Source organism: Lacerta agilis, chromosome 10 (assembly GCF_009819535.1).
Source record: "Lacerta agilis isolate rLacAgi1 chromosome 10, rLacAgi1.pri, whole genome shotgun sequence".
NCBI lineage: Eukaryota > Metazoa > Chordata > Lepidosauria > Squamata > Lacertidae > Lacerta > Lacerta agilis.
The window spans coordinates 62924847-63051816 of NC_046321.1; the positions used below are offsets into that span (position 1 = coordinate 62924847).

Here is a 126970-nt window from a genome sequence, read left to right on the forward strand (position 1 = left end):
CCAAACGTCGATATAGACCTCCACCTCAGGAGCCCCTGTGCCAATTTTGGTGACAATGTCAAGAATATTGGTTAAGAGAACTTTAATAAAGTTTGTATGTCTTTCTGTGAGCGAGCAAGTGGAGGAAAAATGTTAACTTGGTCAATAATCATTAGCTAGAACACTTTTAAAGGACAAGTTTTTGTTTTAAGATGATGACTTTCACGTATCCAATTAATTGGAGGAAAGTGAGAGTTCTGTATGCTTTGCTGGAGTGGCATTTACATGTTTGAGGCTTTACTATTATTCGTATCGAAACAAAAGTAAGTTAACTGGAATAAATGGTGGCAAATAAAGAATACATTGCAACAGAAGAATGAAATTGCCATGGTTGTTTCTTAGGCGTGTTAGGGAAGGGATGCAGAATCAGGTATAAAATTACAAGGCTAATATGCCTAAGTCCCAAGGACACTGAATGACAGTTAAGAAACCTTGGGGTTTCTGTTTTGTTTTGCTTTAAATGATTTTGAAGACTTGAGATGCAATCTTATACATACTTACCTGGAAGTAAGTCCCACTGATCTAAGCAGCTCTTACTTCTGAATAGACATGCATAGGATTACACGTAATTCAACCCACAGTGTCATGCGTCCTAAGAACTTATATGCAGAAAAAAATTGACAAGCAGTAAAAGGCTTGTCATGTGAAGTGAAGAATGTATTGTCTTCCAAGCTGGGACCGAGCGGGGATTCGAACCGCTGACCTTCCGATTGGCAAGCCCTAGGGGCTCAATGGTTTAGACCACAGCGCCACCCGCGTCCCTTAATATCCCAGCTGATGAAACAAGGAAAATTAGAATGTTACTTTCTGGAAATAAACGAGAGGAAGACAGAGATGGAATGCATTCTTAGTATATTTTTACTGGGAAATGGAACTCTTAAATAGGGCAATTCTGCAATCTGGAGTGCCTTCTATTTATTCAAGTCGTGCAATGTACTTTTTTGATAGCAGCAGCAGTGATGATGACTGCTCCTTCTCCCTTGCCATACTCATACCATGTTCTGTGGCTAATACAAGTTGTTGTTGTTGTTGTTCAGTCGTGTCCGACTCTTCATGACACCATGGACCAGAGCACGCCAGGCACGCCTATCTTTCACTGCCTCCCGCATTTTGGCCAAACTCATGCTAGTCGCTTCGAGAACACTGTCCAACCATCTCATCCTCTGTCGTCCCCTTCTCCTTGTGCCCTCCATCTTTCCCAACATCAGTGTTTTTTCTAGGGAGCCTTCTCTTCTCATGAGGTGGCCAAAGTACTGGAGCCTCAACTTCAGGATCTGTCCTTCCAGTGAGCACTCAGGGCTGATTTCTTTAAGGATGGATAAGTTTGATCTTTTTGCCGTCCATGGGACTCTATAGAGTCTCCTCCGGCACCATAATTCAAAAGCATCAATTCTTTGGCGATCAGTAAGTCCATAATGTTATGGACCTACAAAGAGGCAATTCTCACAAAAGCGAAAACAGATTGGCCTCAAAATGTAGGCATGTCCTGGCTCAGTTTCACCCTGTATGTTCAGACTTTATCTTGAGGCACATAGGCCATTTTCACCAGTGATACTACTCCCCTCACAATCAGTTTCCTTCCATTTCCCTCCAGATTTCCTCTACGGGTCAAGTGCTCTCTTTCTTGAGTGTGAGATCACCTTGTTAAAGAGAGATCAAACAACAGCCTGGCTATCTGCCTCTCCTCTCCCAGGAACCAAGGCTGTGTCCTGGTTGGATCCAAAGCTATTTCTTCTTTCAGTATATGCAGATGGGATATTTTGCCACTGCCTTTAAATTAGGGCTTTCTGAATTACCCTTCAGAAGCCTAAAATATTGTGAAGGCACACTTTGAACAGATTGTCTGGATAAGCCAAGGTACGTGTGTGTGTGTGTGTGTGTGTGTGTGTGTGTGTGTGTGCAAGCTTTGTTCTATAAAACATTCTCATGCCCTTTCAGGTGACCTAATGCTTTTGAGACCTCCTGGACTGTACTTTAAACACCTGGTGTCAGCTATCTTGGAGTTCTTTCACACGCAATAACTCTCAGAACTCACAACCTATATTTATTATTTTTTCAATTATAAATCTTCCTCCCCCCCTCTTAATTTCCAGAAAGCCTCAATAGTCACAGCAGGGGGGGAATGCTTTCATCTTGCATAACGCTTTACTTACCAACATTTATTTACTAGCGGACCACTTTTCCCTGGTAATACCCTAACCTCGCTGCCTAATGATTAAACCCATATGCCTCTTTCTGGAGCCTGGGGAGCTTAATAATTAGGTCGGGAGAGTGGGAGGAAAAGCTGAGGAGTGGTTTGCTAGACCCCCACTCCTACCCCTCACCCTACCCCTGCAATACCATTCCCAGATTGATTGATGAGGCAGCAAGAAACATTTAAACGTTGCGATAATAAATTCACTCTCCCAATCACGTCTTCTCCTGCCCCCACGCCAAGTGCAGGGAAAAGAAGAAAACATGTGAAATACTCTGGAAGGATTTTCAGCAGTGCTGTTCATGGCAGATTGTGTTTACATTCAGATCTCTAAAACATTAATGTTTGGGTATTCGGAAGCGGGTCAATATCCCCCCTAAACAAAGCTCAACATCTAAATCTCTCCGCTACCTGTGACAAACCAGCTGCCATATTTGTCCTGGGCAGCATTATTTGGAATATATTTCAGACTTTCCTTTGTCACTGGTAAATAGGTATAAATTATTGGGATGCTGCTCAGCCCCACAGCATATGCTTTGCACCAAAAGGTTCCAGGTTCAATCCCTGGCACCTCCAGGCAGGACAGAGAGAGAATTTTGTCTGACACCTTGGATAGCCACTGCCAGTTGACATTGATCAAGAAGTAACCTGTGGTCCTTCAGTTGTTATGGCATTTGACCTCTCAGCAGCCCAGCAAGCATGGACGATAGTTAGGGATGATGGGGGTTGTAGTTCCACAACATCTGGGAATCCGGAGCTTCTCCATCACTGATGTAGGCCATACTGACTGGACCAGAGGGCCTCTGACTGCATATAAGGCTGTTTTCTATGTTTTATCCAGCAGTCTTGACAGCAGCTGCCTAATTTTGTGAACCGAACCAGTGATAACAATGTGTAGTTTTGTGAAAATAAACTCTGCCTTTGTGTGTTAACATTTATGCCGTATCTTAAAAACAAACAAAAAAATGTTTTTGTACAGCCTACTTCATCAGATCATCTGACCAACTGCACTGCCATCCACAGAAGCTAGTTCTTGTTCTAGATTTTAATGTGTCACAAGACTTTTACTTTTTTCTGCAGATTCTGGAAGCTGCATACACAGAGTTGCTGTACGTACTAAGCTAGCTGCAACTTTATCGGCTTGACATGTTGCTCCATGCATCATAGCGACTCTTATCTGTGGTCTAATATGCAAACTATGCAAGAACGATATTGGTACTAGTGACAGACTCCAGTTGGTAGGCCTCATACAACTATGTCTCAGTTGGGGTTTTAAAGATAGGGAGTCTTGAAACAGTGTGATTTCCAGCCTTGAAGCACCATGTGTCACCCAAAAAGATTACCACCACTCAGGCCCAGTTCCCAGATGGGAACAGAAAGCCAGATTATTAGGGAAACAACTAACCAAAACCTTCTGACTTCCTGCTTTGTATGTGCAAGGAGCCTTCACTCATGTGACTGCAATCTGAAGTAGCATTGTCCAGACACATGTTTTCCACCCTAGCTGCTCTTTGTGCAAATAAAGCCTCAGTTAGGTTAGCAGTGAGACAAAATGAGGCTGTGCTCTCACCATTAGAAATGTTTCTATCCTAATTTATACTTATAATTCATAATTTTATCAAATTTACTTTTATAGTCTGGATATATAGACACTGACTTGTTGTATCACTGTGTATTTGCATAATCAAATAAAAGAGTTTTTTTTCCTAGCAGGAGTTCACATATTTTGACTGAGTGACAAGTCATCAGATGCAAATAGTGAGTGGTGGGTGTATGAGAATTCCAGTACATTAAAAAAAAAAGATCTTCTGTGTTAAATCATACTCTTAATGTTGCAACCCTATGCAAGTTTACCAAGAAGGCCTCATTGTAGTCAATGGCACTTACTCCCAAGTATAGAATCATAGAATTGTAGTCAGAAGGGACCCCAAGGATCATCTAGTCCAACACCCTTCAAATGCAGGAATCTCAACTAAAGCTTCCATGACAAATGGCCATCCAGTCTCTGGATCCTTTTCACATGTGCAAGCCAGATGTCTCTCACAATTGCACACACATATTGGGCAAGCATAAAACGGTTGTTGCCTGTACAATAAAACATAATGTGTTTGCTGCTTTTAATCCTCTTCACAACCTTTTCCAATTGTTTCCTCCTGCCCACCAGCCTGTCCCAGAGAAGCCCCTGATTCAGTTGTTCACAGGCACACCCAGGGACCACCTGAATTGAACTCAGTGGTTGTGGACCAGTTTGGGAACCCCTGACTTAAAGGGTTAAGTCATTGGCTGCCTGTGCGTTTTAAGAGCCTCCAGCCATTTCCTCATGACTCACCTCTCTCAAATGTGGGTGGCCAAATCAGTGGGTGGCTGCCCTTCCCCCCCCCCCAGGCTATAAACATCTCCAGGACATAAACTGTATCCAACAGGCAGACCCATCTCCCAGTGCTTTGGGGGGGGGGGATTTGCATTCTCTTGCCATGGGCAGAAGGGGGGGGGAAAGAGATGCTAAATCAGGTTTTCTAAATAAGATGTTGGCAAGGCTACAAGCTCACACATTGCCTAAACTATGGTTACAAAAATGGTAGGGTTGTAAATTTCAAGATATTGATCAGCACAATAGTCAGTTAAAGCTTTAATAAGGAGTACACACCAGCTAAGTGGCTATAACAGTAGATTTCTGGGAACCTGTGTCCCAGGTTGTTTTTCACAAACAGCATTAGAAGTCACACACATAGTGAAGGTAGCTGTGTTGACCCAAAAGCAAGATGCTAAAGACTGTATTATATTTTGGTTGGCATAATAAAGGTATTTGTTGAAATACACCTTATTCGTTATTAGATAATCTGTCATGTATTCAAGATAGAGATATTAGCTACAACATATTATGGAATTTTTGTGCTGGACAGGACTAGAATACTAGAATCTCATGCCTTTCCTACCACACACCAGCCCAATAATCCACTTACAGGTAGGTAGCTGTGTTGGTCTGCCATAGTCAAAACAATAAAATAAAATAAAATAAAATCCTTCCAGTAGCACCTTAGAGACCAACTAAGTTTGTTCTTGGTATGAGCTTTCGTGTGCATGCACACTTCTGAAGAAGTATCTGTTGTTGCCTTTGTTAAACGGCAAGTTAAAAATCCTTGCCTGTCTACTTCAAATCACCCAGAGATCTACCAGTAGGATCACAGTCCACTTTCTACTCACCCCTGCCACTGATAGTTACTATAGACAACTATGACTTACATGGCAGACCAACACGGCTACCCACCTGTAACTGGAACTATGGAAGGCACCACATATGACTTACATGGAACCATTTTGTCTATCAATAGCTTTCACATATTTTTTGGTAAGAGGAAACATCTTGTTTCACTTATATCGGTAAACTACTACTAACACAGAGGTTTTTCTGGGGGGGTGGGAATCAGCGATTGAAACGGCATCGTTTAAGGAAATTTCTGATGGAATTGTTAACATTTTAAAATGCTTCTAGGTCCCAGTCGGTGTGGAATACAAAATCATATTTGATCCAAGTACATCCAGATGTTTTGTGACTAGTATTTCATTTCTTCACAGCATCCCTGCGAGGCAGGTTAGAGCAGCAACTGACCCAGGGTCGCCAAGTGAGTGGGAATTTGAAACCTGGTCCTCTTAGGGTCGTGCTCCCAAACGCTAACCGATAACCCAAAACTCTCATTGCCTTCTAGAGTTCTGAAGGTCCCTCTGCTACAGCCATGAACCAACCGATGAGCATACCAAAGTCAAGTCCCGAGTCTAAATATTTGCAGCAGAAATAACCTGAAGGCGCTAAGCTCTTCTTTGCCCGACTGTAAAGTAAACAACTGTCATAATGGTGCTTCGGCGCGGAGACAAAGGACAGAAGTTCCTGTGCAACCCTCGAGGGTCTCTTTGCAGGATCCCTGCCTGGATAGCAGCCTCACCGACCCTCCCTCTAGCGCCTGCGTAGTGGAGCCTCCCTCTCTCTAGGGCAAGCGGAGATTCCTTTCTCCCAGTGTCAGATTTGCATCCCGGCTGGAAGGAAGGAAGGAACAGAAAAGGGTAAGGATACCAAACTGCGGTGCCTTGCTTGCTGCCTTTCCTGTGGGAGATAAAAAAACCCTGCAACTTACTCCTTTTTCTTCTCCCCTTTTGTAGAAAGAAAGGTGAAATCCGGGTGGCTGTTTTGTTCTCCTCTTTTTCTTTCCTGGCAGGAGTAATGAGATGGGGCTTCTCCAGGTGCATCTTTGCTGTTTCCTAGGTAATTAAGCATTATTGTTTCGTGTTGTTATAAACTGCCTTATTGTTTTAAGCAGTCGGTGTGTTCCGTGTTTCCCCAAGCTGAGAAGAACTTCGTTAGCCCCGGAGCAGAACTTTTGTTTTTCATTCAAACCATCCCGTTTTAACAAATTTCAGATGTGCGGCAGCAGCACGAACTTTTGCAAGCGATGGCATTTGCTCAAGTACTTAGAAAACTCCCTTGTTGCAATTTAACCATCACCCCCCCCCCCACTCCTCCGGTTTCCCGCTACCCTTATCTCTTTCCCTTCCTCTCCCTAGAGATTGCAAGCTCATTGCGGGCACAGACCGTTTTTCAAGCTACATCCGCCTTTATGTTACTCATGTCTTATGAACGATCAAGCGGGCTGTTTCCTCCGAAAGTTCCTTGCAGCTGTAAGGATTAGCTGGAAGTTGGGGGCATTTGCATAGCTAAGGCTGCAATCCTGCGCCCACTTACATGGGAGCAAGCCAGACTTACTTTCGAGGAAGTGCGCGTGGGATCCGCTGGCAATCAAGAGTTGGAGAATTGGAAAAGGGACCCTAAGGGTCATGTAGTCCAACCCCCCCCCTGCAATGCAGGAATGCGCGTTGATGTGAGAGTACGTTTTACGGAACCTCGTGGGTTTATTTCCGCGTAAACCTGCATAGGATGAGACTGCAAATAGGCTCAGGATGTAAAGCTGAAGTTCCAACTCCCACATGGGAGTAAGTCCCATTGAATCCACTAGGGCAGCAGCCCCAAACTCGGCCCTCCATATGTTTTGGGACTACAATTCCCATCATCCCTGACCACTGGTCCTGTTAGCTAGGGATGATGGGAGCTGTAGTCCCAAAACATCTGGAGGGCCGAGCTTGGGGGTGCCTGCACTAGGGCTTACTTCCGATAGGATGGCACTGTATAAGGCTTCGATCCTGTGCGCACTCTTCATGGTGCAAGTCCCATCGAACACAGTGGCATTTACTTCCGAGTAAACGGGCATCGGACTGCGCTTTACATAAGTTAATACTATGTTGCGATTTTTTTGCCTGCATTTGCGCAGTGACTCTGTCCTGAAAGATGCTAAGAACCGATTTTTAAAAGTAGGCTAGCGTGTGAACATTTCAGGCAAACTCAGACCTTTAAAAGAATCCCCACAACGGACACGCTGAGACAGATCCACACGTTTGGGGAGTGCAGAAAAGTCCCCAGTTGTTTTTTATTTTGATTATACATTTTGTGGTTTTATATTTTGATTTTGTTCTGTGTACCGGTATGGGGCGGGGTGTGTGTGTGACCCAACCCAGTTTATGCCGCGATTCCTATACATCCCAGGCTGCAAACCCCATTGAAAGCAATTTGGGTCGCGTTCCTTGAGTATCAGCTTGCTTCGTTAGCTTGCAGTCGTGTAGACAAGGGCGAACCCTGGGACTCCAAAACCCCGCGGAACTCAGTAAGGAGGAGGACGCCCGTTGGCGCGTTCGTGAGAACGGCGCCGACACCCGAGTCGTGGGGAAACGCAAACGCCTCGTCTGCTGCTCAAACCCTTGTTAGCAAAGTGAAATGATGCCCTGGTGGTGCTTGGAACCACTTCAGCCTCCAGAAACCCTGTGTGTGTGCGCGCGAGTGCGCACACCCACATCCTGCCAAAGCGCATTCCTAGTCAGGTCTACTCGGAAGTAAGGCCCGCCGCGGCGTGCTTGCTCCCAAGAGGCCTTGGCTTTCCCCTCCGCCTTCGCGCTCTTCTTCGCCGCCGCGCCTGGTTTGCGTGCGCTCAGCTCCCCAGAGGGAGAAACGGCCCGGCGTGGATTTGGGAAGAGTCGTCGCCTGGCGCCATATGGCTTTGCTTGCCCGCTTGTTCTCCGCCGCTGGACGAGGAGAGGAGGGAATGGCGCCGGCTCCGTGAGGGGAAAATTGGCGGGAACTTCCCCCTCCGCGAGCCGCGTTTTCCCCTCAGCCTCGTGGCTCCTTCCAATGCCTTCTCTGGAGTAGGGTTGGCCTCACGACCCTCCAGTTACAGTATTTATATTCCTATCCCACTCCTTCCTCCAAGGTTGCCTTCCCTGCTCTCCATATCGTCTTCAGGACAACCCTGTGACTTTGGTCATCGTGTCTACAGAGTGAGGACAAAAATGTGGCCCTCTCCGAATATTTCATATTTATTATTCAGGGTGGTGCTGGTGCAGACGGTTTTACTCTCTCTCTCTCTCACTCTCTGCATTGAGCGGAGAGGGCACAATATGGAGAAGATCCCGTTTGGGGGGCACCAAGTTTTGGCCTCGCACAGTGTTACAAAAAATGGCCAAACTTATTTTCGCAACAGTTCCTTTGGGAATGGAGTTTGTTGAAGCACCTTGCCCCCTCGCCTTTTGCGCATGCTCTCAAGGGCGCTGTTTTTGTGCCTCTGGCTCACACCCAGTGCGGGCGAACCGCTCTCGCCACCCTAAAAGCAGCGTTGGCTGTGGGGCAGGTTAGGCAGAGAAATGGCGGCTGAGCCAAGGCCACCCAGTGAGCGTCGTGACTGAAAGGGGATTTGAACCCTGGTCCCCCAGGTCCTGGTTCGGGTTTCTTTTAAACAACCACGCAGACTCTCCAAATTTAGTCTCATTGGTTTCGAGGAGCTTTCTCCTTGTTGAGAAGTGTGCAAGTCTGCAGCCTTTATGGGTTGTGCATGTGCAAGCTTGGTACAACTGGCCCAGCGGCTAGGATTCAGTCTAAAAACAGAACTCTTATGTACGTTTACATAGAAGTATATTCATTTGACGTGCATCTCATTGTTCGTCCAAGGTTCAAGGCAGCATATAAGCTTTCTATCTTTCCAACAAGAGATTGAAGAAAGAATCCCTGGTCTAAGGCCCCTTGGTCACATTCACACCAGTCATATTACTTTAACAGTAATGGTTTCTCCCAAAGAATCCTGGGAATTTTGTATTTAACTTCTCACAGAGCTGCCATCTTTAGCGCCCTTAACAAACAACAGTTCTCTGGTTAAATAACCATAGAATCCAGAATGCTTTTATTCTAATCTGGGACAGGAATCTGTGGCTATCCGCTGCTCACTTGCAAGTTCACAAAAGCATCGACAGAGATTGCTTATCCTTCAAGCAAGAAAATGACACAACTACATAGGGTTTAGTTTCTATCCCTTACTATTGTTAGCATCAACACATTTATGAAATTGCCATCTAGCAATTACCCCGTGTGTAATGTGATTCTAATCATGGCATCCACCACTGAAACATTTCCTCTTCCATATGCTGATCCGCTCCTGGCCCTTGCTTCTTCTTCCCATTTTTAGGCCTTTGGACCATTGCAGTAGCTCAGGAACCAGAATTCAGCTATGGATGTGCGGAGGGGAGCTGCTATCCAGCCACAGGAGACTTGCTGATTGGCCGGGCTGACAAGCTAACTGTCACTTCCACATGTGGGCTTCAAAAGCCTGAGCCATACTGCATTGTGAGCCACCTCCAGGTAAGTTTTTGCAGAAGAAGACTGTCTCAGAGCACATAGGAATTCGGTTGAGTGTAATTGAAGAGCAATTGATCATATCAGTCCTTGGTCTTCCTCTTCCCCCTCCCCCCCTTAGCTGACCAAGCAGCCCCACACCCTCTCTAGATAAGTAGAAACATCTGGTGCTGTCCAGAGCTTTGAGAGGAAGCAGACACCATCCCCCTGGCTCAGATTTGTTTGTACAGTTGCATGTGTCCTGCTGTTTCCTGCTTTTGTTTGTTTTTGCTCCCTGAATGCACTGAACCACCTTCTCCCAGGATCATTAGGAGCATGAGCCCTTCTTTCCCGCAGTCCTAGCTGTGACACCAACAAAAATTCTTATCTCAAACTTCTGGGAATTCAGTCCAAAAACGCAGATAAATCCCAGGGCTCTTAGTTTTAACAAAATATCTATGTCATTGGGCATGTCTGCATGGGAAGTTACCCCATTTCTGATTCAGCTTTTTTCAGTGCTGAAGTGAAGTCACATCAGGAAGAAGCAAATGATTAGGGTGGGGGATCCCATTTTTTAATTGTGTTTCAAGTCATTTGGATAATGCTGGCCTAAGATATTTTGATGCCCCAAAGTTAAACAAAAAACAAAATACCACCACCAACATCAACAATCTTATACTTAAAAGCCACGTGTGTCCTGCAGACAGAGTAGCTACAGTTTGGGAAAATCAGTTACATGGGCTCCTTGAACGGATAGTTCTCACTATCTATGTTCAGGCTGCGTTCCTATACACTTACAAGGGAGCAAATCCCATAGAACACATTAGGATTACTCTTGATTAAATATTCATAGGATTGTGCTGTCTACTTACACTGAGATTAGTATTGAGACCACACTGATGTTAATGGCTACTAATTTCCCTCAAACTAGCATTTATAGTTCATATTCTGCATACTGATAAGATGGTTCTGATAACTAGCCATACCTTTGTGTGTGGGGGTGGCATTTCTGCATCAGTGTCAAATTTCTCTTCTGTAGTTCTGGTCACAATTAAGCAGGTCTTAATTCCCAATGAATTATAAGTACATGCAAAATTTCAGCTGAAGTTACTTGTTCTTAAACTATAATTGTTTATAGACAAGGAATGTTAATGGTTAATGCATTTTTGTGTAATGTGTCCAGATATATTAATAAAAACATTCAGTTGATTGTACTACCCCCAGCATGATATATGAGAGCTGTCTAGACTACTTCCTTCATTTACAGTCTCTAGAAAGATATATAGCTAAAATTCTAGCAATTTCAGTGTGATTGTAGATATACACTGAGGAAATACAGTTAAGCAAACAAGGTCTAAGCAGTACATTGTTAAATAACCCATTATTTTCCCAGAGCATTTTTCAAATATAAAACAAATTTTGTCAAAAAGAAAATGAAATGTACTTTGAGTAAACAAATAGAAAGTTATATATATATATATATATAAACTTAGTAAGTATTTTCTTAAATAAAAAAGATAAAGTAGCAGAGTAGTTTTTAATCTGAATTATGGGGAAAAGCTATATCCAGTTTTGGAAGACTCAACCCTTAGGGATGATGGTGAAAATGTTTCTGGTTATGCAGGTGAGAACAGGGCAATGAGCATATGGAAAGTAAAGATATCTATTTGAAGAAACCAATAATTGTAAGAGGAAGTTATAAACAAAAAGGGAGTTGGTGTATTGGTGATTATATGCAATACTAGAAGCCTACAAGCCAATCTGGGGAAGAGGAAGTGCTCAGGTTGAAAAGAGAACACGGATAATACTGAGTATATGAGAATCATGTTATTGTGAGATAAAGAAAGAAATCGGGAATAATCAAGACAGAAAGGGTTTGCAGTAATGAGTGACTTCAAATACCTTCACAGTGACCATGCAAAATAGATGTGCAAAATAGATGTTCATGTTGCAAGAAACAGGCAAACTTTCTTGATAGCACAAATACCTGTAGCTGTGCCTTGGAATGTACTCTAATGGCATCCGGTGCTCCCTCAAAGGTTGGATACAAGTCTACCCACTCTGCCATTTCACTCCCACCAGCAGAATATAGCTAGTCAGGGAGCACAGACCACAGAAAATATGTTAATCTAAGATTTATAGCTATTGGTCATGCTTATAAATTCCTTGCCATCCACACATGATATTAGGCCACCACAGATCAATACAACGCAGACTGCACCTGTACCACAATCAGCAAAAAAGGAATTAACTTGTCTTGACAGCAGATAACTCAAGGAAAAAATACAGAATTATATGCACATAATTAAATATGCAGGATATATCCAAGAAAACATTCACACGTTTTAGAGATAGAGAACATCAGATGGGATAGTGGTTTTCTTATAACCACTAGGATAAGTTCATGACAATGTTGAGACTCATGGGATTTGGCCCATCACTTTTAATAGAGAGAAGTGCAGTTAGGAAACTAACTGGGTCAGATGCATTCTCATGGGTCTGGTTTGTCAACAAAAAGACCAACATGTTCTCTCCTACCCAATACCTTTTTGCTGCTGCCCCTGCATTCGTTATAAATTTCTGTCTAGGGGATTTATATTGACAGCACTGCAATGCAATATGCCACATTGGTTTCCATAGCTGATTGTTGACAATGACATCAGTGCTCCTTCAGGAGAATCCTTCTGAACCATCCTAACATAACTGCGGAGGGGAGGCTAATCAATAAAGCAAACCAATTACCCTCCAGTCTCCAGCGAATAACTGGATCATAAAATCTGTCTCATCGCATAACTAAAACCAGCAGACAGTAATTTGGACAGGACCCATCACCACATAGGAAGCACAGCAGTGGCGGACTTGGGCACTATGACACTCTGCGCAAGGCCAAAATTTGCCCCTCCCCCCGTCTTCACGCAGCCTTCCCAAAGGTGGGTAAGAAGGTACCTGGCTTTGGGAAGGAGACAGTAGGACCCCAGGACCCTTTCAGAGCCTCACGTCTCCTTCCCAAATAATTTTTAAAAAAATATTTAGATTTATTGTTTGTGTTTCTAGTTGTATCTCTTAATTTATGCTAATGCATAAAGGTGGGACATAAAATAAAATTTAAAAGTAGTGCTTATTCAGAATTATACACTTTTAAATACATTCCAAGATGCTGCTACTGATCTATAACCATTTGCAATTAGGTCATTCTGTAAGAGACACTGAGTCAGACTGACAATGTCAAGGCATCCAGGAATGAAGTATCACTCTGGTAGACTGCCCAGTATCTTCCGAATGACAGTTTCATGCTAGGCAGAAAAAGCACAAGCTAGTAAAAGCACTTCAAAGGAAACACAGACTTCAAAGCAATCAAACCGTTTAAATTATTCTACAACTTTGTTCTACAATTATTCTACAACTTAGCATGTTTGTCTTTACTTCTGCTCTCTGAGTACATTCACATGTAAAGCTAAACCATGGTTTTCCACTATGCAGACAAACCTTAAAGCTTTGGCAAGGTGGCAGACTACCAAGCTCACCCCCTTCCCCCTCTCTTCTTCCCACGCGTCTGGGAGAAGGAACATTTCAGTTCCTTTGAATCTCAGCTTAGTGCTATGAATGCAGCAGAAATTCTGCTTTAAATTCTGATCAGTTTCAAGATAAGCCAGCTTCAATCCATGTGTTATAAAGCTGATTTATTAAACTAGCCATATTTTGTTTTGAACCGGGATTTCTGTTTCATGCATAATGCTAAGCCAAGATTTAAAGAAACCAAAACTGATAACAATCTCAGCAGGAAGGAGCCAGGCGCTTTGCTTCAAATCACTGAGGCTCATCAGTGTAGTGCTAAGCCAGCCAGGTAGCCAACAGGCTGCCCTTAAGATATTTTGGTCTCAAAATCCCACAACAGCCTCAGTCAGCAGCATGGCCAATGGTCAAGGAAGATGGGAGTTGTAGTTCACAACACCTGGAAGTCAGCATGTTGACTACCCCTGCACTAAACCACAGTTTAGCATTACATGTGAACAAGCCCTTTGCCTTCCAATCAGCATGGCAGATGGAACCAATTAACTACTAGATTTTATATTTTCAAAACTGGGGAAACAACCCATTATCTTTTCTTTGTCTCAATAGCCCTTCGTGCCTTCTGTGATCTGTCTTGCACCTGGTGAGGCTAATCTAAAGACATATATGCAACTTATCCTGCAGTTCTTCTTTGACTATTAGAAGCTACAAAATTTGGTCCAACGACATGCCCACCTTTTCCTCTGCCCTCCTCTACCCCCTTTTTAATTAACATTCTGTTCTGCTCAAAAACTCTCATAATATGGTGTTTTTGGTAGACCCTAATAAAGGCTTTCACATCTTGTGGCTTTTGGATCCCTCCCCACCCTGCAAAGCAATCGATCACTGGAGTCTCTCAAGTGACTCAGTGATGCTGAACCAGACATTCAGAGATTGCTCCTCCATCACCCCACCCCCATGTTAAGATAAGTACAATAGTATGAAGCAACCATCCATTGCGCTAGAGCACAGTGACTGTCCATGTAAAAGAAAGAGGCATGCAAGGGTATTTATCTTTAGTCCTATGCATATCCTGGTATCAGGCTCAGACAGTAGCAGAAGCGAGATAAGAGAACAATAAAGTTGAGTCGACTGAGTGCCTGTTTCCAGGAATGCTTGCAGAACTCGTATGCAAATCGCTCAGATAAATATGCTATAAATACTTTTTTATAACTATTTTGAGCCCCCAGCAAGTTGAACTTAATGTGAATCCTTCCCTTGATGTGACCCTAGACTTTATTCTGAATGGTGCTCAGGATCTGGTGCAAGTATTGTCAGATGGATTTTGAGACGTGATCACAATGCTATCAAATGCAACATATATGTCTGTGACAAAATCCCCAGAGAGTTCCAACATTTGATTTCAAAAGCAGAAATGAGATTAAAAGAAAGTCAGAAGCAAGAGTTAGAATGATGAAATATATTCAGGAAACTTGCAGGTTCTTTAAAACCCTAGTAAGAGAAGCTCAGATAGAATTAATACCATCAATTAGGAAAGGTTCCAGAAAATCCAAGAGCATGTCAAAAGGCAAGATGGGGATTTCCAAAAATGGAAGTCTTGCCCATACAAAACGCAAGCTCTGGTTAAACAAATAGAAGTCGACTACAAGACAAGATGAAAAATGGCCAAAATTACCCTCTGTCTTTGAATAAGGCATCGGATTCAAGTCAGAAGAGAAGTACAGCTGCCCTTCCCTTTCATGTGCTGCTGTTGACTGTAAGGATAAGTGCAGCATAGTTGTGAATTGGGTGGTTGGTGGAATTTAGGGGAAGACAGTGACTTCTGCAAGATTGATCTGTCTTGTTTGCTTCAGGAGGATAAAAAGTGTTTCACCTGCTCTTCGCGGGACCCATTCCATGAGACACTCAATCCTGACAGCCATCGTATTGAAAATGTGGTCACTACCTTTGCTCCAAACCGTCTTAAGTTATGGTGGCAGTCAGAAAATGGTAAGCTGTTTATGCGGGAAGAATTTCCCCAACACTTAATTGGTTGCCCTTAGTTGATCTTAAAACGTTGCTTTGTATTCATAATCATCTATTGTATACAGCTGTTTGCCTTGTAATTACTTCTGCTTCATAGTTTGTGTGTGTATGTGTATGTGTGTGTGTAAAACGATATCCTTTAATTAGAGGTTGTTGTTTTTGCAGGCAACGTCTCAAAATGCTTGGAAGGCAGGAATTAATAGTTCCAATTATCTAGTTATTTTAAAAAGGAGAAATTTTCACATATTGCCCTTAATCTTTTTCTCCTTGAAGATCAGAATGAGGCATATGAGGAAATGTTTCATCAGGAATAATCCTAGGCAGTTCCGTGATTGGTTGTGAAACTCCTAAGATTTTAGTTTATGCAAAGTTTCTTTTATGAACAAATACAAGTATATTATTGATTTCAGTGAAACTTACTTATAAGTAAGTACTCTTAAGCACAACTCTTCCTTAGATTACACAGGAAAAATCATTAAGAATTAAGTAACTTGAGCTCTCTGTCTTCAGTATTTTCCATTTGGTATTCTAAACAGCCGTAATATAATTTTATTGTTATAAACTTGGCAGCAGCAGCGCATAAATGTTTTGACTTAAAAGTTCACACAAGTATCCCTCAGAAATAAATAACACATGGTTCTTCTTGCTTGGTTTGTTTGTTGTTGTTTTTGCATTAGACCAGGCTCTAGTAAGGTCATTTATAATGATTGTTGTTTAAAATCTTGAGTGTACAGTTCTTTCCTTTCTTCTTGTGTCTGTCTCCTGTACTTAAAAGGATACACAGGCTTACATTTTTTGGCAGAGGGAGATCAAACTTCTGCCATTGGCTGAGAAAAACTAGAAACTTATTTAGGCTTTGTAAGGAACACGGGTGGCGCTGTGATCAGAAGGTCGGCGGTTCAAATCCCCGCGACGGGGTGATCTCCCATTTCTCGGTCCGTGCTTCTGCTAACTTAGCAGTTCAAAAGCACGTCAAAGTGCAAGTAGATAAATAGGTACCGCTCCGGAGGGAAGGTAAACGGCGTTTCCATGTGCTGCTCTGGTTCATCAGAAGCGGCTTAGTCATGCTGGCCACATGACCCAGAAGCTGTACGCTAGCGCCCTCGGCCTGTAAAGCGAGGAGAGTGCCACAACCACAGAGTCGTCCGTGACTGGACCTAACGGTCAGGGGTCCCTTTACCATTACAGTGGTACCTTGGGTTGCGCACTCAATTCGTTCCAGGGTGCCGCAACCTGGGCGGTGCTTTCACGCATGTGCAAAAGCGCGGTATCGCGCTTCTGCGCATGCTCAGACATGCGCATAAGCATCCGTGCTCCGTGTTGCACTTCCGGGTTAGCGGAGTACACAACCCGAATGTACACAACACGGAGCGTGTGCAAACCGGGGTATGACTATACCTTTAAGCTGCAGGCAGCAGCATCTCCGAACATGGTGTGGCTACATTGGCTGAAGGCAGCACCATAAAGGGGAAGGTGGAGGCAAGTAAATCAGACAAACCAATCCTTCCTTCTCAGTGCTATGGCCAAGTGGGCATATTATACCCTGTTTTCCCCAGCTGCCTCTATGAAAGAATCCTTTAACATTTTAGACTTTAACTGGCCCAACCTATTCCATACACTGGGAAGAATGGAATGTCACTTGGGTGCAGGGTGAATGACAAGGCCTCAGACCACATTTTTCCAGAACAAACAAGGTGTTAACTGGGGTCTTCCTCAGTGTGTTCCCTCTGAGAGAGATTTAGAAGGTGGTGACAAGGGAAGAGGGCCTTTTCAGTTGTGACTCTTTGGTTGTCAAATATTCATCCCAGTGAGACACACCTGTCCCAGATATTTGACAAGTTTAAGATGATTGGTTGTGTGTTGATGCTATGGTTTTTTTTGCTGATGTTTTTGCAGCTGTTTTATTGCACCTCTTTTACAGACTGTTTTTTTTAAAATTCCAGCAGGCATTTTAACTGAAATCTGATTTTACAGTTTTAACTAATTTCTGCCTTTTTCATATTGTATTTCTTGTGTACTGCTTAGAGACAACTATAATTAAGTGGTAATATAGACTTCCTACATAACAAACAAACAAACAAACAAAGCACGCCTTTCTGGCCATAGCAGTGAACTTTGGTATACCATAGTTAGTTATTGCTGTTTAATCATATAAAGCATTCTATACCAAGTTTAGTATTCTGTGATATTCAGGCATAGTATTCTAATGTTCTCCTGCCAACCTAGCAGTTCAAAAGCACACAGTGCAAGTAGATAAATAGGTACCGCTCCAGCAGGAAGTTAAATGGCGTTTCTGTGCGCTGCTCTGGTTCACTAGAAGTGGCTTAGTTATGCTGGCCACATGACCCAGAAGCTGTACGCCAGCTCCCTTCGCCAATAAAGCGAGATGAGCACCACAACCCCAGAGTCGTTCGCGACTGGACCTAATGGTCAGGGGTCCCTTACCCTTTATTCTAATGTTACTATGGAAAAGGGTTTCTGAAGTGAAGTCTAAAAAGCACATTGCCTATTCCATTGGTGCTCCGTGAATTTTCTTTTAAAAAATGATGGTGTTCTTAACAGTTTTATTCAGGTCCTCCATTAATTTTTATACAGCTTGTTTCCAAACAAGTGAGCTTAAGGATAAGAAACCTATGCAGACTTTGTCCCTGGTTTCCTTTTGACTCTATGAATGTGTATCAATCACTTTATTTCAGCTTTAAGCTCATATGTTCACAAATATAAACGCTAGAGAGCTTTTAAAAATAAAAACCCTGTGATTTTTAATTTCAACAGCAAGTAGCTGATTAGTATTTTGTTGTTATGTTACTCTATATTGCACCCTTTCACGGAGAACAAAAAACAAAACTGGCTTTTTTAAAGCCAAACTGATACCCCCAGGAAAAGAAATGATGAAATTAGACTTTTGACAAATGTTCTTGTTTACTGTGTAACTTCCTCTTTTCTCTTGGTCCTGTAGGAGTAGAAAATGTAACCATCCAGTTGGATCTGGAAGCTGAATTCCATTTCACTCATCTCATTATGACCTTCAAGGTAAAGAATCCATAACATTCTCGCAAATCACAAATGACCCTTGTGTAATCTGGTGCTGGTCATGGAAGGCAGTTAACTAGCTGCTTGAGAATAAAATGCATAGCACCCCATGTTTTGAGGAGATCTTTTAAAAAGGATTTTACAAGCTGTTAAAACTGGAATGCAAGAGGTAAGATAAACCACATCAGTTTTACGATACAGGCTAATTGGCTTCTTCTGCATTCTTAGGTAAGTCTTTAAATAAATCCCAAACATTCAGAAAGCAGAAAAAAAAACAAAGATTAGGACTGCAATCCTGACTCCACTAGCCCCACTGAATTTTGTAAAATTTACTGCTGAATGGTCATGGTTAGGATTGCAGTCTTGCTGTTGCTTTTTCATCTGTGCCCTCTGCAGCAGTAATCAGTAGCTGGTCTGTCACTAATTTTTTGTTGATAAAGTTGAGGGTTCTGTAGGCTGTTTTGTCCACATAGTCTTCTCTGTTCTCCTTATAGTTGTATCAGATCCAAATCCTGGGAATGTGATTCTTTAAGACAGTGTTTTTCAACCACTGTTCCGCGGCACACTAGTGTGCCGCGAGATGTTGCCTGGTGTGCCGTGGGAAAAACGTCCCGGCCGTTGTTGTTGCCTTCCTTTTAGCCAATCAGGGTCAGCCCGCGCGTTTGTACAGAGAGCCGAAAAGAGACGCCCGCCTTGCCCCAGCAGCGCCGAGGCTACACTGCACTGCATTGCACGGCCCTGGACGCGGCAGCCGGGCCGGCCGCCTCAAAAGCGCCTCTCTCCCTCCTTCGCCCTCCCGCCGGCCAATCGTCAGCGCCCTCCGGCCTGCCGGAGTTCCCCGCCTCCTCGGCTGTCGGCGTGGCCCTGAAGGGGTCCTGCGCGCTGCGCGCCGCGCGCCCCTTGTCGCGAGTGGGGTTCCGAGGCCAATGTAGGTGTGCGCATCTTAGAAGTGGGAGGGGGTGGAGATGAGGAGGAGGGAGCCGGCGGTGGGCGTGGGTGGGGGCTTGGAAATGGCGCACGCAAGGCGGAGGCGGGGGGGGGGGAGATAGAGAGAGGATTCAGTACCAAATCGGATGCAAAACCGCATCTATAACCTCTCAAGGGAAACGTTTCCCAAAGAGTAGTCATCTCCAACCTACATAAATTAAGAATTCTTTTGCTGTTTGGAGGAAATAACAAGCCTGGCTCCTTTCAGCTGGGTGAGAGCACTTTGCTAATAAATGATGAATAATTAGGATGTGTAGGTTTCCTTTTGCATTTTTTTCGCACTTGCTGGTTCAACCTCTTTGAACTTCCCAAAGCACAAGATCATCACAAAAAAGGGAAACACCACATTGGCTGGGCTCTCAAGTGTGGCATGGCAGTTAATTATATCATGTCAGGATGTCTCAGGAGCTTCTCCACTCATATCTTTGTCACAAAAAGTCACTCAGGTACAAGACTAGAGTCCCTCAGACCTTACTTGGGGCTGGACTATATTTTGAAAAAAATATGAACAAATTCCTATGTCCCACAAATAACCCAGAGATGCATTTTAAATAAAAGGACAGGTTCCAATTCTGTAAAAACACGCTGATTCCTGGACCATCCGCGGGCAGCATTTAGAAGATGATTGGGCCACATCCGACCCCCGGGTCTTAGTTTGGGGACCCCTGCTCTTAAGTCCAAGAATTATAAAATACTTTCTTTGTGTTTATTTGATTCCTATTCAAGAGAATTACTTTATATATAGTCAATATAGGCACAGAGTTAAATTTTTTAACATTTTCTAATGGTGGCGTGCCTCGTGATTTTTTTCATGAAACAAGTGTGCCTTTGCCCCAAAAAGGTTGAAAAACACTGCTTTAAGACAACAAAATTATTGGCTTTAGAATTCTCTCAAATTTGGCAGCTGAAATAATCTCCAGGAAAAAAGAACATCTGTATACAACGTTCTTTTGTTTCCTTCTGAACAGATGTCTTGGCAGGACAGATGCACCAATATGGTTTAAAATATATTTCATTGGGGAGGTACACAATAGTTTGACTCTCTTGAGAAAAATCATTCAGAAAATCTGTGCTGGGATTACATTTAATACATTGCTTATGTGAAAATAATTTAGATGCTTAATTTCATACCAAGTGAGCAATACCTAATAATAATCGGTACCTACACCCAAGAAGCACCATACATGTTTGTACAGTAAAGCATTTTAATCAATTGAATACCTGACTTTTAACTGATATAATCAATCTCTTGCATTTAACTAACTTTCCCCCATCTTTATCAAAGCATCAATACAGGTGCCTTTCTATGAACGCACAAAAAAGCCTAATATTTGGTCAGGCCACTGGACTGTATAAACCAGCAGTCTTCAACCATGGAGCCAAGGGGTACATCAGGAAATCCAAGAAACACTCATGACCACCACAGAACACCTATTTCATAGAAGATAAATTGGCAATGTTCAGAGCCCCCCCCCCCAGCAGTCAAAATACCCCCTGAAACAAACAAACTGCAGGCAGGGCTTTTTTTTCAGCCGGAGCTCACCGGAACTGAGGTCTGGCAACTCTTTATTGCATTCTGGCACCTCTTTGGTTCCCTTCCTCTGCATGGCACTCTGGGCTGTGTGACAGAGGTGGTGGGCAGCTAGGTGAGATAAATTCCTGTTCCTGTGGCGGTGGGGTGAGCGGGTGAAGAAGAAATGTCCCACCCCCCAAAAAAGGCTCAACAACTTCTTCGGGTGGGTGCCCCCCAAAAAAGCTACACAAGTTCCAACACAACTTTTTCTATAAAAAAGCCCCCTAAATCCAAACAGCCTCCTCAAAATACAAAAAGAAAATGAATAAAACCGCTTAGGAGGTGTGGGGGGCATTGGTGAGAGCCTTAGAGGATGCTTTCTGAAGGAACCACATTGGGGAACTCGGGTCCAAATCAAGTGACTCTTAAGATAATGAAGCAGGTACCTTTCTCAGCCCTGCTACCTGCTATCTAGAAATACCAGAGATTAAATCTTGTGCCCACAAAGCATTGCTGAACTACTGAGCAATGGTGCCTGTATTAGTCGGGTTGATATCCCCCTTACCCCCAGTACTGATCTATTTGTGGCAAAATAAACTGTAATGCAGCCTTATTGCTACTGATACATTTGCTCGCGCTGTGACTTCATGAGTCCTCCATCCATCAAGCAACACCATTCCTATACAATCTGGGGATTTAGCTGGTGCAGCTGTGCCTTTTCTGGTACAGCCTGGACAAATGAATGAATATCACTATTAACACGCTCCTTGGCCCATGAGGGGGCCTTGACCTGTTGGAGCACCTGCAATTACAAGAGGCTTATTGTTGTTTAAAAGCATATTCTGTAGACTGACATGCATAGGCCACACAGATCTGAGCATAATCATTGCAAGAAGCAGCAGCAGCAGCAGCAAAGTCAAATAAATGTTCAGGAAATCGTAAATGATACTGGAAAATTATTCCAAATAATTTGTAGCTTAATATTCATTAAAATCTATTCCTCTTCTTTATTCTTAGACGTTTCGCCCAGCTGCAATGCTGATTGAAAGATCCTCAGATTTTGGGAAAACTTGGCAAGTGTATAGATACTTTGCCTATGACTGTGATACTTCATTCCCAGGTGTTTACAGTGGACCAATGAAGAAAGTAGATGACATAATTTGTGATTCCCGTTACTCTGATATTGAACCTTCAAGTGAGGGAGAGGTTGGTAGTTTTATCTACAATTGATCTGCCTTACTAGTGAGGCTGTATCTATGTGACACTGATGAATCCCCATGTTTGTTTCAGGTAATTTATCGTGCTCTGGATCCTGCTTTTAGAATAGAGGACCCATATAGCCCAAGAATTCAAAGTAAGTCTGCAAGATTCTTATCTTCCTTTATATTTTTAGGATTGCACTTGAACTGCATTAAATGCTTTACAATAATTACCTCACATGTGAGCCTTGTGTGGTGAATTCCTCTTCACTTTTTACAGACAGAAATAAGGGTGAAAAATAGTTATTTCTTCAAGGTTATTCAGTACTGTAATTCCGTCACCAAGCTGGCAGATCGTAGGTTCCTTGCAGACTCATGTTTTAATACTACTTGCACTGATTGCACAACCTCTTAGTCTTGAAAGTTAAAAAGAATTACAAGTTGTTGTTACAGATTATGGAAAAACTTGCATCCCTGTACTGGCTTGTTGGAGCCAGTATGTTTCAACATTTCGGAGCACAGGTCATTTCAGATGGATTTCAAGTGAGCTTGGAAATGTGTGTGTTTGCAAGACTTGAGTGCCTGAAGAATTTTCATTAACACCAACCTGTGATCCCCATTGGGATCAAAGGAGCTTTTAAACATGCATGCTTAGAAGCTGATGAAAGGGTACTGAAATGTCCTCAGGTGTCCCATCACAAAGAACAGTGGTGATGAACATACTGAACTTTTTTAATGACTCAATAGAGCTAAGTCTATTTAAATCAATATGTCAGCTACATAAATTCCTGCTTCATTTCAGCATATACTATTAATGAATGACATTTACAAGAAACTTGCTGCCGCACAATCACCATTCATTTAAATGTATTTATTTAATAGAGCACACTTCCTTTCCTATTGCAGAGCTTCAGGGTGATTAAAATCAGGCTAGGCCCAGGGCATGGATTTAAGGTTCATGATACAGTAACTTTGCAAAAGCTGAGCAGGACCAAGTCTGCTCAGCGACTGAATGGAAGACTGGATGGGAAACCTACTTATGCCTCTTTGGTGTCCATGATGGAAGAAAGGCAAGCTATAGCTGTAATAAAATAGATTTAACATGGGAAATCAGTTCTTTAATAATAATACTTAGTGCTTAAACTTAGTCGCCTTAGCCTAAGTGTATTTTCAGGGAAGCTTCTTGCGGTATATTTATTTTCTTTTAATGAATTTTCATCTCACTATTTAGCCAAAAGAGGCTCCCAGGAAAGCTTATACACTAAAAACAAGATAGGCCCTGCTTCTAAATGGTACAAAACAAAAGGAAACTGGATTGGGGGTGTGGAGAAAGAAATGAGCAAACACAGGCACCAAATATTCGTTACAAGATCTTCTAGTGATCAGCTGGGATGGAAACAGTTAATTGAGAAGAGGTCCCCAATGGTTGCTGGTGTCTTTAAGTTGCACCAGTTGTTGCATCCCCCACCCCCAGCGCATAACTGCTTGGTAGAATGGCTTGCAGTTGATGGGGGAATGGGAGGAGATAAATATGTGCAACTCCCATCATCCCCGACTACTGGTCCTGCCAGCTAGGGATGATGGGAGTTGTAGTCCAACAACAGCTGGGGACCCAAGTTTGAGAAACACTCCGTTAGACTCATAAGCTTTTCATAATAAATATTCTTAATATGTCTCTTGCATTGAAACTAATTTTCTTTTTTAAAAAACAACAACAACACCCCTACTTTATTTATCTTTGGCTTTTCAGATATGTTAAAAATCACAAATTTAAGAATCAAATTTACCAAACTGCACACACTGGGAGACAACCTTCTGGATTCGAGAAGGGAAATCAGAGAAAAATATTATTACGCCATTTATGACATGGTGGTCCGTGGAAATTGCTTCTGTTACGGGCATGCCAGTGAGTGCGCACCGGTGCATGGATATGATGAAGAGGTGGAAGGAATGGTAATTTTTAATATATTTTTCATAACAAGCAGTGTTAAAGTCAGATTGGTTACAATTCTGCCACTCAGACTCTAAGAGGTTCCCTCCTGTCAACAGTCCTTGAGGAGAGCTACCAACGTAAACAAAGGCAGCAAAACTAGATTTTATATCAATTTAAATTAATGTTGAGGGTCAAAGTAAATGAGACATCAGTAGACCTGTTCATTTATACCTAGTTCTGCCCAGTTTGCAGATTTTTGATTTTTTAAAGCCATGGGTAAGGGGGAGGTTTAGCACAACCATGTCCTAGTCCCTGAAAAGCTTGGATGTACAGGTGAAACTCGAAAAATTAGAATATCATGGAAAGGTTCATTTCTTTCAGTAATTCAGCTTAAAAGGTGAAACTAATATGTGAGAGCGAGCTATGTCAAGCCTTTATTTGTTATAATTGTGATGATTCTGCCGTACAGCTGATGAGAACTCCAAATTAACAATTTCAACTTTGGGGTTTTCTTTTTTTTTTAATGAGAATTTATTAATTTTCCATAACAAACAAGTAAAACACCAACATTAACCCAACACCTAACTAAAAATAGACAAATACAAATATACCAATAATTCTTCTTCTTGTACCAAAAAAAAATTTCTTGTTCGAATCTTGGCTCAGACTTCCCCTGCCTTTTCACCTTCGGTTCTAATTCCAAATATTACTTTAATAACTTCATATTCCAAAAAAATCCTCAAATTCATTTTAAAAAGTTCACATCTAAACATTCTTCTTGAAGAATCTTATCTTCTAATGTACAATATTTTTCCCGTTCTTAACTTAACAAAAATCAAATCATTTTATAACTTCATATTAATTCAACTCAAAATTCTAATTCTTAACGCATTATTCTCAAAACAGATCATAACAAATATCCTCTTTCCCTAAAACTGCTGCTAATAACAAAAATTTAAATATCCCTTTTCTTATTAAAAAGCTTAAAGACTTGACACACCGGTTTCAGGGTACCATAATAGATCCATTTTTCTTTACCCTTAATACAGTTCACCCTATCCCCCTTCTGTCCATTTTCTTTGCTCGTCTTGCTCCGGAGCCACTCCTCGAAATGTCCTTTTTCCTTGTAACTCCACAGATCCAGACAAAGTCCATAACAATCCTTGCATAGAGCATCTGGGTACACGCATCCTCTTCTTCCAGCTTCTCCGGTTCACAATACCATTCTTCTTTTATTTGTAAACATAGCAATTTTTTCACCAACGCTCCCGAGCTCTCACCTCGAGAGTTAGATATAACAAATTTCCCCGTCCTGGGTCTGCCACCCCCGAAGGACGTTTCATTTTCCCAGAGTCGCCAGACCATTTTGCCCTGTTCTTCAGTCATCCCTTTCAGCTCTTTGCCAAGGCTCTCTTCCAATGCAGCCATTTCCTGAAAAGTCTCCTCTGTGGGGTATATCTTTTCTGACATGTCCCGGTTCAATATCACCAATTTTTGATTGAGCAGTTCCAGTCTCAAGAAAGTAATCCTTTGATCATCACTTAGCTCATAGTTCGTAACCAACTCAAAAACGAAACCCAGCATGGCAGAAGCGGGCATAGGTGTCAAATTACAGTTTCAACTTCCAAACTTCTCCATCTTAGTGCCAGTAACTTTCCACTCAGTCACAATCTTTCGCAGCCATTTTCCCTGTAACCAGGGCGCAAGAACCACAAATTTTAAAAAGAGATATTTTCCACAGACTTGCTCCCCAAAGGGAGATCGAAAAAGTCTCACTTGTCAAAGTTCAAATACTTTGTAACCATCATTGTAACAGCAGTCTCTTAAACCGGTTATTTTCTATCCACCGAGGGGAGGGAGGCAGGCTTCCTTTCCAAATACCTCCCGGATCGTTAGAAGAGAACGAAAAACAAGTCCAATCAAATACTCACAACCACCGGGTTTCTTTAATTCCAATCTTGACAGGTAGAACATTGACGCTCGTCGCGAGCGGCGGGCGCCGCTCCACGTCCCGGTTGGGGCATGTCCCCTATAGCCCGGCTCTGTTGTCCCTTCACCCCCACTCCCCCTTTACAGGGGGAACGAGGGAAGGGTTCAGAGCCATAATGGGCCCGCCGGAGAGCCCAGGGTGCGGGACGCTCTTCCCGCACCCCACCGGAGCCCCGCTTTGCGGTAGCGGGGCTCCAACCCCCGGGACGGACTGGGTCGCCTCGCAGCCGAGGCAACCCACGACCGCCCGCGATGGCGTCGCCGCCGGAAGCCTCTTCAACTTTGGGGTTTTCATCAGCTGTACGCCATAATCATTACAATTATAACAAATAAAGACTTGACATTATCTCGCTTTGCATGTCATGAGTCTATCTCATATATTAAACTCCAGTAGCTAATGAAAACAATTGCTTACATAAATGGACTTTCCCACAATATTCTAATTTTTCGAGTTTCACCTGTAGAATAGCTCTAAAACTTGTATATAGCTGCTTGGTATAAACTCTGGATTAAACAAACTGAGCTGTCACAATTCTAGAGCCAAATTAGCATCTCATTTTAAGGGTGTTCTGGACATTATGTAGGTCCTTTACACCTTAGACAAGTGATAAAGGAGCCGCTGCTGCCCTGGCAGTCAACATCTTCCCAGTCAAAGATGAAACAACTTGTTTTTCTTGTTCCATTATTTCCAAGCCGCTGGATTTTCTAAAAAAAGTGCCTAGAAATTCTCACAACAATCAAAGACTATTATTTCTTTATATGAACCCTTAATCCAGGGGTCAGCAACCTTTTTCAGCTGTGGGCCGGTCCACCGTCCCTCAGACCATGTGGTGGGCCGGACTATATTTTGAAAACAATAATGAACGAATTCCTATTCCCCACAAATAACCTAGAGATGCATTTTAAATAAAAGCACACCTTCTACTCATATAAAAACACCAGGCAGGCCCTACAAATAACCCAGAGATGCATTTTTTCAAAAAGGACACTTTCTACTCATGTAAAAACACGCTGATTCCCAGACCATCTGCGGGTCGGATTGAGAATGCGATTGGGCCGCATCCAGCCCACAGGCCTTAGGTTGCCTACCCCTGCCTTAGTCAATGAGAGGAAATGAGCATTGCTTTTATTTTCAGTATATTGTGTCTTTGTACGTATCGGTATGTTACAATCTCTCTCTCTTTCTTTAAATGAAAGGTCCATGGTCACTGCATGTGCAGGCACAACACCAAGGGCCTAAACTGTGAACAGTGCTTGGACTTTTACCATGACTTGCCATGGCGGCCTGCCGAGGGTCGCAACAGCAATGCATGCAAAAGTAGGTGTGACAAATTTAAATTCTGCTTTGTAAAATCTATGGTACCAATGTCTGATGAGCCATTCATGAGAAACTGTGCTATCTGTCTTATAAATGGCACAGATTACCCAACTTTTAACCGATTTTGCTAATAAAAATACTCAGCTGCTGCTGCACTCCTTTCTAAATAAGTTAATGTAGTTGTTGGATGGAAATTTTAGTTTTAAAAATGGATTGTCACTTAGAATTAGTTTGTTTATCTTTATCCTAGAATGCAATTGCAACGAACATTCTGCACAGTGCCACTTTGACATGGCCGTGTATATGGCAACTGGAAATACCAGCGGTGGAGTGTGTGATGACTGTCAGCACAACACGGTGGGGCGTAATTGCGAGCAGTGCAAACCCTTCTACTTCCAGCATCCAGAGAAAGATATTCGGGACCCCAGCATTTGTGAGCGTAAGTACATCATCTTCAAAGTGTAGTTGACAGCCTGTTAAGATGAATGAGAATTCCTCTGTCGTTTAATATATGAGTGTAATTCTGAAATAATAAAACTTTGTAGTTCTTTTTTATCCTAAAATGTACAAATGAAAGACTTACTGCATATTCCAGAAACATTGTGGGTTATATCTGTTGTCACTAAATCCACTGAAATCAATGGGCATAGCTAATTTAAGTCCATTCATTTCATTGGGTCTACTCTGAATATGACCACTTATGTGTACTGATTTGCAATAGCAGAGGCTCCTGTATTCAAAGTGGTATAGCATAATATTTTGGCTAAATGGGAAAGCTAGTTGCCATTTGGTGGGGCACAGCAGCTTCAGACAGTGGGAGACTTTGATGACAGAATTTTCGGGAAATGGAATTGGTGTTGCATTTGGCTGTCATATATGCTTCCTGCCCAGTAGCTGTGATTACATAGTAAAGAGCTGCTGTTTCTTTTTAGCATGCAACTGTGATCCAATTGGCTCCCAGAATGGCGGGATATGTGATCGCTACACTGACTACTCAACTGGCCTTATTGCCGGACAGTGCCGATGTAAATTATACGTGGAAGGGGAGCGCTGTGATTTCTGCAAGGAAGGATTCTATGGATTAAGTTCAGATAATCCACTTGGTTGTCTGTGTAAGTAAAATAAAAAGAAACCACTTTGTAGTTTTGAGCAAGAGGAGTGTTGCTAATGCTGCACCTCACTGATTATGTTAACTGAATCTTATTAAGTTTAGACCTATATTTTTTATTTGTAAATACATTGCCTGCCCTGCCTGCCGTGTGTGTGTGTGTGTGTGTGTGTGTGTGTGTGTTACTGACATAGAGGATCAGGAAGGTATAAATTCATATTATCTTGCATTGTTTACTTTGGATAAGATATTCTGGCCTTCTTTCCTGTACGTTCAAATTTAATTTTGCTGTGGGGATACAAGGGCTGTTTTCTGTTTTTATTTGTTTTGTTTTCCAAGCAACAGAAGTCTCTTTATCCTGTTCCTTGCACACCAGAGGGGGAAACCCATCACCTTTCAGTATTCTGGCCAACAAGTGCAAAGGTGCTGGGATGGTCTGTAAGCACTTGAGCATTTGGGGGCAGAGAGTTGTATTAAATTTAAATGACTCACTTTAAATATATCAGACTTCTTGCATTTTGCTTTTTACTGGGTTATATTTAATTACAATGCCCTTATAAATGATTCCTTAGCAATACTGGCTCTAGAACTTTGAGGGCCGCACAGTACCCACATTTGGAGTCCTAACATGGAAGAGGTGGATGATGCATACCCTCGAACAGGTTGCTGCAGAAAACCGGTCCCATGCGAGTCACATGACCTGGATGAGATCACACCCCATGTCTTTTGAAGCTGAGGCCCCTGTGAAACAGGAAATCCCGATTTAATTGGGGCAGTTGAGGGGTATGTGCATGCAGACTGAGAATTCTCATAGGCTTCAGCCAACCATATTGAATACTCTGTGCAAGGTTAACACTGTTAGGGTGATGGACCATTTTTCTGGTCCTGGGGACCTGGGAAATTGCCAGTCTTGCCACACTGTGGAGCCAGCTGTGAGCCTTAGAAACCACCACAAAATTTCTAACTGTAGGATTTCAATTTATGATATAGGCTTCTACTTCACAGCTTTTCTTTTCTTTTGTTTTGTTGTGTATTTTTTATCACTGACTGTAGGTTATGCTGACTGGTTTTTTGTTTTTGTTTTGTATTGTTCAGTATGACCTTTAGCCAATAGGCAATATATCTGTCTCCTTGGCTTTACTTACACACAGGATGGTGTGTGAATGTGTTTTTGTGAGGTGGGTAAGAGAGAAAAGCCATTTGTCAGTAAGTCTGCAGTGAAAAATGAGGGATAGTGTTGATGTAAATATTTGTATTAAATGCTGTGCAAATTTGTAACTTAAACAACTATATCCTGATTTATTTACTTATACTTCCTAATATAGCTTGTGAATGTAATCCTTTGGGCACAATTCCTGGAGGGAATCCTTGTGACTCAGAGACAGGAAGCTGCTATTGTAAACGTCTTGTTACAGGAAGACGATGTGATCAATGTCTGGTAAGTCGCCTTGCTTAAAAGAACAGAGCTTTTATTGTGTGTGTGTGCGTGTTAAAAAAAAAAAAAAAACCTTTCCAAATAAAGCGACAAATGTCATTTGTCTGGTAAGCTTCATTTAAAAACTTCAAATAATCAAACTGATTTGCGACACTAAGCTCCTCCGCTCAAAAGCCTAAAGGGCATTCTCAATACTTCATGGTACAGTATTTAAATTCACAAAAGTTGCATACATTTGTTTTGGAATGCCAAATTATTAGGCCTGTGACATCCTGCTTAGGTCTCAGCTGCCCGAACTGTTATATCACATGGGCAGCCAAAGGTGCTAGGCCTGCCCCTCATGCACAGGCTCTCTGTAACACCAAAACACCAAAGCCAATAACAGTGATTGGGGCTGTGACCCAATGTCCCATTCTGATGTCAAAGCTGGTCAGCAGCTTCCTGGCTATGACTACTACTTCCTGAACTTCCATCAGGATTCCACACTTGGTTCTCCTCCCCCAGTCATTTATTCTCACAACATCCCTGTGAGGTAGGTTATGGTGAGAGTTTGTGACTTAACAGCTGGGCAGATAGTTTAACCTGGCTCTTGCCAATCTTAGCCACTACCCCACATAGCTTAAGGAAGCAGATAGTTCTGCCATTACTCATCGGTGTTAGCATTGGACATGTTCACCTTTTTGCACAACCTTGAGCTTGAACTATGCTTGAGTTCCACAACATCCTGTTATACCAGTAACAATCTAAATCTTCCCTTGCAGACTGAGCACTGGGGCTTGAGCAATGATATGGATGGTTGCCGACCGTGTGATTGTGACCAAGGAGGGGCGCTGAACAATAAGTAAGTCTCAAATAAACAACTTACTTGGTTTTTCTTTCCTTTTCTTTTCAGAAGCATCTGATTCATCTGCAACTTACCTCTGTTTTTAAAAATAATATTTATAATAAAAACAACACTTACTGTTTACGTAGTGAATTTCAAGTATTTAAAGCATTTCACCATTGTTAACTCAGTAATTCTTACAACAGCCCTGCAGAGTACATCAAAAATTTTATCACTATTCTGCAGATGGGGCAGGGGCAGGGGCAGGGCATGGATCTAAATTTAGTCATATTTTGAGTAGCATAACTCTTGCCTAGGTCATGGCTAACTTAAATTCCATAAATTTCAGTATGTCTTCTCTAAGCTTGGCTGAATACAATCTGCTGTTGGCCAAGTCGCCTAGCCAGGATGTTTCCCAGCTCCATCTCTAGATAGTTAGATAATCATTTAAAGCTTTCCTGTTTAGTTACTCACTTCTACATGTGTTGAATGGAAGGGAGGAAGAATGCATGAGCTGAAGATCTGATTGCACTGAAATAAACCTCAAAGGCCAATTAAATGTCCTGTTTTTTTCTTAATTTTGTTCAGTTAGTTAGTTTACACTTGGGAAATAACTATTGCACAATCAAATTACATCAACACAAATCTTCCTGTCATTTCAAACTTACTTGCCAATCTGTCTGAAGTAATCACAAAGAAGATAATTCCAGCAGGCTCATGTTTGTACCCCTGTTGTTGGCCCCTAGTTATTTGTTTTCCCATGCAAGTATCAGATGTTCTCAGAAGTACTATTAAAATTGTTTGATAGAACCACGAAGCTGCCTACCCTTTGAATGTTAATGACACTGATTGCAAAACCATCTGAAAGTGGGTGTTGCCCACTAGCAGAAGTCAAGCCAATGTGCTTTTCCTTTTTGTTTCCCAAGAGAATGGGCTCATTCATCCTGAAGATTCTGCTTTAAAACTGCTGCAGTTGAGATGCCGATTCTTACAAGCCTGTTTTCTATTTTTACAACAGCCTGTCAGGAAGGATGGAGGGTCTTATTCCAAAAAGTTTCTAACTGCAGTTTTATCCAGCATAGATCATTTTGTCTTGATACAGCACCTGAAATGCACATCTGGGTTAGAATCCTAACTTGTGATTTTGAATGCTGGAAAAATACAAGGGAAGCAAAACAAAGGATGGAGTTGTTGTTCAACCATAGGGTATTTTCCATATTTGTTTAAATCTATCTGGGAGAGAAACAGAAATTTCACAGGAAGGAACAATGTTTAATTACAACAGTTTTTCCCATGGGATTTTTCCCTCCGCCATAATTTGTATTCTGGCCCCAAAGTTTTAAGCTGACTCATATTCAATAAAATGCACTTGTATTTGAATCTAAACATCTGTGCGAGGTTATCTCCCTGTGTCGTGCAAACAGTGGTGGGACTTAGCAGTACAATTTGTGATGGTTCGTAGAATCATATAATTGTAGAATTGGAAGGGACTTTGAATGAGGGCCGTCTAGTCCAACCCCCAGCGATTCAGGTTGCATTGTCAGTGGCTACTATTCTCAACCCTAATTTACTTCTGTTATATGTTATATAACTTATAGTTATATGTTCTTTTAAAGTTGTCTGTATTTGCTTTTAGAAGATTGCAATATAAATGCATTATCTTTTTCAGCTGCTCGAGTGAATCTGGTCAGTGTCAATGCAGGCCTCATATGATTGGCCGCCAGTGCAACGAAGTGGAACCGGGATATTTTTTCATTTCTTTAGATCATTATGTCTATGAGGCTGAGGAAGGCATCTTTGGCCCTGTGAGTACCTACTCAGTTAAACGTCCACAGGCCCTTTTCTAATGCTCTGATATTTCGATATACAGTATTCCATTCTGTTCTGTTTCTGTTTCTAGCCTGTTGGCTTTACACTATACCTGCCGGGGACGTGGGTGGTCTAAACCACTGAGCCTCTTGGGCTTGCTAATTGGAAGGTCGGTGGTTCGAATCCCCAGAACGGGGTGAGCTCCCGTTGCTTTGTCCCAGCTCCTGCCAACCTAGCAGTTTGAAAGCACACCAGTGCAAGTAGATAAATAGGTACTGCTGCGGCGGGAAGGTAAACAGCATTTCCGTGCACTCTGGCTTCTGTCATGGTTTTCTGTTGTGCCAGAAGTGGTTTAGTCATGCTGGCCACATGACCCAGAAAGCTGTCTGTGGACAAACATCAGCTCCCTCAGCCTGAAAGTGAGATGAACGCCGTACCCCATAGTTGCCTTTGACTGGACTTAACCGTCCAGGGGTCTTTTACATTTACTTCTTTTTTTTTTACTTCACCTACCAGACATGGTCTGAAATAAACATGAGCTGTCTTAGGTGATCTGTTTAGGAAAGACAATGTGAAAATAAAAGTAAATACAAGTGTGCTAATGGGCCACTAGAGAGTTGGCCACTGGACCTTGATAGTTATGAATGTTAGCAGTCTACACTGAGAAGATACATGGGGCTTGTACCAGAGCCAGGGTCTGCTTAGAGGCAGGTTCATCTAGAACACTGGCCTTCAGCTGGTATGTTCTAACCCACAACTGGTTCATACTAGCAGCCATCTTGAATGACCATGTTTTGGAAAGAGGGAGAGAAGGAGAAAGCTACAGAGAGCAGGGGTGGAAAGATGGCTCTAAGCAGAGTAAAGGTTAATATTAATGGTATAATTTTTTAAAAAGTAAGTATTAAAGCATACTATTGAAGTGTGTCTATTGAAATTGAAGATCACTTGCTAAGTCTAACTTCTTGTTTAGGAAGCTCATTCTATTTATGTTAGGTATCTCCCTGAAACCGTCAGATACTGGAACTATGCTGCAACTGCAGATTCCTGGCTTTAGTTATTTCATAAACATTGGGCATTTCTGTTTTCTCTACAGTTATATTATGCCTGATAAAGTGGTTAATAGTACAAGTGATTTTTACACTTCACATCTCATTACGCTAAACAGAAGTGAATTTGTGCAGTATACTTTATCTCAATGAAGTGGCCTATGTAAATGTAGGAGACGATGTAAACAAAAACATTTGTCAGCAAATAGGAATAGGAAGCAAGAAGAATTAAGGTCAAAATAACCTGTAGTGCCACTCTTCTACTGTGTATTTCCCTTCAATTTTTGAAGGTGCATGTGCCAACTTAAAATAATATGTAATAACTCCTGTTTCTGTTCCCAGGGAGTGAGCATAGTTGAACGTCAGTATTCCCAGGACCGCATACCTTCATGGACTGGAATAGGATTTGTGAGAGTTCCTGAAGGAGCATTCCTGGAATTCTACATTGACAATATTCCTTACTCTATGGAGTATGAAGTTCTGATTCGCTATGAACCACAGGTAAATACCTACCCTAGACTCATGCTCTTTCATAGTGTTGAATCTGAGTGATGGAGTTTTCAAGAAGGTTTAAAGCCTGCCTATATAGGTTGATGTGGCTTGCTTTTCTTTTGTCTTAAGATCACACAGATATTCCAGTGGTTATTTTAACAGCACTTATGTCTACATTAGGCATAATAATCTCTCAAGTGTTCATCATTAACAATAGACCTCTGCACACATGTGGTGAAAGTGACTGTTCCTATTGTTCCTATTTTGCCTAAACATTCCCAATTTGCATATATTTAGCATTTTATTTTGTATATTCTGCAGGTAGTAGTATGGTGTTATGAGGAGAAAGATGAGTAAATAAACAGCAGTTTGGTGTATGAGTAAGGGAAAGGAGGCAAGTGCATATAATCATGCAGAGTTCAGAAATGCTGGAGCATAGAATTTATTTTCTTTTTAGATTTATCTAAGAAACTATGAGGGCTGAAACATTATTTTATTTCCCGCCTCCCCCCCAGCCTAAGATGTTCCTCCTATTTGCAGAGGTGCAAAAAATGTCCAGACCTATTTATAGATTATAAACTGCCATTTAAAGGGGACGCGGGTGGCGCTGTGGTCTAAACCACTGAGCCTCTTGGGCTTGCCGATCAGAAGGTTGGCGGTTCGAATCCCCACGATGGGATGAGCTCCCATTGCTCGGTCCCAGCTCCTGCCAACCTAGCAGTTCTAAAGCACGCCAAAAACTGCAAGTAGATTAATAGGTACTGCTCCAGCGGGAAGGTAAACGGCGTTTCTGTGCGCTGCTCTGGATTCGCCATAAGCGGCTTAGTCATGCTGGCCACATGACCCGGAAAAACTGTCCACGGACAAATGCTGGCTCCCTTGGCCTGTAAAACGAGATGAGCGCCACAATCCCAGAGTCATCTGTGACTGGACTTACTGGTAACTGTCAGGGGTCCTTTACCTTTTAAACTGCCATTTATACTGGATAAAATCTGGTGATTGTTTGCTATAGGTAGCAGAGATAGCTGCAAGTAGCAACCCTGCGCATTTACTCAGAAGTGTATCCCACTGTCCAATGAGAATTCCTTCAATGTACTTACAGCAGCTTACCATGGTTGCAAATAGAGTCCCAATTCCTGCATCCGGGGGGGGGGGGAATGGTTCATCTCCATGGAGAGAACTTTGATTAGCACAGAAAATACGTTAATGTGTGCCAATTTTTCCAGTTACCAGATCAATGGGAGAAAGCTGTCATCACTGTATTTCGCCCAGATAAGATTTCAACCAGCAGCAGATGTGGCAATACAGTTCCTGATGATGACAACCAGGACGTATCGTTATCTCCTGGTTCAAGGTGAGTATCATAACAGAATGATAAACAATGAAGACATGATGGGAGGCAGAGGGAGAAGGAAAGGTTTGATTCTGCACAATCAACCATCTCAGTCTAATCATTTGTTGTTTTAACATCCCACTGTTTTATCTCCAATGTACCCTTCTCTTCATGAACATTGTGTCCGTCCTGGTCTTGCAGATACGTAGTCCTTCCACATCCAATATGCTTTGAAAAGGGTCTGAATTACACGGTTCGTCTGGAGCTGCCACAGTATTCCCATGATACGGAGGTGGAAAATCCATACACACTCATAGATTCTGTAAGTGCATGTTTAAATAAAAATCTGTTTACATCTTTACCCAGTTAAATAAAACTACATGCATGGTACTTCCTCTCCGTGAGCACAGAATTTTAGCACAGGTAGACTGCAAGCAGGGGCAGCCTTGAGAGAAGCAGTGTGAACAGATTCCTCCCCATGAGAGAAGGAAAAGCTCAGTGGCAACGGCTGTGATTTATTGTGGTATGCCTGGAACACTGCGTGCCTTGCTGAGTGCCAGCAGGTGAAAGGGGCAGGAGAATCAGTTCCATTGCACTTCACTCAGAAAGCTGTGAGCATAGGAAGGGATGGATTGCGTTTCCCCTTCCTCCACCTGTAACTTTCCCTAAGAACATCTTGTGTTTTCAGGGGAAACTTTGGGAACTGTCGCCAACAGGGAAAGCAAAACACCCTGCTGCTTATGTAGTAGCTGCTTTGTGCCCCTAAACCAGTGGTGGTCAAACTTGGCCCTCCAGCTGTTTTTGGACTACAACTCCCATCTTACCTAGCTAACAGCACCAGTGGCCAGGGATGATGAGCATTGTAGTCCCAAAACAGCTGGAGGGCCAAGTTTGGCCACCAATGCCCTAAACACTCATTGGACAGCATTTTTAGGAGACACTGCATATTAATGATCAACCATCTATTTTTTTTAAACTATTGTAGATGTCTTTTTCTAACAATATTGCATGGCACTGTTTTTTACAAGGTTCGGCTACAGATCTAAATAGTAATTCTGCCATGTTAAAATCAACCCACAGCTTGTTCTCATGCCTTTTTGCAAATCCCTGGACATATTCTCAGTTGGAGGCAGAGGTGATGATGTGATGACTAACAGTGCCTGGGAAGCCTTTCAAAGATATCGGTGCCTGGAGAACAGCAGGAGTGTTGTTAAAACACCCATGACTGATGTTTGCAGGAATATAATTTTTAGCATCTCAGCCTTGCTGCATGAGACAGCATTAGGTAAGTGGCTGCAACTGATTATTGAACTAAATTTCCCAAACTGGGATTGGGGTTAACTAGGAGGGAAAGGCCATGTTTACTACCAAAATAGGTAGCCATCCAGATGTTGTTGGACTCCATTATTCCGGCTTGCATGTCCAGTGGATGTGGGGAGTTGTAGTCCCAACACCACTCGCAGGGCAACAGGTTTCCCAGCCCCTGTTAAACTTAGCGTTGATAGAAGACAGGACACCCTGGGTGTGTGTGTGTGTGTGTGTGTGTGTGTGTGTGTGTGTATATATATATATATATATATATATATATATATATAGTGTGCTAGGTATATGTAGCATCACAATAATTGAATCATAAATGAAATTATCATCATCTTAATCAGAAATAATATTTAATATCTGTCCAATCAGATTTACGCAGATCAGTCCTTTATTAACCCATTGGCACCTTGCATAATACTATTCCTGCCAAGATGGTCCACACTTCTGCATTTGCCACTCTTGCAAAACCTGCGTCTTTTCCTGTTTCAGCTTGCCAGTGTGACCCACAAGGCTCATTAAGTTCTGTTTGTGATCCTAATGGAGGCCATTGCCAGTGTCGGCCAAATGTTGTTGGAAGAAGATGCGACAGATGTGCTCCAGGCACTTTTGGATTCGGGCCTAGTGGATGCAAACGTACGTTGCTGCTTTATTCTAATCATATTGTCATATGTTGCTGCTGTTTAACCCTTACCCAGTAAGTTTGATTGAAAAGAAGAAGGAAAATCCTTTCCGCCCCTTTGTTTCAGTATACATCTGTAAGAATACTTTAAAAATATTTTATTTTTAAGTAATTGAGGCTTCATGTCCTAGTGTCACCATAACTTCATGAATGTAAGCAATGTATCCAGTTTCAGTATCATTCAAGATAGATACCTATGCTCTTTTTAGCTTGTGAGTGTCATGTCCAAGCATCAGTTAATGCTTTCTGCCACCCGGAGACTGGTCAGTGCCACTGTTTCCATGGAATATATGGCCGTCAATGTGACAGATGCTTGCCTGGTTACTGGGGATTTCCAAGCTGCCAGCCCTGCCAGTGCAATGGTCATGCAGATGATTGTGACCCGTACAGCGGACAGTGTTTGAATTGCCGTGATCATACCTCTGGCCACAACTGTGAAAGGTATGCCTTCTTTTTGGATTAACTGGGATATTTGTTAAATGATATACAGTGGTGCCCCGCTAGACGAATGCCTCGCAAGACGAAAAACTCGCTAGACGAAGGCATTCGTCTAGCGGAAGGCTGCCCCGCAAGACGAAAAAGTCTATGGGGCTGCCTCGCAAGACGAAAAATTTTCGTCTTTTTTTTTTTTTTCATTTTGCGGAGCGCGGCTGTCATTGCCGCTCCGCAAGACGAAAAACCCGCTAGACGAAAATTTTCGCAGAACGAATTATTTTCGTCTAGCGGGGCACCACTGTATTACTTTTCAAGCAAGATTTTATCATGCTGCCCTCTGAAATGCTGAGTTCTAACCCATTTACTTAGGCTGCACTTATTTGCATAGGATATTTTGTAGATCAGATGCACTGATCTCCACAAGCTATTCCTACCGCCACTCATTTCAAAATGATACCTGCCTGTTTAATGGCTGTGAATCTTGAGCATGCACACACTTTAATTGGCACCTGTTGTATAGTTTTCCAACTGGCACTCTGCCTCAATTGCCTATTCCTTTTTTATTGCAGAGAACTTGATTTTGCTTACACAGGTCCAAAGACTGCTCTAGGACTAGTACAGTTATTTCTAGAACCATCAGGAGTTGGGGGTAGGGGGGGAAGACAGCAAAGTAACCATTTGCGAGATCTTAGAAATGTAGCTCTTCTAAACTCTCAAAACCTTCAGCAGTGCACATTAGCTTGTGAACTGAAGTGTGTTTATATGATACATGAAATAAATGGGTTTGGTTTGGCACTCCTTCCACTAACATCAAGGAAGAGCCAATGAAAACATCTGTAAAATAGTGTCATGCAGGCTGTGATTATGGAGGGCTGCAAAAAACCTGCTGAACTGTGTGCTATGGACTGTCACCAGCCCATATCAGATATGCAAATATATGTGTGGCAATAAAGGGGAGCTCTCCCAGGGTGAGAGACTGGGAGAAGAGAGAGGTGTCCCAGGTGAGAGCTGGGAGGGCTCACCTTTTTTATATGGGATAAAAGTTAAGATAAATCTATGAGGGAGGACCTTGTAGTCTTTCTCTTCTTTTCAGTCTTCTTATTTTTATTATTCTTTGCATAGATTAGTTTGTGATTTTTTGGTATTGTGAGAATTTTAAATGAAACTTTACTATAAAAATAGCAATAAAAGATATGCAAATATATGTGTTCTATTCCTTGGTATATGCTTAACAGACTTTAATATTGTAAAATTAAGATGCCTTGGAGGTTATTATGGAGATCCTGTCCTGGGATCTGGGGATCACTGCCGTCCTTGCCCTTGCCCAGATGGGCCAGAAAGTGGCCGCCAGTTTGCCTCTGGCTGTTATCAAGAACGTTCTACTCTGCAGGTGGTGTGTGTCTGCGAGACAGGATATAAAGGTAAAATACCTGTTAATTACAAGTTTATTTTAAATAAGTAAGGAGATATTGAATTTTAAGTTAAAAGCAGCATGATAAAGGATAGAAGAATTAAGTTTAGCTATAAGAATATTTGGTCAAGATTTAGGTTATAATGCAAAGACTAAGACAATTGTGTTTTTTCTTTTTAAGTAAAGTTAAATTTTTTATAGAGAAAAGTTGTTAAGGAAATAGTATATTGATTTAAAACCGAAGGTGTATAGGCGGGGGAAGTCAAACGTCAAGATTCAGAACTAGAAATTTTTTTTTTGTAAGGTATATAGATAAGAAGAAGAATCCTGACATTATGTGTATTTGTATTTGTTTTGGTATTTGTAGGTGTGGGGTTGGGTTTTGTTATATTATGAAAATGTCAATAAATTCTGTTAAAAAAAAAAATACCTTGTGAAACAAAGTACAATGAATGCTTTTAAATTGAATCCATTTCAATGAGCATACATATTTTGATTATAACAAAGTGTCATATTTTACACTTACAATTATTATTATTATTATTGTTATTTTATTAAATTAGTTGCTCAATCTTAGGAATGGTTCACATGTTAGTAATAATAATTCTACCATCAACAAATGTGCCATCCACATATGTTAATGCTTTATAAATAATATGTGATGCTTTGTGCACTAAAGGCAGTGGCAGACTTTTGGGTCTCAAATTTGAGCAGCGCCCTGTGTGACACCAAAATTTAGCAGACCCACCCACTTCTTTCCTTCCATTCTACATCACAGTTGCAGTGCCCCCAAGGCTCCGCTCCCAGTGCAACCAAATTGGTCATGTTCCCCTAAAGCTTGCCTCTGTTAAAGAGAAACTTTGAAACATTCTGAATGGAGCACAGACATAGCAACAAATTAGGTTTCAAAATCTACGGCAAAAGCCAGATTCTCAACCAGCCTAAGTAATATTCTCTCTTCTGGCATGTGAATCTATCTGAAATCTTTCTGATGGTTTTCTTGTTTGTTGTTTTTACAGGTAGGTAGCCGTGTTGGTCTGCCGTATTCGAAACAAAATAAAAAAAATCCTTCCAGTAGCACTTTAGAGACCAACTAAGTTTGTGAGCTATCTGAAGAAGTGTGCATGTACACGAAAGCTCATACCAGTAACAAACTTAGTTGGTCTCTAAGGTGCTACTGGAAGGAATTTTTTATTTTGTTTGTTGCGTGTTAAGTCTCTCCAGGCAAACTTCCATCCTGCGTCTTAGCACATACCTTGATCTTTTCCTCCCCTTTATCATACTTTCATTTCCAGCTAATGTTTATGTTTGAGTGAGCTAAAGATATTTCTTCTTTCTTTGATTTGGCTTGTTGAGCAGGGAGCAGATGTGGCGAGTGTGCTTCTGGTTTCTTTGGAAACCCTGAGGATGTTGGTGGAATTTGCCAGCCCTGCCAGTGCAACAACAACATTGACTCAACTGATCCGGAGGCCTGCGACAAGAAGACTGGATTGTGCCTGAAGTGCTTGTATCACACAGAGGGTGAAAACTGCCAACTGTGCAAACGTGGTTATTATGGCCGGGCTGTTCAGCAGGACTGTAGAAGTAAGTAAGAGGAAGGTCTCTGCTGCTGACCTTTGCAAGCATCACTTTGTCTTATTTTAAGCACTAAGGTATTATTTGGTGCACTGGGAATTCGCAGATTGGGAGCATAATCCTTCATTAAAGGTCAACAGATAACTCAAACCTAGTTTGAATGGGCCACTGCAGATGGTGAGCATTTCGGATTTAACCTGAAACCTAATTACCTCAGAGTAATCTTGGGCATGCAAAGGGGATGTATTGAAATGGTGGCACTTAAGTGAAGAAGAACCCCAAGCCTGATCTTGAAAAGATGAGGCTTTTGTGAGAGAGAAGGCTTTCTTGTTAGCTTTCATTGTTTTCTTCTTATCAGGAGAAAAGCCCAGGCCATTTCCTGCAGCCCCTCAGGCTTTGGAGGAAAAAGAGGGGATTGTCTTTTGTTTACAGATACATTCCTGGTAAAGAGTAGAAGTGGATTTCTGAAAAGTCATAGGGGGTGGGGAGAGAATTTGCACCATAACAAGCAACAATATTCAGAAATCCCCTTCTTCTACTCTTTGTTTTTCTATTATATTTTATGCATCAGGCAGTGGTGAGTAACCTCAGCTGATAGGTATAGAACTATATGTTTTAAGAAAAATGCTTAAAAGTGTGTGTTTAAAAGTTTTATGCTGTGAAGTGTGACCTAGAAACTAGCAGTGTTTTAATGTTTAGATGTATGGACTGCCCCATCTCAAAGACTTCAGATACGCTTCCATATCTTAATATTTTCAAAACAATCCCCTGAAGTAGATCAGTATCATTTCCATTTTAAACTTTGGGAATATACCATGAGAAATGGTTGCTTGCTCTGTGCCTGCTTATGAGTCCATGGCTGATGCAGTATTTTAATGCAAATCTCATATTTCCTACCAGGTGGATAGTGGTTGTTTTGGTCCCCAAGAATGAAAGGTCTAAAGAGAGTGAGTTTGTTGGATCAGGTGATGTTCACAAATGAGAGAAGCTGAACTTCTGAATAAAGTAGAACTGTCTTCTAGATAGTTGTGAGGATTCATTGAGATAAATTTTGAAATTTTGACTTCAGCCCAGCAACTTCATTTTGCTTTGACATGTAGAGAGCAAGTGGGGGATCTGTAGGAAATGACTCACAGACGCTGCTTATATTATTGTGTCTGGACCAGGGAAATGGCAGCTGCACATTTCTGGCTCTTTGCTGGAGACATTTATGCTTGGTGGGCCTCTTTTTCTCCACCACCACCCATACTAGGATCACATTTTCACACCACTGGATATACCGGCCCATGAAACTCTCACCCTTCCTATAATCTTTTGGAAATATAAAAGTGGCTGTAGAGAAATAAATCTAGTTTTACCTTGTTCTGCTGGGGTTGAGTTGTCCCAGCAAGAGAGCTATATATAATATAGGGAAGAGAAATCATTGAACCACAGTAACTGTGGGTCTGGCCTGCAGCCTCTGCCCCTCAGTCCCATTCCCCCATGTGGAAGTTAGGTTGAGAAAAACAATCCTATTTGCACCAAAGGGAGGTTTTCCTCCCCAAAAAACTGGTTCTTGCAGATGTTTATTGTTTTTCTTCTTGGAATGAGGCGATCCTGACTAAAGCCATCTGCTTATGCCAATGGGAGCTTTTCTCTAAGCCTAATTGCTGAGGGAAGTGGTTGCTATTTTTCTGGAAGGATTCATCCTCCCTTCCCTGCACTCAAAAGAAATTATGCTTTGGGGGTTGGGAGCAGGCAAGATCCCACTGCTGCCAATGGGAGCTTTGTTGCCATGTCTGATTGCCACACAAGGCACTTTTCATTGGAGTGGAAGCTGATAAGGGAAGGCTTAACCCTTCTCTTTCCATGAACTCTTATTTTTCCGTGAAGGAAAAGCAAAAGAGAGGAGGCAACCTTTCCTACCACTGGCTTTGGCCTTGCCCACCCTGGTTGCGCAGTCGGGAAGAGATTATCCCCAGGGAATGTGACCCTTGATATCTCACAAAGCTTCTCCATCTCTGCTACAATACCTTCTTACATATCACAGTTTGATAACGTATTAATCACCCAAGTGTACTGCCACACTTTACATTGCCTGCTGTTTCACCCCCAGAGTGTGTCTGCAACTACTTGGGAACAGTGCGTGAGCATTGCAACAACACTGAAGAATGTCAGTGTGAGAAAGAAACTGGCCAATGCCAATGCCTTCCTAATGTGATTGGACAGAGCTGTGACCACTGTGCCCCCAATACTTGGAGGTTGGCTAGTGGGACAGGGTGTGAACCATGCGGCTGTGATTCTGAACGTTCCTTTGGCTCATCCTGTAACGAGGTAAGAAAAGCTGATCGCTGTAGAGTCAGACCATTCAGGGCTAGCTCTGCTGTCCCACCTCTACTACTATTGTGACAACTACTACTGTGTACTAGTAATATTTTATTTATACCCTGCCCATCTAGCTGGGTTGCCCCAGCCACTCTGGGCAGCTTCCAACACAAAAAAACATAATAAAACATCAAACATTAATAGTAACAACCTGATCCAATAGAAAAGTCACAATAACTTTAAAATAAACAACTTTTATCAAACAAAGCAACATTCAGCAACACATCAGAATCTAAGAGTAAACAGTAAAATTAAACTTAGCACACTATCTCACATTTGTTTAATAAAGAAGTTTAATAGCAGCAAGAACATGTGATGTTGATAATGGTAAGAATTTGAGATAATGATAATAGTATGAGATCTAATGGTAGTGTTGGCAGTTCTATCTAATTTTTTTATTGCATTTGCTGAAACCTGTATTCTGCCTTGATATTTCATCTGACTAGAGGGTGTAGAATCGTGTTTAGGAATTAAATAAATTCACATGCCACAGGGATTTTAAATAATCCAACAGAAAGCAACTATGTACATAATGAGCTCTGTGAGTTTTGTATGTACCAGTTTTGTTTGTTGTCTTAATACTGAGGAGCATTCAAATGCATGCTCTTGCAAAAGTCACACTATTTGAAGACAGTGGATGATTATTGTATCACAGTGCTTGGCAGTATTACAAATTGCTTTGTATTAGTGTTGAGAGAGAGTTTCCAACAGGTTATTTTGGCCAGTGGCCCTATGGGCTGTTTGCTTTAGCTTGACTTGCCTGCTTACATAATCTATAGCTGTTTGTTCTGCTGGCATCATTTTTACATGGTGCCTGCTGCCTGCAGAATCCTGTTTGGACCTGACTTAATTTACCAGGGGAATCAGGGTATACCAAGATTGTCCTGCTCTGGGACATGGCAATCAGCTGAGTGGTGCTGAAAAGTTACATCAAGGATAATGGTTGAAATTTAATATCCTATCAGATGTGATGATGCTTCAGATGTTTCTTGAAGAGCTATTGCTGCAGCTGACAACAATGCAGACTAGCTATGACTTGCAGTAAAAACCCATTCATTTCACTAATTCATAATCACCTGATGATTTCCATAGAAGGTTGCATTAACAGTTGAAAACATTCCTCTACAGAGTTAGTGTGCCACACATTAGCACTTCGTATACTAGGAAGCAGCGGCCAACTGATCTGCTAACTCATGTTATATGCAGCAAAATACACACATGTAATTGTCACACATAATGGGTTGCTCCCTAATTCTTACATGAAACCAAGAAACATGCTGATATTTCAAGTTCCTTTTTTCTTTCTTTCTTTATTTTTTTTTAACAAAAATTTATTGGTTTTCCACATCAAAAAAAACAACAACAACAAATACAACAACAGCAAATACATTTTCTTTATTAATGTGACATTCAACATGATTTTTCTATTTACTGAGCCTTTGCAAGTATTCAGAGACCACAAAGGGTAATAACGAGAAGAGCATGCACTCAACTCTATGTTGGTGTGGTATGTTACATATATTTGTGTATTAATTAATGAGAACCATTGTAATTCCTTTGAAAATCTGATGAACTGTTAATACTAAAGGCCCTAATACAGCTTCTTGAAAGTGTTCTTCACCATAAGCTTGAAACCATGCAAGTAACTGATATGAAGTAGGAAACAATGAAATCTATTGTTTGGCCAACTTCTGTTGTTGTAAAGATATGAAAGTTACAGAGAATGCTTGGTGTGGGAGATACATATTTTCAAAAGGAATTGCAACTGAGGGAGAAGAATTTGAATTGACACTGTGGTGCTGGAATGGGCTTAATCCTTTCTCCTGTTCCACTTTTCCAATGGAATATGTCTTTGTGTGTGTGTGATCTTTGACCTATAAGTCTCAGCTACAAGGGGAACATCCTTTCTTAGGGAAACAGTGCAAGAAGTATTGGTTATCTGAGTAGCCTCTTCCCAAGCTGCTATTGACTCTTAATAAAACTAACCGAGATCCTATTTAAGGATCTCCAGAGTCATGTGTACTATGTCCATAATTCTGATAGGTGGCCAGTTAACATATTTAGCTCTTTTGACACTTAATGTATTGTATTGACAGATGACTCTAGTAGCCCAATAAAGTCCCTATGGCTTGTTCACTTTGTGAAATGCACCCTGTTCAGCTATGTTTGTTGCATTTGTTTGAATTAACAGTTTACTGGGCAGTGCCAGTGCATGCCAGGATTTGGAGGGCGCACATGCAACGAATGCCAGGAGTTTTTCTGGGGTGATCCTGGTGTGGACTGCCAAGGTGAGCACATTACTTTCATTGTTCCGCATGCATTATTAGCCTTTTGAAGGAGCACTTCTGTATGTGAAATCTGCATGCATTTCCCATATTGTAGCTTCTGCTGCGGTTGGGAGCCTAGAGATAATTGCTGATAGCTTGCCCTGTGCCTATGCGTGTAGAAAGGAAACAAAGCGGCTTTCATATTGGCTCCCTCATGCTATGTTGCAAGGAATTAGATACACGAGAGAACTAAGATTCTATAGTGCATTCATTAGCCTCTTCATGTTGCAATGTTTGTTACTATACGGTACTTTAAAAAGAAGCTCACTGATCTTGGCTGGCTTTTTTAAAATGCTATTTTAGTGAAGCTAAATTTAATTCTAGTAAGTGTTTGGTTTTGAAGTGGATTTTTGCAGCTTTGTAACAGAAATGGCAGACTGGCTTTAGATGATAAGAGATTTAGATGTTCATTTTCTAGTTTATAGTAGTTGGTTTTTTCATATTGTTAACAAAAACAATGTGTATTTTCAGGAGTTTTTCACATGGGGAGAAAAATGTCTTCTTGTTTTGGTTTTGTAAGAAAAGCACAGCATAGATTAGAATAAAGTGGGAACAGTACCTCGGTATATAAATAAATTAAGAACACATTTACTGAGGCATGTTTTGTAAATATGCCTGGTCACTTCAATTGCTGTCCAAACCAGAACATTTAATGCCACTTAAAGCACATGACTTGTGCCAAAGAACTCTGGGCACTGTAGTTCACTCTTAACAGAGCTACAATTCCCAACATCCTTGACAAAATACAGTTCCCATGATTCTTTTGGGAAAGCCTCTTAGGCTGTCACATTTTGCCATTAACTATGGTGGTTGCCTCACCTCAGAAAGGGTACTGAAGAGCTGGAAAGGGTCCAGAAAAGGGCAGCCAAAATGATCAAGGGGTTGGAAAGGTTCCAACTTTTGGGTCTTTTTTGTTTGCAGAAAAGGTAAGTAAGAGGGGGCATGATAAAGTGTATAAAATTATGCACAGTCTTGAGAAAGTGGATAGAGAAAAGCTTTTCTGTCTCTCTCATAAAACTTGAACCCTGGAGTACCCGGTTAAGCTGAGATTCAGGACAGACTGGATATAGTTCTCCATACAGCGTATAGTTAAACTATGGAATTTGCTCTTAGAAGAGGTAGTGATGGCTACCAACTTGAATTACTTTAGCAGGACAATTCATGCAGCATAAAGGCAGGGGCATACGAAGTGGGGGGCGGAGAGAGTGGGCCGCCCCGGGTGCCACTCGGGGGGGGGGGTTGACAAGATGGCCCTGCCTCCCCCCCCAGCTGTAGAGCGGCCGAGGGCGTGCGCCGTTCATATGGGCTGCCACGCATGCACAGTCTGTACAAATGCCGCGCATGTGTCACCAGGTGGTTCGCCCTGCCCTAGGTGCCGGAGAGGGTTCCTTCGCCACTGCATAAAGGCTCTGAATGGCTGCAAGCCACAACAGCTATGTTCTGCTTCCACTGTTGGAGGCAATATGCCTCTGCTGAACAGAGACTGGAAGCCTAGTAACTGCAGGCTATTGCATTCAGGTCCTTGTGAGCTTCCCATACACATCTGGTTGTTAACTGGGAGAAGAGAGCGCCGAACCTGATGGGCCTCTAGTGTGATCCAGCAGGGTGCTTCTTATTTTTTTTTTTATTTTTTTATAAGATTTTATTATTTTCTATTAAGACAAAGGGAAAACATAACATAAACAACAACATTCACAATATAAAAATACAAAATACAATACATAAACACAGCACAAAAACATAATCCAACAATCACAATAAAAAGAAACATATACAAACCTTTAAACTAACATTTATCCTCTTACTTTTCTTGTTACTATCTTCTCTATTTTGAGGGACTTCCCCCATTCCCTCCACTGTCTTCAAAATCATATATATCTTCAAGGTAGCTTTGTATCTTGTTCTATTCACATTAACTCAATTTCTAATACACTTTACTTTGCTTAATCATATCTTAACTTTAACACCAAATCTTAACACAATTCCTAACAATTAAATTTTTCACACAAAAATATCTTACCAACAATTTTATCTAACATATATCTACTAAAGCCGCTATTCTATTTAATTCTGCTCAGATATTCAATTTTACTGTTTTGACTAAATAATCCTTAAATTTCTTCCAATCCCTTGACACCTTCTCCTCCCTCTGGTCCCGGATTCTGGCGGTCAGCTCTGCGAGTTCCATATATTCCATCATCTTCATCTGCCATTCTTCCACCGTTGGTATCTCTTCGCCTTTCCATGTTCTTGCCAATAAGATTCTAGCTGCTGTTGTGGCATACATAAAAAACACTCTATCCTGACTGGGTATCTCTTCATTGGTTATGCTCAGGAGAAATGCCTCTGGTTTCTTACAAAAGGTAACCTTCATTACCTTCTTGAGTTCGTTATAAATCTTATCCCAGAAAGCATTTACCGCTGGGCACAACCACCACATATGAAAAAAGGTACCTTTCGCATGTTTACATTTCCAACATACATCTGACATTTTGGTATTCATCCTGGCTATCTTAACTGGTGTCAAATACCATCTATAAACCATTTTCATTATGTTTTCTCTTAAACTATGACAAGCAGTAAATTTAATACCTTTTTGCCACAATCCCTCCCAGTCATCCATCATAATATTGTGTCCTATATCTTTCGCCCAATTTATCATTGACGATTTAACCAATTCATCTTTCGTATGCCACTCTAGCAAAAGATTATACATTTTGGAAAGGTTTTTAAAGTTCGATTCTATCAGTTCTGTTTCCAGTTTTGATTTTTCTACTTGAAAACCAACTTTTTTGTCCATTTTGAATGTTTCATATACCTGATGATAATGCAGCCAGTCGGGGACCTGACTTTTCACTTGATCGTAGCTTTTTAGCTTAAAAGAGTCCCCTTCCTGCTGCAATATGTCCATATATCTTAACCAATTTGCAGACATGTTCGGTCTCTTGTAGGCCTTGGCCTCCACTGGAGAGATCCATCTAGGGGTCTTTCTCTCTAACAAGTCTTTATATCTAGACCAAACCTGGTATAAGGATTTTCTAACTATATGAGACTTAAAAGTTCTGTGGATCTTAGCCTTGTCATACCAAAGGTATGCATGCCAACCGAACATATTATCATACCCTTCCAAGTCCAATACATCAACATTTTCTAGTTTAAACCAGTCCTTTAACCAGCAAAAGGCCGCTGCTTCGAAGTAAAGTCTTAAGTCCGGCAGGGCAAAGCCTCCTCTCTCTTTAGAGTCTGTTAAGATCTTAAACTTAATTCTTGGCTTTTTGCCCTGCCATATGAACTTTGATAAGTCCTTTTGCCATTTCTTAAAGCAATCCAGTTTGTCCAAAATTGGTATGGCTTGGAATAAAAACAGCATCCTTGGTAGGACATTCATTTTTATCACGGCGATTCTTCCCATTAACGACAGTTTCAATCTTGTCCATATTTCCATGTCTTTCTTTATTTCCATCCACAGTTTTTCGTAGTTGTCCTTATACAGGTTCAAATTCTTGGTTGTGAGGTTGATACCTAGATATTTTACTGTTTTGACAAAATTGAGGCCAGTGCCTTCCTGTATTCTTTGAATTTGTTCTGCACTCATATTTTTTCCTAAAACTTTGGTTTTCTGCTTGTTTAACTTGAAACCAGCTACAAGTCCAAATTGTTCGATTATTCCCAAAGCTCTGGGGACACTGCTTTCCGGTTCTTGCAGGGATAACATCAAATCGTCTGCGAAGGCGCGTAGTTTGTATTCCTTCTCTCCCACACGAATTCCTTTTATCTGTTTGTCCTTTCGTATCATATTTAGGAGGACTTCCAGGACCGTAATGAAAAGTAAAGGGGAGATAGGGCACCCTTGTCTTGTTCCCTTTTCAACTTCAAACTCCTCCGATATCACACTGTTTACTATTACTTTAGCTCTTTGCTCTGTATAGATGGCATTAATGCCATTCAAAAATTTTTGACCAACTCCCATCCTTTCCAAATTCTTTTTCATAAATGTCCAAGAGACTTTATCAAATGCTTTCTCTGCATCAACAAACAATAGTGCCGCATCTGTATTTATGTTTCTCTCCAGTTTTTCTAAAATGTCCACAATAATTCTCGTGTTATTACTAATTTGTCTTCCTGGCAAGAAACCTGCTTGGTCTCTATGTATATAATCTTTCAACACTCTTTTCAATCTTGTAGCCAATATATTTGCAAAAATTTTGTAATCCACATTCAAAAGGGATATTGGGCGATAGTTTTTCATTTGAGTCTTATCAGTATCTGGTTTTGGAATCATGCTTCTTATTTTATTAATTTCTGAATTTCTGAATTTCTGAATTTCTGAAAAATTCAGATCAAGTCATATTCACTGGAATTCAAACCAATTCCTGCCTAAGTGTGTATTTGAGAGGAAGGTTCTTGCATCTGGGTATCTAGAAGCTGCATTTTAAAAATGGTTTCAGCTGAATAAAAAGGTCCAAATAACTTCATTTTTTGGCATCAAGCAATATAAAGGATTAGCCATTACACAGGGGGGAAATTGTGTTTAATGGATAGGTTGGAATCAGATCAGAATTTTATTATCTTTCAAGACTAAATGACTTAGTTATAGGAGTCCAAATCCTACTGAATCCCCCAGATTTCCTCTTTTTGGAACAGCATGCCTAAGAGACAAAAATACTGGTGAGCTTGGGATTTAGCACTAAAATAGGGCATATTGCCAGGAGCTTTTGGAGTATTGTTTTAAATTAAAATGTAGTTGTGCTTGTTTTAATTCAACACAACTACTAATATTTGCATTGTATATATTGAAGAAAAACCTCAAGAATAGGAAGAAGAGATGGGGGAAAGTTTTGTACTTACCGTACTGTTTTCTAACAATGGAGGTAGAATATGTGAAATTGTCAAAGTTTCTCAAAGGTGTACTTAGGTAGGTGCAGGTCTCTTTCTATGAAACAGGTTTATAAAACATGTAAACACTTGCAAAACTCTAAAGCATCCCATCAACCGAGACCTGGCTCACAGGTATCACAGGATGGTTCACAGGCATTGTTACTGTGGCCTTCCAAGGTTATCTCAGGTTTCCAAGCCTGGTTTGAAAGGCAAGCACAAACCATAGATTGTTAGTTGAGATGTAATTACAAACTATGGTTTGCCTGGACTAGGAAGTAACTGACCATGAACACACAAGGAGGAATAAAGCACAGAATTCTAGATTTTATAAGCTATGACTTGAAGGGTAGCAAACATTATGCATGAACTATATTTTAGCTTGACTGCTGTTCAAAACTGTTTACATGTGAGGATATACAGCATTAGGTAAAAGAAACTGGAGCATACATAGTGTAATTTTTCTGACACCATTAATTCAGTTCAGACCTATGTTTAAGCCAATATATATACTATCTCAGCCATCACCAACCTGATGTCCTTCAGATGTTTTGCACTACAACTCCCATAAGCTCCAGACAGCCAGATGTCTTTCCAGTGTGTTCTTTGTCCTCCATTGGAAAAATAAGATGGTAATCTTTTTTTTAAAAAAAAAAAAACCCAAACACCTAATGATTTTGCATAAACATCACCATCTACAAGATGTCTGTGTGCTACAGAGGTTGCAATATCCAAATGAGGGGGAAAACAAGGGGAATTTTGCACTTTGGTAGGTAAGATAAGAGACTTCCAAAGTCTTCATAATGTTCTATGGAACTTGGTGTTCTAGAGATCCCGTACAATAAGAGTTTTCTAGCTACATACATTGTAATTGTGGAATGTATGAGATTTGGCTTCTTTACATTTCTTATTGGGATTGTCTACTCCAGGCATCCAGATGTGCTACATAGGGATTTGCACTGAAGTTGTTTTTTTATAAAAAAACAAAACATTCCTCTATTCCACATGTGTATTGTTCTAATCAAGTACTGGATGATCCAGCAACAGATAGTGTTCCCAAGTGTGTCCAGCACTAGGAAGTTAGCATGGGTATTTTCCAAGTACATGCTATCCTGATTTGATCCTCTAAAGAAGTTTCTGAGGAGTATGGAATAGCTTCTCAGTGTTTATTCAAAAGTCAAAAATAAAAGCAAGAGAAAATTGGGGGCCCTGAAGAACTGTAGCACAAATAAATTAGGTAGGAAATAAGATTGCACTTGATTCACTGCTGGGCATATAGGACTAATTTTTATTTATATATTTACTTATATTTTATTCATTACATTTATATACCACCTTTATCTTCCAAGGAGTTCAAAGTAGGGTGCATTGTTCTCCCTATTTCATCCTCACAGCAACCCTCTGAGGTAGGTTAGGCTAAGAGATGGTGACTGGCCCAAGGTCACTCAATGGGCTTTCATGGTTGATTGAGGATTTGAACCCTGGTCCAACACTCTAACCATTACACCAGGGAAATGCCATTGTTAGGTTCTTTAGGGGCACTGGATCATTTGCAGAGCTCTGCACCAGGCCGATTGGTTATCTTGACAGATTTATTTTGACATAAAAGCAGAAGAGGGATCAAATTATTTATCACTTTTACTTCTTCTGTAGTTTTCTTCTCTTGCAAATGCATTTCATATACAGTATGCTTAATTTTTTGCAGAATCAGGGAATGCAACATTAGCTTTCAGTAGGTTATTTTAAATGGTTCTATATTGATTTCCCTCAAAGTCACATTTAAGAAGAGATAACCATGGAAGAACCATGTAGTTACTTGTTCATACATAGCACTAAACTACGTTTTATTCAACTACACACACACACACACACACACACACACTATAAGTTTTGTATTATCCTTGTTACAACAGGAATTTGGACTTTTCGTATACCATAAATGAACATGCAATTATGTGTTCTGTTTATTATATTCATAAAAAATGCCTCTGAATCACAGACATTTGAGGCAAAATCCCAATGCCTTCAAAGAAAAGATAAATATAAATGCCCATTCATTTCAGTAGGATCAGCATCGTGTGCACAAGAACAAAACAAAAAAAATAACTTGACATGCTAAAATGGATTGAAAGTGTAATGTGATATTATCTTGGGATCTTCAAGAGAAGGGAGCCATATACTGGTGGGCTTCTGCTTTTGTTACACCCATGTAAGGAATCCGAATAATTCACCATTATCCAGATTGTCTTATTTCCCACAAAGTAATAATAGTTTACTGGTGGTGGAAAGGGTTAAGTGCCTCCTTTCCCCTTCAATCTTCAAAGAGGAATGAGTTGCTGGAGGGGGTTTAGGAGGGGGTTTATGTTCCATTGCAATTCACTGTGGGAATGCTGAAGTCTCTTTGATGAAAATAAAACCCCTTGTGTTGGCTTATAATTCTGAGAACAAAAAGGCCATTTTGTTAAATTGCACCAACATAAGTTGAACAGCAGGACAACACTTTTTTTTGTATCCTATGTATTGAATTCCTCTCTACAAGAAAGCTGGTTTTGTTTATGGTAACTTGTTCTTTTAAATGGATTTTAAGAAACTTGGCCAAGAGATGTGAATATTTAAATAACAGTATGTGCCAAAGTATTAGCCCAACCCATAGCATTGCCCTTCCCTGTGTACTCCCTTCCCTTTCTCACATATTATTATGGGAAGTTTGAATATTTGTGGAAGAAACCTTGACAATAGACCACAACATCCAGACAATACCTTACAGGATTCCTGATTGATGGATCGTTTGCATATGCTAAATTTGTGAAGCCTTTTTCAAGGATGTGGCATTTTCCTATGGGCTTTACATTGCTGGGAGTCAAACTCCTGTCATTTTGGATGCTGGCAGCATGTGCCTTTTAAAAATCTATTTTGGATTTCATTTCACCCGCAGCTGTGATGGAAAGGATTCTCCCATCTGTCTCATCCCTTGTTAAAATGAAGGCTTTTCGACACTGGTAGCTTCTAGTTTTCTTGTCCTGCCTGGCTATTTGGGGTTGACTAATGGAAAGTGCCAACTACCTATTGATTGTAAATTCAATTTCTGCTACACTAATAAGCACAATCCAGAGCCATTCATATCCATGGGAGTTTTGTCATTGACCTTAGTGGGATGTAAAGTGCTTTCATAGTGTAGACTGTTGGTCTTCAGACTGGTGGGACGGGACCTGCTGGTGGGTCATGGGTTGATTTAAAGTGGGTCACAACAGCAGCCATACCATCACCATGCAAATATATTTCAATAAATTAAGAAACATGGGTCCAAGGTCTGAAAAGCTTGCAGACTAGTGGTTTAGACTATAGTACAAATACTTTTGATGAGAAATAAAATGGCTAAACTTAACTAGTACTGCACTTTAAACCCTGTGGATTATCTCTGACCCACATGTGGGGAGCAGAAGCAAGAAGGGGAGGAGAATTAGGAGTGTCAGGAACAGGGAAGCATTCCCTTGTGTCAGTTCACTAATTCACATTTAATTTGCACGCATTTCACTTCTATTCCAACCTTCCTGCAAGGAATTCAGGGCAGCAAACATGAGCCTCACAGCAACTTTCTGGAGCAAGACAGGCTTCAGTAGGGACATTATGGTTAAATAGGGATTTGAATGCAGATCTCGCTGGCGTTGGCATTAAGCCACACTGTACATGCACAGCTATGGAGTGCGATCTGGACATTCACCCATCAAATAGATGGATAATCCCCGAGCTGCAGGAGTAGCAATTTTTCAGGAGAATTGGCATGGTTTTGTTCATTTGTAAAACCGCCGCCTTATTTGGTGGTTCCCCACCCCTGGTTTGTGGTGTCTCTATATATTTTTGTCTCTTTTCAGCTTGTGACTGTGATCAACGTGGCATCCAGACCCCACAATGCAACCGCACGACTGGGCAATGCATCTGTAATGCGGGGGTTGAGGGAACTCGTTGCGATAAGTGCACCCGAGGCTACTCCGGCACCTTCCCAGACTGTGCACCATGTCACCAGTGTTTTGCTCTCTGGGATGTCATCATTAGTGAGCTGACTAACAGGACACAGAGATTCCTGGAAAGAGCAAAAGCCCTGAAAATCACAGGGCTCAGTGGTCCTTACCGGCAGACACTCAACTCTGTGGAGGAAAAACTGAATGAGATTAAAAGTATCATTGCTCAAAATCCTGCTGCTGAGCCTCTTAAGAACATTGGAAACCTATTTGAGGAAGCAGAGTAAGTGTGGCATAAAACACAAATGTTCTTTCGCATTTGCTCAGACATGGGGAGTGGGGATCTCGTCATTCTGCAATTTTAATTAGACTTGTAAGCAGAAAGTAAAGAAAAAGAAGGTTGGAACTGTGCCTTACAGTGTTATGGAAAATTTGAAGGAAACTGTGAAACTGCTTTTCAATTAACAAGGTGGCACACCTGTTCATTCCTTATCTTCTCCCTGAGTATAGGATAGAGACTTCCGTTAAAATGAAGGAATGTGGGATGAGAAATGATGTGCTTGAAATGTTCAGCCTCTAGCAAATTGCTCCTTCCTGTCCCTCCTTTCAGTCTAAGGAAGGGAGACTGCAAGACTGATTTGGTTTCTTGATACCACCAGTTGTTTTTGTAGCCTTAATGACAAATCGAGCAATTAAAGTAGCTTAACTGTATTAGGCAACTTAATTGGGTACAAATTAGGTAACTTAACTGTACCAACTTCTGTTAATGTATGATCATACAATCCTTTCAGGTTTTTAGTTTAACCTAACAGCTTGTGCACTTTCCTCTGCAGAACTTGGTCCTGCATAAGAAAAACCAAAATACATTACCTGTTTTAGTACTTTGCATGCATTTGGCACCAACCATTTCCCCTGGAGCGCTGTGCAATAATTTCCCCCCACTGCAGATGATAATTTAAGAATTAAGCACTGTTAAACATGTCTAGACATAATTCATACCCACCCTGATTTGTACTTTTATCAGTTGTGAAGACCTGTTGTATATAGATGCCAAAAGAGAGGAACTGCAGTTTCAAAATCTTAGGCTTGGCAGACGACCACAGCACAATTTTGCCCAAGTGTTGTCTCACAAGGGCTTTCAAGACCTTTTGTTTTCTGGCACTGTTATTCTTCAGGTGGTGCCAAATTATAAGCAAATCCTGTATGGATTAGCCTGTGTGAATCAACTTTCCCCCAGTATTATCAGTGTGGTCTTGCTTTGGTTTACTTGCCAACCCTGTTTGTGAGTTTTGCTTGCCATAATATAGATTTTACTATTGGATCTTCTTTATTTTTCAGTTATGCAGTTTTAAGGCACACACAGAGAAATTTCCCAAGAAAATATCCCCGAGAGTTAAAAATGTAAAAACAAAACAATTGTCATGCCCTAACAACTCCTTAATTCATATGCATCCTTGAAGAAAGTTCACTACATTGTCCCTTCCTTACTAAACTGTTGTTGCATGTTTAAAGCTATAATAAGCAGCAGCATTTGAAAACTAATTTTCTACATTCAGTTTTCACTTGCAGATGCAGAACAAATCAATCTCAAATGATGCATGATGGAGAGAAGTGTTCTTAATTCAGGGCCTAACTCTGACTACTTGGCCTTTGTTGGTCCCACCCTAGGAACAAAAGAAGTCATGCTGGATCAGGCCAGAGGGCCATCTAGTCCTAGTTCTCACAATGGCCAACCAGGTGCCTATGGGAAGCCTGCAAGTAGGAATTGAGTTGAACAGCACTCTCCCCACCTGGTATTGCCAGCAATTGGTATATGAAGGCTTACTCCCTTGGCCACTGGAAGTATAATATAGGCATCATGTCGCCCTACCCTAAAAATTCCTAGTGAGCTTTTGCACAAAACATTTCCCACAGGCAGTTTCCTCATGTGAGGGTTAGGGACAGCGGGTCCTGTTCCCTGCTGTATGTGCATTTGGTGTAATGGAGGACTACAGAAGAAGAACACAAATGCTGGGACAGTCATTATAGTAGGGTTAAGGAGATTTTCCCCTTTTTAAAGCAAGATAGCTTGCACAAATACATTAATATCTGATATCATTTGTTCAGAGTCCATGCAGATAATGTGCATGCCCAAGGACTGATTCTCTAGGCTTGGCACCTTCCCTCAAAATGTTGTTGTATGTTCATTATGATGAGTCCTACTTTGTGTTAAACATGGAGTAAGTCTACAGCACAGCCAGCTTCCATTTTGTCTCATATTTTACGAAGTAAAATAATCTATTATGCATTGGCCCTCCCACCCCTTCCTCATAACTAGTTCGTCTGTGAGTCTGTGAAAAATAAATTAACAACCATTTGTTAACTATGTGGGATATGAAACAAATTATGTATGGATTCTATGAGTCAATGCTATGACCTATGCTGTTGGCAAAGTTCAAGCACATTACAGCAGACTTCTGGAATCCAGATTGAGTTAAATCTCACACAAAACAGCTGTTCTCTGAGCTCTTTGCTGCTTTGTGCTGACAAAAAGTCGATTTTGTTTTTAAGCCACATATTCTGATTAATGAGTATTTTGAGTAGGGAAGTTGTAACAAACTCATTAACCACATTGTTGGGGTGAAAAGGAAGGAATTAACCTATCATTTGGATTCGTTTATATTTTAAATTCAAGGCCAGTAGGTTTTTGTTTTGTGACAATAAATGTTGGTTCTGTTTGGTTCACAGGAAGTTAATAGCAGATGTTACAGAAAAGATAGCTGAAGTAGAAGAAAAAGTATCCAAGGTGGCCTCTGAAAGCAATACCACAGACACTCAACTGAGCACCCTGGAGGCAGATGCAAAGAGCCTAGACAATGTTGTGAAAGAGCTTGCAGAGCAACTAGAATTCATAAAAATATCTGATGTTCGAGGTCAGTGTTTGTATGCTTGTGTTTTGCTTTTAATATGAAAGAGAAAGGTATAAGTTTAATTGGGGGAAAATCCAACCAAAATTAAGTGCTTTGAATTAACATTTATTTCAGAGCAGCAAAATTAAGTTTGTGCTTAATATTGCTAGTCAATTATATGTGCTTAACGATGGCTGTAGCATGCCTTTCATTTTCTTGGAGGAGCATGAAGAGAAGATCTTGGGTCTGTTGACTTCCAGGGCGATTACACCCAGTGATTGTGTACATGGAGCTGCTTCTCATGTTACAATTTCAAATGAGGCCAGCCAGAATACTCAATAATCATCACATTGGATTTTTGCAGGAGCCTTGGACAGCATCACCCAGTATTTCCAGAGTTCCCTGGATGCTGAAAGGAGAGCGAATGCCTCAACTCTTCTTCCTGGTAGTGTAGTAGAGCAGTCGGCTGAAATGCGCCTAGAGGTGGAGAGCTTGATGAATGAGACCGAGGCCAGCTTCAAGGCTAAGCAAGAAGAGCAGTCACGCCTCTTGGATGAACTTGCAGGCAAGCTCCAAAGTCTGGATCTTGCAGAAGTGTCTGAGAAGGTAAAGTGCAGAGGCTTTGGTAAAAGGGGCGGTGACTACAGAAAAGGGCCAGAGAATGGTCATAAAACAAGAAGAGCTGAAAGACGACAGGAGCAGCGTTGAATATGCTGCATGTAAATGGAAAAGTGTGAAAGCTGTATTGGGCACATTGCAATGGATTACAGAGGCTAATGTGCTCTTTTACAGATACATTACGAATGAGGCGCATACAGTGGTACCTCGGGTTACATACGCTTCAGGTTACATACTCCGCTAACCCAGAAGTAACACTTCAGGTTAAGAACTTTGCTTCAGGATAAGAACAGAAATTGTGCTCTGGCGGCGCAGCGGAAGCGGGAGGTCACATTAGCTAAAGTGGTGCTTTGGGTTAAGAACAGTTTCAGGTTAAGAATGGACCTCCGGAACGAACTAAGAACGTAACCAGAGGTACCACTGTATATAGAAAACTAAAGCCCTATTTAGGCATTCACCTTCATGTATGGTGTAACAGGGTGAGTTGGGCTATTCTGTGTAGGGTGGTGGGCATGTCAAGTCCCTAATCCCACCCTCCCGTGCATTGGGGGCTGAAGTGGGGAAGGGGGCAATAAAATCCCTCCTGCATAACAAGAGAACGTAAATGAGAAGAGGGTCTAACCGGGCAACTGCTTTCTGGAACAAAAAAGAATGAGAATTCCACGCCTTTGGACCAATTGGAACAAAGTACAGTAGATAGCTTTAAAAAAAGAAGGGACAATTGTTTTCCACAAGAAGGGAGTTTTGGGTTACAGCCACTGGCTTCAGAATATCTAGTAAAAGTTCATTTTTATCAGTTACTGGAAGGACATAAGATGAACCTGTTGGTTCAGGCCGATGACCCGTCTAGCATCCTGTTCTCAGTGGCCGACCAGATGCATGTGCAAGCTGGACATGAGTGCAATAGCTGAAATCTGACCACCTGGTAATCGGAAGCACAATACTTCTAACACCGGAGGTAGAACATAGCTATTATGGCTGCTAGCAATTGATAGCCTTGTCCTCCATGAATTTTCCTGATCCTCTTTTAAAGCCATCCGGTTTGAGGACCATCACTGCCTCCTGTGGGAACAAGTACCATAGTTTGGCTGTTCTGAATCTTCCAGTGTTCAGCTTCATTGGATGTCCATGAGTTCTAGTGTTATGGGAGGGGGAGAATGCCTTTTCTTTATCCACTTTCTCCATGCTATGCAGAATTTCTTAAAATTCTCTAAACTCAAAAGTCCGAAGAAGCTGTCAACCTTTCCTCATGGAGTCATTCCACCCCCTTAATCATTTTGGTTGCCCTTTTCTGAACCATTTGGAACTCTACAGTATAAAAATAAATAAGGCAAGTCGACCCTACTGTGCACTGTACCTGACAAGATGGCTAAGCTAGGTAAATGGAGAGACACTTACTGCTCTGTCTAGCAACCTCACCCACCCACCCACCCTGATTTTAATAAAATGCTAACCTTTCACTTTTGTTCATTCTTCGGGTTGCCCAAAGGCAGCTGCTGTTGTCAACATTCTGCTGTCAGTTATAATTAAAAGTAACATGCTGTATGCATAAGGTGGGCTAATCACTTCCCTAAAGCAAACTAGTGTGGCCAAGGTACCTATCTCCCAAGGTGGAATAATTTCATGCTAACCCATTCTCCTTTTCCAATGGGAATACTAAACTGTATCGAAATCTGATAGCCATGAAAGGAAACTGCACATGCAAATCCTGGTAACCTGCGTCTCAAAGGCCAACACAAACACTGACAGGGCATAATTATCCACTGTGGGTGCAATCTGCCCAAGCTGGAGCAATGCCCCTATGAGGAAAGGTCACAATGCTTGGGGCTTTTGTGTTTAAAAAAACAGGCCAGTACAGAAAGGAGCATCATAGAGGCGAAGAGTAGCAGGAGAATAAACATTTACTAACAGCCTTTGTATTCTCAATGGGGCTCTGGAAATTTGTCAAGCTGCAACTAATAGGATAGGGCTTTAGAGAGCTGGCTCAGGAACTTGTTTGGAAAGGGTGATAACCTCACCGCCACCCCACTCTTTCCTCTGTCTAATCCTGTCTGCTGCAGACGTGCGGAACTCCCCTTGGGGCTTCCTGTGCTGATTCAGAATGTGGTGGCCTGAGCTGCCGCACAGAAGATGGAAAAAGGAAATGTGGAGGACCAGGCTGTGATGGGTTGGTTACTGTGGCCCACAATACCTGGCAGAAGGCGATGGATTTCGACAGAGACATACTCAGCGCTTTGGCAGAAGTTGAACAGCTCTCCAGAATGGTGATTTATTATTGACTTATTATTTTTAAAAGGTAGATCAACCAGAATGGATTTTAGAATAGTAAAAAAAGCTTAATCAGCAGATTGTGCAAGTCTGGACAATTGCAAACAAAACTTTTTTTTGAAAATAATTGGTTCTTTACAGTTTGCATGATCCTGATATGTACCCTCATTAAAGTAAAAGATCTGGCTTAAATAGAGATTCCTCACACAGCATCTTGGGCTGTTTAAAATATTGTTGTTTTTACATCAATTTAAGAGTGTTCTCTGACTTTTATGAGAGTCACTCTCACACAGCTTCAGTGCTGACTAATTGCTTTCTCAGTGTTTCTTCTTTCTATCCCTGAGCATTTTTTAAGACTGTCAGAAATTGAAAATAGTGGCCCATTTATTTCACTTAGGTCTCAGAGGCAAAAGAGAGAGCAGACGAAGCAAAACAGAACGCACAAGAGGTTCTCCTAAAAACCAATGCCACCAAAGAGCAAGTGGACCGGAGCAACAAGGATCTGCGGAATCTTATTAAGCAGATCAGGGAATTTCTGATGAGTAAGTATTGTTCTAATATGGTTAAGCTGCTGTTAGGTGACTGTTGTGAATAAGCACTTCCTCTTCTTAACCTAGTATTTTAATTATGCACACTTATTCAATTGCATGTACTTATATGAGACATTCCAAAGTCATGGGTAAACAAAAAAGGTTTTCACTTTTGTGCCTGGGTTAAATCATTGCAACAATTTTTTTTGGGGGGGCAATCCCATAGTTTCTTTCCCATTCAAGCACCTCTCTCTTCCTTAGGGCAATGTCCTCCTTTCCTAATTTCCCATGCTTCTCTGTTGCTGCTGGACAGGCAGACCAGGTCTACTCTGGGGGTGTTTCTACTTCCTTCATTTATGTCTCTTCTGCCTGTTCTAGCCAATAGCTTTATGACTGCCCGATCCAATTCTGCCATCAGGGCAGCTCAGCTAATCACTGCTAGTGACTTCACCCCTCCCGCTCCAACCCTTAGTGTGTTACCATACAAAAGTGTTCTGTTGATTTCAACATCCTCTGAAGGCAGGAAATTGCGATGGTGCAACACGAAGAACTGCTTTTCCTCACATTCCACGATCGGTACACTTAGTGCTGAAATGACTTTATTCATGGTACTTTGTGCGCTGAGAACCTGGATCAAAGTATTTGGGTTTTTCTGGGAGGAAAAAAGTTTGCAGAGTACAGATATAAATCCAGCCACAAAGATTTAACTAGTGGCAACAAAGAGCAGTAAGATCATTATTCTTTGAAGAAGTTGGAATACGCTGCTCCCTTTTAACAGCATCCAAGATTGCTGGCCCAGAACACGTGGAACAGCTTAAATAACTGCTTCAGCTCATCATACCAGCCTGATTAACTGCGTAGCATCATTCCTGTACAGGCAAAAAAATGGCTATAGACATCCACTTTTAGTGGCACTATGCAGAAACAGGATTTTTATCTGCTCCATGCAGTGTTGCATGCACATATACTCTCTCTTGACTTCATCATCCATATAAGTCAGCTAGAATGCATGAGCCCTCCCATCACAGGTCAAGGAAATAAACAACTACCTGACATTCAGAAAAAACCTGAAGGCAGCCCTTTTTAGGGAAGTTTTTAATGTTTGATATTTTTGTATTTGATTTCTGTTGGAAGCCGCCCAGAGTGGCTGGGGAAATCCAGCCAGATGGGCGGGGTACAAATTATTATTATTATTATTATTATTATTATTATTATTATTATTATTATTATTATATATTGCATTGCATTGCATTGTTATACATTGCGTTGCATTGCATATACAATGTTATATCAATTGATCAGAGATTGAAGTAAGTTGAATGCAGGATGGAATGACCTGCATAATTTTAACTCCATTATTAGTAAAAAGTAATTTTGTCAATGACATGAAGTTCATTACCTTTGCTATGATACATTATTGATCAGAATCCACCACATGCCTGAGGCCATCATTTATTTTTGATGTTACTTCCATCTGCCATTGCCCTTTGGCAAGACTTCCTTCCCAATACTCAACTGCCTGATCAGATGCGAGATCCTTAAGACATCTTAGAAATTCATCAAAGCCAAAGCACTTCTGAAGAGTGTGGACTTTTCTGCCTTTTAAAAAAACAAGTGCCACCTGGATCCTGGTTTTTTTTTTTGTTTTTTTTTACTTTATAGGAAATAAAACATGATGGGGAAAGGAGCCGTCTCACTCATTGTTTCTGTTTACCATTTCAACAGAAGACAGTGCTGATCTGGACAGCATTGAGGCAGTTGCTAATGAAGTGCTCAACATGGAGATGCCCAGCACACCTGAGCAGTTACAAACACTTGCGGACAATATTCGTGAACGGGTGGAGAGCCTTTCGGATGTTGAGACTGTCCTACAGCAGAGTGCCGGAGACATAGCAAGGGCAAAAATACTGTTAGATGAAGCTAAAAAAGCCAGGTACCAATTGTTTACTACCCCCTGCTCTGAAGTAGGCTGTCTTTTTTACCTATCAGCAGAATCTTAGGAGACTGTATTTGTGCCCTGAAAAGCGTTCAGTATTTAATAAGCATGTTGAGAAACTGAGAGTAAATTTAGCCTGTTGCATATTCTTTTGAAAAGGCCAACCAAAAAGAATCCTTTTTAAGGAGAGCCTGTTTAACATAGTCCTTTTGTAATTAATTTCCATTCCACAGTAAAAGTGCAACAGATGTCAAAGTCACTGCAGACATGGTGAAAGAAGCTCTGGAAGAAGCCGAAAAAGCCCAAGATGCAGCTGAAAAGGCCATCAAACTAGCAGATGAAGACATACAAGGGACACAAGATCTACTTACCTCTGTGAGTTTCAATCACCTAAATCTGTTTTTGTTAGCAAAGTTATGGCCATGTATGTTCTCATGTTGTTCTACTTTTGTACAGGATACACAATAATCTTATCTTCTGGTTCATTCTATTACCACCTAATACTATCTGTTCCTTAAATCAGCATTTCAATATAGCTAGGCTTTGTCTAGAAAAGTACAGAAACTGAGAAAACAAAAACAGCAGATGGTTGATGGCTGATTTGGGGTGGGATGAACAAGAAGCGAGAAATCCGTTCACCACCCTTTGTACAAAACCAGTGGAGGTAGAATGGAAGATAAACTTTGTTGCTAATGTACCAGCCCTGTTACATGCTCAGTCAGATATGGTGCCACAAGCATTAATCACTTGCATCCAGGTTGTTTGTCTTGCCCTCTTGATAATCTGATCTTCCTTTCATACCATAGCAAAGGAAATGCAAAGGTGGTCAGAAGGGGTTCCAAGGGGCTCATGTGTCAGTGATCTGGGTTGGCAGTTGGGTCCAGAGACAGAAAAGGCAATTGATAGGAAAGAAATCGGTGAAAAACTGGCAACCAATTTAGCACATTGGTTGAACCATTATGATTAGCCCATCTCCACCCTGAATTAAGATTGCAATTCAGCCTTTTACCCCATATGATGATGGTCTCAACACAGCAAGCATAGCTTCAGTACTCCCCTTATATCAGGTTGTGGATCACAGCTGTTGGTTTAGGCAAGGAGTTTGCTGGAAATAGGCTATTTTTTAAACCATGACAGCAGCGAAACAACTCCGCCCTTTAAATCACACTGCTGAAATAAAGAAAGCTTGGGTAACAAAGAGTGGGTTTTTGTCTGGAAGGATTGGTGAGCTGTAGTCTCAAACATTTTAAATTCTTGGTGTACCTTTTGCACCAGGCTGATTGAAGTACATTGGGCTTATAGTAAAATAAAAACTGTAGGTCCTGCAAGTGTGATGCCTGCCTACCCTGCCTAGATTACAATTGCACTTAGGCCTATCTTGGTACTACTTCTTTAATCCAGCTAGGTCAGAGCTTTCCAAACTTTTCATGTTGGTGACACGTGCACCACTTCTTGGCACAGTAATTCAGTTTTACTAGCAAACACAAGCTTAAATTAACCCCTTTCCTGCCCTGGGAGGAGCACGGGGAGCATTCATGCAACGCACCTACACATTGCAGCTGACACACTAATGTGTCGCAACACAGAGTTTGGAAAGCTCTGAACTAGGCCCTGGTGATATATGGCAGATTGGTAGCCATGCCCTTGCTCAAATCAAAGGATCTCTCTTTTTTTCTTCGTAAGCTGGATTTAGTAATTAGCCAAATGAGTGATTTACTACTGAATTTGATTTTGGACATTGCTAACAGGCAGCAAAGCTACCATCTACACTCCCTTCCCCTGAAACCCCTCCTTCCTCCAGTTGTTTTGCTCACAATTCAGTGCACCAAAAGGTAGCACAGCAACTGAACTCAAGAGGGTTTAAGCATCTTACTCAGGCACTCCCAAACTCGGCCCTCCATGTTTTGGGACTACAATTCCCATCATCCCTGACCACTGGTCCTGTTAGCTAGGGATGATGGGAGTTGTAGTCCCAAAACATCTGGAGGGCCGAGTTTGGGGGTGCCTGATCTAACTGTAGTTAGTTCAAAGATTGTAATGGAGGGGGGGTTACAGCTCAACAGTAGAGCATCTGCTTTGCATGCAGATGACCCCAACTTCTATTCCCAAGCAGTGTCTCATGAAAGTGTACTGTATAGAACAGGCATAGGCAAACTCCGCCCTCCTGATGTTTTGGGACTACAACTCCCATCATCCCTGACCACTAGTCCTGTTAGCTAGGGATGATGGGAGTTGTAGTCCCAAAACATCTATGCCTGGTATAGAACAAAACAATTATTGGACAGGGTACCCTTGTCTTCCATTACTAATCCCTCATTTTTGCATGAAGACCACAACCACCTCTTCCCACTGGGCTGGTGAAAAACGATATCAGCTGTATAGCAGCAACATCCCAGGTCAGTGGAAAGGAAAGGAAGGCAAGTGTCACCTCCTGCAATTGATGAAAGCTGGGGAAAATTGGAGGAAAAGCGTAAGCCTGCCACAACATAGAGACTTAACGTTTGGAAAACTTTTTAAGCTGAACAAGTATGTTGTTAAAGTACTGTGGTTTGGGAAGAAATTTGTGCATCATGTTCTCATTTGCAATGCTAGATTGAATCTGAAACTGCAGCTTCGGAAGAAACTCTGAACAACGCCACTCTGCGCATTGCTGAGCTAGAGAAGAACGTGGAAGCGCTTCGACAAAAGACTGCCACAAACATAGAGGACATTAGAGCAACCGAAGAAACTGTTGCAACAGTGAATCAAAGTACCACAGATATCAAAAGAGTAAGGCTCTCAATTTGAAATTACTTTCTATGCTCTCAAGAAACAAAGGCATTTTCTTAGGTACCAGCTTGTGTTGTCTGGTTTGCCCTTGAATTTGTAAGTAAAATCAGGCTTGGCCAAAGATACAAGTACAATTATTTTAAAGGATAAATATTAATTTATTTCTATCAAAGCAGTTTGGCCATAACACACAATGCAAACCACCAGACTGTAAAAAGCACTTGACATTTTTAACTGTTGTGTGAAATGCATCTCACTATCCCGTGGAACTTAATGAGGTTTTCTTGAGGCAGGAATCTGACATTCCATTTTCAGTGGTGGTTAAAAGTGCTTCACATCTTGAGAGCACACGTAACTTTATGCAGTGATGAGCTATGGATTCTTGCTTGCATGGCTGTTGGGACTGTGTAGGGGAAGGTACAGGTAAACAGGTAGCTAAACCAGGCACAACCAGTGAGTCCTCTTACTAAGATGGCTGGAAGCCACATCTAGTTGCATGCTTCACCTGAAGAGCATAGCAAGAACAGCAAAGAATCATTCCTGTTACGAAGGCTCCAGATTTTCTGGCCATGTGTATGGGTGACGTAAGACAGTAGTAGCAAAGAAGCTTCACTTTGTAGGCTTAATTAGACCCACTAGGCCTCACTATTTGACTGAAGCCATGGCCACCGTTCAGCACCTGACTTTCTATGACATCAGGCTCAGAACTGGTAAGGGGGCTTCCAATTCTTCCTGTGCAGCCACTGGTACCGATTGCATTCGACACTTTTCCAATGCCCCGCAGCAACAAAACAAGGTGCTAAATTTGAAAAAGGCACTGAATCAGAGCTGTAGAGGAAGTACTGGAAGCATGGAGTATGCTCCAGATTCTTCATTTGAAGTTGTACCGTTTGGTAAGCCACCCACCTGAATCTACATCAGGAAGGGGGGGGGATAAAGATAAGGGCAGGATCTTCTGCCACTAAGGATCCTGATGTTTGAGGCGGTCACCTCACCTTGCCTCATGGGGGGCTGGCCTGAGGATGGGGCAGTTCTGGATCAGTCTCGCCTGCTGGATCCAGCACCTCACACCAATGTAATGCAATGGCTTATGAAAACACCTGCTGGCAGGATTGGATAGTAGTTTTATTTCTATTTAAAAACAGCTGTGGCAAGCATTGTCTGTTGAAGGAAATCTTGGTCCATTCTTAGAACTGGAAGTCAGCTGCTGCCAATAAGGGAGCAGGACCTTTATTTTCATTTCCAAAAAGAGTACAGACACTAGTGCATGTATCTACTCCAGCTGTGATCCATTTTTAAAGGATGGGAACGAACAAACCACAATTTTTCTTCTTCCCATGGGGTAAAGAGAGTAGAAGGGAAGGGATGCTTTGAACGGTACTGAAAGAGAGATCCATTTCCATGGACTCCACTCAGGATGTGTGTGGTCTCTGCTCAGTAGATCCTTGTTTATGAGTGAAAGTAGGATGTCAAACAAAGAATGTGTTCCATTTCTGTGTTCTGAGTAATACTGCCACCTTGTGTCTCAAAATCGCAGGTACTAGATAACGATGTGGACGACAAGTATAGAACAGTAGAAAGCTTAATTGCCAAGAAATCAAGTGAGTCTGCAGCTGCCAGGAAGAAAGCAGAGGCACTACAGAATGAAGCTAAAACACTGCTAGAACAAGCAAACAGCAAACTTCAGCAGCTCAAGGGTAAAGTCCAATATGGAAAAAGGGTTTGAACATTTCTTTAGAACTGCCATATGTTCTCGGTTACAGCTGAGCACTTCTTCCCCACCTCCTAAGCCCATTTCCGCAGCACAGTGACGTAAAACACCACCATCATCAAAGACAGCTGTTTCTCCTTTTTATTAGAAGCCTCTCACATTCTGTAAAGCCAAATAACTGGGTACAATGGGGTTTGACTTCTTTCCAGTTCCACCTTTACTTTGGCTTTCAAACCACCCAACATGTAGAGTCTGCTGTTGGAATAACCTGACTCTTATGTGTCTGTCCCTGTCCCCGTTTTTTCTTTGCAGAATTGGAAAACACATATGAGAAGAATCAAAGAATTCTGGAAGACAAAGCCAAGCAAGTGGTGCATCTGGAAGAAACAGTCCGCAGCCTCTTGCAGGCCATCAGCCAAAAAGTTGCTGTTTACAGCACTTGCTAGTAACTGATTGGAAAATGGAACCAGAAAAAACCTTTGGAAGGGGAACATGCAAACCCAAAGAGAGAGGTCTTAAACTGATATACATTCTTTTCATACCTTAAGACCTGATAGTCTTGACTAAATACCAGCTTTAATATCTTAAAACCAAAGACTTTCTCTTTTACTTAATAAAATAAACAGTACTTTTGTAACAAAGCATATGATTCATTTAACCAGTGTTACTTTCATTATCCCGAAATGGTATTTTAACCCTTTTAAGTACTTTGATAATGGAAGGTTAATTTCAATTTAAAGAGTTCTACTTAAAGAGTTTATGAATGCAGCTCCAGAACTTCCTCTGCTATGTCAACAGATGTTAGGAAAGCAAAAATATATTAAAAAGTCATAGAGGACCAATCATTTGCAGAATCGGAGTGAGGGAAAAGGATGCCTGAAACAAAAGACAGAAACGTAATTTATGTCATTGTGTTTTGACTGTCACTGTGTCAGGTGCTTGCCTTAGGACTCCCTGGTACAGATGGTAATTTTTACCTGCAGTAAATTAGTTTTGATATTATGTATTTGTACTCTTTGGAAGACAGTAGAAAATAAAATACCCTTTTTACATTAGCTGAGGTGTCTGCATTAGTTAAAGGGGGTGTGTGAAACCTTAGGACCATAAGATCCCTGAGCCAGTGCCATCCAAGAAGCAAATCTGAGTTTTTTTTTCTGATGTCCCTCTCTCGTTTGAACAGATTCATTCCCCCACTATTTCTAACAAAGGAAGTGTTAAGAACGCCACCATATAAATGAGCTGATAATGTACCATGAATTATTTTTATGCAAATCTAGGGACAAGAAAACTGATCCTCCACCACAATAGAGGTCGCGAAACCCAGTATGTGAAGCTCAGGCATAGGGAGAGAAGCAGGGAAACTGCATCATGGATTCAGCTGTGCATACAAGCAGAAAGGAAGGAGATTGCTGCTTGCACCACATGTCAGAACACTGTGAGAGGAGAATGGTGCTAAAGCCAAAGTGGTTGGTCTGCTTGTGCAACAGCTTTGTACAAACTCTTCTACACTGTATTTTTTAATACCAATTTTCTCCAAAAGAACTTGATTTTCTTTCAATAAGTTTCACAAAAACTGAGGTGTTTTTCCATTAAAAAAAATTTATTGATACAAATGGCTGTTCACAGAGCAAAACCAGCTGTACGCCTTTTGTCCTACATATCAAGAAACGCCGAGACAAAGACTAGCCTTGGCTAAAAAATAACTTTAAAAAGATAGTGACACATTGAAACCTATTGCTATCCCTCTCATTAAAATTACCATGACAGCATTGTGCAAAGGTGACAGTGGCATATTTTAAGTATCATGATATTACAGTATCAGTTCCTCGGCAATGACAGAAAAGCAACACTGGATAGTATCAACAATTATATTTTGCCTAGGTACATGATGGACTCTTTTAAAGCACACTACAGCCTTAAGTTGTCATTGCTGTAGCTTGTCTTCTGCAGAAACCTAGAATGTACAAACAACCAAACATACTTAATGTACAGCTGTTGGGTGATTTCCCAACCCCAAATCTGTTTAAATAGCTCATGTTGAAAAGAAAAGTTCACTTAGTTAAGTCCCAGAAGTTTTCAAATGACTCAGCCTTTCCCAAAGCCTTCTGTCAGTTTTCAAAGGAAAATATGCTTTTGTGCGTTATATGTATCCTTTTACTTTAGAAATTGATCGCTTTGCCAAATGATGCTGCTAGGTTGGCTTCCCTGAAGGCTTCAGACACAGTCTGTTGAGAACAAAAGAAAGTAATTAGGAAAAGGTAATGGGGGGGGTGTCACAAAGAGTGACTAAACGGCTAAACAACAATGGGGGGGAGTAATGTGGGGGGAACCTTGCAATTATCTGGATCTTCAATTAACCCACAGAGAGACAAAAATGACTAGACAGCTCACACCAACTTACTGGATGTGCGTGGCAAACTCTGGCAACATCTTCACATGACGCTCCATATTCCATTGCAAGAGCAGCTTCATTAATCATTTCTCCAGCACCCTGGGGGGGGGGGAATTATGATGCAAATAGTAAATGTACGAGAAAAAATTAAAAGCAGAGGTACAGAAAACTATAGAGATCTGTGTATTCTGTGCTTTTAAAAAGATAATCAAAATTTGGTGTCAAATCTGATTTGTGTTGTGTTAAATGCTTACGGTAAGCAACTATACACCTAGCAAAGGCTTAGGGCTATCAATGAAATCTTCATTAATATATGCAAGTACTGATTAGAAATAAACAAGATTTACATATTATACATGTGCATATTTCATCATCTGCCATCTTTGAAGAGTTATTCCCTTGTGAGAGAAAGCAACTGGAGAACAACACTTCTAAGATGCCATTGACTTCTTATATTTGTATGTAATAGTATCATAAATCTGGGTCTGGAGCTTCATAGACATAAGGACTAGAAGCATGCTATTTAAAAAACACCACCCCCATGAAAGTTGAGATGCTCAGGATCCTTAACATTGTGCATAAGACCAAATTATATGCTTTTATCACTGCACACAGAGTGCTCTGAACGCAGTGTGCATGATGGGGTTTTTTCATGTTCTGGTTTGCTTTTGTTGTTTGTTTTTAAAGAACTGCATTCTGCTGGCGAATGCCATGACTGTCAAAACACTGAGAAGCATGGAGTAATAGAAAAAAAATACACCACAAAACTCTGGCCAAGTCCACTGTGCCGCACTTGGTAGTGGCACATGGTAATGGCACACCATGACTGGGGATTTAGGAGCCAGCATGTGAAAAGCCTTAAGTCTGCAATCCAAAAAAAATCAAATTCTGCAGTGGACTAAGTTATGCATGAAGGCACGTGTTTATTTAAAATGCCCATGAATCCATCATTTGTTATCGCATTCTTAGGTTATCTTCTTGAATTATGGAAGGAAAAGGTACACAGAACACCAAGAGCCATGTAAGAAGAGCAACTGAGCTGTGGTAAACAAAACAGTCTTGGCGATATAAACGTTTTTCTGAAGTCTTACAACCCACCAGCAAATGCTTTGAGGCCAGAAGTATACATGGTTGCATATTATGAACTCCTGACCGACCACCAGAACCAAATACATTCAAGATTCTGAAGCACTACATGCAGATTCCACATAGTACTCACTGCTCCTAAAATATGCGCTCCCAGCATCCTGTCTGTTGTTTTGTGACTGAGCATCTTCACCAAGCCGTCTGTGTCAGCGTTGGTCTTAGCTCTGCTGTTGGCAGCAAAAGGAAACTTGCCAATCTTGTATTCAACCCCCTATAAAGCAAAAGACAAGTTATGAAAAGCTGGATGTTATCTCCAGCACCTGGCATAGAACTCAAGTATGACTTCTCTGGCTGCATGCAGGCAAGAGATTTACTATGGCCTCAATTCGCTGTGTCTGAGCTCTGAAAGGCCAAGTTAGGGAGGGGGTGCTCACATGTTGCTCAACTCATACATAGAAAACTAGGTGCCCGCGGGAGAGGGTTCTATCCTAGCCTTCTCCCAAACACAAATGTTTTGTGTGGAGAAGCATTCAGTCCTGGAGCCGCAACCCTGCCATCAGATGTGGTGCAGCCCAGTTTACATTTTTGTGAGGTCCGAAGAAGACATGACCATTACAGATCCATGTACAGAAACTGCTGCAATAGCTTAAGAATGTGGAGTAGGGAGCGGACACTTGATATAAGGCAGTGGCGCTTTCAAAACAGCCCCTTTCCCCAAATTGTCTCCTTCCCACTGGGGCTGCCATAGCAGAACCTTACAGAAAAGCACTTGCTACTTTGGGACAAAAGGCAGGAAAACTGAAGAGCACTCAGAAGACACATATAACACCACATATGTAACATTCAGAACTGCAGCAGGATTGTTTCCAACATCCATGGGGTTCTCACTTCTGCAAGTTTTTAACCAGTGGTTTGTTTCTGGGAGCAGAACTGAACGATGTCAATGATTCCTAGCACCTGGCTTTGTGGACTCATGGCTGCTCTAAAAGGTAAAAGGACCCCTGACCATTAGGTCTAGTTGCAGACGATTCTGGAGTTGCAGCGCTCATCTCGCTTTATTGGCCGAAGGAGCCGGCATACAGCTTCCGGGTCATGTGGCCAGCATGACTAAGCCACTTCTGGCGAACCAGAGCAGTGCACGGAAACGCCATTTACTTTCCCGCCGGAGCGGTATCTATTTATCTACTTGCAATTTGATGTGCTTTCGAACTACTAGGTTGGCAGGAGCAGGGACCGAGCAACGGGAGCACACCCCGTTGCGGGGATTCGAACTGCCAACCTTCTGATCAGCAAGCCCTAGGCTCTGTGGTTTAACCCACAGCGCCACCCGCGTCCCACTTGCTGCTCTATAGCTATCTAAAACAATAACTGGGAGGGGGGCACATCATGAAAGGCTCCCTCTCCTCTCCGCTATAAACTGAAACACTGATATTCAAGCACATTGTTGCTACTGCCAGCTCCATTATTCTACCCTTTGCTCCAAAAGAAATGCAGGTGCAGTTTGCACATCACATTTAGCTATGGTTAGCTTAGTGTTAACATACAAGCATTCAGGTCCTAACAGTAAAAAAAATCACATTGCTCCACTCCTCCCCCCAGCTGTTCTGGTGCAGTGTTACTTGGCACTAAGCCATAGTTTGGTTTAGCCTTATGTCTGGACCCAGGCTGGTGGTTTGCCTCCCCTGAACGAACCATGGTTTAATGCAAAAGTTAAAAAGAAGACAGCAACTCCAATGATCAAAACAAAAAAGGAGAGCAGTGCTAACTGCTGCTGAACTCCAATGCCCTTTTAAAACATGTTGTAGAAAGGGGGGGCTGTTATTGGGTTGTTCTTGTCTTTTGTTTTTTATGTTTTTATGTTGTGATTTTATGTGGCGAGACCTGGGGGGAGGTATACAAATTTAATAGATCGATAATAATAATTCTTTAGTGAAGCTCAAAGCAGTTCAAAGCAAAATATACCTTCAGGAGCCTGAAAAGTTATTAAAATTCATGGGTTGTCTGGAGCAAGAGCCTGGGGTTCGAATGATATTCTAAGCTAAGCTATGGTTTAGCTCTGGGCAGCGGGACTACTGGGTTCGGAGCAAACTGGCCGAGACGTTTGCAGGAAGTACCTGCACAAACATTAAGTTCATGCTTAGCCGTGGTTTGGCTTAGTGATACATGCAAACCAGGGCATACGACACACTGCTCTACTATGAGCGGACAAAAAAAACTACAAATAGTACCTCTTCTTTCAGCTGTTCCTCCGATTTTCCAATCCAGGCAACTTCAGGATGTGTGTAAATGACCGAGGGCACACAGTTGTAGTCAATGTGAACTGCACCTCCAGCGATTCCTTCAACACACAAAATACCTTCATCTTCCGCTTTGTGAGCAAGCATCGGTCCAGCAACTACATCGCCAATAGCATAGATGCTGCCAAGTAAAGAACCACAGGCAGATAGACATAAAAACACGCACTGTAACAGCAGCTTTTGACCCATTGTCCTGAATATACATAGAATAGGCTTTAAAGAAAAATACAACAAAGAGCCAAATCTCTAATCTTATTTGAAACACTTCATTTTTCAAAGTAAAATTACTTTGAGCTACCAGTCTCGTTTTAACCCAAAGGTAAACAGGCTTGTTCTTGTCATCCTTTTCTAGCATATATTATGATTGTAGCAAGAGTAACACAAGCCAAAAGAGGAGATTGTAACAATCTGACACAGTATAACTCTTCCTCCACTTAACCGATGCTCCTGTGCTAAACTACAACCAGTTTTCATACCCATCTTGCTGATACAACTGAACCTTAAATTTAAACTCAAAATATCAACTCAGAAAAAACAATTTTCCAACAACCCATCTGATTACTTCACTTACTTTGGGACTTTGGTTTGGAATCTGTTGTTGATCGGGATTCTTCCCCTATTATCTAGTTCAATACCCACATCTTCCAGGCCAAGATTCTTTGTGAATGGGCGCCGCCCGATACAAACCAGAAGTACATCACAAGTGATCACTTCTGCCTTGCCACCAGCAGCAGCTTCAATCCTGGGGGGAAAGGAGAAGGGCAGTCTTCATGAATAGAGAAGCAACATACTGTCAGTACACCTGTTGTCAATGAAACCTGATCACTCCTTTTTATCTAACAGTTATGGGATGTTACACGGATAATATGTCAAGGCCCTGCGAAACTACAGCAAATTATAGTTAAGCCATACTAGATTTACATGTTTTTACATTCATGTCACAGCAAGTGACTACAGCAGTTCTCCAACAAACAGCTTAAATGAAAGAAATGTTATAATCATCTCATAACTGTCACAACAAAACCATGTCTATAATAAATAGGTGAGATTGTCTCTTAAACCCCCCTTCGAATTGTTTTGACTACACCTTGTCCAGCTCTTTTGCAGGCTGTGCTACAAACAATAAAATCAAACGGCATAGGAATTTTGTGAAATGCATAGAGTCTACCCATCGAGAGTGTAACAAATGCAAGTTTAAACTTTGTGGTTTTTATCCAGCCACCTTAATTCTGAGCGTTAAAACATGCAACGCATGTAAGATTTTGAACATGTGAACAGGATGCCAATCAATGCCTATTACATTAGAAACATTTCAATTTGTGCAGTGTAAGAGGCATAAGTAACCATCATTATCCAAGATTAGCAGCTCCAAGAGGACTGTGTTGTGTGTTTTTTTTAAGCATGAACTAATGGATTACATCACCTAGGTCACGGATAGCTCTGCAGATGTTGGACTCCCAACATCCATCAACCCCATCCAGCCTAGCCAATAGTCAGCAGGGATGCCCGGCCATGAGGCAGGGTGAAGCAGTCACCTCTGGCAGTAGGGGCACCGCCAGCAGAGAAGCACCACTGCTTCCAATGAGACTGCAGCAAAATCTCATGAGATCTCACTGGAACCTTTCACTTTGCATCGCAGGTTATGGAGGCTTTGGCAGCAGCGGAATGTGGGAGTTGACACCAAACACTTAAGGCGGCACCACGTTGGGCGACACAGAAAAAAACTCAATGGACCGGAATAACGTTATTTCAGTGGGTCTACTCCCTGAGCGTGACTCAGACAGATACAACCCAGTATATTTGATTCTACAACATATACTTTCCATGCCAATAGCTACAATTCTGTAAACATGTTTCCAGAGATGAAAATATATTTGAAATAGTCTAAGAATCAGTGTCAAATTCAGTAATACCTCCGTGAACGTCCGCCTTGTCTAACGTCCATTCTGGCAAACGTCCGCAGCAAACCCGGAACTACTGGAACGGGTTACTTCCGGGTTTGCCACTTGCGCATGCGCAGAAGCGCTAAATCGCGCATGCCAGAAGCGCAAACTGCTCCGTGCACGGACGCAGCACTTTGCCCTGCGTCCTTTTCAGCTAGCAGCCGGGGCTCCGGAACAGATCCCAGCCGCAAAACGAGGTGCGACTGTATATAGATGCCAGTAATTCCACCTCTCCCTTGATCCCAAGTCTGATCTGGAGCTAATTTAAGTTTTATAAAGAGAAGACAACCCGTTTCTTTAATTTACATAGTTGCGTACATACTTACGAAACATCAATCTTTCCATCGGGTTTCTTGGTAGCACCGGTAACTTTAGTATTGAGTTTAAATTTAAAGCCTTGCTTCTGGAGAATGCGCTGGAAGTTCTTAGATATCTCCATATCAATACCCAATCCACCTACATGGCCCAAGAACTCCACAGCTGTCACATCTGCACCGAGACGCTGCCACACTGAACCCTGCGATGTAAACAAGCCCATTTTTACTTTAATTTTTTGAAGCTTTTTTTTTTAAGAGGGGGGTGATTTTATAGCTCCTGTATATTGCTTTTGCTACAAATTCATCTGACTAATGGCAACCATGAAAGATTAAACTCCACCAGAAATCTTTAAACAGCCGGGAATGTTTTGTAACCTTTTGCACAACGCCTGTTCCACTTTCGTGACAATTTCACTGACCGATTTCCTTAACTAGGAACACAATAAACCAGGGATTCTTAACCTGTGGTCCTCCAGAGGTTATTGGATTGTAACTCCCATCATCTGAGTCCATTGGCCATGCTAGCTGGGGCTGATGGGAGTTGGGAGTCCAACATCTTCTGGAGGGAAACTTCCAACCAGCTGGGAGCCACAGCTCCCAAACTGTAGGATCCCCGATAGGTGTTGGAATAACAGCAGAATTTTTTATCGTAATTCAAAGGCTCCCAGTCCTGCAGAAGCCCTGCTATATATCAGCCCTGTGCAAATATTCAACAAGCCTCATGTGTTCGATCGTGCAAACCAGAACAGCCTAGAAATAAAGCCTGTATGGCGTGGCACCTCCATGTGCCATCGGATAGAGAGCTGCTGCTATTTGCACAATTGTTGCCATTTGGAAAATGATTCCTGCGATTGCAAGAATCGTAACAGCTGTATAAGCAGCCCCCATAGAAGGGCACTGGTTTATTCAACCCATGTTTCCTTAGTACCTTGACTGGTTTGTGTGACTGCCGACAGCCCAACAGACCCCTGCAGGCAACTGCATGAGGCCCAGAAATATTTTTTCGCATGTCAACCTGGAATATTGACAGACGCTGAAAAAAATTAAAAGGAGGTAGAACACTTCTTACCAGTTCCACACCAATGACTCCTGCACCGATGACCACCATTTTTTCAGGGACTTGCTTCAAAGAAAGAGCCCCCGTGGATGATACAACTGTATCCTCATCAATCTAAACAAATTTAAAAGAAAAATCCCCCCCCCCAAATATGAGACTTTTGTATAAAAGCATACGCTGTGTATAAAATGCCAACATTCCCCCCCCCCCCGGGGTAATATATAAGACAACAGCCATGCCACCACTAACACACCCAATTTCCTCTGATCTCAGAAGTGAATAACAGCTACCACACCACGGTGTGTTTAGCCTATTTGTATTTGGAAACAGGATTTGTTGTACAATATATATTTCAGCTAGTTTGCATGTTGCAAACACATCTGGCCATAAGCAAGAAAAGTTTGACCTGGCCTAATTATGGTTTCTCTGAACTTAACCATGGTTTATTTCAGGGCAGCAAACCACCATTTAAAACCATGTTTTGCTGCTGGCTTACAAATCTTGGCTTCCTATAAAGTGTGGTTTGTTATTACATTTGAATTTGGGAGCCTGGATTAACCCTTGCTGTTTCAGTGCACTATTCTTGCCATTCAACCAGTTACCTCAGCACAGGACAGAAGCAGCTGGGAAATGAAACCATTCTCCAGACCAAGCAACTCTCGCTGGCACTTTTCCAGAAATGATGCTCCTCATTCCGGATTGTATACAACATTAGTCACACAGAGGAGACCCCCTGAATGGAATGGGCAGAACTAACTTGGGCCTTTTAATTTCAATGGACTCTTTGCCTAGCAACAGGCTCCCTTTGTCACACAAGCCCTCCGGTCTACCTTTACTGTAGCTGTGCAAGGCGAAGGGACCTCAGCCTAATTTGCCAGCATATACAATTCAGGTCCTAGCAAACTAACATGATTCTTACACCTATGGAAGGTAACATAAATAACACTGAAAACAGAAGCAACAAAGAATGCTAATGTTCCTATTTGACAGCCCTGTCGCTGGAAAGTTATAAGTTGTTACTGCAACATATTAAATGACCAAACAATGGCACCTGAGAACTATCTGCTGCAGAGGTAGAAAAGGGTTAAGAATTTCTGATCCCAATAAGATGTTAGGCATGTAACTGATTGAGGGCAGGGAGAGGGAGGAAGCTTTCTTGACTCAGGGCACGCCAAGCACAGCTGAAAATGTGGGTTTGCTGGCCCATTTTTGCAGTCAATCAATGGCAAGTAAGCAGTGAGCACACTAGTAAAAAAGTTTAAAAATCAAGTCATACCGTAATTCCCGGGAAAGGTGTTACTTCTGAGCCAGTGGCTATGAGGATGTTCTTTGTATTAATGACCTGAGTGCTGCCGTCATCTTTCGTTGCCGTGACCTGGTTTTTGCCAGTTATTTTTCCAAAACCAGAAACATGTGTCACCTTCAAAAAAGGAAGCTCTTGTTAAACAAAATTAACTAAGAAACATTTCAGGTTGCAGCAGTGCTATTCTTTACCCTGTTTAAAAGGAGGCACTGAAATTTGATACACAGAGGTTGATGGAGTAAAAAGCTTTTTGTATTTTTTGTGACACAGGGCACACATGAGATGTTTCAGTTTTTTATTGTGGCACACACTAGTGTTTTTAATCTATGCAAACAACTCTTTAAGTTTCTGTGCATTTAACGAGTACAACTTTATCCTATCAGCATGCAGGTCCCAGTGATTCCCAAGAACACCCAAGAGGAGGCCGGCCAGTCACCTGTTTTTAAAAGTGTGAAGAAAGTATATAAATCAATATCTTGGCCTACATATGAAGCAGATTAGATGGCTGGCAAGCCTTTAAAGAACAGTGGACATTCAAGCAACAAAGAGGGGGGAAACTGCAAGCAGCACACATATTGATGGGGCTTCCACCTTCAGCAGTTGCTAGTGGATATGCAGCCCATGATAAAGTCCTAACCAAGCCAAGCAAACTTCATCCTCTGGTTCTTCAGGGATGTATTTGACCATGTTCAGACTATATTTCTGAGCAAAAGGGGTTAATTATTGCTGTGGCTTCTCTCACCAAGAACTATCAGCTTAGATTTGAAGATGGGATTAAAACAACTAATGTCTGGGCAATAGCCAACGTTATAATCACCCTCAGGCTATATCCATCGATTTCAACGGGTCCACTCCCCGTATGACTTACTTGGGTATCATCCTCCATGTGATGAATTGCAAATTGGGCTGCCGTCCTGGCAACCACTTATAGAAAAGCGTCAACTTACACCGTCACCAACTTCTAAAGCGACTAAGAAATGGCTAGGAATAGTGCAAGCAGTAAACTGCTTTTGGTTCAGACGTACCTTGTTCTGTTTAAACAAGTGAGCAATTCCCCCTGTTAAGGCCTTGACTGCACCACTTTTCTGCTCCATCATCTTCTCTAAATTCAATTTGAGTCCTGTAACTATATAAATATGTGCAAATGTAACACAGACCTTATTTTACATTTCTATTAGATGCTTCAGTGAAACATCTAGCAAGTTTTATTAACTCAAGACACCAATATCTCCATCCTTCATGTATCTCCATTACCTCCATGGGTGTATCCTACAATACTTAAGTTGTATCAGAGGATTCCTTCAAGATTTTCCACAAAAAACCCTGCTCTGAGATAAAACATGGTGGCTGTAGACAAGGACTGGCTTGTGGCTGGGCCCCAGTTCTGCAGATCCCTCCCCAGGAATATTCTCATGGCACCAAAACTAAAAAGTGTTAGGTGCCGTCAAACTCACACTATTATTCCAAGCTTTTAGTAGAAGATGTACATCTTTATGCTGCTGGAGATATCATAATTGCTTTTTTATTGACAGACTATTCTGTAACATTTTGGACTTGATTTGTTTTACTTTTCATTTGTTAAGTACATTGAAAGCACTATTAAAAGGGGGGAATACAAATGTCTTGAATAATAAAATAACGTTCGTTCTATTTATTATTTCAATTTATCAATTTAAAAGGTGTCTCTGATTAATCAGGTGTAATACACCAGCACCACTTTTCTTAAATAAAGCCCTCCTCCCCTTTCACATAGGAAAGCAGGTTAATACATACTGCATGGCATGGTGACTAAAAGAAAGAGAAGCAGGCCTATAAAATTGGCTTATATATATATATTCTAATGATTTAAGTTTGCTTTTTCATGCAGAGGGTGGAAGAACATTGCTTATTCTCCCACCTGCTCTAAATTAAGCAGTGATTTATCAAATCCCACCCACAGAAGCAGCTTGGGGAACAGAGCACAGGGCTGCACCAGGAAGCAAGTGAAAGCCCCGCTGTGCGCAAGGAATGTTAAGCACAATTCTTTCCATCAAGATTTAAAGTCTTTTGCCCTTTCCTCTACAGACAAGAGCAACTCACGGACAATGTTCTACCCAGTAGCTTAGACCAAAGTAATGTACTGGATTCCGGCTAAGTATTGGCCTGGCTGGCAAGTTTCTGGGTATATATAATTTAATTAACATTATTTAATGCATTGCATCCTGATAAATATGCAGAAAACAGACTCCCTGTATTTAGGGCTTTACACTATCTTAAGAGGATGCAGCAGTCTAACCCAATATCCAATCCTGTAAATTATCTCACTATGCACTAGCACAGCAGAACTAGAATATTTGGAATTGTCAATGGATGGTATTTCATACTTACTCTCGATTCCTCTACTAGCAAAGTCTTTTCCATGGGCCAAATGATACAGGTGTGAATTGTTTAGCAAGGCCTGTAACATAAAACAAAATTAAACTAAGCACGTAATTTCCACTGGGGATATTGTAGTAAAAGATTACTTAAGTTCAGGAGTGGCTAACCTGCAGCCTTCCAGATATCGTTGGACTGACTGGGGCTGATGGGAGTTGGAGTCCAACAACATTTGGATGAGCGTAGGTTAAGTCACCCTTGCTATAGTATAATACCACTACTATTTATCCTAAGATCAGAATGAAGCAATTTCACATTGGTTATTAATATGTCTTCAGGAAAACACCACCATGTTCAGCACTTAATGCCTACAGTATCAAGTGAGTGAATGAATGGAAGCCTGAATGGACTACATAAGTTTCCACAAAGAACTTCCTTATCAATTCACTTTATCTCAAATGCAAGGTTATTCAAGGGAGTCAGTTCACACAATCAGCTGCTTGTCATGAAGTAATCAAGTGACACAGGTGCATGTGTGAACCAATGCTCCATTAGTGATCAGTTTCACTGATACATCTTTGTGACTTTCATGCAGCTGGACCATGGGTCAGCAAACTAAGGCCCACGGGCCAGATCAGGCCCAACTGCCTTCTAGATCTGACCTGCAGACGGTCTGGGAATCCAGGCAGCCAGCACAGCGCGTGTGTGCGATAGTTTTTGCTACTCAGCCAATTGATCCCAATAAGGTTTTTGCCAAAAATGCGGGTCATAATCATGGCAACATATAGTCCGGTCCCCCCCAAGGTCTGAGGGACAGTGGACCGGCCCCCTGCTGAAAAAGTTTGCTGACCCCTGAGCTGGACATTTAAAAGTAAGTCACTTTCACAAAACCATCAGGAATTAAGCAACAACGCAAAGGAGCAATATCAACTGAGCAGCAGCATAGGGTTTGCTTTTGGCATTAATTCTATCCAATTAGTTTGGAAGCCACAAAGATTCTCAAAGAAAATGATACTTCAGATTCCAGAATAGAAAGACAACTGCTTTCTTTGTATCATATTTAGAAATAAATTCTTGAATTTAAACCACATGAGATTTATGTCTAATTCCAGAAGAAAAGCTGTGCACTTTTTTTTTTTTTGCTGGCCGTCAATCACCTAATAAACTTGTTTGGTTATATAAATAAAAGCACATACATAACTCAGATTTTAATAACTGTAGTCTTACCCTTACAGGTAAATTTAAAGGGGAAAAAATATTAGGCAGCACCAGTGCCATATTATGAAAATTGAAGCCTTAGGACAGGCACCCCCAAACTCGGCCCTCCAAATCACTCCAAATGTTTTGGGACTACAACTCCCATCATCCCTGACCACTGGTCCTGTTAACTAGGGGTGATGGGAGTTGTAGTCCAAAAACATCTGGAGGGCCGAGTTTGGGGGTGCCTGCCTTAGGAGAAAGCCTCATTAGCCTGCTCTTTAATCTGACCATGATCAAAACAGGCACACCTCCCCTGTCAGAAAAATAATAATCAAGTGTAGGGTCAAGTACAGATATTCTCAGCTGTTCCACAACCTATCTGGCATGGTGTGGTGTTCATACTGGATAAATAAGGAATAAATAAATTGTCTAAGAACATTGTGGAAGTAGAGCGGGACATTCCGAGACCAATTATGGTTGTGCTTGAGTGCAAAGCTCCTTTCTGGTTCTGGCGGCAAAATATGATTTTCATATTTATCCTACATGACCTGAATCTGGCTGTATCAATTGGCTGTGTTCCTTAAGCTTCCATCATTGGGAAGCAGAGTCACGTCTCTTTTCCAATTTGGTTGCTGTTTAATTTACAACTACATGGCAATGAGTGTATCTTTGATAACCTCAGAGCATCTGTCCCTCTTGTTTCTTTGAAGTATATCTGCTAACATCCTGGAGGCCTGTGAAGTGTCAATATGGCCAGGATGCTTGTTCTTTCACTTCCTCCTATCAATCCTGTTTATTTCTTCTACCTGATCTTGGAATGCTAATTACCTGTAGCCTAGGAAGTAGGGTTAGATCAAACCAGTTTCCTGCTAAGTTCAAAGATTCTTTGTTCTTCTCATGGCCACATGGCCTGTGGGGGGAGTTTGCTCTGGACACTGTGATTGGATGATTTGAATCTTGGAAGGCGGGTTTTTTGTCAATAAAAATACTTGTATGAGGGCTGGGAAGAGGGCTCTCTCTCTCTTGCCCATGTACCCTCATACAGGTCGTTTGCTGGTTCAAACGTCCTTGTCTTTTCTCTATTCTTTTAAGTAACGTGCCGTGGTAATTCAACTAGAAACACCACAGATTGGTGCCCCTTGTGTGAGGCTAAGTATTATTTTAAAAGGGACAGTTTTAAAAACGAACTCCCTTTCTTTGCAATTTATACCTCCCTCGGTGCTGTTTAAATCTGCCTTTGTCGAAGGGGTTAAACAGGCTTAAAGATCTTATTGCTCTGCAGGAGTCCGGTGCGCGCCAAACTCAGGTAAGATCATGGGAGCCCATTTAGAGTAATTTATAGTAGATTAACATAAGCAAGGGCTCTAGAGCCAATGCAAAAAAGAAACTATGGGGGGGAAATCTAACCTTCTTCTAGATATTTTAGCAGAAAATATGCAAAAACAGTCATTTATAATTTTGCAACCCCTTCCTACAATTCCTCTGTCTGAGTGTGATGTAATTCTGATGCCTGCTGTGTCTTTTTGCTCAGCGCAGGAACCTCAGATGGTGGAAAAAAGCAGCAGACAAACTGTTGCCATTCCAGCCACCATTCTCTCACTGCCTGGTTGTGATTTAAATCTACTGCCTTCTGCTCATTCTGAGGAGGCTTTCCAGGCTGTGGTTATTACAGCAGAAAGCAAAATGCAGGTGGCTATCATAAAGACTCTGCCTGTGGCAAAAATCGCCTATCCAAATTTTCCTAGTAAAGAAAAAAGCAGTGTTTTTTCTCCATTGATAGCTAATGCCAAACAGCAGTTTGTTGAAACACTGCCCACTGGAGTCTTCAGCAGTTTTCAAATTGAGACTAAAGGAAGCTTAATTAGCCTTCCCACCACCAGTTTTTTGAAAGAGTCCAAAATCAGTGAAAATTTAGCAGCTGATGATTTTAAAAGCTACCAAAGTCTCAGAAGTTTCAATTCCAATGACTGCAGACTTCCAGTGAAAAGTTTTGTAGATTACCCTACTGACACTGGATTGTCAGCATTTTTTGATCCAGTAATTAGCAAGGATCTGTTTCCTACCAACGTAGCATGCATGATAAAAAACGCTTTGCAGAAAACCTTTGAAGTTGGCATCTTTCTTTGTTTCTTGGCAAAGGTGACTGCTCCTCTGCAGAAGCAAAGCCTCCCTCCAGGATTAATGAGTAATTACCTCATGTTTGCATTTGACCCAGGAAAGTGAGAAACTTACATCTTTCCTTTGGGCTAGAAGAAAATGTTGCTTTCTCAATGGCCCAAAAACTCTCCCTGTGAAGAGGAGTCTGTTGAAATGTTAATCCTTCAGGTGTTTTCCCTTCAGTTCAGTCTTTAGTCTGTTTTTCTAAAATCTGTTTGCAAACAGCTCAGACTGAGAAACTCTGTTTTGCTGTAAAGAAGCTGCATAACTGCATTTGAGAAAAAATCTTAACAACCATAGCTACTTGGTTTTTTAAAATCAGTGCAAAAGTTCCTATCTCATGGTTTCTGTATATTTTTTGAGCTTGAATTTGCTGTAAAAAGAGCTGTTACCATTCATGGAAAGAGGTTTTTTTAAAGGGCTTAGTTAAGTGCAAATTAGCTAAGATCACTTCTATCTCTGTGTGTGAGGAATTGCCTCATGGTGGCTTTCACAGGTTTTTCTTTGAAATGCATTCCCTCAAGCCTGATGTTTCTCTATAGAAAATTATTTTATTTCCTAGCCTTGGAATGAGCTGAAGCTTTTAATGTTTATCTCTGAAGTCAGCTACAGTATATAAAGTTTATACTCAGTTACATATTTAGGGTTTTTTTTCTTTTCCCAATGCCTTGATGGTATTTCCTGCTTGGCAGAAGGTTGGACTGGATGACCTCTTGTGGTCTCTTCTAACTTTGTTTTCCAACTTTATGACTCTTAAGATTTTAACAATCTTATGCTCTTTTTTTGCTATTCAAAGCTTCTGAAAGATTTTCAGCATTTTTTGTAGAAATTAGCTTAAGCACACTATCTTTGTCTATGTAGAATTTTCTAGAATATAATGTTAGAATTTCTTTATATTATGATTTAACGACATTTATTTTCCATGCATAGGTTGCCTTAGCGAGTTTCAGATTGAACAAAATGATTTTTCTAAAATTTTCAGAATTTCCTGTATTGAGGTTAATTTAGAATGTTTTATGGTGCTAAACTTTATTCAATTGCAGGCTATGATTTTTAGACCTACAGCAAGATTCCATGGAAAGGAATTATTTTAAAGAATTTCTAAAGAATTCTCAATTCTATTTCTAACGTTGTTTGGTTTCTAGCTTAAGTGCAACGCTGCAAGGATGCTGGAGAATCATTGTTAGTTGTGTTTTTCTCTATTTAGATTTTATGTGGTTTAAATGGTTGTCTAACACTTGAATTTTTATTACTATCCAGGTTCTTTCATGCTTCATCTATTAATATTTTTTCCCATACGAGGTTTGTTGATCTCTCTCTGAAGACGAATCCAGATCCAGATGCATTACTATAATCTCTGTTTCTTTGTTCTCTGATGTTTTATGTAGCTAAGTTGCTAGTCCGCAAAGTGGTTCAAACTTGAATGAAAGTGTTATTTCTTTTGCTCACAGCTACAGGGTGTGTTACAGTTTAATCTATTTGTTGTCTTTGTGAATGTTTTCTAAAAATTTCTTCCTTTGATAAGGTTTTCCCAGAAGTTACTCTTTAAAGTTTTTAACTAGTTTTTAGAATTAAGTGATATCTTATATTTTAAAAGTTTTTCTTTTTCAGATTTCTAAAGTCTTATCTGCAGTGGTGTATTATCTTTGCTCTAATCTTTTGTTTAGATTGCCCTTCCCTAGAAGGGAAATCAACTCAAATTCTTGCTATTTGCTTCAAATTTAGTGTTTCCAAGCCAAATTTTTTTCTGTCTGACTGCCAATGGAGTTCTCTACTCAGTGCTACTGTTTTTGGAAGTTCTAGTTTACTGATTTCCATTCTTTAATTTCATAGTTATTATTACAGTTAAATGGTTTTATAATAGTATTTTATGAATTTTCTTTCCTTTCTACTGCATGAAAAATAAAAATTAGAAATAAAAAAAATAAAAATAAAAAGGTGTATTATATCCCTAGATGTTTTCTGAACTATGTTTTTTCTAAAAAATATGTTTCTAACACAAGTTTCTCTAATGGACTAAAAATTTCTTTTAGAATTTCTTTTAGAATTTTGAACAGAATAATTTGATTCTGATTTCTTTAATTAAATATTTCTTTTCACAGGTATTTCTTATGTTGTTATTGATAATCTAAACAATCTCAATTCTCAATTATAGTTTTTAATTAAATAAGTTTCTTCTATAGAGTGTTAGTTCCAGGATAGAGGTTCTTCTCAATTATCTGATTTGTATGAAGATGAAACAGATTTTTAATCATATCGCTCAGCTCTAATTTTGGAGCAAAGGAGCAATTGTTTTTACTTTAACAGGTCTATGGTGAAGTGCTAGCTGAAGTGTGTGACCACAGACGTGCAAAATCCTGTAAGATTCCTGTCCCAGAGTTTCATCCTAATGCTGAAGTTAACCAGACAATTATAACTGGACAACTAAACTGAGGAGAGTTGAAGACTGTGTTCCAGATGCCAAGTCTTCAAAAGAAGATCAGCATGATCCAGAAAGTTTAAGAGACTTTTTAGCAAAATGAACTTTTACCCAGAAGACCTTTCTTCTAGTTACCACTGATCAGAAATCCATCATTCTTCAGTGGAAATTTATTGATTGTACCTTCTGTATTGATTGTACCTTCTGTAAACATTGTGACTGTATTCTATGATTTTATCTCATGATGTTATTATTGTTGTATGCTTATTTCATAATTGCTATTATTTGTTGTATGCTTATTTCTTATTCAAGATTTTCCTGATATGAGGTAGTCTAATTTCATTTTGATATTGCTAGTCTTTGCTTATTTTAGAATGGTTAATGTTTTCTAATTTTCTTAGTTAGAATGATTTTAGTTAGTTTAGTTGTGATATGTTGCCTGATACAATGCATTCCCTCTCTCTGCAACATTTTCTCTAATATCTTTCCTAGACCTGGCTCAGGTTCGTCTCCAAGGGATCTATACGTGGTTCAACAATATTCCAGGTGGATGAAGATGACACCATGCCATTGCTTCAGTAATGTGTTATTAACAGCAACAAACAAAAAAAAAGAAAAAAAGAAAAAAGAAAAAAAAGGTTGATATGTGGTGTTCATACTGGATAAATAAGGAATAAATAAATTGTCTAAGAACATTGTGGAAGTAGAGCGGGACATTCTGAGACCAATTATGGTTGTGCTTGAGTGCAAAGCTCCTTTCTGGTTCTGGCGGCAAAATATGATTTTCATATTTATCCTACATGACCTGAATCTGGCTGTATCAATTGGCTGTGTTCCTTAAGCTTCCATCATTGGGAAGCAGAGTCACGTCTCTTTTCCAATTTGGTTGCTGTTTAATTTACAACTACATGGCAATGAGTGTATCTTTGATAACCTCAGAGCATCTGTCCCTCTTGTTTCTTTGAAGTATATCTGCTAACATCCTGGAGGCCTGTGAAGTGTCAATATGGCCAGGATGCTTGTTCTTTCACTTCCTCCTATCAATCCTGTTTCTTTCTTCTACCTGATCTTGGAATGCTAATTACCTGTAGCCTAGGAAGTAGGGTTAGATCAAACCAGTTTCCTGCTAAGTTCAAAGATTCTTTGTTCTTCTCATGGCCACATGGCCTGTGGGGGGAGTTTGCTCTGGACACTGTGATTGGATGATTTGAATCTTGGAAGGCGGGTTTTTTGTCAATAAAAATACTTGTATGAGGGCTGGGAAGAGGGCTCTCTCTCTCTTGCCCATGTACCCTCATACAGGTCGTTTGCTGGTTCAAACGTCCTTGTCTTTTCTCTATTCTTTTAAGTAACATGCCGTGGTAATTCAACTAGAAACACCACAGCATGGTGCATGAATGGAACTCAAAGACCACTAGTGATCCAATCTTTTTTGCCAGGGAGGGATGGAGAAGTGGATTGCTGCTGGATTTTAATATTTTCCTGCTCCTCAACAACAGAGCCTAGGGCTTGCCAATCAGAAGGTCAGCAGTTTGAATCCCCGTGACGGGGTGAGCTCCCATTGTTCGGTCCCAGCTTCTGCCCACCTAGCACTTCAAAAGCACATCAAAGTGCAAGTAGATAAATTGGTACCGCACAGGTGGGAAGGTAAACAGCGTTTCTGTGCACTGCTCTGGTTCACCAGAAGTGGCTTAGTCATGCTGGTCACATGACCCGGAAACTGTCTGCAGACAAACGCCAGCTCCCTCAGCCTATAGAGTGAGATGAGCGCCACAACTCCAGAGTTGTCCACAACTGGACCTAAAGGTCAGGGGTCCCTTTACTTTTATGAATTATGTGGAATTGTTCAGTTCAGCTGTGTACAGGGCCGTCTTCAGCATATGCGGTGCCAGGGTGCAAAAAAACTGCCCAGCACCCCCAATTTTTTTGGGGGGGGGTAAAGTTGTTGAGCTTTTTTAGGGGGGCAGCTCAGAGCTGTTGAGCTTTTCTTGGGGGGCACGCAACTCTCTCCCATGCCACTGCAGGAGGGAAGCTGCACGCCCTCCAGCCATATGAGTGGCGGGCATGCAACTCTCTCCCATGCCTTGGGAGGGAAGCTGCGCAGCTTGTGTAAGTAGCGTACATGTGCTGGGTGGCCCGCCAATCCAGGCACGCAGGGGGGCGGAGCCAGCTGACTGCCTCAGTGGCTGGTGTAGAAAAGCCTGCAACGCTCTGACGGGCTCAGCTCAGTTCGGCAGTGGCTGTCAGCTGGCTTGGCTCTTCAATCCCCAGACTCCAAATATCAGCCCTGGACTCTCGGCCTGGTGCCCCTGAGAGCCCGGTGCCCAGGTTTCCTGCACCCCTAGCACCTATGGATAAGCCAGCCCTGGCGGTGTACTTTTTGAAGTGCTTTATTTATTTATGACTACTTCTGTTATGCTTGTGATTATGTAAATCTTTTCATGGCTTTAACTACGGAAAGGCAGCATGCAAATAAAATGATGACGATGATGATTTGATTTGATTATTTTCCCACCATGAAGCTGATGAGCCCCAGTAGTAAGGTAAAGGTAAAGGGACCCCTGACCATTAGGTCCAGTCGTGTCCAACTCTGGGGTTGCGGCGCTCATCTCACTCTATAGGCCAAGGTAGCCGGCGTACAGCTTCCAGGTCATGTGGCCAGCATGACTAAGCTGCTTCTGGTGAACCAGAGCAGCGCACGGAAACGCTGTTTACCTTCCCGCCGGAGCAGTACCTATTTATCTACTTGCACTTTGACGTGCTTTCAAACTGCTAGGTGGGCAGGAGCTGGGACCGAGCAACAGGAGCTCACCCCGTTGCAGGGATTCGAACCGCCAACCTTCTGGTCAGCAAGCCCTAGGCTCTGTGGTTTAACCCACAGCGCCACCCGTGTCCCTAGCCCCAGTAGTACTTCTGTGCAAATATGAATGTAGATGTTCCTCCAAACTAGATACAGCACAAGGTGAGAACTAAAAACTGTACCTACCTTAGAAGGTATGCATCCAACATTCAAACAGGTCCCTCCTAGTGTTGCATTCTTCTCCACACAGACAGTCTAAGAATTAAAAGGAAAAGGAATTTTCATAAAACAGCACCCCTCCATAGATCAAATAGGCCACAATGGGTTCCTGCACTTTTATTTTCAAACAATTCATTCTTTTTTCAGAAGAACACTCCTATAAGCATTTTTTCTAATGGCAAAATTTCCATTTTGTTAGACAGCTCCCATTGTTCTTAACCAATGGCTATTCTGACCAGGGCTGATCAGAGTTGGATTGCAACAACATCTAGCGAGTCATAAGTTCTCCATCACTGCTAGAGAGAAACAGAGCTTCACAGATCTCCTTCTGAAGAAATGTCTGATATAACCTTAACTGCTTCAAAGACACCATTATTGTCTACTACATAATAAAAGCCACATCTCTTTATGAGAGAGACACACTGCTGAAGAGTTTATTCTTAAAGCTTTATTTCAAAATGAGCCTGCTATAATGTGTATTCTCTATTTATTAGATATATCTGGCATATTTAGCCTCCTCCTACCCGTGCCAAGTGAAGTCTACACGTTACCTTTCCAATGTGGTGTGGCTTTTGTTCAACAAACAACTCTTTCCCCCAAGTTTGTATAGCAGGTTCTTTAGACTGCAGGCAATTCATAAGAACACGAGGGATCCTGCTGGATCAGGCAAATGTCCCATCTAGTTGAGCTTTCTCACAGTGGCCAACCAGATGCTGATGGGAAACCCGTAAGACCCAAAAGGGCTCTCCCCCTTCCAGTTTCCAGTAACTGGTATTCAAAATCATACTGCTTCTAACAGGTAGAGCATAGCCATCACGTTTATTAGCCACTAATATTCTTGGCCTCAATGAAATTGCCTAATCCAGGCATAGGCAAACTCAGCCCTCCATATGTTTTGGGACTACAACTCCCATCATCCCTAGCTAACAGGACCAGTGGTCAGGGCTGATGGGAATTGTAGTCCCAAAACATCTGGAGGGCCGAGTTTGCCTATGCCTGGAATCCTTTTTTAAAACCATCCAATTTGCATCTTCAAGATGCAAGCTACAAATGGTCGTCTTCCTTTTGACATAATTGCAAGAACCACAACTGCAATATTATCTGCGCCGCAGCTACATTATGTGATTCTTCTCATCGTGTTTCCTTACCTTAAAACCAAGTTGAGCAGCTTTGATTGCTGCAACATACCCTCCAGGGCCAGATCCAATGACAGTAACATCGGCATCAACTGACAGAAAAAGATGTCAGATGTTTATAAGATGTAAGAAAATATTTTACATTTAATTTTTTCCCCAGTAAAATATTTCACAGACAGAAAAAGAGATCACACAGGGTTGTCTGATCCATTGAAGCAGATCCACTGAAATCAACAGACATGACTAAGCCCATTTTTTTCAGTGGGTCTGCCCAGAGTATCTTGCTTGGATACAATCCCTCTACCTATTCTTTAAAATGAGAGGGGGGGGGAAGCAATGCAATTCTTTCCATTTAAAAAGAAAAAAGTTTCTGAACATGTAATCTACCAGTGCTGCATTAATTTTGATTGGATGCACATTCAAAAGTCCATCCGCATGTGTTCTGATGCAATTAATTGCAGATAGCTAGAGATGTATCAGGGCATTTACATTATGACATAATTATTAAAATGATTTATATACTGTCTTTAAACCAGCAGTTACCAAGACAGTGTACAACATAACAATGCAAAACAGTCCACTAAAATGTATTTCAGTATAAAAAAGCCTACAGGAATAATAACAACTGATACAACAATCCATGTAAGCAATCTAACCAATCAGTCTTCCATGGCTACAGATTATTTATTATCATCTTTTTATTATAGCTAATATCACAAAAATACACCAGTAAGCTTGAGGTATTGTAACACTATGTTTGTGGTATCTCAGCTACAGGTATGTTCTCCTTTTAAATGCATGGAAAAGGGGCCTGATCCTTTCCAGCCACTACTTCCATGTATCTTGAAGGAAAGCATTCCCCCCCTTCTGAAATCTGCATTGCTACCACAAAAAATGTGGAGAAGCAATTTTCATGTGTTGGCCAGGCAATGATACAACTTTTTACAATGTAGCAACATCTTAATAATCCTGAGGAACACCACAGAGGCAGAAATGGTGAAATATGACCCAAAATATTTAAATGTACAATTTGATGTGACTTTTGAATGTAATGTTTAAAGTTACATAATATTTACCTTGGTCAGCATAGGTTCTTAAAGGCACTACAGATATACCTTGTAAGCCAGGCTGGATCCGGTTAAAACGGCTTCTCTGATTTGAAAAACAAGAAGAAATAAATTTACCGTATGTTCTCCAAGGAGGATAGTGTATGTATTAAAGAAACAAACAAATTGTTACTCACAGGATTAACTAAACTCATTAAAATTCAATATTCAATATTCATTTTAAAACCTTCACTTGTACTCCCACGTTAGTTCCTAAGGAGATATACTTTCTATGTGTCATTTTCTTCTTCAGAACCTCAATATCTGTATTTATCATTTGAAACAACTAGGGTAGGGTGGAAATTATCACAGTGTATTGGTAAAAACCCTGCCTCGCTTGTGTGATTTCTGCACACTGAAGAACACTTTTGCTTACTATGCATCATTAGCTGCTAGAGATAGAAAAATAAATGTTGGTACCTTTTATCATATGTGGTGGACATGCCCAAAGGTTAAGGCTTTCTGGGAGAAGATTTATAATGAACTTAAGAAGGTAATGAAAATTACTTTTAGTAAGAAACCAGAGGCCGGCCTTTTGAGCATGACCAATCATAAGATACCCAGTCAGGATAGAGTGTTTTTTATGTATGCCACAACAGCTGCTAGAATTTTGCAAGAAACTGGAAAGGTGAAGAGATCCCGACAGTGGAAGAATGGCAGATGAAGCTAATGGACTTTATGGAACTCACTGAACTGACCGCGAGACTCCGAGACCAGAGGGAGGAGAAGGTGCAACAGGATTGGAAGAAATTTAAAGACTATTTAAAAAATCGTGAAAAGTTAGATATTTGAAGCAGAACTGGCTTGTTTAATTGGCTTTAGCTAGTTGATGTTAGACGAAAATAGTATACAAGAAGTAATGTTATGAATGGTTTAAAATATTTAGAAATGCTTAAGGATATGTTGTTTAAATAAGGAATTATATATGGTTAGTTAGTATCTTTATGATTATTAAGAATAATGGTGAATGTTAAGAAAATAGTTACGAAGTTACCAAAGTATATTGATATTGAACGCAGTTGAGAGAACGGGGGAAGTCCCCCCAAAGAAGATTGAAATTAGAATTAAACAATGATTTTCTTTTGGTGTTCCTGTTTAGGTATGTATAGGTTTTCTTTTGTTATTCTTATGTTGCTTTAATGTGTTTGATGTGTTTTTTTGTTTTATCTTTTGTTAATTGTTTTTGTTTATCTGTTCGATGTATTTGTTGTTTAATGTAGAAAATAATAAAATCTGTTTTAAAAAAAAATGTTGGGAAAGTTCCACTGAAATCTATTTTAACGAGCACCTATTCTGAACATTGCCTTTCACTGCTGATAGGAAGTGGCAAAGTCTATGTACAGATAAATCCATAAGTCAACACTTCCTCACTTCTTTTTGACCTCTGACTTATTAGAAAATACAAAGACTGACAACTTTCAAACACCAAAGGTATCTGTGGAGCATGCAAAAGGCCTCGCAGACCGCCTGGCATCTCTTATCATAAGGTGATACTCTCTAGTGCAGAACAGCTAACAGAATATGTCCTATATTTCAGAATATGACAGAAGAAGAGCCCCTTCTTTTTGAATTCTCCTCCTGGAAAAATCAAAGGAATAAGCCTCTCTACCAGGCTCAGACGCAGATGCCATAAAAAGAAACAAGTAATGCAAAGTAGAATTAAGTAGATCAAAGGATTGCCAAGTCAAAGGGGGCTTCTTGTTTTTTTTTAAGAGATGGTAAGAATAAAAATATGGCAAAATATGGTCTGAAGCTCAACATAAAAAAAAACTAAGATCATGGCCACTGGTCCCATCACCTCCTGGCAAATAGAAGGGGAAGAAATGGAGGCAGTGAGAGATTTCACTTTCTTGGGTTCCATGATCACTGCAGATGGTGACAGCAGTCACGAAATTAGAAAACACCTGCTTCTTGGGAGAAAAGCAATGACAAACCTAGACAGCATCTTAAAAAGCAAAGACATCACCTTGCCGACAAAGGTCTGTATAGTTAAAGCTATGGTTTTCCCAGTAGTAATGTACGGAAGTGAGAGCTGGACCATAAAGAAGGCTGAGGGCCAAAGAATTGATGCTTTTGAATTATGGTGCTGGAGGAGACTCTTGAGAGTCCCATGGACTGCAAGAAGATCAAACCTATCCATTCTCAAAGAAATCAGCCCGGAGTGCTCACTAGAAGGACAGATCTTGAATTTGACGCTCCAGTACTTTGGCCACCTCATGAGAAGAGAAGACTCCCTAGAAAAGACCCTGATGTTGGGAAAGATGGAGGGCACAAGGAGAAGGGGACGACAGAGGATGAGATGGTTGGACAGTGTTCTCGAAGCTACTAACATGAGTTTGGCCAAACTGAGAGAGGCAGTGAAGGATAGGCGTGCCTGGCGTGCTCTGGTCCATGGGGTCACAAAGAGTCGGACACGACTGAACGACTGAACAACAAGAAGAATAAATTTGCAGGAAGCTGCTGCAATCCCCTTACCAGCCCATGTTTCTTGCTTAGGTTTGCTGCAACCACATATAAAGATGCCAAGCCCATCCACCACCCACCAGCACAGGCAGCAAAATATTCCTTCATTGCAGGGGGTTGGAGTAGATGACCCTCATGGTCCAATTCCAACGCTACAATTCTATGACATGGCCACCACAGCACTAACAGCTGTTGGGCTTTTGAAGTTTTGTGGCTTCTCTCCTCTGCCCTGCCCCAAAGTGACTTGTGCATAATAAGCCAGAGCGGGCAGCATCATCTTGTTGTTGGAATCACCTGGGAGGCAATGGAGTTGTGCGCCTTTGGGGGTGAAATCAAACCGTTGGGACAGTTACAGCATTTTGTTGCCTCACTGGAGCAGATGACAGCATACAGTTGACAGCAATAAAAACTTCATAGCAGCGAATAAAACTTCATATTAGTGCCCCGAGAAAACAGCTAGCGTTGTTTGCAAAGCTAAGCGGGGTCCAGTATGGTTTGAAACTGGATTGGGGGAACGGGGCCTGCACATTGAGACTCCTACATTGCAGGGAATTGGATTTAGATGCCTCTCCGGATTAAGGGACCCAGGTGGCCCTGTGGGTTAAACCACAGAGCCTAGGGTTTGCTGATCAGAAGGTCAGCGGTTCAAATCCCTGCCACGGGGTGAGCTCCCGTTGCTCGGTCCCAGCTCCTGCCCACCTAGCAGTTCGAAAGCACGTCAAAGTGCAAGTAGATAAATAGGGACCGCTCCAGCGGGAAGGTAAACGGTGTTTCAGTGCGCTGCCCTGGTTCGCCAGAAGCAGCTTAGTCATGCTGGCCACATGACCCGGAAGCTGTCTGCGGACAAACACCGGCTCCCTCGGCCTATAGAGCGAGATGAGCGCCGCAACCCCAGAGTCGGACACGACTGGACCTGATGGTCAGGGGTCCCTTTACCTTTACCTTTACCGGATCCCTTGCAACGCTACGATTCCATGATAAAGGAACACACAGAAATTATCTTACACCAAACAGTGTGGCTAAACTGGTAGAGCAAGAGATGCTCCAACTCAGGGCAGTGGGTTTGAGCCCCACGTTGGGCAAAATATTACTGTAGTGCAGAGGCTTGGAATAGATGCTGTGCCCTTTTAAAATGTGGCTCTTTTTGGGGGGGGGGGTAATTGGGTTGTTGTTTTTATTTTGAATATATCTGTTGTTGCTTTATATGTTGACCTTGTTCTGTGAACTGCCCTGAGACCTTCGGGTAGAGAGCGGTATATAAATTCACTGAATAAAATAAAATAAAAAATAGATGACCCCCCGTGGTCCCTTTCCAACTCTGCAATTCAGATCACACGGGCTGATCGTTGCCTAAAGCACAGCTCTTTCTTTGGCCTTAGGGCGCCCCACGTCGCCTCACTGCGACCCCTGGTCCATCGGCCTGGGGGAGGGAAACTGTAGCCCCGACGGGACTCCCAAGGGGGGAGCACAGCGGCCTCCTCGGCGGACGGCCGATTCCCCCTCACAGCCGCGACCTGGAGTGGCTTCCCGCCCGCGAAGCAGGTGCTCCGCCTCGGAGCTTCCCCTGTTGAACAGCTGCCTGCTGCGCACCTGCGAGAGGCGCCAAGACACGACCGGGCCCAAGGTCGGAGCGCGGCCTCGCCGGGGCGTCGCCTGAGCTCCCGCCCGCCCTCTCGCTCCGAGCCCAGCGGCTGAGGCAGCGGTGAGGCCCGCCGCTCCTCGCCTCCCCGCCCGCCCGCCCCCTTCCGGGCCGCTACCTGGGCGAGAGCGCAGTAGACGCGGCTCCAGCTCTGCATGTCGGCCTCGTTCGGGCGGCGTCGCTGCCGCCTCAGCGCGAAGCACCTTCAAGGTTCGCCCTTCTCCGCCCGGCGGTCTCCGAGGCGCCTGCAGGAACGAGTCGCGCAGGCGCGGCGGGGAAGCGAAGCAGGCCTCCGCGCGAACGCCAGGTCTCGGAAAAGGGCACGCAGAGTGCCGCCCCCGCCAGCGGAGGAGGTCTCCTAGTGCAGCAGAAGCTCGCGCAGGCACAGGAGGGGGGCGTGAAGCCAGCTTCGCGGGAACGCCGAGTCCGGAAAAGGGCACGTAGCGTGTCCACCCCCCCCCCCCGCCAGCGGAGGTCTCGTAGCAGAGGCTCGCGCAGGCTCGCGGCGGGGAAGCGAAGCCAGCCTTCGCGCGAACGCCAGGTTCCGGAAAAGGGCACGCAGCGTGCCGCACCCCCCCCCCCCAGCGGAGGAGGTCTCCTAGCGCGGCAGAAGCTCGCGCAGGCGCACGAGGGGGACGTGAAGCCGGCCCAGTCAGAAGGGCAGCCCCCGCGGCGATTAGGCGCCTGGGATGCTGAGTGGGCCTTGCGCCTCCCAAGGAGCGCCTGGGAGGTTTGGCTCTGCGAGCGAGGCGAATGAAACTCCCGCCTCGCCCTTTTCTGTTGCTTAGAGGTGGAGGGAGAGAAGGGCGGATGCTGCGCCTTTCCCCCTAGAACTGCGGCGTTGGAGAGGAACCCCGAGGGTCATCCATCCCATCCCCCTGCCATGCAGGGATCTCCCGAGGGACAATGTGGTTCAAGCGCGCGGCTCTGCATTCACATTTCAAGACGGATAGCCGTGTTAGCCTGTTGGCAGCGGAAAGAAAACAAAAGCGAGTCGAGGTCAACACATGTATTACTCGCTTGCGGAAGGAGTCGAGGCATGCTTGCGCCCAGTAGCAGGAAACAAGCTAGGGTCCCTGGGCAATTAAGACACTAATTTAAATCTGCTGTGGTTTCAAGGCTGCAATCCTCTCTTCAGGAAGAAAGTCTTTTTGCACTTACTGTGCGAGCAATAAGTTCCGAGTAAACACGCTGCCGATGACTAACTGACCACTTAAGATACGAGGGAAAACCAGAGCTGTCAACCTTCCTTTTTTTTTGCATTGGGAAAACACATCAAACACCAAACTCCCAATTCACAGTCAAATACCTGAATAAACAGAAATATTTTAGCCTAGCAGCTTAAAGCAAACAATGATGGTATCAGTTACAGGTGGGTAGCCGTGTTGGTCTGCCATAGTCAAAACAAAATCGAAAATTCTTTCTAGTAGCACCTTAGAGACCAACTGAGTTTGTTCCTGGTATGAGCTTTCGTGTGCATGCACACTTCTTCAGTGTATCTGAAGAAGTGTGCATGCACACGAAAGCTCATACCAGGAACAAACTCAGTTGGTCTCTAAGGTGCTACTAGAAAGAATTTTCGATTTTGTTTTAATGATGGTATCAGGCATACTGGGGAGAGCGTTACACAAATGGAAAGCCAGCTCTGAGATTGCCCATTCTCATGTTGCCACCCTCTGCACCTCCCTTAGAGAAGGCACACCCAGATGGACCTCTGATAACAAACAGAGGCTGGATCTACATTGATCTGCAAAACATTTTTTATAAAGTTTAAAAGGAGTTTCCCATTGTTGCTGGCTCGCTGCAGAGCTGTCTGATGTCACATTTTAATAACGCATTTATAATGTTTTAATGACGAGTTTGGATTAGTCCAGAGTGTCCAAGTAGGTTCGTACGAGGAAAGGCAGCCCTTGCGGACTTGAGGTCCTGAACATAAAGCTTTATAGGTTAAAATTAGCACATCAAATTGAGAGCAGAAACTAAAGGATAAGCAGACCTCATATCATAGCGTATTACCAACCACACACTTCAAAACTCCAAATGAACCACTCAGCATAAAATAATCACGAATACAACAAATGTGATTTTGTAAGAGACCTCAAAATATCCGCCTTTTCATGCATAGGGGAACTCTCCTCAAAGAGTGAAATAGATTTTCCGCTACTCATCTTTTAGTTATCACAACATGACAGAGTCTTCCATAAGGTGGCAGCATATGCCAATTTCCAATATTCTTACTATTCCCTTGCTCTCCATTTAATAGCCAGAGACAAATCAGAATGCTGTGATTTAGTAGTCGGCAGGATATCAGGAAAAATACATAGGGATGACAACCCTGTTGATTCCAGTAGTTTTTGAAGACACTTTATTAATCAAGAATTAACCCTGACTCAGTTCTGGCATAAGGCTTTTTAGCTTAAAACAAGTACTTTGAATTGAACCCAGACATGAATTGGTAACCAGTGCAGTTATACAAGAATTGGCGCTATACATTCAAATCGCCTCACCCCAGCCAGCAATTTGGTCACTCAATTCTATGCTACCAACATTGAATAGGATATGGTATAACTCAACACCAAAACCCAGCGTACTATCCAAGAGAGAGAGACTGCTAGTCTCCATGAGACTATATTTCCTTAGCCCCACGTCATGCACACTTAATGCTCCCAAGGACGAACTTTGGCGATAGGAAACTAGAGAAAAAAGGCTCTTTACACAGAACAGCCTGGCTTCACGATGTATGTGGCACAAGTGCACATTGCTAACACTTCTCTGTTTAGAATCCTAATAAGTCCTTTGCCTTGAGACCACAGAGACAAACTAAACAGTTATTTGTGCTAACTGTCAGGTCTATCCCTTGGTGGCTCCCCAAATAGGGCTGGCTCCTCGCTTGACTGGCGGTGATGTAGCACTTCAGATATCCCGTGACACAGAGGTGGACTGTTCCCTAGACAACCTACTTGGTCCTTGCCCAGGATCCAAATCTTCACTGCTCAAGCTGCTAGGGTCTTTCCCAGGATCGGTCTCCTCTCGCAGTTCCTGATCCCTGCATCCCAGCATGCTAGGGCCTTCCCCTGGGTCAGATTCCTCCAACTCCCCAAGCTCCTCCATTCCTTGTCCTCTGACCACACTCTCTGTGGCATCTCTATGGGGCTCCGGACATGCCTCTCAGAATGCTTTTGAGCCTCTTCTGTGCTACTGGAATGCATGCATGGAAGACGGAAATGCAGTTTTAAAGGCCGTTGTAATAGGTATCTTAATTCTATCAGATGACCAGGCACAAAAGTTGATTTTTCAACTGCATCGCAAACTCCCTCCATTTCTCTGTTTTCTGTCACTACATGCATTCTAACTGAAGCACATTTTGTGTATAGTTAGGGATGACTCCCCACCCCACCCCCGACATTTCCCCCTTTCCTTCTTGCGGAGAAGTGCAGAGGAAATCCATGTTCAGCTTCGCCATGGCAGATTTCCTTCACCTTTCTTCTTCTTCTCTGCTGCTGCCTATTAAAACTGACCTGGCTGTCAGAACTTCATTCATCCCCTTTCCGATTCTGCCACTGGTATTCCAAGGAGGTGGGTCAGTTGTGGGTTGGGTTTTTTTGTCAAAGCAGCATGTACAAGTGTGTATGGCAATTGTGCATCAGTGCAAGTATATATGCCAGTACTAGAAAAGGCACTGCTGAGGCTAATAAGGTTTTCCAATCTTTTTGTGAGTTTTCCTGGAAAGCCACATTTAGGTGAGGAGCACAGTAAGGAAATGCAGTCGGTCAGGTTGAGCAGATACCTGTGAGGTTGCATCAAAGTAATATGGGCCAACATCCAGTTGGGAAGGTGGGGGGGGACTTTTTATTTAAATGGGGGGGGGTCCCCCACGTAAGCTGGAGGAGAGCATGGTGCCGTTTAAAGTGGCCAAAGCGTCACGGTAAGCTCTGAATGGTAGTCATCCAGATTCCCAAGCGATCGCTGAAATGTTTTCAAATGCACATGTGATTTTTGGATCAAGCATCCTCTTACAGTTGGGCCAGTGTTGAGTCAGACTTTACGATGCCGAATCACTGCTGTTGAGTCATAAACATACCTTTTCTAGAACAGCGCATACAGGATTTTAGTGCAACAACAGTGGGAACGGTATGGATATAGATGACTTTTCAACTCTGCTGCTCCTAAATCAGATTTTAAGAGCTAGCTCTTCTGGTATAATTCCACTTCCATCCTTCTGCATAGCCTCAGGTTTATAATTCGTTCCACCACGGATACACACCCATCCTTGAGTGGTTTGTGTAGGCCAAATTGGCATGTAAGAGTAGAGGTTGAGTTGACCTGTGCAAACATTGGCATGCGCTGATGAGATGTTTGTGCAATTGCTTCAAGCCACTTTACAGATTCGCCTACATTTACCAACCCCACTATTCAACCCACCTTTGGGCACCCTTTGTAGGCGAAGACTCAAACTACCTACATGTAATTATAGTCCACGGCCCCTTTGGAGGACAAACATTCAATACAGGGGCAGAAAGCATTCAGGAGAGCATATAACTTAATCCAACTGCTGCTTCCTTGCTCCAAATCGCATCCTCCCCCCCAGCAGCTTTCTCCTCCTCTTATGGGATTTTAAAGTTATGTTTTCCCATGCTAAAAAGCCAGGAGGGGAAACCGTTTGCAGGGTAATTAGGGAAACAGGGACAGGAAAGGCTTAAACACCATCATGTGCCGCCACCAGCTGCCTCTTTCTGATCTCTCTCAATGTACAGTAAGTGGTTTGAACAATCTAAATATTCTGTTGTGGAAACCATGAAATACAGTAAGTAGTTTGGGCTATGCTAAAGCAATCATATAACAGATTCCCTACATGCTTAATGTCATGGACCGGCTGGATGCAGAGGAATGGTGAGAGCAACTAGCTGGGGAATCCGCAAGGGAAGAAAAAGGCTCAGAGCCCTGGGAGTGGGACAACAATGAGAGATCAGAGGGAGAAGACTGGGAAGAGGAGGTGTCAGAAGCTGAGGAGGTAACAGGGCTTAAGTGATATGGGAGAGTCTGTGGCAGAGAGAAGTTCAGAATCAGAGGCAGAAGCTGAAGCAGGAGGGTGGGAGGAGAGAGACCAAGGAGCGGAGATGACTCAGGCTGGTGAAGATTCACAGGTGTCTCCCCTTCCTCCTAGGATAAACTCCCCTCTCCCTTTGTCTCCCAGAACCAGAAGAGGCATGAAAAGAATGGAGCACAGATTAGCTGTGTGCAGACGCAGTCTCTGATTGCTGGGGGGGGGGACCCTGCAGAGGAGGAGACAGGCAGCTGTGGGAAGGCAGGGACCTTCAGTCTCAGCAACTGCTTTTTGAGGGCAAGACCTACTGGAGATGAGTTGATCTGCTCATTCCGCCTGACGCTTCTGTGTTGATCATGTGTTTCCTAATAAAGAGTTGTGTGATTTACTCCTGGCTCACTTCTGACACTCAATTCTGATATATTTATCCCACATTGTGAATAAGCCCACTTAGACAAAGACTGGGCAATACCCACTGGCCACCACTAAATGGTCAATATTTTATGGGAGGAATTCAAGCACATACTGGGAAGCTGGGTTTATGTAACTGAAGTGGATTAAAGCGCACTGTTGCCCTAGTGGAACAAATCCATATTTTATTTTATTTCATTTTTTTAAAAAGTGGATTTTTTGCAGGTAGGAAAGTGACACGGAAGTACACTGCAAAATATGGACAGAGCAAACTATTAATAGGAAGATGAATGAACACCCCAGGATGGATGCTCATTGTCACCAGACAAATCCATACAAACGCTCAAGAAGGCCTGGGCATGGTCTAACCTGTTGTTTTTGTCCACGGAGTTTTCTTGGCAGGGATACTGGAGTGACTTGCCAGTTCCTGCTCCAGGTGGATCACGTTTAGTCAAAACTCTCCACTATGACCTGTCCGTCTTGGGTGGCCCTGCACGAAAGACCCTGATGTTGGGAAAGATTGAGGGCACAAGGAGAAGGGGACGACAGAGGATGAGATGGTTGGACAGTGTTCTCGAAGCTACTAACGTGAGTTTGACCAAACTGCAGGAGGCAGTGGAAGACAGGAGTGCTTGGCGTGCTTTGGTCCATGGGGTCACGAAGAGTTGGACACAACTAAACAACAACATTGGTCTAACCTCTGTGTAAGGGTTGTGCAAATGAAGCAGGAAGAATGCTTAATAAACAAGTCATCTGAAGGAGCCCAGAGAATAATGCTACTAAGGTTAACACATCCCATCTGGCATAGTCCACAGTGAGGGTACAACTGAATTCCTACGCGGTGTCGTCTGCCTTCCCTTTCCTGTTTCTTCTCCCTTTGAACCTGAGCTGATCTTGGAGTGAAAGGCAAGGCACTGTGCAGGAATCCACTGGAATGTAGCCATTGAGGGACATTCCTTTCCCCCAAACAATAAGCAGGAAGGGTCACAAACATAATAGCTGCTGTTAACCTTGCAAGCCCGTGCTACAGTAACACGCTTGCAAGGTTTACCAGGGAACCGTTGTTAATGATTATCTCTTGGCAGGCAGGATCGCGGCTGCTCTGTACTGAACTTGCACCATGGTGCCTACCTTCAACCAGCTTTCCGCAGGCACCAAGAGCATCATTACGTGACATATTAATGGCGGCGTGGGATGCGAGAGGAATGGAAAGTTTGGGGGCAGCCTGACTTGATCTTTGCAAGTGGGATGCACAGGCCCTGCTCTGGATGAGACATTTGCGTGGGTGGAACTAGCGGGCTGGAAAAGGCAGGTGGGAATTCAGGATCCAAACGGAAGCCACATTCTCCATGTACTCATAATGCAACAGAGGGGACTTCTCCTGTAAACAACTTCTGTTTTTAGAGTATATTATAATAAATCTGGCTCCCTGGTTTACCCGATTGGTAGGAATATCCAGGAACAGCTGTAACAGGGTCCGTTTCCTAGGAGGGAAAGACTCTGGGAGATTTTGGGCGTAATATGTATTTATTTACAACTACAGCTGCTGGACATGGTAAAAGTAAAGGGACCTCTGACCATTAGGTTCAGTCACGGACAACTCTGGGGTTGCAGCGCTCATCTCGCTTTACTGGCCGAGGGAGCCGGTGTACAGCTTCCGGGTCATGTGGCCAGCATGACTAAGCCGCTTCTGGCGAGAGCAGCACACGGAAACGCCATTTACCTTCCCGCCGGAGTGGTACCTATTTATCTACTTGCACTTTGGCGTGCTTTCGAACTGCTAGGTTGACAGGAGCAGGGACTGAGCAACAGGAGCTCAACCCATCGGGATTCGAACCGCCGACCTTCTGATCGGCAAGCCCTAGGCTCTGTTGTTGAGGAACAGGCAAATATTGAAATCCAGCAGCAATCTACTTCTTCTCCCTCTCTGGCAAAAAAGAACCTCCCCCCCCCCCCCCGCAGCTGCAAACCAAGGCCCAACTTGTTTTTCTCTATGTGCACCTGCATAGGCCAGGTGTATGTGCCCAAGAAAGAGCAGCTGTCACGAGTCACTGAAGAAACACCTTCGAACTTAGGGGTGGATTTGTTTTTTCCACCCAGCTCATGGGCCAAATTCCCTCTGGGCAACCTTCTGGGAGTGACCTTCTGATTCTTACATTTGCACAGTAGGCTCCATCAGAAGTTTCCACACAGACAAACACACTACTTGGTGTTCCATCTAGACAAGCAAGAGGCATTATCACAGTTCCAGAAAACATGCCAGCCAAGCAAAAGCAGTTCAGGAGGTGCCAGTCAAGATATGGTGTGGCCAGGAAGAATATTGAAGGTAGATCGAGAGGATGCAGGGCTACGTTTAGTCATTTGGGTCCACTGAATCTGTTGAGAAAAGTCTGCTTTACTTAAATCCCCATATAATACACCAGCACTGAATGGAGTGAGGGCACAATTGCATCATCTAACAGGATGTGTGGGTGGTGACTGTTATAGGAATTCTCAGGTCTCATATATACAAATCATATGTTCATAAATTTACAAGGCAAACACATACATAAGTATATAAACCACGTGTCTGAAATAGTACAGAAGAGCAATCCTGAAACCATTCTGACTCTCCCAAATTGACCTCAAATGTTTCTCTGCAAGGAGGAAGGAAATGGGAAAAGCTTTCCAATTGTCTCTTTGCTCACAAATCCTGTCTTAAGGGTGCAAAAGGTAAAGGGACCCCTGAGCATTAGGTCCAGTCGTGTCCGACTCTGGGGTTGCGGTGCTCATCTCGCGTTACTGGCCGAGGGAGCCGGCGTACAGCTTCCGGGTCATGTGGCCAGCATGACAAAGCCACTTCTGGCGAACCAGAGCAGCGCATGGAAATGCCGTTTACCTTCCTGCCAGAGCGGTTCCTATTTATCTACTTGCACTTTGTGCTTTCGAACTGCTAGGTTGGCAGAAGCAGGGACCGAGCAATGGGAGCTCACCCCGTCGTGGGGATTCGAACCGCTGACCTTCTGACCAGCAAGCCCTAGGCTCTGTGGTTTAACCTGTCTTAAGGGTGTATCTGTGTATTAATAGGGTGAGCCTGTGACCTGGATTCAGGAACTGAGTATTTACCATCACAAAAGAATGCCCAGGATGCCCAGGTAAAAACAATCAGTGACCATTATCAGGTATCCTGGCAGGCAGGTTTTCTGTTGTAGACCACCCCTCCAGTGATGTATGTATGTTTTTTTTGGGGGGGGGTGTTGAGCTACAGGGGAGGCAAATTTCAAATTTCTGTATAAGAGCTTGCAGGCTATTGTTCTGGGTTCCTCTCCTCCCTCCCTGCGTGGGGTGAGCGGGGGACCCTGTTGCAACAGTTTAATAAAGATCATGCTTACTAGCTGCTTTGCTTCTCAATATTCTCTGGTTCGTCTCTGTTATTTTCTCCTACCAATATAGAACCTGCTTAAGGACTCTATATGGGCTCTTAGATACCCCAGAAAGGGAGCAGTATTTTTCTTATAACAGTGATATTGTGCTTTTATTGGCCCTCTCCATTTGTGGGGGGCATAGGACCATCAAGGTTGGCACAACACCTGATTGGTGGCCGCTAATGGAGTTTCCAGGAATGCTGACGGCGTATCTACTGTTCTCACACCATTTATATATTTTTCTACTTGTATGTTTTTTATTCTATTTATTTTTTTAATTTATTAAATTTGTATACTGCCCTCCATCTGAAGGTGATAGGGTGTCAGGATGCTGTCAGCGGCTCCCGGCTGGTTGCCCAGGAAAGTATACTGTGGGAATATACTTCGTGGGTTTCTTTGAATACAGTATACAGACAAGGAAAAGTTTCTTACTGTCCTTTTTGATTTCAGTATTTACAGAGAGAGACTATAAAACCCAGCCACTTGAATAATGGCGTTGTCCTGAGTGAATTTCCACCCCCTGTCTCTCCCACTTCCTCATTCGTCACTTCTACGGGTGCTGTTATGTGGCCTCTGTCTTGGAGCTCTTTGCTCTCCTACTTTTAAGGCTCGCCAGGTTCTGGGAGACGGAGGGTCTGGAATGCTTTCTAATGACAATGTGTCAGCTGGGTGTTGTTCTGGCTATCCCATGATTTCCCAGCTTTCCCCCTCATCTGCCTCTGAGCTGCTATCTCCCTCAAACCCCTGTGGTAAATCTATACTGTCTCTCTCCTCCCTGGAAGGGTCAGGATGGGGAGGCGGTCTCCACCATTCATCCTCTGCCCAGTCCCTGACATTGGACAGCTCACAACATAAAAATGAGAACACAAAATAGATAATAAAACAAAAGCAAGTCAATAACCCCCGTCCCACAAACACATATGAAAGGACGTAGAATGTCAACCACCAAAGGCCAGGTTATAGAGAAATGTTTTCACCTGGCGCCTGAAGAGATGCAATGAAGGCGCCAAGCGAGCCTCCCTTGGGAGAGCATTCCAAAAATGGGGAGCACCACAGAAAAGGCCAGTTCTTGTGTTGCCACCCTCCGAACTTCTCGTGGTGGAGGACCTCAGATGATGGTCTCAGGGTCCACCAAACATCTCGTGGAGGAGGCACACAAAGAAGGACCTCAGATGGTGATCTCAGGGTCCCGATCGGTTCATGTGGGGAGTGTTCCAGTTTTGTATTTAGACCTGTGCCGGTGGGTACAGAATGCTGGGTGCCACGGGGCAATCATCATCATCATCTAAAAACCTTTCTTTATATGGGTACCTAGGGAGAAGATCCATAAAAAGGCAACTATATAAAAATGAATTGGCTGTCCTGCTGGTATATCTTTGGGTCAAGCCTAATGTGAGTGTGGGTTGTTTTGTTACTCCGTTTATTCACACACCCCAGTCGGGGACTATCCTTATTATCTCTCCTGCTGCAAAGGAAAGCCAATCACCTTGAGATCATTCCATGAAAAGTGCTAAAGAAAATGTTGTGACCATTCTTAAGGCTCTAGCAAAAAGCTATTTATTGTGAATCATTAACTGTTGGCACATAAATTTAAATAATGCCTTAAATTTACCTAGGTAAATGCTGGATTTTCTAAGGAAACCATGCTTGCTGATTTCCAACATTTAATAGTTGCAGGAAGTACAATGGTCTTCTAACACGCCTTGTTACAGAGAAACCACATTTTCCCAGCAAAAAACCCCCAACATTTTCACCCAAACTCCAATAGTTTGTCACAGAGGGGGGGAAACAGCTTTACAATTTTATATATTTACTAATCTTTTACCCCATTTTCTTAGCCCACAGGAACCCCTTCTCTTTTGCACTTTATAGGTGGGACAGTGTCACTCACCTGATCTCTGATCACTTGCATCACTGCCGCATCCTGGGTAAGGGAGGGCCAGTTGGCAGTGATGTTGGCACAGTACAAACACACTGGTGGGAGTGACAGATTTGCCTTACCCCTTCCTTCCTCCATCCTGGAATGCAGCAACAACACGAGTGACCAGAGGTCAGCTGAACGCTGCTGTCCGATCTTGCCATCTCTGCTACATGATTGCCGCGGGCATCTATTGGCTAGCGCCTGTGAGGAGAAGCACACTTGCTCTGCACAGAGAACTCATTTTTCTTGCAATTCCCCCACCCCCCCACTATAATGCAACTGTATTCCACACAGCTCCACGCAGTTATGGTAACTGAGAGGGAAAACACATTTCCCCAAAGTATTGTACTCAGTGGTGGAAAATGTGATTATCCTCCAACCTTGGGAGAAAGATACTTAGATATGTCCTGATGAAAAGCAAGCAACAACTGATTACTATGTAGAACGCAGCCGGTAAATAGACTACGCTGGGGAAGGGAGGGAAAGAGTTGGCAGTTTATCTTGGAAAGTATTGCTCAGTGTATCAAAGTATATCAGTATTCAAAGTTTATTAACTTTTGTCTAGCTAATAAAAAGATTGCTCTGCTATGTACTGTCGGATGCTACGCAATCTTCAATAATGTTCCTTGCACTTAGAACTGGCTTGTTTCCAAGGAACTATTCAGTCAGTAGTATTACAGGCCCAGGGGAGTTTGGACTTGCAATTCATGAATGGCAGTACGCTGCAATGCCACAAAGAGCAAGTCTCACCTTTTCAGAGGCAGATTGTAGACTGTTCCCTTCCCCGGAAGTTCACATGGCATTTACTCAGATATAGGGATAGACAAATCTAGCCATTTTGGTTCTTCAAGCTTATGCTTTTCCCAATCTTAAATCCAGTTCTTCATATCTCTGCAACAATTTGCTATTTTTAAAAAAAACAAAAAACGAATTGTCATGAAAATTAATCAGAATTTTTGTGCAAATTTCTCCTGATGAGGCATTTTTTAAAATTCACTTTCGACTTGATTTCGCACATTTCTGGAAGCAGTTTCCCCATACCTAATGCACTTCTGCAGATTAATTTCACCCATATATGCATTTATCTGCACCCTTCACAGCAACAGATGCATTTTTGTACACATTATTGGCTGGAAAACTGTGTTGCAAAAATTGGGAGAAGTGCACATTTCGAAAGGTGGCTGTGCTTCGGTTTGCACGGTGTTCCCAAAAGTATGAATTTGGGAAGTTTCAACTTTCAATGCAAACTGAACTGAATTTCTCCTCCACCCTTCAGGACAAACAGGACTCAATTTTTGCACACACCCCCCACACCACTTTTAATTGTTCTCCGAGACATGGAGGGTAGGAAAAAGGAAAACTGGGTCATTTCAGGATTGAATCAGAAACTGGGACAGCTTCTGTAATTCCGGGACTGTCCCTGGAAAATCAGGACACTTAGAGGGTATGGAGTCACAAATAAGGGCGAAACTACAGGTAACATTCCCTTTGCATCTAAGGTAGGGCTGACATATTTCAAAAGGGAATATCTGATTTTCCCAAACATTTCACCTATTTCCACCCGGACAGTTTCTGACGGCCAAATTCTGGATGTATGGAGACGCTGATAAGGGCAGGGTTTTTTTATTGTGTTTTTTATTAAAGATTTTATTGTCTACCAGCTCCATCTGGTACGCAGGCTGAGACCCTACCTGCCCGCAGACTGTCTTGCCAGAGTGGTGCATGCTCTGGTTATCTCCCGCTTGGACTACTGCAATGCGCTCTACGTGGGGCTACCTTTGAAGGTGACCCGGAAACTGCAATTAATCCAGAATGCGGCAGCTAGTCTGGTGACTGGGAGAGGTCGCCAGGACCATATAACACCGGTCCTGAGAGATCTGCATTGGCTCCCAGTACGTTTCCGAGCACAATTCAAAGTGTTTGTGTTGACCTTTAAAGCCCTAAACGGCCTCGGTCCTGTATACCTGAAGGAGCGTCTCCACCCCCATCATTCAGCCCGGACACTGAGATCCAGCACCGAGGGCCTTCTGGCGGTTCGCTCACTGTGAGAAGCAAAGCTACAGGGAACCAGACAGAGGGCCTTCTCGGTAGTGGCGCCCGCCCTGTGGAACGCCCTCCCACCAGGGGTCAGAGAAATAAACAACTACCTGTCATTTAGAAAATACCTGAAGGCAGCCCTGTTTAGGGAAGTTTTTAATTTGTGACTTTGTATTGTATTCTGGTATTTGTTGGAGGCCGCTCAGAGTGGCTGGGGAGACCCGGCCAGATGGGCGGGGTATAAATAATAAATTAAATTAAATTAAATTAAATTGATTCACAAAAGTATGTGCAATGTCTCTCTCTCGTATTTTTTCCATGTAACATTTTTACAAATCAGTTTCATTTGTTGAGACATTAGGAAGAAAAGGGCGGAAAGAGGTGGGTGGGCGGGGGGAAGATAGGTGGGGTGGGGTGACCATGTTTCTCTTTTACTTAATGTATGTAGGGTTTGGTGTCAGCGCTGTTTGTGCAGGTTGTCTGTTGTTCGCTTGTGTTCCTTGGGTGGTGAGAGGTTGGGGTTGGCCTAGGGTGTGGTTGTTCATTTGTGGTTGCCTGTGGTGGTCTTTGTTTTCATGGGTGAGTGGGGTGGGTGGGTGTTTTGGATCAGGTTAGCCATATTGATTTGTATGCTGTTGGTGGATTTTTGTCTTTTTCTTGTTGGGCTGTGTGTGTGATAAAGGGGAGCCATACCGGGGAGGGCAGGTTTTTTTTTGTTTTTTTAAAGTGCAATGCTGTGAGGGATGGAGCAAATGATAATTGATGAGATCAGATAAGGAACTAATACATGCTTTGGAGTTGCCAGTAGTGTATTTCCGCCCAATGCAAACTACCTTCCAAAGAGGGGTATTTGCCAGTCCTTCCCCACATATATATATATAAAACTGATGCAATTTGCACTTTCTTTGTAAACAATCGCATTATCATACATAGTTTATAGGACAGCGTGACAACAGTTGATTAGTACTTTTACAAAGTATTTCACCTAAATCACACACAGGGTCACATGTTAGCAGCCACGCTTGACAATATGGGTTCTGTCTTAGTGTTTTTACAAGACTTTAACAGTGCATAAACTTCAGATTGCACCCGTGTAGCCAGGCCCGTGCAGAGCTTGACTGAGGTCCAGGGCAAAAGTCTGGTTAGAATAATCTCGAACAAAAAAGCAGCTGGTCCTTCTCCCCTGGCCAGCTTACCTCTCCTAGGCTCGGGGCAAGTGTCCTTGGCTGTCCCTGCTGCTCTGTGCATGGGCCTGGTGTAGCAATTTAAATTTAAACCCAGAGCATTTTGGGGCAGGATTCAACCACATACCAGCAAATGGAGGTTGCACGATGGAAGTTGATTTGGAGGTCTAACTGCTATGATGACCATGTCAAACTTTACACAGAAGAAGAAGAAGAAGAAGAAGAAGAAGAAGAAGAAGAAGAAGAAGAAGAAGAAGAGGAGGAGGAGGAGGAGTTTTGGACTTGATATCCCGCCTTTCACTCCCCTTAAGGAGTCTCAAAGCGGCTAACATCTCCTTTTCCCTTCCTCCCCCACAACAAACACTCTGTGAGGTGAGTGAGGCTGAGAGACTTCAGAGAAGTGTGACTAGCCCAAGGTCACCCAGCAGCTGCATGTGGAGGAGAGGGGAAGCGAACCCGGTTCACCAGATTATAAGTGCACCGCTCTTAACCACTACACCACGCTGGCTCCAACAAAGAACCATAAAAGAGGAGAATAGGGTCCTTAACATTGCCTGCTTAGTACCTGAACAGCAGACTGAGTTGACACGTGGTCAGGCTTCCTGCCTATAGCAAGATGCACGGTATTAAAAATGCAATTAAATTGTAGTAACTATTTCAAAATTTGCTTCTTTCCTTTTAAAAATAGAACATATTTAAATATCTGTGTGTGTGTGTGTGTGTGTGTGTGTATACACACACACATATATACACATACATATATATACTCGCTGCACTACTGATAGGACTGTACCACTTCAGACCACAGTTGGAGAATTAAATGCCTGAAGGCTCCTTCACATTTTTTTTAAAAAAAGGCTTATTCCTTATATGGCACTTTGTACTTGCAGGTAGTCTTTTCTTAAAAACACACACGCACACATATGAAGGAACATGTCAGGATATGGCTATTTTTCTAGAAAAGGGGGTGCTGGAACTCACCATGAATGCCTCCCTTGTTCTCTCAGAATGGCAATGGCACCCACCTGAGAGGGGTCGGAACTGAATTCCGGCTGAAAAAACGCCCTGGTCCCACACTTGCGTTCTGAAGTATCACCCAACCATAGTTATGGCACACAACCAATGCTAATCATGTGTTTCAGATCTCAGATCCATAGGATTTAAAGCGGTGGCAGGAAATCAGACTGCCTGAGACACGCCTTGATGTTAGACAAGTCTAATCCCAGACTTACTCCTCAGCCAAATGCCCACTCATAGTTTCATCCCCACAGCGGAAACGGTTTTTGGCAAGAGCATCATTGCTCTGAATGTATGAGGCCAGAAAGAGCTGTGTCCCAATGGTATGTGATCAAAGGCTTGCTCTTTCCTCCATTTCATAGGATGTCACGCAAGGTCACAAAGGTCCCGGAATTCTTGGAGAAATGTTGAGATGCTTCCTTTTTGTGTGTTTGCTTTTCAAACAACAACCCCAAGGATTATGCCAGTAAAAATAAATGTTACTATGAATTAAGAAAGCAGCTTTGTGATCATCCATGACAGAGCAGAGGCTAGGCTACGGTTAGTCCAGTGTTATTTCTCCTCGGCGACTCTATCAAACGTGTCGCCGAGTTGCAAGGACTCCTGATTCCACACACAAAAGCCCTCTTTTTGTCTTTGGCTATGCAATATAGAAATGCACATATTTCTATGGAACTATGTGATGCTGTGCTTTGGGGCCAACACGATTACAGAATGAAATGCCTCCACACCCTGGGCTCCCTTTTTGGCGAAAAGTGTTACTCCAAGATGAAAGGAGCAGGCTATCTCTGGAATAAAGGATGTGGCCTGCAAGGACTCTCAGGGAGAGAGACCTCCCTTGGCTATGCTGGACTGAAAAGGTCCAAGTCTGGTATGTACCAAGCTGTACAGCCAGCCCCCCTGCCCTAGATCTGGTGTCACAGAATTTATCTTGGCTGTCACCACTTTGTGCTTTTAACTATATCTGTGCAGATGGTGACAGCAGTCACAAAATTAAAAGACGCCTGCTTCTTGGGAGGAAAGCAATGACAAACCTAGACAGCATCTTAAAAAGCAGAGACATCACCTTGCCGACAAAGGTCCATATAGTTAAAGCTATGGTTTTCCCAGTAGTAATGTATGGAAGTGAGAGCTGGACCCTAAATAAGACTGATCGCCGAAGAATTGATGCGTTTGAATTATGGTGCTGGAGGAAACTCTTGAGAGTCCCATGGACTGCAAGAAGATCAAACCCATCCATCCTTAAAGAAATCAGCCCTGAGTGCTCACTGGAAGGACAGATCCTGAAGTTGAGGCTCCAGTACTTTGGCCACCTCATGAGAAGAGAAAACTCCCTGAAAAAGACCCTGATATTGGGAAAGATGGAGGACACAAGGAGAAGGGGATGACAGAGGATGAGATGGTTGGACAGTGCTCTCGAAGCGACTAGCATGAGTTTGGCCAAACTGCAGGAGGCAGTGGAGGATAGGGGTGCCTGGCGTGCTCCAGTCCATGGGATCACGAAGAGTCGGACACGAGTGAACAACTGAACAACAACAACAACAACAACAACAACAACATCCGGCACCTAGAAGAGGATTTGGTGCATGAACACCCTTTATAGGGTTGGGTTGTTGTTAAAAAGACCAATTTTAAAATACAATGTAATATTTTTCTCAATAACTAAGAAGTGCCCCAAATATGCAGAACCCCTTCCTCTGTATATTGATGGATGGTCCTGTTTCACTATCTCGCTCGCCCGCACATTGCCACCAAGTTTGATATCTGAGGGACTAACTGGAGAGCCCACAATGAAATATTCCACTTGTATCCTCCGTAGTGTAGAACCAGAGAATTGTAGGATTGGAAGGGGCCACAAGGGTCTTCTAGTCCAACCCCCTGCAATGCAGGAATCTTTCATCCAACATAAGGCTCAAACCTACGACCCTGTGAGTCTCATGCTGTCTAATTTGGCTAAATGTAGCATGACAGCATTCCCTTCTCTGGGGTCTAAATAGGGATGGGTGGCAGTAAAATTTGTCAATTTCAGTATCTAAATTTTCCAATCTTAAATCTGATTCTCCACATCGTCACACCAGTTTGCTATGATTATTTTTTCGGAGTCCTTGTGAAAATTCTAGTGTGAATTTTTCCCCAGTATATGAATTTCTGTATGTATTTTTTCCTAATGTCCCCCTTTTTTTGCAAAGCAGCTTTCTCTACTATGACACATTTTGTATGTAGTTCTCATGAATATATTTACCTGAGGATACTTTATTTGGCACTGTAAAATTCTTCCTTTTTGCAATTCATCTTTATTGGTTTCTTTTGACAAACATTCATGAAATCACGTTGTAACATCTCAATTCTCCTGTAACTAAACATGTGATTCTAAAACATAATAAAGAAAATGAAATATATACTTATTCATTTGATTCATTTGTACTCCAGTTACACTTGACTTCCCTTCCCTTCTTACTTGGGTCCTCTATTTTACTTAGTTAAATGCCCCTTATAACACATCTATATATTTGGTAACCCATTTTTCCACTATATTTTAATACATATTTTTCTTATAAGAGTTATTCTAAACCAGTCAAAAATTTTAATTCTCCATAATGACTTTTCAGATATTGTTTAAATATATCCCAATCATTTTTGAATTTTTGTTTTATTTGATCACTTATCTGCCCTGTCAGATAAGACACTGTAAAATTCAGAGGCACACACATTTTGAAGGAGGGCGGTGTTTTGGTTCACATACTATATGGGAAACTAGAAGTTAGCCTTTCATGCAAACTGAAATGAATTTGTTGCCCATCTCTACTCCCAGATATTTCTTTTTTTCTCCATCTCTATGGGTTCCTTTGGGTAGGCAGATCCACCCCATTTTGCTATCCTCCTGGTTAGAATGCATTGGGACCATGCAATGTATTATTAGAGGAAATAAAAAGTAAAGTGACCCCTGGCTGTTAAGTCCAGTCACGAAAGACTCTGGGATTGCGGTGCTCATCTCGCTTTATTTGCCGAGGGAGCCGGCGTACAGCTTCCGGGTCATGACTAAGCTGCTTCTGGTGAACCAGAGCAGCGCACGGAAACGCCGTTTACCTTCCCGCCGGAGTGGTACCTATTTATCTACTTGCACTTTGACGTGCTTTCGAACTGCTAGGTTGGCAGGAGCAGGGACCGAGCAATGGGAGCTCACCCCGTCGCAGGGATTCGAACCGCCGACCTTCTGATCAGCAAGCCCAAGAGGCTTAGTGGTTTAGACCTGGGCACTTGTCTGTGGCCCTTTGTTCTTTTCAATGTTTCCCTTCTAACGCTAAATTTAGCCCATGGACTTTTCCCTTATTTTCCTCTACTCTGGTTAATGCAATCCCTCATCAAGATAAAGTAAAGTCATGTTGTTTCTCACTTACATTGGCCAGTAGGAAGTGCCTCTTGAGTTCACAATTAGCAGCCGTGGCAATGAAATTCAGCACTGCTCCAAGGGTTAAACCAACTCGCTCCATGAACAGTTTGTATAATTTCAGTGCTGTCCATAAGGCTGCAAACAGAAAACAGCAGATACTTAGGGAAGCAGAGATTTCCATGCCATCCCAGCTTGGTCACAATCAGTGACATTCCTGCTTGGCTATTGTTCAGATTCTACCGAAAAAAATTTGGAAGTGAAACTTACCGGTAAGTCAGGTTCCGGGTGTGGATTTGTACACTGATTTTGAAAGAATACATGAACCAGAATGTGATGTTTAAAGATGTCCCTCTTCTGTTTTCTGCACTTTTTATTCATGCAGCTTGCACATTATTCCCTACTCAGAATAATTCCATCTAGGAATTTTATAATTGCATCATTATCATAGGGAAAACATACTGCATTACTGATACTATTGCTATAAAGTGGGGGCTTTATAACTTATGGAAAGGCATGGTAGTCTTGATGAGCCGTGGGGAATTAAACCCTGTACAACAATGCCATACAAAGCAAACAACATTCATATGTCCACATGACTTTAACATTATTTCCCCCCAGGCAATTCAGACTTACGATGATGTCTTGTGAAAGTTCTACACCAGTCAACCTCATCTGCTTGCAATACACTTTCTTGGAAAAGGCAGATTGAAGCAGCCTTTGAGGATGGGGAGAAGCAGGCTTTTCATAGCTTTCATTCTGCAAAGCAAGCAGAAACAGATAGGGAAATGAGCGCAGATAAGGAGACTAGTGAGAAGATATGGAGAAATATGTTCACACAACATAAATGACCTCCCAGAGAAACCTTTGGCATGATCTCTCCCGCCCGAGAAGTAATGTCATTTCCTCTGGATGGCCACTGTTAGATGCAGAATCAGATGTGTGTATGCTCACTGAAATCAATAGGATTAAGGAAATCTAAATGCATTGGCCAGTAGCCCAAATGCTAATAAATAATAATAATAATAATAATTGTTCCCTGTGTGTTGCATTGTCCCTAAGTTTATAAACAATCCTTTGTTAGGAATGCAGTAAATTACACCTGGAAATCTTAACTGTTAATACATGTCGTGTTTTATTTTAGTAAACACATATCTGTAGCCATTATGACATACCTGTGTTTCATTCTAGTAAATAAAGGATACATCAATGTTTCTACTAGAAGAGCATCTGAAATCAGGATTCAGTAGTGTACTATACTGTTCCTGTAGAAGAAACATTCGTTCTTCATTTCAGAATGTGCTTACAACACACTCCAGCAACTATTCATTTGCTGAGTCACTGGTGACTACTATTTCATGAATTGATTTTTTTTTCTTAATAGGTTTTCTATTTCCTGTATTATAACAAATGTTTATTTGTCCTTGCTTCAGCTTAAATTACTTACAAAGTGACTATAATAAATGATGATGCTTTTTAACTAGTTATTAATGGGCTGGAACAAGAAATGCCCAGCATTTTTGTGCAACATAAAGAAGTCAAACCACAAAGAAACTCTGATTGCAATGTTGGCAAAACCCAACATGTGAATGCAAGGTTGTCCAGAGGATTCTACTGAATTTGAAAGGCGGCCGGGGGGGGGGGAGAGATGCTGTAGAACCTTACATTTGTCCCTATTAAAATTCATTTTGTTGGGCCCAGTTCTCCAATCTGTTAAGGTCATCTTGAATCCCAATTCTGTCTTCAGTGTCATTGGCTACCCCTCCCAGTCTGGCGTCATCTGCAAATTTGATGAGCATCCCTTCATTTCTTCCATCCAAGTTGTTTATAAAGATCTTGAACAGGCCTACCCTACCCGTGACCTCCACCCGCTTTCCAACTTTGCAAGCACAGAGCCTATGCAAGTAGAAGCTAGATACAACCTGTAGACTCTGTGTTGGCAATCAGGAACCCTGTAAAAAAGTAATGTTGTTCATCATGCAGAGGCTGCATGTGTAGAAGTTGGGTTGTGGGTCTGGCACAGATTCTTCTTCCAAGACTAGTCTGTCAGAGACACAACCCAACTCTCACACACAACCGCTGGGTGGAAACGTAAAGATTTACAAGGAAAGTAAAAAGAAAGGAGCTAAAAACCCTCATCAATTGTATAATGCAAACATATTCTAATCTAAACTCGAACCAAAATTGCAGCCTTCGAGTGTTTATTACACTCCATCATGTTATAAAAATCATGTTATAAAATGAACTAAAATCCCCGCAAGACAATGGGATGGGCCTAGTTTGTTTCTACTGTTCTCTGGAAATTTCCATGGCAAGAGAGCAGACACTGGAACGTCAAGGCTTCATCATTTGGCTGTGAAAGGCTCTTCTATTACTGTGTCCCACCCACATATGCCCCTCATATTTCTAAGGGCCAGATTTGTAGGTCAAACCGAGGGCAGAAGATGAATTGCAGTGTAGACGGGAACACAGCAATTATTAACCCTGAATCTCGGTATGTGGTTGGGCAGCTTTGGCACACATTGCAGGGGCATGGAAGCTCTCCACAGCATTTGAGGATGAAGTTGAGAGTGAATCGCTGGTGGAGAAGACAAGCACGCCTGTGGTTGTCCTCACATGTTTGCCACTGAGCCAAGGTGTGGTAATGCAGGAGTGAAGAACCTCCGGCCCAACAACAACAACAATTTGGCCTGCCCTGCTTCTTCTTTTACTTTGGCGATCACTCATAGCAGAGTAAGGTTGTCTTCCATGAGCACAGTCTTAACAGTGAGTCTGTAAGTGACTGCGGAGGCCAATTCTGGATCCACCCATCCTTCCACAGTGGGGACATAGGTTTCTGGCTGGGAGTTGATCACGGTGAGGGTTTGCCAAGCGTGCCTTCCTCTTAGCACATTTCTCCCTTTCGTCCTGAGTTTGAGCGTCTTCAAAGCCCATGACACCTTTGGTAAAGGCTGTTCTCCAGTTGGATCACTTGCAGGCCAGTGTTTCCCAGTTGTCAGTGTTTATACTACATTTTTAAAGATTTGCCTTGACAGAGTCTTTAAACCTCTTTTGTTGACTTCCAGCATTATGCTTTCCATTTTTAAGTTCGGAATAGCGTAGTTGCTTTGGAAGACGATCATCAGGCATCCGCACAACATGACCAGTCCAACGAAGTTGATGTTGAAGAATAATTGCTTTGACATCATCGCCTGCCCTGCTAACCTGCTGCCTTAATGTGCAGTAGCAAGACATTGTCTCCAATTGCCATGAAACTTCCAGGACCTTCACAAAAACCCTTCAGCCATCACTGCTTGTCTGTTTGTCACGCAGTGTCCCGGATCCCCAATTGCAAGCTTCTTTAAGCTGCTCTTAAAGGGGCTATGAGTAAAATAGTAGCTAGCTTGCAAGAGTCTGTAAAAGTGAGGGGAAACATCCCACGTGATATAGGGAAAGTGTTATCCTCTGCATGCTTTACATGCCCAGAAGCAATGTGATCGGACATGGGGAGGGAGTCCAGGGAGAGTCCATACTGGGTGGCGTGGAAGCCTGTGAGGGACAAAAAACGAAAGGAAAAGAAAAGGCAGCTCTGGCCAGCCGTGCACCTAGCCGCTCAGGTCCCCAGTGCGGTGTGTGCGTCCTGCAGCTGGGAGTGGGGGCAAGCTGCCCATGGTAGTGGGGCGAGCCAAGGCAGGACGTGCTGCATGGAGCCTCTCCGCAGCCTCCCCCTCAGCTGTAGGGTGGCTGAGGCAGTGGGCAGATGCAAGCCCCACGCTGCTCAAAAAAGCAGTGCGGAGCTTTCAGGCAGTCCGCCCACCGCCTCCCCCTCAGGAGAGACGTGTGGCTCAGGCACACTGCAGGCCCCGTGGTGTGGCGCCCAGTGGCCCCTGCCTCACCTAGCTACCAGTGGCATAGGAAGGGGTGTGTGGTGGATGTGGGAGTTATTCTTTCAAAAAAAAGTGTCGTGAGTCCAATTTTTTTAAATTTTATTTTAAAAACACATATTTTTGCCATTTTTTTCACACACACACCCCTCAGTGATGACACCTGGGGCGGTCCGCACCCACCCTTCCTACGCCACTGGCTCTGGCCAAATTTATGGGTGGAGGTGGCAAAATGCTTCCTGTACCCCTGAGAGAAGTGAACCCTAAAAGTTGTGTCTGCACAGTACAACTTGCACCACATTGAAAAGCAGAGACTGCATCTGCTCTTGATCAGAGGCGATTTTGGGATAACATGACTGGTTTGGCTGTGCTGCTGGGCGGAGGGTGCCAAAACAATGGTGAGGAATGGGATGTGATAGGTGGGTTGGGCACCGAATTTTAGTGTCTTACAGGGCACCGCTGAAATTTGAGATCCCATAGTCCGCCACTGGCTTTTTACAAGATACAAAAATATGTGATGGGAATTTAGAATTTGACATATGCGCACGAAGCATGGCACTTGTTTCTCTGAATAACTCCCATCTATGCCTTTGCCTTCTGTTTTTATCTATCACACTGGCACCGAAAAGTTGCATTTATTACATGTGTAATGAATATGCAAGGAAGTAACACATCAAAAGAGTGGTTTTCTGAAGACTATCCAATTGCCCTTGCAGAGAAACAGCCATTTGTTTCACACTTGGAAACCCAACATTCTTATCTGATCTACTACACTGGCTACCGCAAAAGGTAATAAATTACCAGGGGAATCTATGAATCACTTGGTTCATTGCGGTTCAGGGGTCTGTTTCTGCCATGCTTAAGTACACAAACTGGCAGCATTGTGCCTCTACATATTTGTTGGTGGTAGGAATGGCGGAGAAATTTGATTTAATTTTTGTTTAAAGGCACATTCGGGGGGGGGGATGTGTACTGACATACAGCCTTCTTTCAAAATTCTCACATCTCCGAACTTTGCACTGCACTTCTCCAGCCAAGTAAGAAAATGCACACACCAAGGTAAAGTGTGCATATAAATGCGTATATTAGCGACAATCTCACACAAGCATGCCTTATATTAGGGGGAAATGTGCATATGTAGCATACAAGGAATTCACACTAAAATCCCAATACTGTACATTTTAATTGTTGAAGAACTGAGAGAGAACTGAGTCTATGATTGGAAAAATGAGAAACAAAGAGAACCAAAACGGACAGATTCATTCAATGGAAAATAAAATTTAAACAATTTAGGAGGATCTTGCCCAAGTGGTGTGGAAAGAAATCCACAAAAAGAAAAGCTTGGAAACTTTTACTTTTGGGCCCTGGACAGGCCAGTCAAGGTTCATTTACGAATTTGGCCATAGTTATAAGAGTAGACAGAACATAAACATTACATGTTGCCCACCAAGCAGGTTTGAATTGCCCTAAACTGAGGATGCCTTAAGTCTGTATTGTCTTCTTCATAGAATTGTAGTGTTGGAAGGGGACCATGGCTTGGCCAATAGTTTTCAATGGTGTTAGTGGGATCGCTGAGTGAATCCTGTCTACCCCAAACCCCTTTCCCCCTATTCTCACCCTCTCTGTGGGATTTGTTCTTTATTTTATTTTGTATATGTGCAAGATTCACTACATGGAAATTGGTTCAAAATCAGATAGAATCTCTTAATACAGCTTTAAATAAACATAATTTCAATACATAGGATTGCTGTCCGACTAAGTTAGTTGAACTCAGGTCTTCTTTCAACCATGGGGACAAGTTAGCAATGTAAGTTCGAGGGTACGTTTTATCATATGTGGTGGACTAGGTAAAAGGGTAAAAGAATATTGGGAATTGATATATAAGGAATTGAAAAAAATGTTTTAAAGTACCTTTCAAAACAAAACAAAACAAAACCCAGAGTCCTTTTTTGTTGGGGATAATTCAGAGGGAAACTCCCAGGTGTCAAAAAAGATTATTTATATATGCCACTACTGTGGCCCGTGTTTTGTTAGCCCCAAAATAGAAAAAGAGCAAGGTCCCAACCAAAGAACAATTGCGACTTAACCTGATGGAATACGCGCAGCTTGCAGATTTAACATATAGAATAAGAGAACAAGAAGAACGTACGTTTAAAGAAGACCGGAAACTGTTTACTGAATATATGGGTGAAAATTGCGTTTATTTAAAAACTCTGGTAGCATTAAGGTAAATTCAGCAGTGTAAATAAGTTTTGATGGCTGTAACGATGGATTGCTGAACGGTTTAGTTTATGTAAAATATGCAGGGATGCATGGTATGAAAAATGAACAACAGAATGAGAAGAAGGGAAGCCATTGATTTAAGGTTGTTAAAATGAATATTTTGAAATGTAAATTAGAAAATGTAATATATATATATATTTGCAATGTAAGTCCAATTTCTTTCAGTGGGAACTAGCTGCAATTAATTTAGTCTGGATCTAGTATCATCACTTAGCATTTGCAGTAATGTGACGTTAAGAAGGATGAAGCCATTGTACTTTGCATTGTAGAAATATAATACATGCATTAGGGGTGGTCTTCAGCAAGGTTTTGCTCAGAGCAGACCCATTAAAATTAATGGACATGGCAAAGCTTAGTTTACTCCTTTCAATAGACCTGTTGTTGTTGTTCAGTCGTTCAGTCGTGTCCGACTCTTCGTGACCCCATGGACCAGAGCACGCCAGGCACGCCTATCCTTCACTGCCTCTCACAGTTTGGCCAAACTCATGTTAGTAGCTTTGAGAACACTGTCCAACCATCTCATCCTCTGTTGTCCCCTTCTCCTTGTGTCCTCCATCTTTCCCAACATCAGGGTCTTTTCTAGGGAGTCTTCTCTTCTCATGAGGTGGCCAAAGTACTGGAGCCTCAACTTCAGGATCTGCCCTTCCAGTGAGCACTCAGGGCTGATTTCCTTCAGAATGGATAGGTTTGATCTTCTTGCAGTCCATGGGACTCTCAAGAGTCTCCTCCAGCACCATAATTCAAAAGCATCAATTCTTCGGCGATCAGCCTTCTTTATGGTCCAGCTCTCACTTCCATACATCACTACTGGGAAAACCATAGCTTTAACTATACGGACCATTGTCGGCAAGGTGGTGTCTTTGCTTTTTAAGATGCTATCTAGGTTTGTCATTGCTTTTCTCCCAAGAAGCAGGCGTCTTCTAATTTCGTGACTGCTGTCACCATCTGCAGTGATCATGGAACCCAAGAAAGTGAAATCTCTCACTGCCTCCATTTCTTCCCCTTCTATTTGCCAGGAGGTGATGGGACCAGTGGCCATGATCTTAGTTTTTTTGATGTTGAGCTTCAGACCATATTTAGCTCCCCTCTTTCACCCTCATTAAAAGGTTCTTTAATTCCTCCTCACTTTCTGCCATCAAGGTTGTATCATCAGCGTATCTGAGGTTGTTGATATTTTTTCCGGCAATCTAAACTCCGGTTTGGGATTCATCCAGCCCAGCCTTTCGCATGATGAATTCTGCATATAAGTTAAATATACCAATAGACCTACTCTGTGTAAATCTTAGTTGAAAACCACCCTATGTTACTTTCCCAAAGAGTTGACAACTACACTAAAAACAAAAAAATCATGCCAAAACTTTGAACAGCTTCAGTTCCCACTGCTACATCACATTGGTTCACACAAACGGCGAGTAAATTACCAGTCAATTGGTGGTGGTGGTGGGGGAATTGGGTGTTAAAGGAAGTGTTATTTCATGCACAGGTGCGCAAATTGGCAGCAGGAGCTCCGTTGCAATTAGATCGTGTCGCTGAATGGTAGTTATTGATGATCTTTGCCGGGTGCCAGAAGCATTCCAGGTAAAGTTGAATGTTCTCCACTCTATGAATGTTTTTGCACCTGCTGGCTGTTTGGTTGTTGTTTTTTAAAGCTGGCACACTGATAGGCCAATTCTATCTGTAGGGATCACGGTGCCTGAACCCAAAGCTCTTGTTGCTTCCTCTCTTACATAACGTACCCTTCAACCCAAATATTCCTAGGAGAGTGCACAGGATTACACTCAAACACCACAGAGCAAACTTTCCATAAAAACCATAAAACCATAAAATCGAGAAATCCAAGTTAAAAGAGCCAAGTCATGACTTCTGTCGTTTCCAAATGCCCATAAGAAAAAAAAAAGGGCTTAATTCCAGCTAAACTCTACTCAGAGTAGACCTGTTAAAAACAATGGACCTAAGTTAGTCATGTCCATTAATTTTAATGGCTTTAAACCTGAGCATGACTAATACTGACTACAACCGAATGGGATTCAGTGCTGTGCCAGGGGGGTTCAATTGGAACAGAGTCGTCTTTCCTATTGGGCTTACTGATGCATTGTGCCAGGGTGTTGGCCTCTCAGGGGCGCCCCAGTGAGTGGGGGAGCTGCGCGGCTTTGCCGGCGGCCTCCCCTTTCCCTGCACGCCCGCCAGCTGCGCCCCGTCAACCATATGGCTGGCGGGCGTGCAGCTTGCCTCCCAAGCCTCCGCGGGAGGAGAGCGATCCCTGCAGAGGCTTAGGATGGAAGCTGCGCCCCGCCAACAACTCTGGGGAATGGGGGGGGGCGCGTCTGAGGGATCTTTGCACCACGGCGCCGGATATGCTTAAGATGGCCCTGAATTGGACTTCCTTTCCTCCACCCTGTACCCCCCCAATCTTTTCCAGATGATTCCCCAAGCTTCCAGAGCTGTTTTTGAGTGTGTGCAGGAGGCTGGAGGAGACAGGATAAGAAGTTCCATTGCACACCAGCTGAGCTGCAGCATTGGATACAGCCCCATGTCTTAACTTGATGTTGAAGAGCTGGTAACAACAGATACAACTACATCTCCGATGGGAGAGAATTCAACATCCAGGTGCCAGCACAGAGAAGGCCCTGCTCCACATTGTCATACAATGAACCATGGTGGACCTTGGGCCAATCACTATCTCGTAGCCTAACCTAACTCATAGTGTTGTGATGATAAAATGGCATCAGCTCCTTGGAGGAAAGGTGGAATAGAAATCTAATCGAAATCAATACATTTGTCACAGGCAGATGCTGAAATTTTGTATTCTGATTTACCTAACTGTGGACTAGGAAACAAGATACAGCAATCCATAATGGACATGGGCATCTTTAGTAAAATAATCCCTTTATCCTTAAAGGAAGTTAGGGCCTCTTCTTTCACAACATTTATGGTTGTCCCTATTTGGTGGCCTTCTGCTCCCTTGTTGTTCTAATGCAATTTAGGCTGGGGTATATCATTACCGCCATTCTTAAGCACAGTTTGTAACCTATGCAAACCAATCCTGCAATGTTAGGCAATTACCAAGAAAACGTGGAAGCAATCAGCATGAGAGGGCTCCTTATCATCCTTATTGATCACGGGCTCAAAGGTCAAGGCCACAATGAAGTCTTCCTACCCTGTAAAAGTTAATGGAAGTTAGCTATTAAAGTTGTATGTGATTGTGCCTTCCACAGCTATATAAAAGGAGGCATTTAAATAATGGACAGTCACCTTTTCTGACTTGTCTCTGCCTTCCTCCTATCTGCATGCTTCTGCCCAGCTTCACTGAAGAATCTCTCAGGTAAGATGCAGACAGAGATCTACTTTACACATATAGAGGCTACGTAAGCTTTAACAGATTGGCAAGTGGCGCATCTAATTTGTTTAAATAATCAGAAGCCTGGGTAAACTGATGCACTGGTGTGTGTTTTTTTAGATTTGCATGGGCACCAACCCCCAAACCACACACAATTAGCTCTGTGCGGCTATTGGGTTTAGACTGCTGCTGGTTTTATTGTGCTGTTGTTTCGATTTTGGGCTTGCATTTCCCAAAGCAGAGCTGTGCCAGCCTTCAAGGCAAACTCAGCGTACGCATGGGGTGCCCACAATTCAGGGACACCGGCCTCAGAGATGTCAATGGAGAAAGCTCCACTGCTCTTCTTGGAAGAGGTTCACAAAGGTAGCTTGGCCAGTCTTTAGCTGGGTGATATCTATATATCCCTGTATGCCCTGGGAAATCTAAAACATTCTAATCCAAATCGATCGCCCGGGATATCGGCACGTTGTAATGGCAGAGGAGGTAGTCAAATGAAAATGAGGAAAGGTGGGAAGTATTGCTGCCAGTCCTTGATCGTGAAGGCTGCAATCCTGTATTCACTTTCCTGGGAATAAGCCCCATTGAACTCTGTTCAAGGTGCCAGGGCCAGCCCAGGATGTTTTGCTGCTTGAGGCAAAATGCCCTACCAGCCATGCCCCTGCCATGCCACAGCCACAGCCTCTGCTGCCATGGGCATGCCCTACTGCCACTGCGGACACATCCTGCCGCGGCAGAATCAGGGCAGCTGTGGTGAAAGTGCACATCTGTGGAGGTGGTGGCCGCGGCAAGTAGCGTGCTCCTCAGGCCCAGATCGGCCGCCTGAGGTGACCGCTTCACATTGCCTCATGGGTGGGCCAGCCCAGTCAGGTGTTACTATTTTCCTGTTCAACACACGACAAATCAGAAAGGGCAGCAAAAATTTTAATTGGACTGGGGGAGGTGAGAAAGAGAGGAGGAACAGGCCCCTGGGCCAGTCCTGTCTCAAACAGAGCCCTGTGGCACAGGCTCATGGCTTCTTTAACTTAAGGGGATTTTCAGAAGTAAAGATGTTCTGATCAAAGCAGCGGGGGGACGGACGGCACCCCATTAATCCCCACATGTGGTGCCACAGTAGGACGAGGGAGGAAAAGGCATCACACTTTCACCCACACATCCATCGCTGAACCCCTGTGGTTGTGTGAAGGACCTATGCATACTAATTGTAATTCAGTCATAAACTGGAAATTAAAATAAGGATGTAAGCTTACTTTTGAGAGTTAATTCCATCAAACTCAATAGGACTTACTTTAGAAAAAAATATGTGCAGGACGGGAACATTCTAATAAACAGAAGGGAGGGAATGATGCTTTAAAATAATTAACAAACTACAAGGAGCTTTTGTGGTTCTCTCTCCCCTTTTCAAAGTTGAAACTGGAGCTAAGAAAACAGATACATTGAGCAAAAGTGTTGTGTAAGGACACAGCACTAAATAGTTTCTGGTTACAACATTTTTTGTGGGGGGGGACAAGGATGCAAGCAGAAAAGATGTTTAAAGAACTTAGGATTTGTGGGTGAAAATCTAAGGGACATGTGAGATGCTGGGACATGAATAAGGAGTCTTGAGTAGCTGACAGTGTGCAGAAAGATCTCACATGTTTAGAAAAAGCTGCAATAGGATGCGATCCTTCGTCTTGCAAAGTTATTTGTTTTGAACGTTGCCCAGACACACCTCTCTCTCTCAAAACCCCATGGGATGGAATTTGAGTTTTTTCACACTGGGTACTGTACTATTGCTTTTCTCTCTCCTCCTAAAGCTCTATCAGTTAATAGAAAGTCCAGAGAAGGACTTTAGTTTAGATAATCTTTTTGTTGTTGTTGTTCAGTCGTTTAGTCGTGTCTGACTCTTCGTGACCCCATGGACCAGAGCACGCCAGGCACGCCTATCCTTCACTGCCTCTCGCAGTTTGGCCAAACTCATGTTAGTAGCTTCAATAACACTGTCCAACCATCTCATCCTCTGTCGTCCCCTTCTCCTTTTGCCCTCCATCTTTCCCAACATCAGGGTCTTTTCCAGGGAGTCTTCTCTTCTCATGAGGTGGCCAAAGTACTGGAGCCTCAACTTCAGGATCTGTCCTTCTAGTGAGCGCTCAGGGCTGATTTCTTTAAGAATGGATAGGTTTGATCTTCTTGTAGTCCATGGGACACTCAAGAGTCTCCTCCAGCACCACAATTCAAATCTTTTAGGTTCTAAGTATTTGTTCCAAGTTTGTATTTTTTTACTTTCCGTCTTGTGGACAAATGCACGAAGTTCCCTTATACCAAGTCTCAGGATGAGATGTTGGAACAGAATGACAGCTGCTCTACAAGGTCTCAATATCTTTCCCAGCCCAGAGACCCAAAATCCATAAAAAAGCATTAGAAACTAAACTAGGTGCCTTCTGCATGCAAAAAGGATCCTTTTGCTGAGGCGCAGTCCCTCCCCATCCCTAATCGTTCAACAAGCATGCTTTTTAAAAAAGCCAAACCAACTCATTCCTGGAGAAGTTAAAGTAGAAGGCATCAGCAAAGGAATGACAGAAAAAGAGACCTAGGATTTATCCTATATAGACCCTCCATATGCTTTGCCCATACATTGGCCATTGTGACTGGGAGCTCTGGAGACATCCGTTTGGAGAAGGATGCTCTAAAACATCTAACATCATGTAGATCGCTTTTTGAAAATCTTTTGATGTTTCCAAAATGTTTTAGGCAGTGTAAGTGCCGCATCCTTGATCCTTTATATTGGGGTAGTCCCGTTGACGTGAATGTCACAGCTGATGTGTTGCAGTGTGGTGGGAGCCAGTGTGGTGTAGTGGTTAAGAGCGGTAGACTCGTAATCTGGGGAACCGGGTTCGTGTCTCCACTCCTCCACATGCAGCTGCTGGATGACCTTGGGCTAGTCACACTTCTTTGAAGTCTCTCAGCTCCACTCACCTCACAGAGTGTTTGTTGTGGGGGAGGAAGGGAAAGGAGAATGTTAGCCGCTTTGAGACTCCTTCGGGTAGTGAAAAGCGGGATATCAAATCCAAACTCTTCTTCTTCTTCTTGCAAGATGCCCTGCGTAAGAATATGGGTCCCTTCTCTTCATTGGGTATTAATGAATTAGGATAATTTCCTTCTTTCTGTTGATAGTCTCACCGAAGGATGGAATTGCAGGACTGCCACTTCAGTAATCACGAAACAGTATTTACTGTATAACATCCCTTAAATGTTAGCGTTCCATATTTCCACCATATAAAAGAGCCAGTGGTAGTGTAAAGCTGTGAAAAAGGTGGCAACAGGCTGTATAGAGAGAAGTGAGAGGCAGATGGGGGCTTGTTCACCTGGGAAGAGAGCCCATCTAGGAAAACTCTGGTCCAAAAACTCTGCTGCCTTGCAGGATATATTCGGGAGAAGGAAAGACTAAGAAACAAATCCTACACAAATCGGGATTGGAGTCCCAAAGACGGTTGGCTGGTGCCTTGCACTCCTCCTTCCAGCAACTCTTGCAGCCAAGCTGGTGCAAAAGATATTGCTCTGCTTTCCTTTGGACCCTGTCAGCAAGGCCGAGATGAGGGGGGAATCTTGTAGTCTGGGCAGTCCAGGACTTCCACACACACTGTCCAGGCTTGGGCCTGTGCCCTGAAGTAGTGTGAAATACATAAAGCAGTGTGATTTATAACCATAAAGCATGCATCTTTAATACAACTAAAAGCTAGAAGCAACACAAGTACTTAGAACGATCACCTTAAAACAGCAGCAAATGAGAAGAACTAACAACTATTGTAAAGCCATAGTATTAAGGACAGGCTATGATAATAAATTACTGGAACAAGCCAAAATCTCCCCAATTATAACTAATAGGTTTCTTCCTCATGTTTGGGAATTCTCAGTTTACAGAGAACGATCCTTTGGTTGTTGCTTACTGTAAATCTCAATATGACTCCAAACTCACCCACAAACCAAGTTTCAGGTTCCAAAATTTGCTGAAGTGTAAAAACAATGAAAGCCAATAGTGTTCCCTTTTCTCACGATTATTACAGGA

The 126970-nt window shown here is 42.4% G+C and overlaps 2 protein-coding genes across 2 annotated transcripts; one reads left to right on the forward strand and one right to left on the reverse strand.

The window, feature by feature from the left end:
- Nucleotides 1-6165: 6165 nt before the first annotated feature.
- LAMB1 (laminin subunit beta 1) lies at nucleotides 6166-67970 on the forward strand. The gene is made up of 34 exons (XM_033162936.1): nucleotides 6166-6292; nucleotides 6389-6491; nucleotides 9787-9959; nucleotides 15296-15431; nucleotides 18427-18500; nucleotides 22018-22206; nucleotides 22291-22354; nucleotides 23950-24152; nucleotides 27319-27439; nucleotides 27690-27878; nucleotides 28372-28551; nucleotides 29873-29985; nucleotides 30744-30823; nucleotides 32475-32610; nucleotides 34003-34161; nucleotides 35379-35506; nucleotides 35687-35807; nucleotides 36566-36770; nucleotides 37295-37438; nucleotides 37694-37925; nucleotides 39177-39340; nucleotides 40690-40914; nucleotides 43001-43218; nucleotides 45461-45557; nucleotides 54344-54713; nucleotides 57158-57342; nucleotides 57683-57924; nucleotides 59997-60200; nucleotides 60602-60746; nucleotides 62460-62667; nucleotides 62904-63045; nucleotides 65263-65439; nucleotides 66977-67136; nucleotides 67463-67970. The coding sequence occupies exons 2-34, from the start codon at nucleotides 6455-6457 to the stop codon at nucleotides 67594-67596; spliced, it is 5355 nt and encodes a 1784-aa protein (XP_033018827.1). The 5' UTR covers nucleotides 6166-6292; nucleotides 6389-6454; the 3' UTR covers nucleotides 67597-67970.
- A 949-nt stretch (nucleotides 67971-68919) lies between these two features.
- Nucleotides 68920-95300, reverse strand: DLD (dihydrolipoamide dehydrogenase). The gene is made up of 14 exons (XM_033162951.1): nucleotides 95158-95300; nucleotides 90908-90983; nucleotides 89844-89923; nucleotides 88663-88731; nucleotides 79913-79982; nucleotides 78571-78671; nucleotides 77519-77662; nucleotides 76255-76356; nucleotides 75195-75385; nucleotides 73497-73667; nucleotides 72857-73046; nucleotides 70762-70899; nucleotides 69552-69641; nucleotides 68920-69375 (listed from the first exon to the last, which is right to left on the reverse strand). Exons 1-14 carry the CDS (start codon nucleotides 95194-95196, stop codon nucleotides 69310-69312), a joined length of 1527 nt encoding a protein of 508 aa, XP_033018842.1. The 5' UTR covers nucleotides 95197-95300; the 3' UTR covers nucleotides 68920-69309.
- Nucleotides 95301-126970: the final 31670 nt, after the last annotated feature.

Excerpts from the sequence above, each read along its gene's own strand:
- LAMB1 (XM_033162936.1), top strand. The coding sequence starts at position 6,455 with ATGGGGCTTCTCCAGGTGCATCTTTGCTGTTTCCTAG. Across the intron at positions 40,915-43,000 it reads TGTTCAGCAGGACTGTAGAA|AGTGTGTCTGCAACTACTTG; the intron begins GTAAGTAAGAGG and ends TTTCACCCCCAG. Across the intron at positions 57,925-59,996 it reads TTGCAGAAGTGTCTGAGAAG|ACGTGCGGAACTCCCCTTGG; the intron begins GTAAAGTGCAGA and ends TGTCTGCTGCAG.
- DLD (XM_033162951.1), bottom strand. The coding sequence starts at position 95,196 with ATGCAGAGCTGGAGCCGCGTCTACTGCGCTCTCGCCCAG. Across the intron at positions 89,924-90,907 it reads AAGAACCTATGCTGACCAAG|TTGATGCCGATGTTACTGTC; the intron begins GTAAATATTATG and ends TTTTTCTGTCAG. Across the intron at positions 88,732-89,843 it reads CTGCTCAACTTGGTTTTAAG|ACTGTCTGTGTGGAGAAGAA; the intron begins GTAAGGAAACAC and ends TTTAATTCTTAG.